This window comes from Sipha flava, unplaced genomic scaffold (genome assembly GCF_003268045.1).
Source record: "Sipha flava isolate LNK unplaced genomic scaffold, YSA_version1 252_pilon_pilon, whole genome shotgun sequence".
Taxonomy (NCBI): domain Eukaryota; kingdom Metazoa; phylum Arthropoda; class Insecta; order Hemiptera; family Aphididae; genus Sipha; species Sipha flava.
This window is the reverse complement of record NW_020272904.1, coordinates 357012-501190: the sequence shown is the minus strand read 5'-3', so window position 1 is coordinate 501190 and position 144179 is coordinate 357012. Positions and strand designations below refer to the sequence as shown.

Genomic DNA, 144179 nt, shown 5'->3' with positions numbered 1-144179 from the left:
TTAGTTTTAAATTGTTCGAAAAAGTTTGTGCTGTTTATAAGCACTTGAAGTTTTCGATTTTAAAATATTTGGATGTGTTTTTTTTAAGTCAGTAAATTATAAGTTCAACCTACTTTTTTCAAGAAATTTGGTCCCTCTACTATATCAACCATTTTTTAGAAATATAAACTGATCCAACCTCTTCACTCAAAATATTTTATTCGAGAGCAATGGTATATAAGTTTAAAATATCAATACAGAAATATCATTGATTCATCCTTGTTTCACCTTCGACTATGAAATCTCGTTTTACCTAGGAGTTTTGCTTTTATTTTTTTTTTATATTTGTCTCTGCAAAAATTATAATCTTTTCGCAATAATCGTTCACAGAAATCCGATCACATTAATCCATCTACGTACACGAAGTGTGTTCCTATTAACTCACGATTTTGATCACCTCTTTAACCACCTTGTGCTTCTTTTATGTATGACATTCTCATTTTCTTTTTAAAAATATTGCCCTTGCTACTTTTTTTTTAAAATTCCATATCCAACTAATATAAAAGCCAAATCTCGGTAATAATATATTTTATTTCCTATCTAAACTCCGGTCTATAAGATTTGATATAATCCAATCTTCTATTTTCACCGATTTTATTTTATTTGATAAGCACCTCTATATTTACAATATATATTTATACCGTCAGTAATAGTAAACATTTTAATGGCAGTTATAAATACTGATGTGTTCTTCGGTTCTCGAACCGAGTCGTATAACGTACGTGCATTAACGACGATGGATACGCAGGAAGATGGGGAAATAAAATAAATCGAACATTGTAAATAATCGTCGAATATCGATCGTTGCCATCGTCTTCGTATCGAACCTCTGAAGCTTCGTTATCATGAAAAGGGGTCAATGTGTGTTTTTATGCTACGGCGATAATGACCGCTGCCGTGCACACTGCAACCGCCGAACGATGGCGGGTGGATACCTATAGGGTAGGTAGGGTCGGCTTCAAACGTTCCGTGTCCGATTTTCGTTACCGAGTTACCCACCTCGATTTGTAGACGACATTCACGTATAATTTATTATACCAGGACCACAGCTACATTATTTAAATTATTACATACATACGCGGGCGCGTAGATTATATTATTATTATTATTACATACAATGTGTTTAATGTCGTTCACACGTTTTCCTATAAACACGCTTGTTTACAAATATAAACCGTTCACCGGCCGATATTTGCTCACGTACACGCCGTGCAATAGGTCTTATGTATACAGTGCGGTGCTCGCAGGATACACACACACACACACACACACACACACACACACACATATTACTACTATATTATTATTACTATTACAGTAACGACGTCACGTTGTAAAAGCGGGGTGTCGTTTTATATGCGTGGGCGTGAGGGGCTGGTTAGGGCATCATGACGGTAGTTTGGTTTAACGACGAGAACAGTTGCGTAATATTAACGAATCGTAAAAAAAAACGTGTTTGACCCCAAAATCTCTATGGAAATTTATCTTATATGCGAATTAATATAATCATTGAACTGTTATCACCACCAAGCGCCCATTTCCTGCACAACCCCTTCTCCCTCACCCCCTGATTTTAATTTATCCGTCGTTATTCGGTTCCAGACAGCACTCGGATAGTCGTTTCGGCCAATTAAATTAGTTTCCATATTTTTCAACTTTTATTACACACCGTTAGACGGCCCGAATACACACATACGCGTTATCGGCACAATACAGCTGCCTGCACTGCTGCGGTACGCCGCGATCGATCAACCGTAGAGAATCGTCAATGATCGTCGGTTGTACGGCTGTTATTATCATCGTCGCCATCGTTAATGAAACACGCCGTATTGCCGCAGTTCGATAGATAGTATTTTACTACAAAAGCACAGTTTATACATCATATGTGTTTTTACTGCGAATAATGATTTTAATCCGAAACCCTTCTGGCCCGTATTAACAGCGGCCGCCATTGAACGTCGACAGCGAGTTCACCCAATTATAAGTACATTCGTCTGTTGCGCCGGAAACTGAACAAACATTATTCGCTATATTGTATATACACTCATATATATATAAATATTATAAATTTTGAAGCCGCTGCGTACAGCATATTATTATAGCATATTATTAGTCGGTCATCCGTAACAATTTGCAAGTTTGCTTTTCGAATTCGCCTCAGTGGATTTATATCCATTACTCCCGGTCGTACCTATAACGTTCAGATATAATTTAATATTTTTAAATATCCATGATCTGGCTATAGCTGTTCGGTTCGCTTCTTTTATTCTTTTTTTTTCTCGTTTAAATCGCTGCTAGACATTGTACGTAGCACGTTTTCTTTTCGATTTTAGCGTAAAAATATACGCGATATTAAACGTGATGACATTATAATGTATGCTGTTAACACTGTGTTTTTCTTTACACATACATATATTCACATCCCCTTACGGAAACAACATGTCAATATTACGCATGCACCTCTAAAATATATAGTTCCATCGCGATATTTCGGAAATAAAATGTATTCAAGGATGATATTATAGTGATGCTGAGGAAAAATAACCAAGTCCTCTAACGAGTGTTGTCGGAACTTTCATTTATCTATTTATCGTCCCAACGACTGATGGCATGTCGTATGACGTCATATCTTTATTATGTTTAACGTTTTCAAAAGTCGAAATAATTATACATAGCATAAATAAATAATGTATATCAACTTTATTTACGTCTACATGTCAAACGTTAATTAAAGTTTACATTTTTTGAAACAAAAATATTTAAAATACCCAATGGAGTAATTAAATTTCACCACAGATAAAACTATAAATTAATTAATTAGAACAAAAATATAAACTTTCCGTAAATCACTTTGAAATTCAATTTTTCATACATTTATTTACAGTTAAACAAAAAAAAATATGTATTATAATTAAAATCTGAAATATTACATACTAAAAGTGTTGATACGCCGCTCGTCAGCAACTTGAAAAAACTATAATAATCCACTTGTTAGTACGATATGATTATTCATTCACTTTGCACAGCAAACAAAATGTAGAGGTAAAACTATAAATTAATAAGAAAGAAAAGAATGAAAGTCGACTCTGAAAAATATTTAATTACGATGCTATACAAAATAAAAACTTAATTTGTAGTTTTGATGATACTACTGCTTGTACATTAAATGAAAACCAACCTTTTCGATTTCGAAAGTACTCAGCATTAGAACCACCTAAAAGAAGTTTTTTTTATAAAAATAATATTGATTTTTTTAATTACTAATTTTTGTTTAACTTACCAGTACTTTGAATTTTTATGTACGTACAGTCAATTGTTCCAACCACTAATAGAAATTTGGCTGTACTATAAAAATCTTTTTGTAAGTCTTGAATCTCAGAATAAGTTTCTGGCATTTTTATATACTTAGTTCTAAATTTTGCTATGGCCAGACTTACATCTCTTACTATAAGACAGGCAGATAATTATTAAAACCAATTACATCTCTTGCACTTATTAAAAAGCTCCCAGTAGCATAAAATCGCAATGTTAATAATAATTTCTGCATTAATGTTATAGCATTATTCCTATTAAAATAAAGTATTTTATTATAATTCAAGTTATATTCTATACATATGTCATTATTAAAAGTCTCTAGTATTTATTTATCCTTTAATTGCTGAATAATATATACTTATCTATCTGTATTAGTGTTAATATAATGTTGTATCAGATTTAAAATTTCCAAAACTGTTTCTTTAGACAGTCGAAAATGTACTTTAATAACATAATTGTCCCATAGTAAATTATTTATTCTGCAGTATACAATATAAGGTCTGCGTTGATAATTTATGTATTCATAAAGTTCAATATCATCATCATCAAATAATAAGTTGTCTAGTAGAAGATCCATTGTTATTATTAATACAATAATAAATAATAAAGAAAATCAATCAATAAAAACTTTGTACTTTATATATGAAAATGTATAAAAAAAATATTAAATTAAAAATAATTATCAATTAATCATTATCAAAAAATTGTAAAATTATGTTAACCAACAGTAAATATTTATAACCGGAAGAAATTGCATCAGTCAACTTAACTAGCAATTTAAACTACTGGTTAGCTTAACTGGGACTCCATAAACAGTTTAACTAGAGGAAAACGTTAACCGTCAGTTAAGTTATACTAACTATCAGTTAAATGCAATTGAAAAACCGGGCTATAGAGATTTAATTTTAAATGTTTACTGTTGAAATCCCACATGTAAATAGTTCGTACACGACTAACATATGATATTCTTTTCATGTATATATGATGTGCCACGTTTGAGGAAAAATATTTCGTTTTATGTAAATGTTAACACCTGTTGCAATCATTTAAAATCAAATCTTTATTACTCTTCACTGTGTATCCTACAGTTAAATTCAATTTAGGTACTTAAACATTTTAATCAAATTATGCCTTCATAGTTTAAGAAATACAATTGTTTAACTAATTTCGTTGCGAAATCCGACGATTATGATCAATATTTTTGTTTACTTTTTTTAATTAATTTTTTTTTTCTGGCTTTCTGAAGGCTTATGGTGAAGCAGACAAATGTCAACATTTAATTAATTAATTTAAAGAGCACATGATATTGCGAAAAATGCAGAGGTTTATTGTATGATGAACAAATGTGTAATTCGAAGTAATGGTAAAAATCTACGACCGTCGGCTGTAAAAATTATGATGTCATGTGATGAGGAAGAAATTACATTTTATATATATTTTAATATTTTATTAATTATCGTTTCGAGACAAAGAAAAAAAAGTGCGTTCAGTGACCGCTTCAAATCCCACATATGCACGTACCGTTAAACACGACGCGTCATCCGTGTCATTGTGGGCAGTAATGGCAAGATACCATACGACTTATAATTAAATACGGAAAATGCTAAGCTCTATGTTATTCATGGACAAATAACGATTCACTGGGCCCGGCGTAAAGCTAAACATCGCGCGTGCGTGGTATACGTGGGAGGGGAGCGGGTTGAAGCGTCGTTTACTATATTAGCTTTTGGTTTTTTATGTTACACGAAAATTCCGAAGTCTCGGTGAAATATTGGATGCAATGCGAGTCGTGAAACGCGAAAACCGCATGCAAAAAGAGCGGTACGCGTACAAAACCGGACGCAAACTGTAACCATCGATCTTTGTGAAAGCACCGAGGAGACGGTAAAATGATAACGAATAGTGGACGGTAGGAAAAGAGTAGTTGAATAGATGAATGTTTACGAGACGACACCGAAAACATGTGTTACTATATTATAATACGGCCTGACTGCGGTAGATTGTAAACGCAAACAGTGCGTACGCAACGTATGTATTATTATTACAGAAGAACGACACGTGCTAATACCGTTTTACCTCTGGTGAAAAAGATCGACGAGTAAAGTTTTCCTTCTATTTTTATTTTTTTTCTCTTTTTCGCAGGAAGTATGTATATCGTTCAAAAGTTTTGGGCGAAAAAAATACGACTTGATATTACTTTGCTTGAGTGCAGGTTTACTGGTTCAGTGTTTACGCGTACTTTTAAAAAAAAAAAACCGAGCGGACACATACCGAGTGTATAATAGTATATACTTACCGATTTACTACGTTTCCGGTGGTTTGATCGAGAGTCGTTCCTACTGACACGCAATACGAAAAATACGCTAACCGTTCGGTGATGCCTTCTCACCTCTCTCCCGTAACTCTGAAATTTCTTCAGCAGCATAAAAATGAATTTACATCTACATTTATATATATATATTATACACTCGCTTTCCTTTCGTAGCGAAACGCGTAATGAGTTCTATAATTATTGTTGAAATGAGACCATCGCGTTAACCCTAAGCTAGAATTAATTATAACTCCGTATGGTTCTCGGATGCTTAGAAGTTTCTATAAACGTTTCACTACACTACTATATATATACTTCACACGTGTCATTTGAAAGCATAGAAAATATGAATTTTCGTTTGAAAGTCGGAGGTTTTTTTTCATCGTGTTCAGACCGTTTTCCCGTTCATACACTTATACGTTTATGTGGTGATAAATGTTATGCGTTTATAAGTTTGATTACCTACAAGTTAGATCTCGTCCGTTTATATAACTTATTGTTATTACAAATAAAATGGATAAAACGAACTCGTGTTCATGTGGATGTCCGGATCGGACTAATTACCAGAATGAAGTGTTCGAGAGTCTGTCCAAACAAATTTCCAGTGAATTATTAGTATACATGTGACGAGAATTGATAGCTTTCAAACTCTGCAAATTTATGCACAATAATGGTCATTATGCTGCATTATTATTTAGGAGTTGATGAGAGAATTGAAGAGGAAGGGGAGGGTGCTTAAAAAGTGGCTTTATTTTCGATGTGCCGGAAGTTCAGGTTTCTGTGGAAATTAAACCGATTGATCGATTCGTTAATCGTTTCACAATATTATTTATTGTGACCGCGAGTTGCTTTTAAACTGTTAACTTTTAAATGGTAATAAATAATAATTATAAATCGAAAATAAATTACTTAGTTGATATTCAAAACAATGACAGTTTTGTACATTCGTCAGACTTATATAATAATACTGTGATATTTGAATAATTTTCAAAAAGTTATTCAAAGATGTATTTTATATACAATATATAAGTATTTGTGGGGTTTTAAACCGTTTACAATTCTTATTATTTATTATTTTATTGATTAATATTCTATTGTGAAAAAAAATTAGTACAGAAGGTAAAAGCAATAATCGATAAAAGATAATATATATTCATAAAATGTACGTTGCGTGTTTCATAAATATGATAGTAAAGTAAACTAATATTAATGGTTTAATTTTAATTCTTAAAACTAAAATGTTATAAACTTCTATTCGATTATTTTCGCATACTATTTTAAATAATTAAATAATATATATTATTTTAATTTTTTTTATTTATTGTAAATATTTTTTTTTAAAAAACCATTTGAAAAGTATTAATCAATTCGAGAATTCGGATGAATGTGTAATTAAAATTCAAAAACGTTTTTTTTTTCCTTCAGTAACACATGGACGGATGAACACACGGTTGTCTATAACAATCTGCCAACCGTCCATTTTGTTTATTCAACAATTATATATTTAGATACATTAGTTACATTATTATATCAATCCAAATACCTGAAACTAAGTGTTCAGGAAATTATGAAAATGTTCTCTTTACAAATCAAAATTGAATTTATGTTTTTCATTAGGCTACACTAATCAGAAATCAGCAAGTTCATATGTCCTATTATATTTTCAAACGGTGTATTTATGTACATTTTACACTGGCCTACATACATATCCAGAAACAAATTCAATATCCGTTGTGTTATGGTTACATATAAAATACAAAAGAAACAAAAGAAACACTATCTCGTAAGAGTTGTACTACTACATTATATTATATGGTTGATATTTAAAAAAATATATAAATATTTCCTTTGGAGGAAAAAAATTCTTTTATAAGAAAAAAAAAGTTAAGAAAGATAATGCTATAATATTTATATAAACGTTTTTTGAATAACTATTGTGCAAAGAGTGGGGTAGGAATGGTGGTCATTTCTTAAGAAGACCTAAGAAGGAATGGTGAAAATATTTTACAGGTATACTTGTATTTTATACACTTATTTTTTTCTATTAAAGGGTACACGAGAAACAATCGTCTGTGCTACAATAATTTGGTTGAACATTATAAGTTTATATTGCTTATAAATATTTTATGTTTTTATTGTAAATTACTAAACATTTTTAAATTCACACATACCTGGGTGGGAGGGGGGGATTTTTTCTTTATACGACCACCCAATTAATCAATCTCAAATTCTTCTAATTGTAAAAAGTCTTGGTTCGAAAATTTCGATGGGTTTCGACGGGACCGATTTCGGTTCAACAAATAAACGCTAACAGGCATTTTTTCCCACTCTACATGCATCAACCATATCCTCAGCTGAGTTATTAGTTCGTTTTTGACATAAATACACTATATACTGCAGTGGTTAGGTTAGTACTCTGTTGACTTATCAGTTTCATATACATATGACATAAACATACAGTGTATCTTCGATAAAAGTGCCATATGATATAAAAGACTATTGGTTTCGGTGGATGTGATTAGTTTTTACATTTAACAATATTTTAGAATCCCGAACATTTTTAATCATTTAAATGACTCATTTTGAAAATGAATCGATAAACTATTTCTAAAATTATTGCAAAAATCGAAGTAATATTTTGAATTCAACTGTCATATAATTATATACGATAAATGCTGCATTAAATTAGCGTGGGAAGGTGAGAAGGAACCATAACGCTTAAGAACCGCTTATTTTATTTTATTCGTTCTGTTAAGAGACTATTTAAAAAATTTTACGTATTCATGGTCTTACCACGGATTTTAATTTTATGACGTCTACCAAAATATATTGTGATTGCGAAAATAAAGGATTTAATAAAATCTTTTTAATAATAGCGTGTTTAGAGAAGTGGTCCTTAACTGGTATTTCGTGGAATACTAGTATCACACGAATTAATAATAGGTGTGCCTCAATGACAGAGGTACTTGAGTTTTTTATTATTAATATAATGGACATTACTCAGTGCTTATATTTGGTATCGGTAATTATTATTACACCAATCGTTTGACAACCAGGGTTTATATTATTATAAATCTCTGTTAGTCACTATGCGTCATAGTTTTATAATAGTCATAGTTTAAGTACTGTAGATTTAAAAAAGTGTTTTGAAATAAAAGGAATATTAAAAAACTTAGTATTGAAGAAAATAGTTTCAAATATTCAAATATAATAATTAATTTAGAAAAAAATCTTAAGTTATATGTAAATTAGGGAATAATAAGTTCATACACGAGAGTAGCTGGTAAACAATTACCTATGTTAGTTCCTACATGGACATATGTAAGTTCCTACACGGTAAAAACTAGGTACGTGTGTTAGTTCCTACACGGCGGAAAAATATGTACCATACATAAAAATCTTAAAAAAAAAAAAAACAGTGTATAGAAGTACCACAGCACAAACAGACGTATCGTTATATTGGGTTATTTCTTATTGAAACTTTGAAACATTCAAATACTATATTAGAGTATAGTATAGTTTTGTATATATATATATATATATATATATAGAGAGAGAGAGAGAGAGTATAGTATATTAAACTATCTGAAAAACGTAGGTATACGAAATTACGGTTAGTAAAAATATTAAATAATATTCAGTGGTGAATTGTCAAATAAAATTTCTAAAATTCCTTATCTTATGTTTTATTAGAAGAAGAATCAATATCATATTGAATATAGAAGAAAATGTAAATCAAAGTCTTATAAATACAGATTTTGCAAATTGAAAATTTTACAGATATAAGTGGTAAAACACTATTAATAGAATTTATTTGGTTCATTTATGACAGTAAAATATCTAATCAATTTTCATTCTGTAAAGAACTATAAAACCAAATAAAAGTTCCACATATTTTTGAGACTTTTTACTCGTGGTTTATGCAATACAATATATTATGGAAAATATGTCTAGTGATTTGTACAGATAAAGTCACTCCCATGGTCAGACCTATTAAAGGTTTTATAACACTGGCAAAACAAATAAATATAAATATAATTCATACGCATTTCTTCTTACATTATGAGACACATATTTTAAAAATATTATCATTAGTAGGTAAATTAAATTTTATCAACAGTATTAATAATAACATCCAAGTTCAAGATTAAAATATTTTAATTTCTACAGATCAATTTACTGATAACTTTCTATAGCTTTATCTTTTCAAAAATTAATCATTATGTAGAAAATAAAAGGTACAGAAAACATAATCGAAATGTTTCCACCGATACCAAATAATTTTACAAAAACATTGGCACCTCTTATTTCAGAACATTTAATTTCATTGGAAAACAAAATCAACAAATGTTTCTCAGAACTAAAAATAGTGAAATACTATAGGATACGAAATTCCATTACTGTGTACTTCAAGTTTTCATTTAACGCTATAAGAAGAAAAACCAATATCTATCTATTTCTACTGTTCTTACAATTAAATTTTCAGAAGAAACGCCTTATGAATTTTGGATATAAATCAAAGAATAGTATCCAATAATATCAGAAAAAACCATCAATAATTTTATTGCGATTTTCGACTTTATACCTTTATAAGTTAGGATTTTTCTCGTATACAGATATTAAAATCAAAAACTCTAAGTACAACAAGAAGAAATTAGAGTTGCACTGCCATTGGTTCATCCTTGTATCAGAGTCAAATTATAAAATAAAGCGAAGCTGAATATCACATTAAATTTGTAATTGTATAATAATATACTGAAAATAAATGTCTTAAAATTTTTATATTTACTAATTTTTTTTACACACAATATTATAAAAATAAAAATGACTAAAATGTTTTGTCAAAATGTATTGTTATAAAAAAATATGCTACAAACATATAAACGTTAAGAACCCCGGGTCTAGAGGTTATAAACCAAGGTAATCGAGACGTGATAGCTTTCGGTAACTACTCTCGTGGGATATCACGAATCCAGTCAGCGATTAGCCACCACGGAAAAACAAGAATAATAATAATTGGGCATCTGCGACGATACGATTCAACAAACTACAGTCGGAATTTGCTGCTGTCTAGTCGCTTCAACCCGGACAGACGACCGTTGGGCGTTATGTGCACAGATTGCACCGGCACGAAATAATTCCTATAGAGATATACTATAATTGATGCTCATTATCATCCAGCCCGTTTTCGGGTCGGTAAAGACTTGATGCGTGTGCGTGCGTTATATTATTATACGATAGAATTGTAAAGAAGTTTTATTTTTTTTTTCGCTCATATTCGTGTCTGTTTGGCAAACGTTATTCGTCTAATGAATCTAGTGCGTGTACGGTGCACATGTGTATTTTATGGCCTTGGGTAAATGCGGGCGTGTGGCAGATTAAGTGAGATCTTTTGAGTGACTGAATGAGGAAAGGAAAAAAAATGTAGCACACGCAATTGCCACGACAGCCGTTCACAGTGCACTGTGCATGTAGTAATAAATATATATTTGTGTGTTTACATGACGGGTAGGTATAAGCAATATCATAATATGGGCAGATCCACGTTCAGTTTTGGCCGGTGCTCGAGCAACGGCACGAAATTTATTCATTATCCTCGACCATAAATCGTCTACGGAGGAAAAAAAAACTATCATAATATTACTCTGGACGATAAATTTTGATAAACATAAAAATATAGTTTTATATTAAAAGCGATAATGAAATAAATAAACGGGTTTTATTTTTTATTCTTTCAGTTACCTAAACTAAAATGTAATATGTTATACGTCTACTTTGAGAAATCTATCTCCTCGTCCGAGTGGTTATGGAAAAGTTACTTTTACACAAACTTTCCGGAGCTATGTTAAAAATTTCGATTGTTTTGTATAAAAAAAACTGTTTCTAATTTAAAACTATATAGGTTAAGAAGCACTATAAAATAAATGAAAATAACGGTACTTTCAAGTTTGAGGCGTTGAACATATTTCGAGCCCCTCTGGGATTTGCAACTGTATATGGCCGTCATATCTCTGCGTCGTATACGGATTATGGTATGCGTAGGACTAAAACATGATTATGAGTATCGACTATACTCATGGTAGTATTGAAATGCTCCTGCGACAAGTGAATTTCGAGTATCGAAGAGAAAACCTGTATTTCGAGTATATCTTATGTAAGTGTTATACAGACATTAGATTTGGAGTATTTTGGCCGGTTATTACCGTACTCGTCGGTGGAAACTTACATTAAATGGAATTTAATTTAATTTTTAAACAAAAACACGCTTTTATAAATTGTTTTTATCTGAACTACCCTTTTGATGAGCTTTCACTCGATGATAATACTTGGGTGACACTTCTTACCGAAATAAAACCGATCTGTTCGACCGGCAGGTGTAATGAGTAAGTTCCTTGATATCCAAATAAGTATTAAACAGACTTTCTAATAAATTCTGATTAAAATGATCAGTCAGTCATTATGAAAATTCAGTTTATATGACTTAAGGTTACTATTGTACGAAAACACGAATACGAGTATGTTCGGGATTCATGTGACGCGGACCCGTTGGCAGCTGTTATCAAAACGTCTGTCGCCGATCGTGCCTTTATCTCTCTCATCAACCACCAGACCCCGGCACACAACCTCGCCGTGACATTCCGTCCCACATCCATCAACGGACAGGGGACGCGAACGGTCACGACGATGTCCGCACGGCGACAATATGGAACAGGTCCGTTCCTGCCTGTTCTTCCATAACCGTGTACATGAACACACACATTTTTTTTTTCGTATATACGCACCTCATCGTTACTCGCTATGACGTTGTTTTTTTTTTTTTTGTATTAACTTACATTGTGCCAAACGGTTGTCCCGTATCGCAACATTTTTATTATAATTATAATAAAAGCCATCAATCATTCACTGAATTACAATCAGCACCGATGATCTGTTTTTTTATTATTACTATTTTATTGTTTTAATTATGCGTCGTGCCGTGGCTTTCCGGCCCATGACACACGTCAGGCGATAAAGTATCTTATCATATTTCGAACACGCATCGAACCGTTCGTCTTGAAATCCGGTCGTTCATATGTATAAGATGTTAAACCGATTTATGTACACGAGGTAAAATGAGCGGTGTTTCTTTGCGGAGTACCGGTGACACAATTACACATGCGAGAATATGACTTTTAGGGTGAAAATACCGATGGAGGGTGGAGGACATAGAAAGATAATAAGTTTTATTGTAATGGGCGTTTTACATTTTTAACATTTATATACAATGTTGTTGTGTCTACCACGATATACCGCGGGGGAAAATAAAAAAACTACGTGACATTCGCATTCTAAAAAAAGAACCCAAAAATCGATAGTATATATTTTCATTCAGCTCGTCTATTTGCGTTATAATTTTTACAATGAAACGGATAAAATTATCGGCAAATCAACATAAATTGACTCTGTTCCATTCTTTTACACCTTTTATTCCGCTCATTACAGTTAAATGATAAGTCTACCGGTTATATATATATATACACACATGGTTTTAGTTATTTGTGCTCAGTAAATTATCTTTTATTTGTTTGACTTTTTTCAGTATAATACATCAAATAAACTCTAGTTCAAACAAATTAATTCTAAAAATAAAATTTTCCAAAAATTGAATACTAAGAAAAAAATATAATGAATAGTGTACAAATTTTTTCCAAACGTTAAAATTAGAGTTGGACTACATGTTATTATTGTGGTATAATATAAAACTTTTGCCTCTACAGGCATTAATTGCTATCAATCATATAGCTAACAATCATAAAACGATACAATTTCGGATCTGTTGAATATTTGGATGATTCATATTTGGATTGTTATATTACATACACATTTGTAATACAGTAGACACCACTTATAAGACTCTCGGATATAAGGTTCAGTCTCTTATTAGATTCAGAGTCGCTTGAAATGATCCGGTCGTATCCAAATACATTGGAAAAAAATCGGTTATAAGATTCACCACTTCAGTTACAAGACTCAAATTTCGTAAGAAAAATCGTAAAAAATAAACTTTTGTGTTAATAATTATTTATTAACATCGAAGTTGAACCACCATCAAATAAAAACAGCCTTGAGGCTCTAGGTGAAGAAAGCTGCTCATCACCGAATTACAGTATATTTCTAAAATAGTTAAAAATATAAAAATACAAGCTAAAATTAGAAATATTTTAATAAATATTAATAAATAATAATATCATTTTTATTTTATAATACGTATTGTGTATGTATTATCTAATATGTAGTGAAAGCAAAATCAAGTTAGTAATTTTCATCAGATTTCTTGTTTATATTTTTTTTCGCTTTGTCTATAAGATTCATTCGGTTATAAGACTCACTTTACGATGATCCCAAAGTGAGTCTTATAAGTGGCATATACTATATCGATATCTCAATATTCCACATAATTAACAATTTTAATTATTTTTCTTGTAGAAAGTCAGATAAACAAAAACAATTCATAAAATATGAGTTTGATATTTTTCAAGTAATTTTGTTTGAAACTATAATCAACTAATCTTAAAATTAATTTTAAACTTATTTTCAGAAATTTTCTATTCAATAATTCAATAACAAAACTATATTATTATTTTCTCTTTATCTCATTAAGAGTTTGTTAATTTTAATTGTCATTTATAGAACATGTACTATATTTAATCGCAGGATACGAAATATAAACAATGTATGCTACATGGGAACGAATTTATAGGCTTTAGTGTCCACTTTCCGTATGATTCTTTCCTTGGTATTTACTTTAAGTAAAATAAATGTTCAATGATAAATACGCAAGGCAGTTTTTTTTTTAGGTTAGATGGACAGTTTATCTTTTGTGAAACATGAGTAAATATCATTCTACGTCCGTCGAGGCTTGTAATAACTTTTCGGTACGTGCTAGAGTTTATTAAGAAGTATTACAGGTTTTATTTCTATTTTTGGTTCTTTTTTAAATGTATATAAAAAAAAAGTCGTTATACATTGTGTCTCAATGAAAAATGAGAATATTACTGGTGTATCAATGTCCTTAGGATTTTAAATAAAAGACAATAATTTTTATATGAGCTTTTATTACATTATTCCTATTACTTTGCTCATATCGGCTCACGTTTACATTGAAATTTGATGGACATCCATTGAAATATTTTTAAAGTAGATTAAATAACTAAAAGCGAGAAAAAAATGGTTTAAATATTCAAATGGATTGAAATAGGTACTGTCATTTTAAGTAATTGGAGTAGAAAATATTTAGTGCCTATTGACATAAAAAAGTTCAATTCGCTTTTGGATATAAATTATAAAACTAATAATAATATAATACTAAATACAAAATTTACTGACGGATTTTTTTTTAAAACATTTTTTTTTTTTTTATAAAAAAAATAAGGAATATTTACAATCTATAGCGTTTGTACAATAAGTTAATTAGATAATTAACAAAAAATATTTGCATGACATGAATCATTTTAAAGAGGGAGATTATCCAATAGCAGAACCTTTAAGGATTTAATATTAAACATTTAAAAATCAGGATTAAATTTATCTCTACACCAGCGTCTTTTTAAATTTCGGTAAGGATTTGGTATCATTGAGGTGCTGATAGAAATCGAATTGAATCGAAGTTAAACTTTCAGCTGCAGTAATTATTTTTAGTTTTCATACTGTTATTGAACATTAAAAATAATACTTTTTTAAATTATATTTATCACATGTGATTTTTATGAAAAATAAATAAAAACTAACCATACATAAATTACCATAAATTTGATATTTGAGTGCTTAAAAACAAATCCAATGAAGAATTGTATACTTTTATACTCTAATTAGAGTATAATAAAAATTTTCTGCATTTTCATTATCGTTAATGTTAAATAGTCTAACCTGTTAAAAATTGTTATATATCTGCGCTTAATGTAAATAATTTTTTTTTTTTGTAACTAACTTAACTTATTAATTTAAGTAAAATTAAGTTAACGATATGTTTTAACTTAATTTTTAACTTAATTGAACATGAACTCAATTAAATTAACTGAGTTTAAAAATATCATAAACTTGCCCAGCCTTGTAATAAAGACATATTTATAGCATATATAGATCTGGAAAAGGCTTTTAATAATGTACCGTTGTAAGAACTATCTTTATTTTGTAAGGAATTGGAGCTGACTATAGAGATAGAAGAATAATATATAATTTATACAAAGACCAATCGACTACAATAAAAGTAACAGACAAAAGGAGACAGCGGTGATTAGGAAGAGTGTGAAACAAGCTTGTCCACTCTCACCAATTTTATTTAATATATCTATCGAACAGTCTATTAAAGAAATAAGAGAAACACTGCACAGAAATAATATAGGTATAAAAGTGGGCGGTGAAATAATATCCTTCTTAAGATTCGCTAACGATATTTCACTACTAACAAATAATGAGCATGGTTTGAAAAAAGCACTGAATGAAATGACAATATGCTTCCAAAAATATCATTTGATTATCAACTGGCAAAAAACTAAAGTTATGATGTGTCAAAAAGAAGAACGAATTCGTAGAATAAATATGCAAACAGGGAACAAGCTTATTGAACAAGTAGAACATTATAAATACCTAGGCAGTATATTCAATCAAGCAATATATTCAATGGAAGATACATCATAGACATAAGATCCAGAATCGTACTGGCAATGTCAGCATTTATGAAAAAGAAAAATTGCTATCATCCAATAACATGAATAATAAGATGAGAAAACGTTTCATAAAAGTATATGTATGGAGTATGGTACTCTATGGTTGCGAGACATGGATATTAAATAAGGCAGAATAACGAACACTCGAAAGCTTCAAAATTTGATATCGGAGAAGGATGCTAAGAGTGAGTTGGATAGAACATCGTACCAACGAAATCATACTCAGTGAAATGGAGGGACGAAGAGAGATACTCAAAGCCATCAAGTCGTATATTGAGACAATATTACAAACCCATGGAATAATAAAAGAGATAATTGAAGGGAAAAGGGACTGAGGACGTACGAGACTTAATTTTTCAAACAAAAAAATTCCCGAGGCTGGACTAACAAGTTACACCGGACTGAAAAGGCTAACTAAGAAAAGAGAAGAGTGGTGAGCGAATATACAATTGCAAAACCAACCTTAAGGTTAGAATACTAAAAAGAAGACACAATTTCTATAATCCAAACATGAAAATTCATTGAGTTAAGATTATCTAAGTTGAAGTACATAATATATAGTCATTCCACAAACACTAAAAATATCCATAATAAAAAGAGCCATACTAAAGATATGCATGTGAAAATGTACGAAAGTTTTATCTAGATAAAGTTATAATTTTATTACAGTATCATGAAACTGAATTTACAATGCGATAAATATGAAATTGAAATTATAATTACAATACGATTTACTATAGCTAAAAAAAAAATTCATTTTGATTATTGCATTCGGATGAGTCTTAAACATTTTGTAAGAAATTATTTATTTTTTACTCCATCCTCAATCTAAAAACACAGTTATTCTTATGGAATTTAGTAAAAATGTGAATAATTTAAATTTGCTTGATCGAATATTAATTAATTTATTGAATTTGTATTTACGGTGTTACATTGTTATATAGGTTAAGAGTAATATACCTAAATATGTTTTTTTGAGTACAATTCTTTTAACTATTAAAACAACTTAATATTCAGTTATATGCTTTTATATTATATCATATCATAATATTTTATGTGTAAATTTTTAATCCGAATGTTCTATCAACTTTAAAAAGAAACTAAAACTATTTAAAGTTTAAAATACAAATTATAATTTATAGGTATAATATTTAAATAATATATGTGCACGTATGTCATAATTATTACATGCTATACCATTAAGTATACATTTACCAGTTTTAAAGTTTCACTATTGAATAGGAAATCATAAATATTATTCTCCTATATTTTATTTTTTTTTAACAACAATTTTGAGGTTTACATATTATTATGGTACTGATTGATTTATAGTTTTCGGTTTGTGGATTTAGTATTATAATTATTGTAATTTCCAACATATAAGCAACTAAAATATACTGTAAATTATTTAGAATTTTTACGTGGCTACATTTAATAATATTAAATTCTTAAATTATTTATGATTTTACAATGAAAATGTATTCATATATCATTCATACATCATATATTCATACTTAATGATTTTCATTGAAGTAAAATAACATGAATTGATTAAGAGTCATCTACTAAGTTATGTCAATTATAAGTTATTTGTCATATATTTAAGCGGTCATTTTATGACGATAATTTATAAATTTACCTTTTGAAAGGAACCACTTCTTAAATTATAAATATTATGAAAACAACAATTTCCTTTATTTACTTATCACTATTTTTGTAAATAAAAAATATAGTGAAATAAACACATAAATGGTGCTAAATTGCCTATACGGAGTGCCGCGCTATAGAAATTGTTAAAAATTCTTATATTTTTTATTTGTTGTATTATTATTTATTTACATTTCATTCAAGTAATAAGTTTTAGATCACGTAAAATAATTAAAATTTGTTTTTTTAATTCAGTATTTGTAAGCAATAATTTATTATTATAGATTGACGACAAGATTTTTATAGTTACATTATTGGAAAAGCTGTATTCAATAATATTATTCTGAAAATGTTAAATTATTAGCATTTTAAAAATAAACATTAATTTTACCATGTATAAAATTATAAAACAAATAATTTACATACTGTTAGTAAAAATTTAAAAAAAATTCCAATTGATGAGCTCATTTATATAATGCATTTGAATAATTAATTCAAAATAACTTAAATTTGTTTTAAAAATGTCTTCATTATTTCTGCATACCTAGAAAATGTCTAAAAATTATAAATCTTATTATGTTATCTTTATTATTGTTATCCTATCTTATTATTATTTCTTATATGTTTTTTCGAAGTAAATTAAGCTACCCACTCATTTTTTTTTTGTTTTTATTTTTTTTTTCTATTAAATTCTTTAATTTAAATTGTATCATATTTTTTATAAAGACAAAAGCAGAGATAAAAATATATAGTGTCTTTGTACATAATAGTCGCACCTGAGAAGCTACAAAATTTAATTATCCAACGCAAGAAATATAAAAATATATTTTTTAAGTCCACTTATAATTAAAAATTATTATTATCATTTAGGTATAGTTGAAATCCATTACTAGTTAGCTGGATAATATATAATTGGTTTTAATTTCCTGTTTAATTGTATCAATCATCATTGTATACTATTGTTAATTTTTATTATTAATAATGTAATTTTCATCTATTTTTCCTAAAGTAAAATGTAGTAAAGTTATTTGTATTAAAAATATAATATTTTATAAAATTTATCACACGTCATGTACACTCATATTCATGATAAAAATTATTTAATATAGTTTTTTCTGAAAAGTTTTATGAATGGATAGCCTCCATTAAGTCACTGTTAATTGTTTTATTTTTATTTTTGTACAAAGTCTTTATATTTACTTATTGTGTTTTTTTTTTTTTTTTTTTTTTATTCAGATTTTAAGTTTTCTAATAAAAAAATAATTAAAATTTAGTTCTTCTAAATTTTTTTATCATAAATAAATAACATAAAATGACCCATACCTGTACCAGGAATTATTTATTAAATTGTTAACTCAAGTAATATAATTTTGAATAACTTCAAATTATTATAATATTTAGTTTTATTACAGTATTGTGAAACTGCATTTACAATGCGATAAAAATGAAATTGAAATAATAATTATAGTATGATTTACTATAGCTAAAAAATTCATTTTGATGATTTTATTTGGATGAGTCTTAAATTTTGTGTAGGAAATTATTTATTTTTTACTCCATTCTCAATCTAAAAACACAGTTATTCATATGGAATTTAATAAAAATGTGAATAATTAAAATTTGCTTGATCGAATATTAATTTTATTAATAAAGAGTAAATTTGCATTACATTTATGATACACAAAATCGAATGCGATTTTCTTTATCGAAAATAAATATTTACACTCAAAAATCTCATAATATTATTAAATAATATAAATATAAATATAAATAATAAATTTTATTTCAATGCCAATGAACAAACTTTCAATTAACATTTTACAAAAATATTAATTTTATATAAATCATCTATTAACAGAGTTATATTTGGGATTTATTTATCCTAAAACGATTTATAATATATAAGTAATATAAATAATACCACAAAATAATTTTTATTCTTTATCTGACATTTATCTAGCTAAATTCTTCAATTACAAAAATACGTCATTACCGTTTGGTTTTAAAGGTTTTCTTGTGAGAATTTGATGTCTTCTATTTCTATTACTTTGTGGAATCATGTTTTAAAATATTTATTTGATTTTCTTTCTCTGAATAATAAAGAGAATAACAATTTAATGATTTTTTTATTTGGATGATTCTTTATATTATTGTAGAAAAATGTCTTTTTTTTTAATTAGATTTAAGAATTAAATTTAGTTATGTGTGTACATTTGACCGAGCAGCATGTTTATCGCGCTCTCGTAAGCATATAGAAGTCCTACGTGTCAATAAGTAATATGAATAATTATTATTATTATTATCTTATGGTAGATCCCTATGCACATTTAAACTTTTATCATTAAGAAAATCACCCATAAAAAATGGGTGATCTACATATCAAGTATACAAATCTTAGAAAAAGACTTATTTCCTCATTTAAAATTACATCAATACATAAAATGTCTCAAAATCGATATTAATTCAATTTCGAACTCCTCGGTATCATTGCAGATAACGCAAATAATGAGAGAAGCTCAACATCTCATCACTCCGATAGCAACGATGTAATTAAAACCATCGATACAAAAATATCATATCACGATACCATAAACAATACCAACCGTATATAGAACGAGTCTAGTATTAATTTTTCAACGCAACAAAACATAAATATTAAATCGGAAAAATACACCTCCGGGAAAAAAATATTTTCTGAGACCACTCTCAACTCTACCCAACCCAAAAAAGAATACGCAATAGTCTTCGATTTGATCGACAATATACCTTAGATTGAAAACATCAATGCAACCAGCAAATAAACTGCATCAAAAAACATAAAATTTGTTTATCGAATAACTAACAACCATGGTTAACCGGATCTGTATATACCTCAATGATAAAAAAAAAGTTGATTTTCTGATGGATAACCATCCCAGTACCATAATAAACACCCAGACAATGATTAAAATTAGAAGATTAATAAGCCCGGTTAAACGAATCATTATACCAAACATTATATTACACTTAAAAATTACAACATCCAAATGTTATCACGGATCACACATATCAATGCGGGATTTAACATACCAAAATATGTACTTATCCTCAGTTTTAGACACCAATTCTTCATTAATCTCAATGATTTCTAAAAACTTCGTAATTCTCTCCTAACTAACCATGAAAATACTCCTCACAGAATTTTTTTTTTGTCCGATGATATGCTCTCTTGTTACTTGTACAAACTCAAAGGTCACACCTCAAAAAAATTCAAAAATTCACTAACAGAAGCCCCAAATACAAATATAAATCTATAGATATAAAAAAAAATGTTAAGTAACTCTGACGCCGAAGATAAAATAGAACTCAACGGACCTATAGGTAATACTCTTGCAGACACAAATGTTAACACCAACACAATAACATTTCATAAACCTCAATTCAGCCATCCCTCCTTAATTCTCCACTTCGGATGGAAATAGACAATGCATTATTGACTCTTAATGCAACTGATATAAAAAAAAGACCAATTCTCATCTCAACTTCATCAAGTCAAACTTTCTATTAGTTTTCTCCTAAGTCCCCTTTTCAAGATATTATTTCAAAAAAAACTCCTTCTAAATCAAATCCAAGCAAAACATCGCAACCACCAAAAAAAAAAAAAAAAAAAAATGAAAACGAAATAAATCTATCGAAAATATAATCCTAAAGATTGATGAAATATTTGAGCCCACTAAATCCAGATTTGAAGAAATACCCAACAAAAAAATAAATGATGAGCAGTTCAAGTTCATAATTGAAAACTCTCTTGGTGTATCCAACTCAGCTTCAGTTCTAGAAGATTTCAACATTACATGTTTTGAAATTATCGAGCCTATAATTAATACTCCAGGCACAAAAAATATATTAACAAATATAAATATAAACATAAAGCACTCTGCATTGAGCCTACCCAAATATAAAAATAAAAATGTATAAAAGCCTTTAATACTCTCTTTTTTACATCTCTTACACTCCTCAATAAAACACAATCATTTACACAATTACACAAAAAAAAATTAAAGCAAAAATTACAACAATTCTTCAGTGGAATATTAATGGATTTTACAGAAAATTAGATGAACTGAAATTATTAATTTCAGAACACTGCCCAGAAATACTATGTTTGCAAGTTTAATAAAAAACAAACTTTAACACCTTGACTGTGCTGAACAGACTTCACATTGGGCACACCAGATTCATCCACGGTTTCCTAATGGCTAGAGAGGAGCATCCTATTTATCAAACCAATGGAACTGTATTAACTATCAAACACTTAATAGCCGATTGTTTAAAGTGCGAGTATAACCAAGAACGTGTTGATCATAAAATAGCATACAATCTAGACACCGCACTTGGACCCGATTATGAAAAAAAACCAAGATATTATTAATTTTACAAAACAAGCAAAATTATTCAATCTCATAAAAAAAAAAAAATAGAAAAAAAAATAATATTACTTAATAATATAGCATATCTTTGTATTTAATCACATAAACTCATATCTTGATTATAACTAATGGCCTTTGTTTTTGATTTTATTTTTTAAGCTCATTAAGAAATAAAATTATTTTATTTGATAATTATACTAATGAAAATAATAATTTAACAATTTTTTAAATTTAAGTATTTAAAAAAAACAAAGCCATTATTAAGAATTAGTAATAAAACCTTTTATTTTAAAATCAACTTGGAAATCATTTAAGATATTTTTTATTTTTAACTTTCGTATTTAAATCATGAAACAAAAAATCATTCATTTCTAGTTTTTAAAATTATATAGCAAATTCGATAAGATTTATGTCATAGCTTTTAATCCATTATAGTTTTTTTTAAATTTGTATTCAAAATGTATTTCATTTTTAAGAGTTTGACCTCCTTTCCCTCCACAACTTGTTTTAATCCGGGTAGGTTGTCATTTAATTATATTTATTATTTTATTGATGGATTACTATTATTTAGGTATTAATTTTGTGTTCATTACTGCACGAATAAAATTAAAACTATAAATATATATTAAAATAATTTAATATAGTAATTAAGTTTTGCTATATTGGATGAAACATACGGCTACGGAATTATTGTTTTAAAACGAACTACGTTTAAAAAAAAACATTGTTTAATGAATCCCACCAATTAATTTTAATGAGTCGTTACTCGCGGCGATCCTCTTCATTCGGAAATTCCAGGGTCGGTATATCAATTTCTCGTTATAAATAATAATGGGTATAAGCGACGTACACGTTCGGTTGTGACGTACCTGAGAAAACATTGGTTGGAGTAATTGATGCGCGCATTTAAAGTCCGTTAAACATTTCTTCTGGAAAACCATCAAACGCTTAAAAAATGCGCGGGGCAACAAGTTTGAAGTTTTGAAGGAAAAAAAAAATTCTCGCATTATGTATTATGACGACGATCACACGGTAATAGAATTAAGTACGACGGGAATGTTTTTTCAATCAACAAGTCCGTCTGACAGAAAAGTCGGTCAATTCACGCGTGCGCGCGCGCATACACGCATAAACGACGTTTAGGAAGGACAAATATAAAGAAAGGAAAATAAATAAATATATATACAGACACTCACTTTGATACGGCGGCGGCGTTGGTGATCACGGACTGCCGTCAACGTTGACGGAGGCGACGACGCGGGTGGGCAAACAGTGGCATGTGCAGGTACAATAGTAATGCAGCGGATACGGTTCACGTACAATTTACGAGTTGGTTTTCGATCCGTGCACGTAAAGAACCGTATTTATTTTTTATTAATTTATCAAAACTTTTCTATTGTCACGTCCGAATAAAAAAACATCGGTCAACCGTTGGAGCTCGCCGCAGTTGTATACAACGCTTCCGGTTCGCACGAACGTCGTCGGGACGAGCGCTCAGCACTTCGCAAACACTCGCGCGAGACGTGACCGGAAACGGAAGTGACGACTACGACGACGACGACGACGACGACGAGGACTGCGACTGCGACGGATGTTCGTGTCGGGAACGCGCCGACGGTGCCGTTCTCGCGGTGCGTGCCCTAGGGGGTTGGCGCGCGCTATCAGCGAACTCTGTTAAACGCGGCGGCGGCGACGGCGGTGGGGTCGGTGGTGAACGGGAAAAGGACGAGGCGCAACGTTTTCACGGCGCATCTACGTGTGTTCGGTTCGGCCCATCCGTGTGATGTCGCGCGTGTAATCCGCGACGCGGCCGGACGAAATCTGTCCCGTAGTCGCGATCACGTTGCGCATCCGCAACCGGACGGCAATCTTCTCTCGTTCTCGGATGACCGCGTGCACGTCTCCTGGCCCCCCGTACACGTGTGCATCGGGTACCACTACTCTGCCAGCGTACGGATCGACCAACAGACGAAAACAACTCGTGAGCCATCGCGCCATATTCAGTGCTAGAGGGGACCCAGGGGGACGGAGTACACCAATTAATTTTCAAAAATTTTACCTATTTGCTTTAAAGTAAACGGAGTCCCTCTTCTTTAATTTTGCCAAGTCGAGCGCTGGTCAAAACGCATTTTTAAAACTGTGGTTCCGTATTCGTGATTACCCCAGACACGGTCTTCCGGTGGACGGAATGTGACGTGCGAAGCGGATAATATTACCCTACCGGGTTGATCGAATTTGTCAGCACTACAGAAACAACGGAAAAACAGAGAGAAAGATAGGGACGAGACGAAGAGTAGGACAGCAAGTGCATTATCTCTAAGTCGATAATGTTCCACGGACGAGAGCTTTCAAAAATCGCAAGAATATATGATAGGTATTGTGGACGTCGTATTTTCATATTGTTTATTACGATTACGTTTCTTTTCTTCTCTTTTTTCCCGCCTCCGCGTTATTACTACCATGGTCGTGTCAACAATACTCGCAGAAATAGTTACGTAAGCCCGTTTAATAAATTCAAGATCGTCTGGTAAAAAATACTCTCAAAACACTAGCGAACGCGCATATAATATTCGTTTTTAATTTATTTTTAAGGCTCGCGTGACAATTTTTAAATGAAAAAAACTTTCGCCATATATATATGATAGGATGCGAAATAAATACCCATTTTTCAAAACCACTATGTTCATTTTAATATCATGTTTTTTCCTGAAAAATATCATTGTTTCCGTATAGTTTACAGGTTTAGTAAGTTCTTATAAATCTAACGCAAAACAAATATCAAATGCTTATAATTATTTAATTGGTAACACAAAAAACAATTGAGTATACTTTAAGATTAAAATAAAGCGTTTTATATTAAACGGCAATAGTATTAATTATTACATCTCCGATATATTTAATACATTTCGTTTTCACGAATAGTATTCATATAATATTCTTACATTTATACAAATGCATATGGATGAATGTTCGAAAAGAGAACGCATAAATATGCAGTAAAATTGCTGTTTTATCCTGACTGTGTTCATACATGAATATTCTTGTTTAATTTATGATTTATCTAAAACCATATTATTGTTATTGTTTGTTATTAACACTAGATTATTTTTCCTTCCATCGCAGAAATTTTATTTACATCATACAAATAGTCGTTGACAAAAAAAAACAACCATGACAGATATCTTTATGTAAGGAAAGTCTTGATAATACTATGGTATTCCGCTACTTACTATACAAAATCTGTTGTCGGATTAACCCGTGTGTTGTGATAAATCATCAGTGTTCAGGGTATTTCTGCTTGATCCGCCAAGTGATTTATTTTTATTATGTCTGAAAGTAAAAGCAATACTCTCATTAAGGAAATTATTTTAATGAAGAAAACTAATTGCATATACACCTTAGAGTAAATGTTATTTTACAAGATTTATAGTTCAGTGATATATAAAGAAAATACTAGTACACCTTGTTTCTTACTATTAGCTTATGAATTTAATAATTCTGTAATAACTATTATATATCAATAAAAAATTAAAATTAAGAGACATTAAAACGAACATTTTATATTAAAGGAACTTACTGCAAATTAATTATTTATTTTAATATAAAGATAAAATGTCGTTTTGTTGATACTACTGTATAAAAAAATAATATATAAAAAATGAGAAGCTAATATAAATTAAAATAAAATCAATATTTTTTATAATAAGCTTATAATTTAACAAATTATTTAATATAATTAAATAAACAATAAAATGAATCATTTATGAATATATTGGGCGATTAAAATGTCTTTGATCATTTATTTATAATGTATTTACCTTTTTATATTTTGTAAAATAAATTGTTCACCGATAAATATGAGATAGTTTGCGATGGAAAAAAAAGTTGAGTATAAAATTATAAGCTTGCACCTTAAGCTCTTTGAAACAAAATTAATTATCTGAATTAAACTATATAAATATGTAATATATTATAGAAATATTAATTAAATTACATTAAATAATAGTACCTAAACACGGTGTCCAATAGTATTGAATAATATTCAGTATTAAAATTTAACAACACTATTAATTCATAAAATATTTTTAATAAAAATTATTCGGTATATCTATAATTAACATAACATTCTGTAGGAGCTACTAAATCATATTATAAACTTAATAATATCAATCGATTAAAAAAAGAAAAAAATTACTATTGATGTATTATATATCATAAAATAATATAAAAAAAAATGAAATTAAAAATTTGTAAATTGTTAATACTCATAAATTAATGAATAAATAAATAGCTATATAAATAAATATATATATATTATAAATACTTATACTTAGTCCATACAATTACGACTTCATTGACCTTTGAATAAACCAAATGATACATTTTTAATTCGAAAACCGATCATACATTATAAATATAATAATACTACAGGCTAAGCATTTATATATATTTATATATGAATTACAAAATATCAGTTTTTTACTATTGTGAATGAAAAAAAATTAGTGTAATACCTTCATGGTTTTACATGGTTTTACTTGATAAGTTAATAATATATAAATACTAAATTTGAAAAAAATTAATTTTAAACTATAATTTTTTTAAAACATTTCGAACTGGTATGTATAATAAATTATATAGTAAAATGTACTGTAAATTATAAATTAAAAACTACATTTTCTGTATGTTTAATCATTAATATCGTAAAAGGGTTTCGATCAATTTATGCTAACATTTTACTTTTACTCATATTTATAGCGATGTTTATAATTATTGTATTAGGGAGTTCTTTTGAAAATCTTTTAATCCTTATGTCTGTTAATGATACATGAATTGGTAAATGTTTTTTTAATACCTTAACAGTTTTTCACTGCAGCTTATATTTTCACGGTTCTTTACGTAAATCAGCTATTGTAATTAATCATACTACTAATTATCATATATATCACATTCGAATAAGTATTATATAATATAATATTATCTTCCATAATCTTTTACCCTCATATTAGGTAGAATATATATTTTACTTATCCGAATCTATCGGCTTATATGGTATTTTTTCCGAAAGGCTTAAGTTATTGGATATCATGAAGATTTGGGTTTATATTGAAATTTTCGGAATCGGAATTGCAATTACAACGAGCATAAATCTTATTTTTTATTTCAACATTTTACATGAATTATCGGTCTAAAATTGATTGACCGATTAGCTTTAACAATAATATAGGATACCAGAAATGATCACCGTGAATATATCTAAAAATAAATCAAATGTTATGATCAAGTTTCCGAAAATATTGAAAATGTTATTGGGAACTAACGTGGAATATATTATACTTTTGAAAAAATGAATAAATTTGAATAATCACTACATGTTAGTTTAACTAGTCATATAAATGCTCCCTAAAAAGTTTAGGTATTTTTTTTTAACAACAGTAAAACAATGCCAGAAACTGCAAACAAATATATCATAACATTTCATCAATTAGAAAAATGAATTAAATCGTATTATAAATATTAAATATATGAGCGGAAAGATTGTTTTTCACGTTTAACTTTTAAAATCTGTGTAGATTTTTTTTTCATATCATTCAACAGATCTGTTGAATTTTTTTCCTGGAGTCTTTAATTTTTCTTTTCCCAGGTTTTTTTTTACAATATCTTCGACATTCATATTTACCTAGCATTTATTTTATGTATATCGCAATCAATTTTCAGTTTCATTGAGAATTTTTACGTCGTCTAGTATTCGGCTATGTGATATTTCATGCAATATTTTTCTACAAAATTTACTTCGGCATTGAACGTACACTTTTTTGTTCAAGGTTTTTTTATTATTTTTATTATAGATATAGGGTAGGTGAATCGGGAAATTTTTAAATAACCAAAAATTAAATAAGAGTTATTAAGATTGTTTTAATACATTTGTTCATACCATCCTGAAGTATATAAAAAAGCGTATAAAAAGTGTTTATTTCGTATTTAATTGTTACACATGATGTCCACAAGATAGCGTCTATTACAAAGCAAGGATTCGTCTGTGCGTTTTCTTAAACTGGACATGACATTTCGTAACATTTATCGAAAGATTTCTATGACCTCTTCTTGTATTCTTTGTTTGAGATCATCAATTGAATCGGTCATTTCGAAAAGGTCATTTCTCCACACATTTTTTAAAACTATTGATATACATATTATGGATGTGTTTAACTAATAATAATGCATATTTCCTGAGAGACCGCCATATCATAGTTGGTTTTTTATAATGGAATTAAATTATAATTAATTATAATTCAACCGTTTTTCAATTTTTATCTTAATTTAATTCTAATCTCTAAAAACAGTTTTTTACGTTTCCTGACAATTTTCATTTTATGGAGATATGGACTTTTCAAAATTACCGATTCAATTGTCCTCAGTGTTTTTTTGAAATACCTTTTTCCTAATATATACCCTCTCAAAAAAATAATCATAGACTAACAAATCACGTTATTACTAACAAATCACAAATCAGAGTGATCAAGGAATATCCTCATTTTAGAAATTATACAATTCGGAAACAAATCATTTAGAATTTCCATGCTCACTCTAGTTGTATAATTCGTAGCTCTTTCTTGTTGAAAATATCCAGTGACTTCCTATTGAAAAAGTTGTGGCATAAAATGTTTTTGAATTATCTGTGAATACTGTCCTGAACTTACTGTGACTGCATCTCCATGATTATTCTCAAAAAAATGTCATGTTCAGTTATAAAAAAAAAAATCTTGATGATTGCTTGCTCTGAAATGTACGTTATCTTGCGGAAATTATAAAATTTAAACATACAATTAGCACTTTTTAAATGCTTTTTTTGTACATTTTACAATGATATGAATGAATTTATGAAAACACTTTTTAATTATTTCAAAGTTACCCCTTATTGCCCCATCCGAGACATATTTGATTAATTCTCTTTCAATTTGATATTTTGCTCTAAATAACTTAAATCATTCAACAACTATCATTTACTATTATACTGCATAGACAAATAATTAATAGTTCATTTTATACATTTCATTCACTAAAAATTATTAGAAATCAATCTGAATGACTGTTGAAAAATTATTTGGTAAAGAGTTAATAATGTAACTTATTGCTTGGTTTAAGTTACTTGTTCACAAATATTGAGAAAATAAAATTAGTATTAGACTTTGCGAATAGATTTTTTTTTTTTTAATTAAATATACATGTATAGCAAATTAATATATTATGTATTGCTAAACACAATTACAAGTATGTGGCATTTAACCAGTTAACTATATAACAATGTCATGAACTATTTATAAACACTACAACTTCTACTCAATCTATGATAATATATGAATATTGAACAACCATTAATGTATTCCAATAGAGGCAAAATTTAAACGTAATTTCGGCGTTTTTTCAATCATAATCGTTGTAGTATTTGCAATTTTCCTTGATCACTGATTTAGATACCATTAATAATTAATAATGTCAAAGGTTATGGACAAAGAAATTATGTAAAAATGTAAATAAATTATCTAATTGAAGCCGTCATAATATAATAAAACAAAACATGTATATGCAATATATTATAAAAATAAATATTACAAAATATAACTTTTATTTTAAATTAATTCTTTATTTTTGGTTGTCAACATCATAGTAAAACGAAATACAATACTTTTAACATTAAAATGGCATCAAATAGTGGTGAGCCTATTAATTATAATGTTTCTTATTGTTACTTATCTAAAGTATATATATACGAGTAGTTTAAAATTCCTCTAGCACTGAATGAAGTTATGAAAATTTTTCAACTTTTATGTAGAAAATGTAAAATGAAAATACTTATATGAAAACTTTAATTGTATTACTTTTCATGACTATATATTTAATGTATATCAAAAACCTATTCAATATATATGAGTAGAGAAGGCTATAAAGACAAAAATAATTCAAAATATATTTTATTTTATTAAATAAATGTTTGACGTGAGAATGTCATTTAATATATTTGTGATAAAAGTATAAGCGAAACAAGAGTAGATTAACTAGTGTATCGTAAAAAAAATATTATCAAAAACATGTTTTTAACTCAAAGGAACTTTTAATATGAATTTATTGATTAAGTATAATAGAATAGATCTTGTTTCAAATTTATTATATACTTTATGATCACTGGGAAATAATAATGGACTTAAAATTTTTATTTGTGTTTATGACAACTCATGAAAATCAAGTCTCAATAAAGTTGGTTTATCTTGTTTACTTAATTGATTTACCTTTAAGTTAAATTAAAATTAATGTATTATTTTTTAAATTTTCTCAATTTAGTTAGGAGTTGTTAATGCAGTTTTGATATTTGTAAAATTTTCAATCTAGAAAATTATCAAATTAAAAGAAAAAAAATTCCGATTTATTTTCGTATTTTTGTTTTAAGACGAAAAAATATTAATCGTGGTTATACCTCATAATAAGAATATAGAAAAACAATAATTTTCCGTCCAAAAAATATTGAATATTAATAGTGCCATGAGCCCATGAAGAATCATATTACAATAAACATTTCTCAAATTTCGTTATACTACTAATAAAGCTTAAAAACTGCTAAGCAATATCCATACAAAATAAAAATCTATAATTGAATTATTTTATATTTTCATGAATATTTATAATATATTTTATAATTTTTAATAATTACCTACAACTTATAAATTAAAAATTAAAATATATAATTAAAATTAAAAATTGTTACATTTTTTGGTTTGACCGAAAAGGGAAGATACAATTTTGGTCGAAAATGTTTACATCCGTAAATTTAATACTTTTTATTCCTCATTACCAAAATTTCATTTTTAAAACAATTTTCGGTTAAAAATTTTAAATATTACAGTTATGGAAATAACTATTAATATAAAAAATGCAATTATTATTTGTAGTAAGGATCAAATATACAATTTTTCCCCCATGTAAAAATACTATTTATAAATATTAATTGGTTGTGGTTAAAGAAATATGCCAAAAATGTTCTGATAAGCTTAAAATCTAGAATTAATTATGAAATGTTTACATTTTCTGTACGAACATTTAACAAGCAATTAAGAGTACCGTGGATTCGATCTCAATATTGTGTGCAAAAAGTCGTCTTTGTTCTTCCTTCAACATCCATTGAATTATCGGTTACTTCATCCTTCAACATTCCATATAGGCACTTAGCCATTCATTTCACTAATTTAATTTACTCCCATTTCTGTCTCAAATACATAGACTTTTAATAAGTTAAGTTATAACCACAAAAATATTGATTTTATTTATTTATTAACTATTGGATAATAATAATTAATAACATATTTTAAACTACATCCATAGATATAAAATTTCTTGTTGTTATTTCATAAATGGTTATATTAAACAACCAATAACATATCATATTGCTGTTCATTTAAAAAGCGATCAATGTGTTAATTTTACCAAAGAACAAGCACAACTACAAAATACAGCATTTATGGCTTTTCTTTTAATTTTGTTAAGGTAATTATGTTATGAAAACATTGCTGTATCATAAAGTTTCAAAATATAACATTTGGAACGTTACAAATAAAATGTTTAACATGGGAAATTTTTATATTTTAGATTATTATAACCAATAAGCTGATATCAAAACAGTTTTTTGGAATAAAAGAAATTGTATTTTGTTATAAAACAAAATTTTTCATTTTTTAAAAATATTATGGCCCGTGGATGATATAATTGTAAATATATCTACAGCCATGTAATATAAGATTACAATGTATAGAATATTCTCATAAATAAGGTTAGGTGATTTCATTATTTTTAATTTTTATTAAGTTATTTAGTTAATTGTAAGTATCATTTGTTTTGACACTTAATAAATATCTTTTTTTTTTTTAATTAACTTAATTTATTAATTTAATTTAATTTAAGATATTGATATTTATTAACTTAATTTTAAAATTTTAAACTATACTGATACGGTTAACATATAAATAAACTTAATTTAAATGAATTTAAAAAATCATTAAATTGCTGAGGTTTGATGAAAACTATAAATTTTAAAGTACTCGTAATTTAAATTTACTCATATGTAAACTAAAAATTTGTTTTAATGATTTTAGAAAATTGCAATACGTAAAGTTTCATGAATTTTAAGTGAATTGTAGATAAATAATGCAAAATCGAAAACCACGAAGTTTTAATTATTGTTTTTGCGATGGCTAGAGAGAATAATAGGCGTTTGTTAAATATTCAGTTCTTCCGCTGTCAGCTATGTCTGCGAAGACGAATACCCGAAGGAATTTGAAGGTAATCCTATAAGTTTAGTATCTAAATCCTTTAGTTTTATGTCTTTAATCACTTAGCGTACCTGCCAAAAAGTACACCGTCTAAAAACACTTCTTCGTCAATACAATTCAATGCTAACACAAGTAAAAAAGTATAAACAAAAAAAAAAAACATTGATAATATGTTAACAAATTTTACCCTGAGAAAGTTCTATATCAGGGCGGATTTAAATGAATTAAACTTTCTTTTGTCTCTTGTCTTATTTTCCTCCATCACTCTCGTCTATGTGTTAGTTATAATGTATTTATTGTGAACCTGCATAAATATAAATAATATAATAAATAATAAAATAAATCATTGGTTATTAATACGAATAAAATGTAAACAAACACTATCTAAATTCTCCTAAATTAACACATAATGGCCTCAGAGTATATTAAACGAAAACGAATTTTTAAAAATTATATGACTTAATGTCTTACATTTTACAAACCATTTTCGCATCAAAATTATATTGTTTAAATTACATTATGAATTAATATACAAAAAGATGAAATAAAATTTCAAATAGTATATACTTTAGGCTAATTCAGGGATTCTCAACCTTTTTTTACTTAACGGCAAACTTGATAATTTTAAACATTTCCACGGTACACTTAAAGAAATAATAATGACTATACATAATATCATAACTATATATAATATATTATAATATAATATAATATAATATATATAATACATATTTAATGTGACATTTGAGACTGATGTTTTTTACATACCTAATTCCTTTATTAGGGCTAAAACAGTTGAAACGATACAAACTGTTAAAGGACAATCAATATCACCATTTCACGTAAATCCAAAACATAAATAATTATCAGCATATTTACATTTAACTTTTAAATTTAAACTTTTATCACTTATTAAAGCTAGTTGTATAATATTAATTTCAATATTTAAATTGTTGTTATTTGCACTAACATCACTGCCATCCGTTAATTTACGCTTTTTTAAAAATCTATCCATTTTTAAATTTAACTTACAATATTTCTTGATCGAAATACCTATACAGTATAATGAGTAATAATTACACGTACTCAATTTTCATAATAATGAGCACAGGCTATGTTTTCATATAGTCATTATAGTACGTGGTAAAAGTCAACGCAACTGCTTGTAATACACGTATCGGGTAATATCGGATACTTATATAATATTATAGCTGTTTTATCAGGAAATTTTATAATTTTTCATTTTCAAGAGAATTTCGAAGTCAATGCTATGATAAATATAAATTATAATTTTGATTATTATATTAAGTTATGCTTAAAAAATTATAAAAATTACCAACGATTATAGGGCACACCTGAATAATTTCGCGAAACACTTGTGTGTCACGTCACAGTGGTTGGGAATCCCTGGGCTTATGTATAAAACTAAAAATTTGAAATGTTAATTTAAATTTAAGTTAACATATATATATGTATACATATATAAATAACATATACAAAATTATAAATAATATGTTGGTGGTAATATATATAATCATGGCATTTTATATAATGGCTAAAATACTATGTAATAGCTAGACATTTTTACAAAACTATATTATATTTATATTTTTACATAGAATTCCTAGGCATTTTATAAAACTACAAAAAAAAATATTGGCAAAATGGGAAAATCCATTTATTTTTTATCGTAATAATACTAACATCTATACCAAAGACAATTTATTTTATAAGTACTGAACTATATTTATTAAGAAATACCAATCATCACAAAATATATACATACATAAAAATTAATAATTTAAATTTCATGTTAGTGCAGAGATTTTAATTGTATTTTTTTTTTAATTTTGTTATTTATTTTAAATGTTATTATTTTTACTGTCGAAACAAAATAAATGCTGTTCAAAATATTTCATTATTGCAAGAAGATATAAGTTTATATGTATACAGGATAAATTACTATTATTATTAATTACCATAACATAATATTTTTAAGTAACCAATAGTTACATGGCTGTTTTTTTGTCTTTCAATTTAGCATTAGCAACATATTTTATTAAATTATGATATTATTTATCAGTTAAAAACACATTATTTTTTTTATATCACATTGTCGCTTTAATAACTCAATATTGAAAAAAATGGTTCATATCGTGCACTTGATTATCCACGCATGACATTTTATGGAAGACAGACATTTAAAAAATCACGAATAAAAAGTTGTAACGATTGTTAAATGATTATTAATCCACACATATAATATGTATACTTGCTTAGTAGACAGAACGTCCCAACTAAGGCATATATCATATTTCACTATTGTAAATCGAACGGCTAATACCGAATAGGTAAGTAACGGCAGTTCGGCCACGACTACAATCCGATATTGCCAAACTCCATATTGTACTCTCCAAAGTTAGTAAATTGTATTTTGTATTAACTATATTAACTCTTAATACAATCTAAATTTATTTTTAATATTAAGATCCTTTCTTTTATGCTCTCAAGTTACGGTAAAATATATCCCTGACCACGTTACAGAGTGTACAACTTAAAATAATTATCGACATTACTTTTTAACTGTAGGAGCCCATCATAACTTTTCAATATTATATTATCAATTTCAATATGATACATTTAACATTTTACCTATATATTGTTTGGTATTTTGTATGATATTTAAATAATTATATAGATTGCCAAATATGGTTGATATTACATAAAATTCCCAACATATTGCCGTTATCATATATATATTATAATAATGACATAATTGTTATCATACTTTTTTCAAAATAACAATCACTATTTAAGATGCAAAAAAAACATTTCAGTTTCTTAGTCTTGTACCTACTGTTAAATATATGGATGGCTAAAAGTTTAAAATAAAAAAAAATTATAAAAATTAATAAATTATTTTCTATTAAAAATTTAAATTAAATAACAATGATAAACCTTTTTTTTTCTATCTTATTATTTTTATTTTTATTATTCTTATTTTTTCCATACTTTAAATTATAAATTAAAGCGAAAAAGATAGGTTTAATTTGAATATCTATTTATTTTTAAATTCATTTTCCGTACACTCATTTAAGTAATACTTCAGTTAACTAATCCTTTTGTGTTTTGTAATTAAAATTTATGTTATTTCAATTATATTTTACTATGATTATATATTTCAAAGTTTTTAACCTAAATCCACATAGGTACTCTTAATCATTTTCTATATTAATAAAGTTTATCAAAAAATTATTTCATTTATTAAAAAAAAAAAAAAACATTGTAAAAAGTTCGATAAAAGTAGATTCTCTCTCTCTTTTGTAATCGACCATAAAGATTATACATTCAAACATATATCTTGCAATTTCTCTCTATTCATCGCTAGGACATTCCACCCGACCCTTGGTTCTATTGTTTGTATGTCCTTCCTGACTTGGTGTTCCCATCTAAGTCGGGGTCGTCCTAAAGGCCTCTTTCCTTGGAGAGTTCCACATTGAACCATTCGTATTAGAACTCCTTCTTTTCTCCATGCATGTTCTGCTCATTAGAGTCTCCTTTTTTTTTAATTTCCCTAATTATATCAAGCATTTGATACAACTGTTTAAATTCCTCGTTTTTTTCGAATCCTCCATTCCCCTGTGGTATCATCTTTACACGGTCCGAAAATTCTTCTTAATATTTTTCTTTCAAATATCAGTAGTCTGTTTTGTTCTGATTTCCGTAGCGTCCATACTTCACAACCATACATTACCACTGGACGGATAAGGGTGCGATACAGTTGTATCTTGAGGTTCTTCGATATCATTCTCGTCTTTAATAAGTTACTAAGTCTGTAGTAACATTTATTACCGGATTGGAGTCTTGCTTTTATTTCTGTAAGTTCATCGTTTTTTTCTGTCAGTATTGATCCCAGATATATGAACTCTCGCACTCTCTGAAACTTGTACTGCTCAACTTCTAGAAAAGGGAAGACATGATCCGCGAGCTCTCCTCTCTGCATGATTAGGTACTCCGTTTTCTCAGTATTTATTTCTAAACCTATTCTTTTTGCTGTATCTAGAAGTTTTCCCGCTTGTTCCCTGAGATTTTCCTTATTTTCAGTAAGTAATACTATGTCGTCTGCATAGGCCAAAACTCCTATTTTGCAACCTCCCAATCGTACACCGTTTTCTTCAATATGGCTCTCCCTGATGACCTTTTCTAGCGCAATATTAAATAGTATGGATGACAGAGCATCCCCTTGTCTCAAATCAGTCGATACTGATATCCCTTGTGATAAAATATTGCCAACTTTGATCTTAATTTCCGTGTGTAGGATGTTGGCTTTTATCAGATTAATTAATTTCTGGGGCAATTTGAACTGTCTTAGTACATTCAACAGAAATTCTATATGTATGCAATCATATGCCTTCTTGAAATCAATAAATAGTACATGTACTTCTCTGTTAAACTCCCACATTTTTTTGGAAAATTTGTTTCAGAATAAATATCTGATCTGTGGTGGATCTATTCTGTCTAAACCCCGCTTGATAATCTCCTAAAATATCTTCTGCCCACGGAAAAGTAGATTAATGCTAGTATATTTTAAAACCTAAATAAAACATTTATTTACCATAGCAAAAAAAATTATATTGCGTATTTAATGGTACATTATTTAGCATTGAACTTTCTATTGCTCTATTATATAGACACATTTTAAAATCAAATCGAAGAAAATATTTTAGATTATAAGCTAAGTAAAAAATCATCTTATCAGGCTTTGATTTTTATATTCATTCAAAATATTTCATATACCATAACTCTATCAAAAGTTACATTTGCTCGATTATCCAAATAACGATAAAAACTGAAAAATCTAAAATATTAAAAAATTGTGTTAAACCGATAAATATTATCAAGCAAGTTTTTATACTTATTTTTATAAATGTATTGGATATTTAAATGGTGTTTTTCATTTGAGTCTTATCGAGCTCTAACTGTAATTACTCATAATATATTAATGATATAAATGTAAAAATATTGATTTTTGCTATATTAAATATAACTATGGTAAATTTATTTCATAATAATCAACAAAGTTGTTCATAAATACAAATTGTATAATTGTTATAAATATATACTAGTGATGGGAATTATTCGAATATCAGTATTCGATGTTATAATACAATACGTAACGAAAATTATTCGTTTAAGTTTTCACGCAACACAAAACGTTTAATAATAATATTATATGGCTTATGGTGCTAAAGGCCTGCAAGAAGTGGATTCGAAGCCAGCGATATTTACTATTTGACAGGGAAATCAAAATACAAAAATAAAAATTATGCAAAATATTCGATTATAATAATTAAATTATTATTAATACAGTATAAACTATAATTCACAATAGCGAACATAGCTTAGAACGAGATACTACTTACAACAAGCAAAACGTTAGATCTCAACACGGCACATATGATTGTATGTTAAAATATACGTCTATAACGAGTATGGTTATTACTAGTTATTGACTATAACGAGTAAAATAAAGCTAACTACGAACAGGTACCTGCAAGATAAGAACTATTTTCGTATTAAGGTCGATTAATCATTGACATACAATATCTTTAGTTGTGTAGATATGGATTACTTAACAATAATAATTACTTAATAAATAGTATAAAAAGCTTGTCATGGAAAAACGGATAAAACAAATTAGGTATTGTAGCATCGAATACTGTTATTCGAATGATCGAATATACATTAGATTACTAATACTTACTGCATCGGTGTATAGAAACAATAGGTTTAAAATAGATATCGATTTCAATTTTTTCAAAAGCACTCCGGGTAAAATTAAAAAAAGATTTTTTTTTTAAATTGTCATCGTGCCTTTATTCCATCCTGGTAGTTATTTTTTAAGCGAATTGATAGCACCATAACGTAATTAACTATAGAAAACCCATTGTACCGCACCGGAAAGTAATTTACTAAATTTGCTGATTTGAATAAAATATCAATATTATTAAAAGAAATTTGCGTTTCAATCTCGTAAATGGAATAGTTCAATTTTATTTAATGAAACCATAATTTGATTAACCAGCCTGGATATACATAATTAGAATAACTATGTAATCAATTTGTTTTATATTCAATTATAAATTCTAAAGGGCCATCGCAAAACGTATATTTACCACCGATACACAACGTATTTGCACCAATCCAAGGACATTCGAATTTTAAGGAATACCTCATGCTACCATGTATATAGCACAAATAACCATGCGATGGTCATTAGCTTATTCGTGACAGCAGCAGTTTTATTGTTCGACTCCCGTGGTAGTACGTAAACAAAAAATATTTATTATATATTTACTTGTACGTTTTGATAAGAATCAATGAATATAAATTATTTTCTGTCCAAGTTTTTTCGTAGTTTTATATTAATTTAATGTAAGATTATATATATTTTCTGAATTCAAAATTCCTATGACACTAAATAATATTAAAATATGGTTTATAATATCTTATTTAATCGTTTAAACTAACCAAAATATTCGTTTCTTCGATTATAAAAATTAATCAATGATAAATAAAAAATTTAAAAAAATACTCGTTTGATACGAGTATTATTAAAAAGTATAATTGAAATAATATGATAATGGTTTAAAGGGAACACAACATTCTACTAAGTAAAATATACAATATTTTAACAATTGAAATTTAATCAAATTGAATTTTTGGGATATGTAGGTACATTGCGCAGTGGTGCAACGAGGATTTATTTTCGAGGCAGTTATTTTAAAAAAAATTTAATTTGGAAGCAGTTTGGTGAGAAGAGTGAGGTAAATTTGAGTTAGTTACATATTTTGAAGGAAGAGGATCACAACTCCTCCCCCCCCTAGTTCTGCAAATGATATTGACAATTTTTTATTTATATTAATTAGTAAATTATTTATTTCAATACTTAATGCAAATACGGATTTAATGCTTAAATATAAAACTAAATAACACTTTTAATGTTATATAATTGCAAAAATAACCAAAATCAAAAAAAAAAGATGAATTTAAAAACAATTATTATGCTTTATTGATATAATAAAAAATTACTAAATTATAGTTTACGAACTCAACATATTCATCTGGTTTCTACATATCAGATGTAATAATATTTTTATCTAATGTTAAGTTTTTTATATTTTTTACTCAAAAGTTTTGATTTTTATGCAATGTTATGAGAAATTTAATTAAAAATGTACTCAAATTGTTATAATTTAATTATGTATTTTATATCATAATTGTGTATGCAAACATTTCTAATATTAGAAACTATCTATTTTCTAGTTAATTTGATATAATTTTAACTTTGAATATTGACTATTGAAGTTGAAATTCGTATACGAACAAAAATGCAAACATGCAACAAAGATTCTATAGATGTATTATAAATAAAATACCAAAAATTATCTACTACTGGATTATCTTTTAAACGATTTATGATTAATATTGTATCAATATTACTCCCAACATTAATGTGTTAGTTATTTTTCGATATACTTTTCGATAGTATTTAATACTACATACACAACAATTACTACACTAAAAACATTAAGACATCATTTAATACAATTATTTTCTTTTGTTTGTATAAAAAAAATAACAAAATGTATATTGTGTAATGGGGAGTCTTAATAGATATTTTTAATTCTCTAATTTAATAAGGTTGGTCTTCAGTTCCATGCATTATTAATGTAAGTTTTTCTACTGATCCAGTTAAACCGTCGTATAAATCAGAAGTCTGAAAAATTTTAAATTATCCATGTATAAATTATACAAATCCCTTATATAATAGAGCTTTTAAAATACATGACTCATCGCTTAAGCTTATTCTTTATATGCCAGATATTATGATTAATAATTAGTCATGAAATTAATTTTATTTTTGTAGCTTTATGCTTCCATTTTAAATGCTCTTATTTATATTTAATTTTTTTTTTAATTTTAATTTTTATTATTTTACTAATTGTTAAATCACTAATAGATCAATTACATAAATTTACAGTAAGGCTTAACATGTAGTTTTTTTAGTTATATAAAATTAATTAAATTAAAGGTAAATTGTTTTTTCCCTCAAATAAAATACTGAGCTTAAGTTAAAGAAAAAAATAAATGGCTATATGAACCATCGTTCAGATATAAACATATAAATCATTGTTAAACATCGAAGATGTACATGAAAATTTCTTAGAATTTAAAATAAATTGTTACTTTATTTAAAATGAAAAATTTACTTCGATAATTTTCAAACCTATTATTTATTTTAAGTACTTTTTGGAAAAAAAAATGTAGGAATTTATAATAAAACTATTTATTGTACTCATTAATCATTATGTAATAAGAGCATTTATTGATAAGTTATATAGATGGTATTTATTTTTATTTTTAATATTCACAGTGCATACTTTTCATTTTGTTATTTATAATCTACTGTATGCTTAAAATACAATAATTTGTTCATAGTACCTCATCCTTAATAATAGCTGTCCATTCTCCAAAAGGATCTTCACCCCAAAATTGCAACGATTTGATTTTCCATTCTACAAATCCTTCGTCAGACATATCCAAAGGCCGTGGTTCCATCATTATACACGTTGTGTCTAATGATAAATATTTGATACAATATAGTTTTTATAATACTTACAACGGCATATACTGACTTTTTGGGGATAGTAAATCTACTTCGATCATACCACGTTTTGGATACCGTATAGTCATGCATAGTTGCACGTGCTCTAAATATTGAATGCGTCTTTGACAGCCATTTGTAATAACTTTTGATACGAATTTCCAAGCTCGACCGAAACATTTGAAATTTTCACTACATGAAAAATTATATCTAGTGTTTATTTAGAATATTCTATACCTTGAAATATTAAACACGCTGTAATTTTTTTTTTTTCAATTTTTTCAGTGGACCTAAAGTTAAAGAGTTTCCTTATAAAAATCTTCTTCATATATTATATGTTCAAATTATAAATAATTATTTTAATTCAAAATCTACAAATTACTAGCACTCAAGTGTCAATTAAAATTATTACTTTTATTGATTAGAAAAAAAAATATTATTATGTAAATTTTTTTATTAAATTTAATATTAAATAGTAAATACTGCATTATATTGAAGTAATAACAATTTAATTAAGGATCAATAATTTTTTTTTAGTATCTTGATTATACGTCAATAAATATATTAATTTATTTATTGATTACCATCTGAAACTAAACGGTATAATTTGTATATGGTTAAATATAATTTACCATCATTGAATATAATTATATATTGTTAAATAATAATAAATAATATATTATAAAATGTATGTTAAAAACTAAAAATATATTCATCGTTTCAGACAATGTATATTAAAATATAGTTGAGTCGCGCTAACTCGAAGTTGAAGGGAAATAAATATTTACTTCAAGACACCTAACTAAAATTTTTCAAAATTAAATCAAAAATTCAAGTTACTTTATGAAATATATGAAATTTTAAAATGTTACATTATAAAACGTTATGATAAATATGTGTATATAAATGTTATTAAAACCGAGAATAGATACACTAGTATTATAAGTATTATTTATTATACTCAGTAGAAAATTAATTTGTTATTAATTTTTAGTTTTTCGACTGTTTATGGACAACATCTTATATATATATATATATATATGTATTTAAAATTCTTTGAAGCTCGTCATTTTATTACTTTTAGAATCAGTATTTGATATATATATCCATAATTTCGTTCACAGTTAACAGTCTACTGAATACATTTTCATCGATTGTAGCATACGATTGAAATGTAGTGTTGTTTGTCGATATTAAGTTTATCTGCTACAATTTTCCAATCATATCCAACATATTATCGTTATTTTTTTTTTAAACACAAATAACTATCAAACTGCTCTTCATTAAAATAAAATACAACTTTTTTGAAATAATTGACAGTTGTATTTGGTTATAGGTACATTACACCAAGATTTTTCACTCGTGTTTATACATAGTAATAGATTTATTAAGCATGGTTTACCTTCAACAATGTCGTAAACAAGTTTTCAAATAATTTTTTTCAAACAAATTTTAAAAAAATATTACAATGAGCTGTACAGTTATCAACAAATAATAAAACATTTCTTTGATTTAGTCGAATTTTTTTTTTATCAAATTTTATAAGAAAATTTTTAATAAATCATCAAAAATTAGTTTGCCTCATAATCTAACGGTCAACTCTTAACTCGTATAAAACATTGTAGTTTAGCTGATTTCCCGATCATAAGTGGTTTAATTTTTTTAGTTATGCTATTTATCATAGTTTTATATTTAAGTTAATTATACATTGAGACTTATGAGAATTTCAAGGGAAATAAAAAAAAATCCAGCTGTCAAGTTTTTTTGAGTAATTACGACTCGACTGGATGTTTTTATAATGTATAGAGTAATTTTATTTGGTATGCTAAATACGAGTACACATACAATAGTGCGAATTTCTTTCATTAACATTTTTCAAAGGAAAACAATTTCTTCTACTACATATTTTTACTTTCAGAACTTTCCCTTAAATTTCTACTTCCAACCTATCTTATACTTAACTTATACAACTGAAGTTAAATAACACATCTATAAATTAATGTTTATTAATTAATTAAACAAAATTGTATGAAAATAGTAAATATATTATCAATAATTTAAAATATGCATTAACTTTCTTACGTAAAAAAAATACTGTATATACTCACAACATTCAATTATGATATTAAAAGTTATTAAAAACAATGAACAATTTAATTTATGTCCTTTATTTAAAAACAATATTCCATTATAACTTACTTAATAATGAAATCTACGGCACAAATACTTTTCTTTGGTACAGTGCGCCAGTTTATAGCTTCTTTTACTAATTTATAGGCATTCAGCAAGCCAAATCCAAATTGGGGATTGAATTGAAATCCCGCAGCGTTAGTAGACCAACCCGAGTTATTCGATATAGGCTCTACTTCGCAATTTCTAACTAACAAATATTGTACGTCTCTCCAAGTCAAATTATCACTATACTAGCCAACAAGTAAAAAAATATATTTAAAACATTTGCTATGCAATTTTCAATAAATTAAAAATAAAGATTATTTTCTTATATCGCACACCTATATCAAAACAGTAACAACTCAAAAAAATGCTTTTTTCAGGAATATCGAATTTTTTGGTGATACCTTGGTATCATTCATTCAATAAAATGTATTTACATTGCCATCTGACGGAGAATATTAAAAACAAAGATAAACCTGTTTTGTTGATTTATGTAATTTCGTTTGTAGAATCCGAATATACGTTTAATTAAAAAAACCAACTTTTTGAGTTGTTACTGTTTTGATATGGATGTGCGATATGCACATTAGAAATTATTTTCTTACAAACAAGAATCAATGTGTGATTTTAATAATTTATTTTTCTGTTATTTATATTATTGGTGTATTTACAAATAATTCTAATTTTTATCTTTTTTTAAATAGAAATAAACATACATTATAAATTTAATATTGCGAAGAAATAACTATTTCTTCGCAACCATCGACAAATAATAAATGAAATCGAGTTGATTGCTAATCAAATACGTTGTACTATTTAAGTAAGTATTTTATGTTAATTGATTTATCGAGCAGAATAAAAAGCAAACACAAAGTTGGTGTATAAATCTACACATAGTAAGCTTCGAAATTATATAAAATTACATTATTTTAAATCACACAAATTGATGAAAACTCGATCGTTTAACGTAAAAAGAATATGTATTAAATACTTAAATAGGTATTTTATACCTTATCAAAATAAAATTTAACCTAGATCAATGTTTAAAATATATGTATAAAAATATTTTAATGCAATTATTGTTTAGTGTAAAAATATTTCCACCCATAAATAAATAAATACATTTATACAAATAAATAACACATTAGGTTTATATGATTTATAAAATTCTTTAATTTACTGAATTCCTTTGATTTAAAACATTATAAATATTTATCAGCATCAGTTTCTTGATAATCGAAGAATAGGAGATTAAAAAAAAACTTACTTGGCTTCTAGAGCTAAAGCAATAACACCTGCTGCTAATGGAGCTGCGGCCGATGTACCGGTATGCGAGAGCGTGCACGTATTATTGATATCCGACGTAATCTGGAGGATGTTAAACAAACGGGATGATTATTTTCCAATTATTTCCTCGTTGCGCTCAAAAATTTAAAGCTGCGGGATTCATTCCTTTTGAACACCCAACTCGGAGTGTTTAGAATTTATTAGCTAATTTTTTAACCTTGATGATGCGTACTTTATATTTAGTATTCTACAATATATTATATATATATATATATAATATATTACACTATTTAAGGCAAGATTATTGGAATTGAGTGATCTATGAAAACTAGTGATTCAATTTGAAAACCGAGTTTATAATCCTTTAATAATAAATGATATCAATTAGTTATTAACATAATTTAATCATTATAACCCCCCTCCCAATAACTAATTTCTAGATTTAATTATTAATTTATTCATTCGCATTGTGATTTGTAATTTGTATTGTCGTGGTTTATGTGTCTTTTTATTACATTGATATTTACAGATTTTAAAATGTTTTATTATTATCACTACGCGAGTTATAACATGTGAATCAATATTACATTTAATACCTCGGAATAAAATAACTAATTACAATTCGATAGGTAATCAATATTCTACCGACTAATACACCGACCGATTAAGATTAACTGATTATGTCATTATAAGATGTGTACTAAATTATAATCAGTTGAGTAAGTACCTACTCAAGTCTAGGCAATTAAGCTACATATGATATGAAGATATTTAATGACATAGATTTTTTACTTGCATTTATATTTTTACTGGAACCATTACTTTGGTTGTTATTTTTTTACAATTACTAGTTTTTCAAGTATATGCTTATGATAAAAATACTCTAAAATGCAATTATTTTTCAAACAATTGTTTTTATACAATTCGTTAAATTTTTTTTTACTTGACATGTACTGTTTAAACTACACCTTAAAAAGTGTCATGAATTATAAATAAACCGTGTTTATTTCTATAGTGTTAGCAACAATCGATCTTGAACATAATAGCAATGTTTTAAAATTTTAGAATAATTCAGCATTAACATACAATTCCGAATACTCTATACTATGCACGGAGTTAATTATACTTACGAAACATCTAGGTTATTTTTTTTTACTTTTAAATATACAGAATTTAAATTTATCTTTGTTTAAATCCAACTAATGCAGGAAGCTAAATACCTGAGTTTTATGATTTGACTTATCTCCACAAAAAGTAAGCTGAAACATTGTCAATTCTCCTAAACTTTCTCTTTATTAGTGGTTTTATGAGTTAAACTAGGTATTTTCAGCACACAAAGTATTATAATATTATCTACCACGCAATGGAAGAATTAAACTTTTTAGTATGTTTGAAATTTAAGAATAAAAAATAATGTTGGATTTGCAACTTTGAGTACATTCTGCAGCATTATACGCATATACCGATATGTTTCATATTTTTTATATATTCGTATATTTATACGCTTACTTCGGTCATAATAATTTTATTATTCATATATGAATGGCTCCTTATGATATTTTATTCAATTCGTATCTCATGCAGCGAACATGTGCCACGAAATCAATTCCTTTTATTAATATTTTTATTATAATGAATATAATTGCTATTACTACTCGTACACAGCACTTGTGTTGGCATTTTTTCATCAGTTTTTACGGCAATGTAGATGCACGTGCGGATTGTATGTGTGTATAATTTATTATACAAAAGAATAACATAATATTTTGCGCACGTGGAGAAAAAACATTTCTAACACTATAATAATAACAATATGATAATTCTCCTCGTATGACTTACGATTTTAACACCGTCATTGATACCACCGGAATAAGCGGTTGCTATGACGGCGGCACATCTCTCCGCGTACTCTGGAGCTTTACCTTCCACGGTGGCACTGCTAATAGCAATTGTGTGAATGTTTCCTACGTATCCATCTGCAGCACAATTGTCAAACAGCAGCCGACCATTACCAGACGCGAAAACATATATTGAGCCTTTGCCGTTTCGACCCTTAATATACAATTACACACTTAGTTAATTATGTACATTTATAATTTACATCAATGTTCAATGCACTTGACGCGTTTTATTAAAAATAAAATTAAAAAAATAACCTTATCAAAATCATCCTGCGAGGGCGTAATACGGCACGAATTAATGCTTTCATCACGACATGGTTACAATGAATTATAAATTTTATTAAAGGGTGTTAAAACCATATAACAACTAAAAATATACGAGATTGGGGTTGATAATACTCGTAATGTTTCTCGAGGCCAAACAAAAGTGAAGAAATTAATTTTAATTCCCGGGTGTGACAGAATACGTATTGCAAATATGTTATATTATGAGTATTATACCGACTTTTATCAGCTAATATTTTATGCATTTTGCTTTATCTACACCTGTCCTTTTACTTCTCTAATAACAACCGATATCCCTCGGAACCATCATCATAATATTACGTAGGCACTTTTCCGTTCTATATACTTTGTTATATAAAACTTATTACTTATATACTTATTTTATACACTATTTTATATAAAACTTAAAAAATAATTCGCTTGATATGTTAATTACCAACAAAATTATACCTATCTACTAAAAATAGGCAGCGACAAAGGACTTGAGACCTATGAGTACAGCCGTTTTGGCAGTCTTACGGAAAGTAATTATTTAACGTTAAAATGAAAATAAGACCTGTGAATCATGAAAAAATATCAACCATAAATAAGTATAACCAAAAAAAACTTGTATTACATAATTTTTAAATTAAACTCGCGTAAGGTAGTAGCAGATAAACCATGTGAGTAAATAACAAAATTTTATAAGACGACGATTAATAATTCTAAAGAATCATGAAATATGGTATTTTAGTTTGGTCTAAAACTTTTTACAGCCTTATTGAGCAATTAAAAATTGAACGTGAATATAGTATATATTTTGGAGAAGTTATTTTCTGATTTTCTCTGCAGCTTTTTTTTTAATATATTCTCTACAGCATAATAGCGAAACTTATTGCACACTGGTATCTGTTGGTTATTTTATTGAAATGAAAAAATATTACGTAGAAACTAAATACATGATGTAATACCTACTTTTCAAAATTGTTTACCATTTCTCTGTCAAATAATAATAAAAAAAGAATTTTACAACAAAAGTTATTTTTTAAATTTTGTTTTTACGTCATATTATTATTAACAAATCTAACTTAACAATTTAAAACTCTAATACGAACCATTATCGTATTAGTTTAAGTATAATTACAGCTTTTTCAATTACATTATTGTTAATTATCATAATTTATTCACTTAAAATATATAAAATGTGATTTTCAGTTTTCATGAGTAATATTTATGTTGTAATACAAGTACCTATTTATCTTCGAATTTAAATATAAACAACAGTCTCAATGTCCGTGATAAACTGAATAGTGATTTTAAAATGAAAAACAATTTATATTCATAAATTAGTTTTAAAACTAATAGTGTTTTCATTTATTTAAATATGTTTAAATTATTTAAGAATTATAATTAACCTTCTATCTAAAATCTTGAACTTTTTAATACTAGTGAAAAGTTTGTCATTTTTATCACTCAATTTAATGATAACTAGGGCTGGAATTATGCATTGACATATTTTTTTTTTTTAGTCCATATTGATTGGTTGTTGACTATATCCACAATTTGGATTAACCCCAATGAAAAAGAACAACATTTTTCCTATAATTTTGCATATTATAAATATATTTATAACATATTTTAATTACATATTTAGAGTATTTAACGTAATAAATTCAAAACGATACTTATTTAATGAAAATATATAAACGAAAACTAAAAACTAAATTACTCACAGATTATCTGATGACATAAATTCTGAGATAGAGTATAATAACAGTAACGAACAAATGATAACAATATAAAACATCGACTGTATTGGTTGTTTTTTATTTTTATACAAATTATGTACGATCTGTGTTGCTGTGTACGTGTATTTATAACTAATAGTTTGTGCGTGACATAAAAAGTAGTAGGTTTAGATAATACTGAAATACGTAATTTTTTTAATAATCTTCCAGCGAGAAGTTTAAAACCTATAGCAAAATAATATATTGAATTATTTTTCATGAAGCTGGGCCAGTCACGATATTTATTCATGTACACAATATTTTAATACAAGCAATCGTATAAAAAATACTAATTTAAAAACTAAATATAAATAGTCTTTCATCAAAAATTCATTAATAAACGGGATTTATGGAGTTTGCGAATGTATATGAAATTAATATTTTACCATTGATACATTTGAAGTGATTAAAAAACCTATTTTTAAAAGCTCCTAACCAAGTCATCAAACTACATGCATTTTTCCTGATTTACTATTATCGACTAACCAATTATAAGTATATTAAAAACATGATTATATACATTTGTATATTATAAAAATTATTTCGACTCAATAAAAACTAAAATATAACAAAAACAAATATATAAAAAAATAATTTATAAGTATTAATATTTAGTATTAAAAAATTAATTGTTTGAAGAGAATTTTTTTTCTTTTATATTTTCTTAAATAAAATCTACAATATATTCAAAGTTATGAACAATGAACAGGTTTAATTTGCGATGAATATAAAATTATCGGTGGTATGGCAAAAGTTGGGGAATTAAGAAAAACAATTTAGCTTATTTAAAAATTAATTATTGTTTTCTCTCGGATGAAGTTACAGGAACTTACTTAAAAAAATAATATTTCTTGACGAGGGTTTAAAAATTATTTTAAACATTAAGGATAAACTATCTAAATGTAATGAAAGAGTAGCATGATTGGTAAGAACTAAAACGGTCTTAGTACTACCAAATAAGAGATCCAAACACTTTTAAAATTTGATGTATAATAAATAGTGAATATCAGATGGATAATATTAATATTACTCCAGAACAAATGGCGTAATTTAAATATGCTCCAATAACATCGTGTAATGTGGAATGAAGTGTTAGGCATTATAAATATATTCCTCTTTTCAACCGTTGGTTGTTCATACATAAAAATTAATGATTGTTGTCCATTAACACTTAAAATCGTTTTCCAAATGCGATGATATTAATTTTTTTGAAAAATATTACTAAGCATTGGCAACGTTCCAAAATCTCTATGTAGTATAATAATATCTTCAAATGTTGAAAATAGTGTAGGTCGAATATTTATATTTTGTAAAAAATCAATAGAAACTACTGTCAAAATAACTCTGTCCAAAGTAGTTTCCCGACCGTGATATAATTGACAGGTTTCAGCGCGAAAATACTTGCACCTCTACGTGATATATATATATATATATATATATGTCGACAAATAATGTACTTAGGTATAGAGTACTCATAACAAAAGGTATGTGAGGAAACAATACATTATATGTACGTAATTTGTAAATGTTATTCGGTTTAATTTATATTATTTTACCAATGAAACAACCATATAAATATGTCACTTTCATGGACATATTAAAAGCATATAATCAAAGTCATCTACATCGTATGGAAAACAATCGTCTAGAAATCTATGACATTTATCTATATAAGTCATAAAATACAAATAAATGAGTAAAAATAGTTGGTTGAAATGTTAACGTTATAAGAATATTAAATAAAATTCGTGTGACGTTTAGACGTATGAGATTACATTTCGCTCATGAGTAACATCATTGAAAATTAAACAAAAAACTGATTATATGAAAAAATAGCAATTAATTACATATTAAATAAATAAAAATACAAACTTTGTTCCGGGGGATTTTTAAAAATCAACCAATTCAGCGCGTATATACCGAGTATAAAATATAAATTTCTAAAGAAAATAAGGAAATAAGTTCTAATGGAGTTGGTCTATGGGGAAAATAGTTTATTTATCAGCTAATATACTTAAAGTCGACGAAAAATGGGTACAGTACGAAGTCACTAATGGCCGTATACACTGCGTTCTAACAGGTTATCACGATCAGATAGAAAATAATTTCTACGTCCAACGTTCAATCAATAAAATGATACCTAAAAAAAAACAAACATCAACACCACATAATAGTAGTAACTCTGCAGTTTATTTGAAAGAAAAAATTCCAATAGACATACTTAGTGAAAGTCGTTTTTTTAACCGTTTTTATGTTAATATATTGCGGGGATTGTATTTTTTAAATCATCTATATACTTATATATGTTACCGTCAATGATGTAAATTAGTTGATAATATAAATGCCTAACCGTAAATTCCTAACATTAGAAAACGATATGGCCAATGCCTAGGCATTGACTGACAACATAAGCAATGTAGTAAAAATCAAATGTTTTGTTAACACATTTACAACTATGAATAAGAACTTACCTTAATGTTTAATACTGATAAATAATGTCGATAATTATGTTTAACGAAATATTTTAATTAGATCAACAATTTATTAATACAAGATAAATTATACATAATTATATATTTTTACATTTTAATGTACTGTGACACTTTGAATTGTATAAAACATTACTTTTTTTATAAGCACATCTATTAGTTTTGTATCAAGTCTTACAAATACATCTAGTATAGCCTTGTGATCCAGCGATTCCATATCTAGCAGCCTCACGAACGATAATTTATTTTAACAGACAGTCGCGATTATCCTTTCATAATTTTATATATTTTCAGGATACGGAACTACTTCTGATCTAGTCAATCTAAATTTTATCATACCATACTCCGTACCTACATAGTAATTTATTTTATTACTGTTATAAATTTATTTTAACAATTCATTTTTATTGTAATTACATAATTAATACATATTAGCTTCATATATAAAAAATGACTACCAAAAGATTAAGAAATGAACCACGTACTCTATCCACGTCAGGTATATGTATTTTTACAGTAGTTCCTAATTGAAATTTTGTTAACTTATTATTAGAATACTTCATCATTTTTTGTGTCTGCCTTTGAAAGTTAGTTATGGACACTTGTCTATGATTATTAATTTGATTTTTGCTCGAATCTGAGATATTACTGACTAATTTATTAAATTCTAAATATTAAAATATATAATTTCAATAATATTATTTTTAAATATTAATTAATCAACCGATATATTTTTGAATATTTGGTACCTATAATATCACGATTTTCTTGCTCTCCGCTGCCATCATTCATAACTTCGACCTCAATCATAAATTCTTCGGTGTTTTCATTTTGATTTTTAAATATATTCTTAATGTCTTCTTCCGATTAAAATTTAGAAATTTCATCGCAAGGAATATTTGTTGAAGCTAATCCAACTTTCGCAGAACAGCCAGGCATGGCTCCATAAGAAGTACGACCTATACCTTGAATTTTTTTTTTTAATTTTTGACCTATTATTTTCATATGTTTGATATAAATAATATTTTTCGTATAAATTAATTATGTTGTTAATTAATTAAATAAAAATTATTCGACAAAGAAGATTACTAACCTGAATTGAACGCTCGATTTTTTTTGAAGCTGGATAAACTTGAGATCGGTTGGCCAATCGTTACTATTGTTATCTGACATCCATGCAGCTAAGCTTCAATATTTCTATTAGCATGTTCTACCGACTCTTAGCTCTAGCTATATCGTGGTTTGCCATGTACAATTTTTACATCACTCTAAATTTCATTAAGATTAGTGATAATTGAATTTACATACTCTCGTCCGTTATCAAAATGCAAAATTGACGGTGTCCCGAGAGTGATATAAATATTTAATCAATTTAAAGCAATTTCCTTAGTGCATTTTGACTTTTAAGGCCGCAATAATAAAAAATTTGTAAAATGATCTTGTTAATTTAAATTAAAACGGTAACCACTATAACATTGTGATTGCATGTCGATTAGATCAACTTGTTCCCGAGAGTTAAAAGCTGTGTGCACAATAGGCTTCGAAACCGAACCCTTTTTCAAATTAGGTTGTTTTTTTAAAAAAAGATTACAGAAGCGTAAAAAAAACCATAATTGATTCTTTTGTAACGTTACAATATTTATGTTTTAATTCAGCCACCATTCTATCTCTTCCCTCATGTCCAATTGCAAAATGAGTAGCATATAAGACATTGAACATTTTATCAATTTTCAAATAATAAAGAACTGTTCCATCTGATATGGGTTTAATTAATATTTCTTTTCCAACAATAGTCATAACATCGTACTTACGAATTAATCTGTAATCTTCTGGTTTTTTTTTTATTTTTTATTTCGCACTTTTAACAGCCGATATTTTTTTTGTCATACTTCGCCGTATTGATGTATGCTGTGTTATCGTCCCGTTTTTTCCCATCAAAAAATTCGAAAATTGCATGTTCAAATTTTATTTTCATTTCTTCGATCTCCATAGCAAAAATGAAACGTGTAATTTAAAAATTAAACAAAAAAATGAATGAACTCACTGACATCGATGTCAAAATAAAACTTTTATGGCAATTTACACTGAATGTGAGGTGAACGTGAACTTAAAAGGTACCTAATTTACGATCATCGACATATTAGAGCTGATAAGTACGTACTGATAATACCGATGATACTGAAATACTGAAATACGATACTGAAATAAACCGATAAATCGATTTAACAACGCAAGGCCATTACTAATCCAACAAACAAATAAATTTTTATCAATTATGTCTAAAACAGCTCGAAATTATCGTCATGACCTAGGAAATATTTCTAAATGCATCATTGACTGATAATAATGGCCATTAACGATATTTCCTAGTCAATATCGTATATTGTCTAATTTGATCGAAAATATCGTTATTGACTAGTCATTAACTTTAATTCGTTAATTTACGTCTTGGCCGGTAACATATATATTTATAGTATATAAAGATCGTATTGATCATAAATCAGGTGTATAAAAATGGTGTATAAAAATGGTGTACGCAAGGGACGGAATCCTCGGCAAGTTGTATTAATAACGTGTATACAAGTCAAAATCCATTCTTGGAAAAAAAAATCTTAGCTACACACCTGCACAGAGCTACACCGCAAATGGAAACGGTACACACGACGACAGCCTACAAACGCCTACATTGACTATGTCAAACTTCAGTCGTGATACGCAAAGCGCGTTGTGCGGTCGTAGATGTTGCTCATTAATACGTGATTGTGGGAAATCTAGGAACTTATTGAACTTCACCGAAACGATTTTTGTCGACCAGCGACATAGGCGCAGCTGGAGCCCAAATATTGAGGATGCTTAAATTGCTGGAAATAAAATGTATGATATTTCACTGTAATTATTATAAATTGACTTAAAAAAAAAACCCAAAGTTGCTAAATTTTATCTCAGGAATGCTGACTGCCCCTAGTAGCGAATTCGCTCCCGCTATAATGTTACCCGACTGATGTTATGACGAGTGAACACTTTTCGACGTCATCGCCGGCGGCGTGATCGTAATACGCGTCTGAACAATTCCACGTACGGTTGAGAAAAACGGGGAAAAAATTGGAAAAATCCTCAATTGACATACATCGAAATTCAAACATTCACAATTTATTATTTTGCCTTGTAATTTTTTTTTCATGTCTATGTACACGATTATGGATGGATAGATTGAACTGATAATCATGATTTTAAAATATTTCCAACAGCAAACGTTATCTAACTATTACTCTAGAACGGAAACATTTGCAGCACAACAGTTTTCAAAAAAATCGATTTATTTGTTACTTAAACTAAACTATCTAAGAGTAAAAATATAAATAATTCTCAATTATTCACTTATATTCAGTGATTTTTCATATCAGATGAAACCGATATCATCATACATCATCAATTATATTCCAAAAAAGAACTATTATCAACGAATTTCATAGATTAAGTATTCATACAATTATTAATTTTTTTCTGACAACCGTTGTAGGTAATCATGAATAAGCTTATGGATGTACAATATACGGTTACCGTACAACAAAATATTTCTAACATGTGCAATGCCACAAGTTCAAAATAATAGTAAGTGCAGGTGATGCAAAATATCTTTACATTTTTGCATCAGGGTCTTACAATATAATAGTAATTGCGACACAGCGATGAGTAAAAATTAAGGACCTTTTTGCCATAGTGCCATTTTGCAAGTGAATATAGCCACGAGTTTCTTCATCACAATGCATATGATAATTTTATTTCATATCATCAATTTATAATTATTCCTCAAGCATATTTCCGTGATCAAACAACTCGTTTTACCTCCAATATTCACTTACTGATATAATAATCAAATTTCCACCGATATTAAAAACCACGTCCCATTAAAATGCGCTCAAATTGGGAAAAATAGAATAAACGGATATTAAAACTTTTTTCGCTTGGAATTTTTATTTAACACTTTAACTTAATTATTGTTTACAATTTTAATTTTCAACGAGTATAAATTTGATTAATATTTCACAACACAACGCCGTCGAACGAATAAAAATGACGTATCAATTTAATGTTAGTTGCAACGGCTCCAACGACCGATTATTTTTTCTGCTACAAACCGACAACAAATCAAAAAAACTCCACGTTGATAAAACAACGGAGTAACAGCGAGACGGCGTGCGAAACTGATATATTTAAGAGCATAAACGATTATATAAATTAGTTCTCTGCCGATGACCACGACGGATAGAAAAACACTGCGCAATGGTCAACAATCGGTAAAAAATGAATTCATCAGATAAAAATATCTAAATGTAGAATCAACGACGACGATTTCCACTTGGTCTAAGTTTATACACAAACTGTAGAAAGGAGCACGAAAATGAGTCGCACCAATTTCACAAGGAAGCTCGGGCCCGGGTGAAGGCCAAATGAATAATGAACGGTACTTGGATACGCGTCGGCCAATGTCGCACGATCTTAATACAAAGATGTTAAAATACATTATAACGATATTTTACAATAATATGTATGCAGTGACACCACTGCGATAGCTCCGAAATGAAACTTAACCACGGAACACATGATTGGTTACGCATTGTCGTCTAGCAAAACGCGTACACCTGTCTTACGATATCCCTTAAACGCCATCTGGTAGATGATAATGCGAATCGGCGTATTTTTTTGTTGAAAATTTCGAATATTTTTATTTCGTTTTCCAATATGGTTTCATCCGCGTATGATTTTGTTCTCGCGAATCGTGGCACTAATGTTAAGTTCGTGTCGTCTGGTATTCGTTTCGCAATAAGCTAACTGTACGATGTGTATGAATGTTACACCACCAAAACGCAAGTTATTAAATAAATCCAGAAAAATCTACACAAATTGAGTTAAAAAATATATATATATAGTATATGCAGAGCACCTTGCCTTAAAGATATGGGCAACGGCGCGATGTCGTTGACTACGACGCCTTCAATCTAATTTAATACTTCCGTTATAACAACCATAACAGAGTTTAATGTTATCACGGTACTATCGTGAATTCTTAATAAGTATTACTATTATGTTGAGTCAAAAATTTTAAATATGTGTTTCTAACTAGAGAGTTAATTAATTCATTATATAAAATATTATCTCTTTAAAAAAATATATGTTATTTTTCCTAATTTAATTGCAGTTTTGAGAAAGTACCTACTTGTTTATTGCATTTACAACTTTTTCTTGAGACCGTTTTTTTTCGGCTCTCAAACACATAAAAAGCTGTTTTGAGTCTATAAAGTCATCAACCGGACTTAATGCGATATTTCTTTTAAGTATAGAAAATTAACTTTTTCGAAGCATGGAGTATATTCCGATATAACAATTGAGCATACACGTTTAACAATTCAAAATTTTAAGTCATTTTAAATTTTAAACCAATTACTAGTATATATATTTTGTAATTATAATATGTTTTTACAATTATACAACATAAGCGTTGAAAAATTAATTTTGACAAAATCTGGTATTATAATAAAGAATAAATAGGTTAAACATCGAAGCGATTTTAAACATATACTGAGTTATATATATATATAGTATAGTTACTTTATTAAGTATTTTATAATGATTTCATAATATTAAAAATATTTTAATGGAATTTTTAATTAAAAGTCAATCCTACCTTATCAAGAAATATGCTTTTACCACTACAATAAAACTCGCTTAAGACGCTCCCGCTTAAGACGTTTTCCGACATAAGACGTATTTTTTGTCGGTCCTTAGACATTTCCTATACTATTTGATGTAAAAACCACCTGTTAAGATGCTCGATTTTTCTCTATCTCATTAGATAAAACGCTCTTTTGTTTAACAGATTATTATCAATATTAGTAGGTTTGTGGAAATAAAAATAGAAATTTTACTTGTTTACGTGTTCTTATTGTTGTATCGTTTTATTTTATCGCTATACCTATTTTATCATTTCCTATTATTATTATCTAGTATCTACTCCTACAGTTACTGATGGTTTGCAAAACCTAACAGAAATTCGAAAAGTATTATCCTCTCAGAAAATTCTGAAGAAATATTGGGTTGTCTAAACAAAATAGAAAACTTTCTTGCTCAAACACATTGTCAGCATCGTAAACAAACAAAAATAAATCAATTTTTTAATAAACAATTATAAAATATTTAATAATAATTTTTTTTTCGATTAAATTCAGTAGCAAAAAATATATGTACATATGTCTGTAATTACATATACATACGTAATTTATTAGTGTATTGCCTATTATCTGTTAAATTATATTCAATAATGAAAAAAATTAACTCCATATTTCAATCACTTTATTTTTTTTTCATTCCCGCGTAAAAAAGCTTTTCCGCTTAAAATGTTCTAGAAAGCTGGTCCCTTGAGAAGCGTCTTAAGCGAGTTTTACTGTATATTAGAACTATCAACCATCTTTAGAAGTATGAACTGATTCATCCGGTCTCTCCTACTCAGAACCATAATTTTTCTTTTTAGAACACTGATACATTGATTTTCAGCTTAAAATACCAATACGAAAATAACATTCATATACTCCTATATCTTATTTGACCAAAAGTGTGTCACCCGTTTTTCACATAACATATTTTAATATTATTTTAGTCTTTCATGAACATTTATGGTTCTTGAAAGTATGACAGAAATAAACATTTTATTCTTATGGAATTTATTTTGACTGAACTGTATCCTATATAGAATATGTAATTATATTAAGTAGATATTCTAGTTCAAAAAGAAATCCTAAATACGAAAAATCGAGATACAATTTTCTAATCTGGGGTTTTTGACTGTTAATTAATACGTGCGAAGGTACTCGGCTGCAAATAATGCTAGATAATACCATCCTTACGAATTTACAAGTCACTATGGTGATTCAATAAATTTTTTCTATTTTTTGTTTCAGTAAAGATAAAAATATCATTTGTAATTTTTTTCAAGTAAGCCAAACATACTGTACCTCAAGATTTACAACTAGTGGATTTATTATGATAATTTTACTACGTCACACAATATATGTTCCGTAGAAGCGCCTTATGGTTGGTTATATACTAATTTAAAGTGGAGTGTTAATGGAAACTACATTATCCTACCACTTTAGATGAGTGAATCTCAATGGAACCTTCATACAACTAACACCATATATTGCAACTAACTATATATACATTCAACATGTAGTAGGTACTCGTGTGTTTTATATTATACTCATTGTTATTTCGAAGAAGAAAAAAAATCATAATAATAAACGTATTTTTATTATATACATTATATAGTATTTACTATTTTTACTATATTTTTTTATTTTAAATATAACTCACAAAAATAAAATTCAAGTGATATAACCAAAATTCGTTCGTATTAATATAATGTCTTCATGGCTTATTCGAAAAGACGCACTACACACAGACTCAAAAAATATCTATGATCTAAACAAACGTTAGAGGGATATATTGATACAATTTTTCGATCAGTTGTACAAGTAAGCGGGCCTCAAAATAACAAATGATCATCCAAATACTTTTAGGCTCCAATGTGGTCATCCTCACAATGATCTAGATTAACTTTTTATTTTATATATGTTATTATTATTATTATTATTTATTTTTCTTTCTATTTTTCATCATTCATTTAAATTTATGAATTTTAGAAAATCCTTCGTATACGGTTATACTTTAACAATGGCAAAAAAAAAAAAAGGCCCTTTTGTGTAAATCCCTAAACGTCAAATGTCGAAATATTAATTTATGCCTTCGTAATACATACATTATGAGACATAAAAAGTACAGCAGTGGTTAATGATTCTCTAAAAGTTTCACTTTTAACCAACGTTGTTCCGAAACCAGCACAAGACTTTGCCAAAAGTATTAAATTCAAGTTTGCCTGACGCCAACTATTTGATCATTATAAAATAATATTCACCAAAACATGCGTCTGAATCGTAAACATTTATATCATTTGCATTTCAGAAACAAATGCTGTAGTGAAATTACAACCCATAGCGTAAAATTAATTCGTCCACGGATAATTATCAATATACACATGTGTAATTTATGTGTGTTTATTCAATTTTTTATTTGTTAATTTTTAATCCGGATACTTCCAAACCTACTTACTTTTTTTGCTCGACTTAAATGGCATTTATAAATGTAATAAAAAACAAAAATGAATACATTTCTACTCTGGTTTATATGTGCACGCGATTTCGTGTATGATTTTTACCGTAATTCACGTATTTCTAAAACATAGATAACATATATATATATATAAATTTATTGCTATAGCATTAATTTATTTAATTGATATATTTTGTACTTTTGGAGCACCTTCAATTATTCAGTCAGACAACGACCGTGAGTTCGTTAATTGTATAATTGATAAATTAAAAAATATGTGATCACAGCTTATGATTGTACATGGGAAACCTCGCCACCCTCAGAGTCAAGGAATTATTGAAAGGGCAAACTGAGATGTGAAAGATATTTTAAGTGCGTGAATTTCGGACAATAAGTTCAATAAATAGAGTGGAGGTCTTCGATTTTACCAGTTAAACAATTAAACAATTAAACAATCATCATTTGAGGTTTTATTCAGCAGAAAAGCACAACTTGGCCTCACTTCAAGTGCCCTACCTTAGAATATATTCAAAATATTAAATTCTGAGAATGATTTAGAGCAAGCAATTTCTTCATTAGAGCTAATTAATTATGAATTAACTGAAACAGAAGTAAATGAAGATAATATATTAGAGCAGGTCTAAACTGCAAGTGAAAATAATATTTTAGCGCAGCCCTCAAATGCAAGTGAATCGGTATTAGAAGAAATTATAATTGTGCGAAGTAAAATAAATAAAAATAAAAAGCTAGCTGTAAGTTCATTACATCACCAAGCAAAACGAATGAAAACTGATAGTATCTTAAAGTATCCAGTCGTTTCAATCGGTACAAATATAACGTTACCTGTATCAGATGTAGATAGAAGTAAAGGAGATTCAAAAAATATCATAGGTAATACATTATTTTATATTTATAAATAATAATCATATTAGTAAGTGATGTACTTTCATTTTATTAGGTGTTATAATGGAAGTAACGACGGACGACTTGTATAAAATTGGTACTAAAAATGGCATTATTTCACAACTATTTAGTCGTAACCAATTTTCATTTTGTGATGGGGTAAATATATTAAATATAAATGATACACCTACTGATAAAATTTTTCTAAAAGTTGCAAATTCAAAAGAATCAATGTTTGAAGGGCAAGGTTTTTATAAATGTTTTTATACACGTAAATGCTATAATAATAAATTTATATGTAAAAAAAAAAATGTAATATGCAATTCACTCTGTCATAACTTACTTGATTGTAAGAACAAATAATGATAAAGTATATGTAATTAATAATTATATCTGATTTTAGTAATATGTAATTTTATAATAATATTTTTACTTTTTTCATTTTTTTTTTTTTTTTTTATATAAAATAGAATAATATTTACATCACATGAATAATATGAAGAGGGAGGCTATCCAGTGACAGTACCCTCAGGTGAATATTTTTTTTTATACGAAAAATTGTAATTTATATAATATGTTTTTAAATGAGATTTGTACAATGATTGTATACATTTCGCAATTTGTACAGTGATTATTAAACAAATCGCGAATCGTATAATGAACTTGTACAATCTAGTTACTTTGTACAGCAACATTGTGCAATTCGCAATGTATACAAAAAATCACTGTACAAATTGCGAAATGTACAATTCCAGACTTTATATATAACATGTATATATATATATATATATATTAAGTTGAAAAACATTAAAAAAATGTAATTATGAATTAAATTCATTTTTGATCATGTTGTTTACATATTTATGTATGGTTATATTATAGTCATTCCTAAAATAATTAAATTATATGCATATTTTAGTCATTACAATTAAGTCATACAATTTTTTTTTTTTTAACAAAATAAATATATAGATTATATAGTCATAAACTATAAATATCTTCTAAAGTATTTATATCATATCATATATCATATATTATATCTTCTAAAGTATATTAAATATTTCTATAGGAAATTAATATTTAGTGAACATTTTTCAGTATGTCAATAATAGGTGAATTATACTATAAACTATATGCTATTACCGTGTGGATTATATAATTTATTTAAGTTAATCTGTAATATGATTTTCAATACTTTTTTCATTTATTTTAACATTCTAAAAATTTGTCATTATTTGGTATTTTGTTATTATGTTACATTATGAGCATGTGTATACAATTGCTTTTATTTTTTCATTAACTCACTGTATTCACTTTTTTCTTGAAAACTACCCTGATACACGCGTATTAATTACTAATTTAATCGTTTGTCAACATTTCTGTTTGGCCTTACTGAACTATAAAATATCAATCATTTTTTAAAAAAAAAAACAATTTCACATCGATATATTTATATAAAATTGTTAGTTACCTGAGTTGTACCAATTTCAAATGCTATTTGTGCTATCACTCCAGGTCCGTCAACCGTTAGACCATTATCTTCAGGTCCCCACGATCCACTATATATATCCACTAATGATAAAGCGTTTATTAATGCTTTAGCTTCCATTTCATCGTCTGTTTTACCATCCAGTAATACAACACCTGTAATTTGAAATTAAAATTCTGAAAAATAAACTAGCGTGACTATAAACCACTTGCAAAAATAATTTACATCATGATATTAACATTCCAGCTTTTATTATATATTAGTCATTGTTTTTCAATGAACACAAATAAAAAAGACTAACAAAATATCCATCCTAATAGTATACAATAGATTTAAGTTTGCCTTGCTTATTATTGTATAATAATAATAATTATAAATTAATTAATTGCACAGCAAATTAATGTATTGATTAATAAATTTTACGGCATTAAGATTAAAATGAAATAAGTTATACGCGAACGATCATCAAACTGTATGCGTGTACTACAATTTAATGATATATTGATTATTTATAATGAAATTAATGTATCACTATAGATTGAAATGTTATTATAAATGTTTTATGATTGTTACAAATATTTATACTCAAGAGTTACAAATATTTTTTTATATTACTATATAAAAAAATTCACATATGTATTTAATATTATTGCTGAGTGCTTACATATAAATCTTGACATCACGAATGTAATTTTATTCTTTCAAAAAAAAGTATTCGAAAATAAAATATTAATACTTTGTTAATACTTTACAAAAATGAAATATTAGGATCGTAACTTTAAACTACAGGACACTTAGAAATAATAAAAAAACAACTTCTATAAAAGGATGAATCACTTTTAAGGATATAAAAAGTAAGCTTACTTTTCTAATATAATTGAAAATGTCTTTCGCAGAAATTTATTTTTGCTATTAAAAAGCATCCACGAATAAAAATGTTAGTATTTTGAATTAATTAATCACTTATTTACTTATTAGTAATTTATATTATAATTCTTATTCTATGATTATGTATTTATAACATAAAATCGAGTTTCTTATAAATAATATAAAAATCATAAAAATATATATTTATATAGGTATATATTTTAAAACAAAATACTCAGATCATTTAATAAAATCAGTAAAAAAACACTATATCTCTTTAAAAATAAGTTAGTGTTAATATTGAAAATTCAAATAATGATTTTTTTTTTTTTTTTTTAATTATTGCTAATATTAATTGCAATTTAACTAATTATACAATACAACTAAAAAAAATTTGTTGTTAAAAAAAATCGTGTAGCCATTTTTATTTAAATGTAATATGTAATATTTTATACAAAAATAATGGTTTTAGAACTAATATTAAATAATATTTCTTTAAACGAAACTATAATATTGTAACATTTTTAATGTTAAGAACTATCAATGATCTTTTTGGATCAATGTAGAAAACAATTAATATACATAAATATTAACTAAGAATTATAAGGTTTTAAAAATGTAACACCTTATGAATTCATCCTCCATTTTCAAAATATTCAAATTGTAATTCCGACCGAACTGAAAAATTATAACATAATATAATACTTACCTCCTACTTTTGCATTATAGGCAACGCCTACGCCACACTTTTTATTATTTGCGGCCATTGCTATTTCTCCGGCACACCGTGTACCATGAAAATTCATCGGATCTTCATACCTAGGTATAGGGTCCTTTTTATTCCAGTTCAAATTTATGCTTATTTCTTTATCCTGATACAAACGTTTATGATAAGAAAATTGAAAGAACATTTTATAAAAAACATAAAAACATAGTAAATATTATAATAAAATACACTGTCGTTAAACTTTGCTTATTATATAAACAATGAAGTATGCTATTCATACTTTAAAATTTGAAGATTTTTCGAAAAAAACCAACAATAAATATATGTTAATAAAATGTAATTAATACAATTAATTAATTTATAAATAATGGAAATATTTTATTTTTATTTTGGTAGATTATATTCTTATGATAAGACTTTACGGCATATTAACATAAAATTAAATCTTAATCATAATTCAAGTTAAAATATTTAATCAATCAGACATAAGTTAAAATTAATATGCATACATTATGCATGACTTTTTTAATATTTGAGATGTGTGATACATTAAAAGTTCTCTTAAAAGTTCTTTTCTAAAATGATTTACGTTCCGGTGAATTACCTGGAATGTATCAGTTGTACATTCAAATTACTTTGGGAAGTGTCAAATCTTCGTGATGTATCTTATTTTATATATTTATAAATTATATTCCTTATATATTCTTTATTTTGATTATTAACTAAACAGATAACCCTTTGCTTAGCTAAGTTGTTAGGTTACCGTTTAATTGTTTGCTATTATGAAGAATAATTTTAGATATTTCTTCAGATTATCCCGGCAAAGATTAAACGCATCATAATTGCAGCATATCCCTCTGTAATATATGCACACAACGTAAGCCATCGCTGAAAACACCTACCTCGGCAATGACAAAACGTTTTTCCCGGAAAAGGTATAACACCACACACAGAAATATACATATTACACACAGATTGCTTTTTTCAACTTCAAACTTCATTTTTTAACAAATCACCTACAAATTAAATACCTTAACTTAACCATAAACATCGTCGAGAAAATTGTTAAGGGCTTCGGTGTGTATTATTAATAGTTTGAAGATGATTACAATACAATCATATTATAAAATAATGATTATATAATTAACACTAAAAGAATCAGGAAAACCATATTTTAGATCAAACACCAATCAAGTAAGATCCTAAATAAAAGCTAAAAGTTTTACGTAGCAACACTGTATACGAAAGACATTGTATATGTATTATACTGTGTGTTTTACCAAGTTCAAACATTTGAAAAAGAAAAAAAAACAAAATGGAATTTATCACGAAATTGTTTCAATAATGAGATTATAATCGTTTAAAAATATAATAATGTCGTCACTTTGATCATTCTTGATAAATTAAATTATAAATCCATGCCTATAATTTCAGCCTACATCATGTGTTTTTAATATACATGTTTTTAACGACAATATTTGCATATGAAATTCGATCAAATCAAAAATCCTTTTTTATTTAATTTACCAAACATGACATTTTCAGGACTCGAACACCAAAATATTCATTATTTATACTTAATACCACTGCGCATTCCCTTGGAGCAATAGTTCGGAACTTCTCGTTTTTTGATTTTTTTTTCGATACAAAATTATTATGTACTTTTCCTTGATCTTTTAAAGTTTTTTTAAAAATATGTAGTGAGTTTTAATCCCTATATGTTTTTAATGTTGTTTATAAATACTTTTGTAAATTAGGCAGCAAGTCTTTGATATTTTATAAGCAGATAAAGTTTTTTTTTTGTTTATTATTATTAAAAAAAGAATATATACAAACTACATGCACAATAAGAAAATGTAGTCAAATTAAACAAATTAATAATAAGAAAATAATTGAGAATAAAGACCGTCCGGTGATGTAAGTCTCTAACGATGTATTATTTTATAATATATATATATTAAATTTTTAGATTCTTAAAAAGATTAAAAATAAAGTATTCTGCTTATTATTAATTTTTTATTTTATTTTTAGCAAAAAAAAAGATAACTGAGTCTCAATATTTAAGATGGGGGATAAAAAACAATCTTATTTAATTGTAGCCTACCTATTGTAAATGTTTTGTAATAATTTTTTGTTAATCGGTTAAAGGTAGATATGATGAGGCTAGTTAATCTTGAATGGTACGAATTCGGAATGATTTGATACCATCACAAATTTTTGTGCCGTATCCCTCTATGGCTGTTAGTAAAGATTTATATACAATAATTTTACTTTAAATAGAAAGTTTTGATTTGAGTATGAGGCATAGTGGATGTAAGCGGCTATTAAATGTATTGCGTAAGATTTTCAGTTAAGGAGGCCTTCAGTTAGTTTTTTTGTAAAATATTATTCTTGATATTTGACCTTGGAACATTTTAGAATAGTGATCTTTACAAATAGAGTTTGATGAAGTTTTTTTTTTATTATTATGTGAATGGCACTGTATAGATATGTTGGCATTTATTATTAAACGCAAGCTTTAAGACTATTAATTTAACGAAGAATAAGTTAAAGAGTATAAGTGACTGTGATAAGAAACAAATAAAGTTCAAGGATATGATGAAAAGAAAATGTAAATTTTTTCATCATATTGCTGCTTGCATATGTTTAACAGTATTCGTTTTAATGCAGATTTGTGTATATTTTTTTGAAAAAACAATATATGTTCATAATTCAAAAGAGTTGTTTTATGCAATGAATTTTCATATTTTCACGATTTTCATTACTAAAAAGTATATCATCAGCTCTTGGTCGTAAACCATGGTCGAATTAAATTTAAACATTAATATGATGACAAATTATATTTTTGTTCTAAAATATGTACCTAAAATATTATTTACATAATAATATTTATTTATTTATTTTAATTTATTTGATATATACGTTGCTCTTTGAAAATTAAGATTAATGGCACATAAGAGCATTACAAGTTTATATATTTTATCAAAACCTAAATAATAACAACAATATATAACCTACATAGTGCATGTTCAATTTATAAATAAAATTATATCATAATTTAATCATTAAACTACACATACCTGCTCTTAATGTAATAACTGTTATTTGTAATTCTCAATTAAATGTTTTTACTCATATTAATGAAAATAAAATAAAACATTAAATATTATAATTAAACTATTATTTAACAAAAAAAATAAATTTAACAATGTAAAGTCTTCATACATTGTGAACTAAAATGGAAATTTTACAGTATTAATTTTAAAATTTTAAATTTGATCAGTTTATTGTTACTAAAAATGAAATTATTTGATAAAATTTTTTCAAAAACAATTGGATACATTTCTTGAAATAGACAATGTTGAAGTTAAAATACTGTAATTTGCATGAATACAAGTTTATTGTTAACAAATATATAAAAGTAAGCATGTGCCAAGATATTTGTAAATTTAAAAATCACATTTGTTTATTTACCTGTACAAACATATATTAAATTAAAAATTGTTGTATGACTATATAAAACAGGTTGAACTTGATCATAGTTATATATTAACTGTTTTGGCAATTAAATATCCTCACTATACACGTGTTATTGAAATATGTTCACAAAACTAATAATAAAATGCACTTACGTAATTATTCTTCAGATCATCGTGAGTATATTCTATTCCATCGTCGATGATTGCTATCCGCACCCCCTTACCCGTGAATTTTAACTCTTTATACACCGGTACTAAATTCATATCCAACCGGATACCATCACTGTTATCTTTACCTCGATAATCTTGCTGAAATCAACAATAAATTAACAACCACGTTTTTCTCCTTCGACCGGGTATGACGTATTATGTTTAAAAGATTAGGTTAGATGATTAAAAAACTCATAAGGTTTAAAAGTTACTAAAAAGTTAAAAGAATATTATTTCATTGATTCGTCATTGTAAAGATATACATGAATACAATTACAAAAATATTTACAGAAGATGACAATTATCGGTTAAACGTTTTTTCTCGTTTATTTCATAACTCTGTTTAGGATTCGTACATAATCGATTCTTGCATATTGTTTGCACAATATATAATTTTTGATGACAAAAAAAATGAATCAAAAACTTCTCGAGCATTATAGTACTTGGTAGGTTTACATACCTGTAAATATCCTATAATTTTTTTATGGTTGAATGGGTTTGGAATTTAATCAAAATGCTCTAAGTTTGGTGGATTTTATAAAATAATGCATTTTAAAAACTCTCTCTATTATATATACATAAATATATATAATTTAATAATATATATATATATATATATTATACAAAGCAATCACCATCGAAGAAGAAAAATAACCTCGAATACAATGGACAATTTTTGTTTTCATATAAATTTAAAGTTAAAAAATAAAACAATTATATAACTACCTCGTACCATTGCAGATCCCAAAGTTCGTCGTCAAAATACTTCTCATATCTGCTGCGGACATCCGTCGGCACTCTTTTGTACAAGTTTCTCGTAAATCCCTGTTTAGCCCAATTCACCTAAAAGTTTTATCAATTTCACTAATCGACATATAATTTTATACCCAAGACTATACTGTATAAAACTGAATTTTAGCAATTCATTATAATTATGACATGAAGACGTTGAGTTAATAATATTATTTATTTATATGTCACTAACATCGGTTTAACTAAAAGAATAATTATGAACGATAAATGAATATATATTAAAATATGTATTAATGCTAAAGTTACTTTACTATAAATAAAACTTATCATATTTTTTGTTAACTAAATAGGAAAAAATATTATGCATTATATATTTATAATCTTTGTACTCCCTACAACTTAATACTATTACTATGTTTTTATAGCTTTAACTAATAGATATTATTGATGAGTAAATATTTTTCAGATTATACTGTCTGAAAAGAAACAAAAGTCTATTTGAAAAGTAGTTGATCTATGTATTATCTAAACTTCTACAATAAATTGTATGGATTCAAACAGAATACTTTAAAAAAAAAAACAATATTATGTCTTGATTATAATAGTAATTCAAAATACAAAAACAAATCATGGTATTAGTATGAATCTTTTAACAAAAGTATTAATTTTAATTCAAAGTTGTATGGAAATTGCATTCGTAAATTATATGATTATTACAAATCTATATACATATATTTATTTTTTTTAGTAACAGAATAGGTAAAAAACCTTCACTTTAAATTAATTTTAAATAATTAAACTAATTTTCTGTATGTCAACGCTTCATAACTAATGAACCACCTACTTAAAAAATAGACTCGTTAGTTATATAATATATTATAATAGGTATCCGGTGAATTGGTCGCCAAACAAAAATTATTTTTAAATATTTTTGAGTTATAATACTATACTACAGAATACATACAAGTAAAAATTAAATTAAAAATTAAAGTAAATAATTATAACTGATAATAATAAAATTTATATTAATGCTGTAATTGAAAATTATGAGCAATTCCTTTTAAAGTGAATTAATCGCGATTAAAATTATTCGCCATGTTAATTGATCGCCAAATATTTTTATAATTTAATAAACAATTTTAGATTTGATACAGATGAAAAGACAAATTTAAATAAAATTCAATGTTTTCAAAACATTGCGCTAAGAAAATTAATAAATGCTCCCCCATACATATCTAACCATACTCTCCATACAGACCTAAAATTAAAAACTATCCACGAGGAAGCTAAACACTTTTACAAAAGATTCCACAACCGTCTTTCCTCCCACTCAAATCCTTTAATTAAAAACCTTTCCTCCCTCTCAATCCCCGGCAGTCCTCCTAGACGATTAAAACGTGAATGGTATAGAGACCTGTTACAAATTGTAATATAGAAAAAAAAAAAAAAAATACTAACTTATTAAATATATTTAATTCATTTACATTTTTCATATAAACTATCAACATTTAAGTGTCATCATTGGGTGGCTTCTTTATTCACTTTTTGTATTTTGTATACTCATGTTATCTGTACCCCTTATCATATATGCTTATTGTGTCGTTTGATATAGATTGTATATTACGTATTAAAATAAAAAAAAAAAAAAAAAAGATTTGATACAAGAAAAAATTAAATTAAAAATAAAAGTAAATAATAATAATTGATAATTATAAAATTTATATTAATGCTGCACTCTTAATAAATTCCATTATTAAAAAATGAAAAATGCGATACAATTTAATACAAATTAATACGACTCAATACTTAAAGACACACTAGCATACTATACAAATATTATATAGTAGGTTTGTTGTACGGGTATAACCAATAGTTGAAGTAAAATACTAAAATGGAATTTTTGTTGTTCGAAAATTAATCGCCTTGAATATCAAGATTTATCGCCACGCTGAGTCATATTAGTCAAGTATAGTAAGTCAACAAAAGTCGTATAATTTTGATAAAACCTGTTTATAGCAATAATAGTTTTATCTTTGATAACTATAATTGATTACAAGTGTTACAACAAACGTTACATACCCATTGAGTTTATTGTATATACCTATATAATATATTAAATATCTACTGTTTATTCAATATTGATATACCTAGATAATGTATTTATATATATATTGGATCGAAAACCAGTATTAAAATGTTCAAAACTATTAAAAATTATTTTATTTGGCGATCAATTCACCGCGACCCATTATAATATTACATAAAATAGATTTTACAAAACAAATTTTAGTTACTATGAGAAAATCGATTGAAATAAAAGACCACATAAAATTATATTTATAATTTATCAAAATCAATATTAACTATTGACAAATAATTGAATTTCCAAAATGATACTTCAATTATATTTCTGTTATACAAATAGGTACGAGTAATATTATAATGTTTTTAATTATATATACATACTTTGTCATTTTGCTTTAAAATATTGGTCACATTATGAGATGGCTCATGATGAAATTCCGGATGATATTTCATTTTTACTTTATAAATATTTGGTATTCCGTGTACCTAGTATACAAATAATGACAATTTTTTCAAATTTCTGTAACGGATCAAATATTAATGATTATGTTATTCCTATAAGAAAACTAAACAAGAATTATGCGTGAATAATAAATTATTCAATTGTATGCGTTTTAAAATGATCCAGAGAGCATCTTATAATAAATAATAGCTATATTTATAGAGTACATCTGTAAAATGTGTACAGACATTTAAATTATTTAGAACGTTTTCATTGCCCTTCGAGATTTCAGGCAATCTGCTATCTGGTTGATGAACACTGGTTTTTCAACACTAATTACATTACAAAATATTATCCTTTAAACTATATCACTGTTAGCTATAAATTATAAATAATTATAAACAATAAAAGTTAGATTTTCTTTTAAAATCATTCCACTCAGTAACAGTTTCTTGTTAACTTGTGTGTAAATAAACGGAACAATTCCTTACATTATTCGTTTGATTAATGTAACGAGTTTGAATTGCTTAATGATTTTTTTTGTAATAATACTATTTAATATAAACTAGAGGGGATATTTTTTTACAGTTTACTTCATAAAAGTGTCATCAATGACTGTATTATTTCTTTCCGTGAAATATAAATAAATTAATTATTCTTACTGGTTTTGCATATGAAAAGCCTTGCATTACTATAGTTTCGTGAATTTCGTGCAGATTATCGTTCGTATGAAAATACCAATAGTTCGTGAAGTGTTTCACATCACTCGCACCGTGGTTCTATAAATAAAATTAATAAATTTTCATATTTTCAATCATTTGTTTTATTCTTATCGCCACCATAGATTTTGCACAAATATGAGTTAATTTTTATAAACCACTCTTATAAATACAAGTGTTTACTATTTCGTATTTATATTACAACCGTTTCAAACATCCAAGTTAGTATAGTATGAGATTTCAATATAGTTTTAAAATAAAATATTAGTATAGCTTTGTACCTATATATCACGTTTTTCATATAAAAAATGAATGTGAATATGTTATCTCTCAATTTGTATCTATTCAATCTGTGAAGAGAAAAACCAAAATCTGTTTTTAATTTATTTATTTTTTTTTTCATAAGATCAAACACATCAGCAATTTAATTATTTTATGAACACTTCTACAGAAATTATTATCTCATAGTGTCTTCATTGTAATTTATCCTGTATAAGTATGATATGAACACACATTTTATACATTATTATATATATATAATAATGTAACTCGATAATATATATGTACAACACTCATGTATCGTACGTTTTTGTTTTTTTTAATCAAAATGATTTCAATGATGTGAAGGTTGAATAAGTTTTGAAAAATTGATACAAATATTAATAACTATCTAAGATATAAAATATTAATACAAATATATACTACTGGGACATTCATGCAAAAATAATAATAATTATTTGACGAGTAAACAACACATCAAGTTTTTTTTAAATAATTAATATTTTAATTTTGTTCGTATTATATACTCCAGACGTTGCAGTGTGGTGTGTATATAATACTTATACTACTGCAACACATTTTTAGATTCTGAGTGAATTTCAATAATTTGTCATGTTTTTTTTTTTTTTTTTTAAATATTTTACATGATTTCGACCAGAAAAAATCACAACAATCATAAAAGATTTATGATAAAAACTTATGTCTTTTTGGTACATAAAAGAAAGGTAATTTTACAATTATCTCAATAGTTTACTAGATAGTTACGATAAAAACTGATAAATAGTTATATTAATAAGACAACACTTAGGTACGACATTTAGATCCTGACAAATTTGGATTTTCGTTTTCATTTGTATTCAAAATATTAAAATCAAAAATATGAAATTTTCAATAAATGCTTATATCCACGTTTAATATTAATGGCAATTAAAAAAAAATTAGGGCTATTTATAAAAAATTTAAATTTTCGTATTTTCTTGGCATTTTTTTAATAGGTTAACAAAATAATAATTTTTTTACCAAAATTATTTTGGTTAGACAAAAAAATCATGAAAATTTAATATGATGTTCCACATACATTTATTTCACTGTTGGTAAAAATGAGTTTTATGTCAAAATTTAAATTTGGGTTTTAGTGAGATTCCGGATTCGAAATCAGTTTTTTCGATATGAATCTAGTCATTAGTTTAAATATTAAATTTGAATAGAACAAAAAAAAACTAAGAAAATACAATACATTTTCCCAGTTATTAATTCATAACATTTTCAATTTTTATACTTTAAGATTGCAAATTGGATGTCATATTTTCTATATTGACAAAAAAAAATTTAAAAAAATACTGCATTATTAAATTAAATTTTGACCAAGTCGGATATTTTAGTGAATTTCCACTAAATATTATTGGCTGTTTTACAATAACATTGCATAGTTTTGAATTATTTCAATGAAGTTTATAATGTTTATATATTTTTTCGGTTGTCGCAAACGTAAGAACTTTAAAAGTTCAACTTAAGTTATTAAGAAATTTGGTTCTTTTACTATATTAGCCATTTTATAAAATATAAACTGTTTCACCTAGCCCCATTTACTTAGAATTATTTTTTCATGAGCGATGAATTTAAAATTTAAAAGACACATGTCATTTCCCCTATATTTTACCCAATCCTGGTGTCTCACCAGGATTATATTTCGCATTTTTTTTTTTTTTTATCTTCAGGCTTTCATCTGTGCGTGTGAGGCAACGTTGTAATGATCACTGATTGGATGGGCGGGCAACATTATAATTGGTTGGTTTGGGTCAAGAACAGAAATACTGCACGTGGTTCTGAATGTTTCCCATTGACAATAAATTTGCCTTAACCAAAAACTATACTCGTACAAAATGTGTTGCTTATTAGCAGATTATATTATAATTAATTTTCCAAATCGTACATGCTTATTTATACAAGACATTTCAATAATCAATTTTGTTATATCCTGAATGCGAACTTATTATATTTATACATATTTAAAATAAATCGATTTTGTAATAAACACAAACTAAAATTACAATTTTGGTTACAACTTAATTTATTCTAAAATAATTTATCCGAATAATGGCACCTATAATATAATAATACTGTATTAATATTTCATTTTTAATAGAAACCATAGTAATGAATCACATAATATCGTAAATATATTTCGAAATTCATCATATGGTTAAATTGTCAATATTAGTTCTACTATATACGAGTATATACTAGTTATATTACTTAAAATGCATTGAAAATTATATATTTAATAGTTAATAATATGAATTCAAGATGATTAAAAAAAAATTTTCATCGAATTTAAAAACACTGAATACTATTTCTACAAAATAGAGAAAAATTCCAAAAATTATCTTTTGTTCCACAAAAATATGTAAAATTAATAAAAAAAACTAGTTTATTAATTTGTTGAATAGGTGTTGTTAACATTAACAATTTTTCATAAAACTTCTGGGTATCGTTTGATAAGAGAATATAAATTTAATCGGAATTTTAAAATCTAAAATAAATACTTTTAAATGCGTATTAATGGCTTAATATTTAATTAAAATATATTTAAATCAAATTAATGTGAATATTATTATCAATTACTTTTTAGAACCAAATTTTTATTTTTATTTTTTATTTTTACATAATAACTGTCATAAAATAAATTAAAGATTTTTTTTTATGAATAGTTATAACATTAATATTGTTATTTTAATTTCAACTGTTAGCACGTATATTATCTACTCCAATTTACATAGCGCAATCATCATGTTTATATGTGCCAGTAAAACTCACGTTTAAATGAGTTCATACTTATTTTGGAGCTATTTAGAAGTTATTGTGATAAATGGAATTACCTTGCACGTATACAAAAACGAAATATAAATCAATTGCATGCATGTAAGAAAAAAATAAAGATTTATAAAATTATTCATTTGATGGACTACTTACAGCCATTATATGTTACTTTTTTCAAAAATATGGTAAACCATATTCAAATCAATTATAGTTAATTCATAATTTTCATTTGCAAAGATTTGTAGAGCGTATTTTATCATTTTTTTCCAATGACTCTAATAGTATTATTTCAATATCAATAGAACGGTTGTAATTAATAAATTTTATAAATTTTGATGGAAATATTCAAATATGTATTATTTTTTTATATGATAAACTACTACCATTTAACAATATTAAATTTATTAATCATGTTAGTTTTGCGACGCAATCAAATCTCAATTTTTCTTTACTTTTAAATAAGGTAGAACTAGTCGTCAACAAAACAGACGGAATACAAATTTTAATGAATATTATTCAATTAAATTCAACAAGATAAAACCATGTTATGGAAAGAAACACGATCACTACATGATTTATATAGGTAACATATGAAACCAATAAATCGCTATATAATAATTCAACCAGTTTAGGTACTTATTATTAATTAGGTATAAAATATGATGAGGGTATTCTAGAACGTTACATTAATTAAGATTTCTCTATGTTGGCTCACCTTAACCTATACATTTACTGAAGATTTTGGTGAACACAATATAAACAGTGAAATATCTATTAATGGACTTGAAAAAATAAAGGTTTGAATTTTTCTTTTGAAAAAGTTTATTTTTTTTTGGTAGATTTTCGTAAGATTATATATTCATTTTATATTCTAATATGTTTAAATTGAATAAAAACATTCAACAATAACATTCATTGTAATAATTGGGATCCATAAATTCGTATCATTCCAGTTTCCTCGTTCGACAAATCTAACGTTGACAAAATTAATTTTTTAACTTTGTATTTGTGTTCATTACTTAATATATTCTATACACTGATTATTTAATGATATTATAAATATTCATTGTTATTGACCTCTTACATATTTAATATTTATTTAATTTTTTAATATTTTATAATGGTTTTTTCGACATATCAACGTACACACAACATAACAAAATTATTTTTTGCATTTATTGCAATATGTTGCTTATAGGTTAATATAAGTTTATATTGATTACTGACCTATAATCGAATTTAATAAAATTAAAATATAATCTCCTATATAATTGAAACTACAGATTTATATATATATATATATATACAAAGTAGTATAAGAATGCTTATTTTTTTTTTTTATATTTTAATTAAACATTTCTAAGTTATAATTTATGGGTAATGTATGTTTGCTATGTATGGAAGACTTTATTACTAAGATACTATACTGATTACTAAGAAATTATTCAAATTAATTTACAAAGACTTAATGTAATTTCTTTGATCAATACAAAAGGTATTAACAATTTCTTTAACATTTATTATTGTATTTAATCGATATTCAATACCTGGATATATGTTTAATAACAAAACACTTTTTATACAAAAGAAAAATATCAATTTACTAATAATTTTATAATTTTAAATTTATATAACCCTGAAAGTAGTAATTCAAATATTGACAATGTCACATTAAAAAATCCAAAAATTTAACAGAACTGAAAACTGTAAAAAATTAATATTTCAATTTGAAATACAAAAATTGATATTACCACAGGATACTTCTTAAAATGTACAAAATATCATTGTGTTGGTAAGTATAGTCTATGTAATGTAATATAATGTATGTACATATACATTTTCGGTTAATAAGATTTGAAAAAAATTCATAATTTAAATGTAAAAAAATGAGCCAAGTACATTAAAAAATAAACATGTATATTAAATAATACTAGTTTTACATATCAAATCTTGAAATGCATATACTTATGCTTGATAATATGCTCATTAGCTTAAAATATTATATAAAAGACAAGAGTTTAAAATTATTTTAATGCTACAAATAAATCTATTATATCTGAAGAAAAATGTTTAAGGTGTATTCATTTCTGAATATTAAACAAGTTGTGTAACTATTAAACCAATCACTGATTACTTACATGATGTACTCTTAAATCGGATGAATCGATTAAATAATTTCCATTGACAAAATAAAAATATTCGATTAAATATAGTAAACCAACAACAACTTTTATTTTCATTCTGAAAAAAAAAAAATTACGTGAAATATTATTATGTGAATATTTGTATATAACTTATGGAATACCTACTACTTAGGTAAGTAATAATGACTCATAACATAAATAATCTTTAGAAATATATTTAAACCTTCTCCAAAAAATCAATATATACACTAGGTTCATAATGTGTTTTGTCTAGATGAAATTTTCATTGCAAACAAAACTGCAAGTATTTATCTGATATTTTTAAGAAACTCATTGTAATACAACCAAAAAACCTAAACTAGTATAATTTATGCAAAACATTTTGTACCAGACATTTGTACCATAGCTGTTAAAGAAGTTAAAAAGATTTTAATTTGATATATTCTACAAAAATATAAATAAATGTAAAAAGTTCAATAAAATAGATAAACAGTTTTAAACACAAACAAAAATAATTTTAAAATGTGATATAAGTATAGTTAGACATTATAAACTAAAGATAGTATTTAAAGTGGTATCTGTGTGTTGTAACTTTTTTTAATTTCATTCTTTATTTTAACAAAAAATTATAAAAATATCTCGATATCTTTATCATTATTTCTTAATAGTATTTTAAATATTTATATGCAATTCCTTAATTATTAGGAAGCATTAACGTTATATTTTTACAAACAAGATAGCTCTGAATTATATTTCTCTATATTAGTTATTATGATTTTAAATCATTAATTTATAGTATGTAGTTAAAAATAATATATATTGACTAATTTCTGAATAAAGCAATTGGTAATAACATTCTCGAAAAATAAAATATGTATTAAATAATCTAAGTCTAATACAACTACTTCATATATTTACTACAATAATAGAAAATTGGCTGTAGGATAAACTTAATTTCTTTCAAGTACTCTGTTTTATTAAAATGTCCAATCTAAAACAATTTAACTAATAACTTTTTGCAGTGGATTAAGCTTTAGTCAAGGCAATTTTATAAATAATCTACTGAGTGTAGAGAAAATAAATATATAATTTAAATACATCTATAGCTTTTAGAATAATTTTACTGGCTATAGATATTTTTTAACTGCAATATTCTTTTGATAACTAAACTTTTAGATGTTTGAAAAACAATTTAAAAATTATTTACATACCTAGATGGTTAAAAAAAAAAAACAGTATTATAAAATACATTGTACCATAAGTTATATGTTATTTTAATCCAATTAAATCTTAAGTAATACAGCGCACATCGGTATTTTAATTAAATTCTTCAAATTACGCATTTGTAAGCTAATTAATTTTCAAAAGTTTTTTTTTTATAATCATAAATACTATACAATGTTGTGTCTATCAACATGTTATAGTAACGGTCACACAAAAAGTATTATTCAAGTTAAATTAAAAAAGATAAGTCAAGAAATACCTATTACATTACTACGTAAGTAAGAATACTCTGTGGTATACCTTTTTTAACTGATTTATTAACAAATAAAATAACTAACAATAAATGTCTCAATGTCCTTTGTAATTCAATAAAACATTAAATGTAATATTGAGTTCAAAAATATAATTTTTGAATAAAAAACTAAAAAAAAAAAAGTCGAGATAAACGTGTTCATGAGAAATTGCATCATCGATAATTGTATATTATTTTTATCAACTGTATAATCACACTTTATTGCACACATTTAAATACATACACCTGACCTATTTTCACCATTATTTGTTGATATAATATCACCATCGGTTACAGACCACCATGTTTTCACTCGATGGACAGCTCAAAATTTGTCAATTATAATTATATACCTATAATCATAGAACAAGTAGCACAAATGTGAAACACTTTTTGTCTCTGGAAAATATTGAGAAACTCTGTGATCTTCCATATCCAGCACTGAATATCATTATTACATGTTATGGTGTACACAAATTAATATTATAAATAATTAATTAAAATACATATGCCTTTATTTGTATATTACTTATGTGTATTCTAGTAATCTCAAGTAAAAGTTCCAATTTGGAACTAACGGAATGTACTTTAAACAACCACGCTTTTTAACCATAACTCTAAAAATTCTATGCAATACACACATACATATATATATGGTTCACCTCGTTTAGATACATATCGTCTTTTTTGACACTTACTTTTTAATTTCAAAAAGTAGTATAGCTTAACTTGAGAATACTTCATCTGTTAAGGTACTGCAGAAAATGTACTACATTTTTATGGGATATTAACGTCGTTTTATTATTCTTAAAAAGCAACTTTACCGGTATACTTTACTATTTCCACACTAAAAATTGAGATTATAAAAAAAAAACATGGGTGTGTCAATGTACCTACGTGATCATTAAAGTGCATTCAATGTATTCGACATGTGAAAAACAGTAAAAATAACATTTTATAATTAACTTCATATAACACAATCTAACATATCGTATAATAAATATGTAATATTCTCTTCGTACCCAATTTAAAATGTATCATTAATATTATTCCACATTTAAAACTATATATAGTATTGAAACTTTTTTTCTTATCGATTTTTATGAGGGCATTTTAACGTAAATATTCAGTAGTAATGTTTCATGCGTTATTCACAATTGAGTCTCTGGACGATTTTGTGTATTTTATATGACATAAATTATTCAACGATATAGTAAAAGTACACTATAATTATCGAATTCGATATTTTTTAGCAAATACGTCACAACATAATATTACGTGACATCACGTCATAAAAATTTCAAATCTCGAATTTTTAATTCTGCCTCGTGTCATTATTTTAGATACCTATACTTTACTCACATATAAAATATACCTTTTATTTTAACCATTATTCAATGAAGTTCTTGAAATAATTCAATCCTCAAAAATCATCGTATTTTTGATGTTTTTATTTTATTTTTTTTTCACTTTTATTGATTAAAATATATTTTTAGTGTATGAAACAAAAATATTCGTATAATACAATTTATCAAGGTATTTACAAAAAACTGTTTTGACACTTGATTTAATCACAAAAATAGAAATTAAATAATATTTATTTGATTTGTTAATTGTTCGGTAAAATTATTCATGATAATGTTATGTAAATTTTAACCTTTTTTCTTTGATTTCAACAATTATTTATTCTACAATATTTATCAAACATAAAAATGTTGTATTAATATATAAATATCTTAAAATATTTTAAGTGTGTAAATAGAGTTTTGTAAAATTATAAATACATTTTTACTTAACTCAAGAAATATTTATTATCTTTAAATGTATTAATATTTTACTTCATTAATAATTATAAACCTTTGATTATAATATACTTTGGTTACTGTATTCAAACATAAAATTATTACAATTTTGAAATTTGGAAATTTCATTATATCATTCAATTAATTCAATATAGATCAAGAGATCGATTTGATTTATCGCATGTCAATATTATTTTATTTAATATAATATTGAAACTTAAACAGTTCAATAGATCATTCGTAAATCAAAATATCATTACGCCTCAAATATGATTCAAATTATAATCTTTGGGTCCACTTTCGCTGACGTTAATTATTGATATATTAGGGTTTTAAATAAAAATAAATATGTTATATTTAATGAACTATTTTAATACACTGTATTAAAAAGTACATAGCGGCTTAGAGAAAAATGTTATTTTTATTCAGTATTAGAATGATTATAAAGTACCATTTTAATACCTATACTTGATTTTTCGTAATAATTAAATATGATAGTTAAAGATTATAATTTAAAAATATGTAGCATATGAGTGAATAAAATTTTTAAATTTTACAAACAAAAAAAATGTACAAAAGATTTACAGAGATATGAAAAACTTGTGTTTAAAAAGATTACTTCTCTTCATATATATATATATATATATATATATATATATATATATATTAGTTTCTTTATTGGGCATTAAAGAACATTTTGTATTTTCCACATGAATGGCTGAACAAATTTATAACATTGACGTGCCTTAAGAGTCAATTTAAGAATACATTGTATACTTTTGTTTTACGAACAAAATTTATTTTTTTTTTATATATTAGAACCTTTAGTGTAAACTATTACAGTTCGACAATTAAAATAATGTTAAATTTCACAATTAATATATAAAAACTTAACAAAATAAGAAAAATAAACACAATTATTATAATGAAAATAAAAATATTGAAGATAGTTAATTATAATATAGATAAGCATTACAATAGAAAGTTTCTTATTTTAATTTTTAGAGATGTGGTTGTTAGCTATTCGGCTAACAGGTAAACATAAAATACAATTATAACTTAGGAATAATATTGTAGCATGAAATCGATAATTAGGTAATTAGATAAGAATATGAAATTAAATAGTACACAATTTGATGTACTTACAATGATATATGGAATTACAGTTGACCTTTATTTAATAATGACATAAGGAGTGATAGGAGGGGTTTTATAATCGCAGTGAATTCGGTAAAGAAAGAAATAAATAAAGTTTCTATATTAAGAGATAAGTGGGAGTGTTTATAATTGGCGGAAGTAGCTTCGGCATATGATGGTTTATCAGTATTGGAATTTAAGGTGGATTTAGGAAAGTTAATATGAGATTTCAGAGTATAAATGAAGTGTTCACGATGAGGTGGTCTATTATTAAGTTTTTTATAAACAGTACAACCTTTGTAATTTGCTGGGTGACTACCTTGGCATAAAGCACATCTGGCCGGAGATTCTGGTGACATAGTGCATACGTCAGATCTATGTTCTTCGCCATATCTGATGCATTGTGGAACGTGGTTGCAGTAACCCTGAGTGTGCCCGTAAGCTAGACAGCGGTGGCATTGAGGTGGGCCTTTACGTGGATAGGGTTTTTCGACAATAATTTTTGTGTGTAGAAGATACTCGATTCTGTATAAATCTATATATTGTTAGTGGCTTTTTTGAGGTCGACGAAAAAGAGAGGCAGAGGTGATTTATCGGAAGAGCGCTTAATGTTATGAACGTGGTTGAACGTGTAACCTGGTGTCCCAATTCCGAAAGAGCGGTAATTATATCATCAGTAGTGGTAGAGGGGTCGAAATTACGAATCACCACACGTAATGGGCGCTTATCATACGAATGGTATGAATGAAAACTGATATTGGTCTCAATTAGATATTTAATGAGTAGTCTGTAATGCTCATAGAAATGAGTATGGATGATCAGGTAAGAAGTAGTGGTTTTACATATAAACTCAGTTGTATTGATAATTGTCATCAAGTTTGAGGTGAAACTGGAAAAATTACTCACGCCTTTAACATAAACTGCAGGTGGTTTTGGTGTAATTTTTTGATCACGAGATTGAGTCTTGTTTGGCTGTGTGTTGTCGTTTGAGTCGTTTAATGTGGTAAGAACTGAGTACCGGTTAGGAGTTATAAATATTTTTTTGATTTATTATCCACTGGCTTGGATGAAAGCGAAAAAGACGATAAATTTCTTTTGCTTGGAGTTGAATTAGTTTTGCTTGTGCCACGATTATTAGTCGATTGGGCCGCCATATTATGTAAACGTAAAGACAGAATATAATAATATAATATAAGCGTATGAAAAACATATAACGGAGCGAGCATAATGACCGTGCGTTCATGATGAACGTTATCGCCGGACTGAAAATTTAAAATTATTTTCTAATTTATTACTCAAAATGTTCGTTTTTTATTTGAATTGTTTTATAGTTACATATTTAATATTATAAAAGCTTGAAACCGAACATAACGATAACGAGAAAAAGAAAAAGAAACCATCTATTTAACACACATCTTAAATCATTTATACATGTATCGAATATTGTATTATCATTAAAATTAATATAATTATAAAATATAAAATAATAAATGAAATTGAATAAAGTAAGTATTCTTAGGACTTTTTTTCTTTTCTTTTTTTTAATTGTACGACCACATTGATAAAAATGTTTTTTATAAAATGTATTAATATTTAACAATAAGAAATTATATTTTCAAAATATTTTGATTTTATACTAGTTATGTATATTTTGGGAGATTTTATCATAAAGTATATATCAAAACAAAAACTCCAATATCTGCCGTACTTGTTCGTTTTATTTTTAATTTAATCAATTGTTTATCAATAGAGTTAATATTTTTTAACTCCTTAAAACTCAAAAAAAAAAAAAAACACTTAAACTAAAGAAAAAATATATGCAAAATGAAAACCTTAAATAAAAACAGATTGAGCAATAATTATGGATTATATTATCAAAAAAAAAATAATCAATTTAAAAATATAATACAACTAAAAAAAAAAAAAAAACTAAAAAATTGAAAAATCAAGAGTGAATTTCCACTATTTTATTCCCCATGGTATACATCAAATTTATAATTTATTTTTAGACCAAAGAAAAAAAAAATGACTAAAAATCTGAACTCTGTAGTTATCAGTTATCCGTTTATGTAACCACTAACTTACTTTTCGAGCAAAAACTTTGAAAAATATTAAAATAAGTGGCTTCCGGATAAAGTATAAATTATATTCAAATAAAACAATGGCCGTAACATGTGGGCCGGGATGAACTTTTAACGCCGTACGAAATAGCAGAACGCAAACAATGCGCCGAAGCGCAATAATAAAAGGAGGCGACGCTTTGCGTGTTGTCGGGCGCATCCGGAAAAATCAACGATCCCGTGCGAAAACTTTACCGCCGACCAACGCGCGATGGGCCCCACTGCCGAAATAGAACAACTGTCGCATCGTACATGGGGATTCCGCAAGATTTCTTAATAAAACAGCATCAGACGTGATCGCGGACATTCCTCCGGCCCAGTCGACCTAGTGCTGAAAGTATTCCGAACAATGTTGTTTGGACGCTACGTCGAGCGGGTACTAAAGTACACCACGTACGTAACTCTCTAGGAAAAAGGATAAAGATAAAACGTTTAAAATGGCGAGACGATTTACTATCGGTTTTTTGGGGGAATTCGGGGGGGGGAGGTAAGTGATCGGACGTGATAGCGCGCAATCATCGGCACAATACTGTATGTCGGAGATGAAAAATTTGCGGGCAAAAGTTTTACCGCTTAAAATTCCGAGGTTTTAAAAAGAGCTATCACACCACACCGTTTCGATATTGGTAAACTTGTTGACCGATATTCGTTGTTAACGTGATCGAAAAAAACGACAAAAACAAAAAAAAAAAAATTAATAAAGCATTACATTTTGCTATCGGACATGTAAGCCTAGAATATATGTATATTTACTTACATTCTAAAACAGTACATGTTAAGATGTGTTCACCACATGCATATTATTGAGTTTCGGAAGAAATTCAATTGCGTTTCACAAAAGTCAACAAACTTATTTCGTGTGTCGTCAGAAAGTTTTCATATAAACTCCACATCACACTACGATAAAACTTAGAACTGTTGAACCCTGAACATAATTTCTACAATATTCCGTAATTGTATTGCACGTCGGGGTATACGGATGTTGTAGCAGTTAACTTAAAGTTTTAAAGTCAAAATCGTCATGTCGATTAAGAATTCGAAAGATTTTATGTTATAATCAAGTACATCCTTACTTTTGTAAAATTTGCAAATTAGTTGAATTTGTAAGCTTCAAACAACCAGTGATATTCTGAAACCCAATGTTTATTCTTCGTTACCTCTGATCGCGTGCAAACGGTGAAAGTACAAGGGATTATCGGTAATTCAAACGTAGTGCAGATATGGTATCACACTATAAGTCATATGGAATGTTCACGTAATATTCATATACATTTCAAAGAAATGATAAATTATTGAATTAAATTCGATTATCAATGAAAGTCAAAGTAAAAAAAAATTATTGAAAATTATGTTATATTTAATTATGAGTTGTACAAAAATATATGACATTTTATATACTCTTTGTAAATTAAATTTCTACATAAATATATCATAAGCATATAAATATTAAAAATAATTATTAAATTTCAAATGAACATAAATTAATGACATAAAATAAATTCAATGAAACAATATATTTTTGCGGTTTATGAAAATATGGATTTTTCTATATATTAGATAACTCCATTAAATGTTAAAAAAAAATTTCATACAACTAGTTAAGACATAATTTCATTTAAAATAATGATATTGCAGATTGAATTATTAATTTTTTTTTACAAATAAAACACGTTTATAAAAAAAATTTATTTAGCGTAGACATCGATCATCATAGTAATCAAAACATTTTTTAGGATACTTTATTTTAAACTCAGCTAATTCCATCTTCGTTTTTTTTTTTTTTTTTAGTAATTTTCATTTTTTCAATATATAGAACAGTAAATAAAAAAATTTAAAAACGACTTTTGACAAATACGTTTTACGTTTAATTTTTCATCAAATTTGTGTGAAACATTTTATCTACAGTCTTGCAATAAAGAAAATATTTTAACAAAAATAAAACCATGATTGTATAACAATATATACCTCACTTCATTTAATAAAATAAAAATACATTTACATTGTTTGAAAAATTCAATAGTAATATGTTTGCAAATTTACATCAAATTTCTAATAAAAAAACATGATTATAATACATCTAAAAATAATCGATACAACAAAATTGGTTCTACAAGAAAATTGTTGGCTCCTTATTATTTCCCTATTGCATTTATTACTTTTAAATCAATTATTCTAAAATTGTCTCTACTGAAATGTATGTTAATAATGCTTACAATTGACGTTGTTTATTTTCAAGATAGTCTTGAAATTTCATAATTTTTTTATATACCTTTACTTTTATGTTATATTATACCAAGCTTTTTAAAATTATCAAACAATTTTTATTTTTAATCAACTTAAAATGAATTTGGAAGGCTTAAATGGACAAAATTAAAATTGTTTTACAAATAAAATAAAAATATATTTATTTACTTTACTATTTAAAGTAATTATTAATAAAAATATAAAAAAAAACTACTAATTAATACTAAAATCAATGAAATCCGTACAAATTCTATAGTAACATTTTTTTTTTGTTTATTTATTTATTATTACAATTTTGTTACATAGAAATCGTTTTAGCATTATTAAATCCAACTAATACCCAACAAAGGAGCATTTACGAACGCCTTTTATAATTGACATTTAATTAAATTGTCTTAGCTCCTCCTTTATTAGGATCGGAAGAATAAAAAAAACAAGGGTTGGTGCCAAAAACTATGTCTATTTTTACATTTAGTGATCTTGAAATTGTTTTTCAAAAGTAACTTTCCGTGGAACATAATTATTTTATTTATAATATCGATAAAAGTTCACATTCTCATTTGTATAACATAAGTAAATATGAAAATATTTTTAACACTACTTCATGTCTACACTAAAACTCTAATAAAAATTGAATATAAATACATTTTATTCTAATTAAAAAATATATTCATACATATTTATATATGATCATTTCAATATTATGATTATTAATTTTAATGATAAGCTAATATCTTAAATAATATAATTAAGACAATTAATTGTTATTAAACTTTATCATAGACAAGTTAAACCAGGCGATTAAAATTATTTTGTTTTACCATGATATTTTTTATTTTTTTTAAAACTTTTTACTCGAACTTAAGTGATATAAGTAGCTTGAACAACAAATAATAATGCGGAGGATGCATTAATAAGTACAATTTTTATTTATTCTAAAGTAATGATTTATAAGTTTATAATACATACCTATACGTTTTTATTCGAAATATACTAAAATATTAAATCACCTCAATCAATATAGGTATTATATAACATTAATATTCATTTTTAAATACTTAATTGAATTTACTCAACAACAATTCTCTGAAGAAAAGATTGATTATCATTACTTGTTTTAATTTAAACTCGAGAAAAAATATATTTGTAGCTTACACAAAAACAAGTAGAGTATATTTTTAACCTCATACCGCTGGTACACATTTTAAACGAAATTTCAGTAAATATCATAATAAATGATTTTCAATTATTTAATTATTAATCGTATTATTATTTACATCATCGACATCATATCCCTGTGTGTAAAATATTCATAATATTATGTTTCATTCTCGTGATGTTGTGTCATATTTCCAGTCGAAAAAACATTTGACACAGTATACTATTTATACCTCACTCCCGCCTTATATGCTAACCAAAACTATGAATAAATATTTTTAAACATGCATGACCCATATTATTTTTCTCTAAAAAAGAACGGTAAAACCGTATGCTATAATCTTAGAGATATATTAAATTACACTTATGATAACTTTATAGTACGTAATTAATTTTATACAGCATCTAATGTAATAGTATTTTTTTATACTACTGCGTATTAATATCCTAAATAATTGTCACTAGAACAGTGATACTAGAGCAGCTAATGTTTAAAAAAACGGAAAAAAATTCGATTAATTGAATTAGATGAACTATATGAGACTTACTAATGAAATTCTTTTCGACGTTATTATAGTTTAATATTAATCTTCCCTAAACCATGAGAAATCATGTAATAAAAAAACCTATTATTATTTGAATTTGTTGCATTATGCATAAATTGAGCATAACACGCGTAATTTAAGATATAGAATATTTCTACTTGTACATCACTTTATTGAAGGATGAATAATTTTAGACATTTTAACAACAAGTTAGGTTAGTTTATTATATTATATATTTATAAATTATAACGTGTTATTCAAGATTATTAATCGTGATAATTTCACGTATCTTAAAAATCAAATGGTAAATAGTATATACATATATTATGGTTGATATTTATGATATAGTTGCACAATTATTATCATTTTTTTTTTTTACTTTACCATTTATAGAATTTACTCTACTATTAAATTTATGTATTTTTCATTATTTTAAATATAAGTCTAATACAGTTATACTAAATAAATAAACGTTAACTAATACGAATTTTCTTAGTTTATTTCGAATTTTAAATGTGTAAGATTAATTTTATAATGTTTCAAAAAAATTCTTTTATGTAAGTTGCATTTTTAATGTTTGTAGCATAATTTATTTATTTTATTTTATTCATAACTCATAAGACCATTGTGTTAATACATAATAAATCTATCAGTGATAACTTTTTTAATAATTTATTTCAAATTATAGTCATTTTTTTATTTTTTATGAAGCAGATGAATTAATAATTGGTTGATAAAAAAAAAAAAACAATTCTATACAAGTGTTTATAAAATGAATTTGTTATCGTGTAGTTGTATCCATCTTCAGAAATTATTAGAGACTTGTAAAAAAAAATTAACTCAATGAAACATAATTTAGGACGCATACATAATTTAGGTACATTTAGAATTTAATAATTTATAATATTTAATATATATAGGTAGATATATAATTATATATTATTTACCTTACTTTGAGAATTTTGGAAAAGTAAATATATTTATTCTTTAAATAAGGCACATGCGCTTAAACGTCTCATAATATTTTTTTTCATTTTTTCAACTATTATATTATTGATTTTATTAATATCTTCTATACTCGGTATACATATATTTTCTATAATTTACTAAAAATATTAGAGCAGATTATTTTTATATTTGAGTTGTCCCGAAATGTTAATCATAAAACAGATTTTGAACATCATATATGTTTAGTTAAAATAATAATATTCTCGTTGTCTACGGAAAACATTTTTTGTAAAATCGAAAACATCAATGAAATCAAATAAAATTGTACTAAAAAAAAACCCTTTAAAAGAACCTTATACGTATTAAATTTTTTTAAATATTTATGAAGGTAAATTATTGAAAATAACAAATTTATATTTTTAAAATATAATCTATATGTTCGGGATATGTTTTAAATATATTGAGCTATATATATACGATTTGTTTGAATATTGTACCGGACTCTCTGCACGATTTATTTTCCAATACCCTTCATTCTGACTGTATACACACGGGTTTAACAATTGTGTATACTCAATATACTATACTGTTATGTAATTGATTACATTTATGTAAAATACTTGAACCGTAACTCATAAATATCAAACATTTAATAATATTTTTATAATTTGTGCCGTTATACGATTTCTTTAGAACTCATTGCATACATATATCATTTTGTACTTATTTTTGTATAGTAAATATTATACATACATAATGGTACACCTTCACGGGTTTCCTGTATGTATATTAATCTTTTTTATTTTTTTAGTAATAATATTTGTTGAAGTATTGTTGTGTATTAAAATTCAAATTGTGATTCTAAAGTATGATATTATTTTATTAAATACGGTTGTAGATTACAATAGTATTTGATGCATTTAAATTTAAAAATTACTTAGGGCCCGTATTGTTTTTAAATAGCTAACACTATAGCCTTAACATTGAACACAATTTCAAAATCATGTCGATTTTTTTTTGTGTATTAATAATAACGGTTTTATTTTTTTTTAAGTAATTGTATAATTAAAAACGATTTAAAATACCATTGAAATTACAAAAAATTTTGAATTTAATATTTTTTGAAGATAGTATACATAAATATAATTACTACCCATAAATTGTACTTAAATTGCTATGTTTAAATTGTAATATCTTTATTCAATATTGTGCAAAAAAAATTCTGAACCGAGTCCAAATAGCTATCAAATAAAAGTTTTTCTACTTTAAATGAAGATAGGTGATCAGTTAGCATTTGAAATCTCAGAGTAATGTTTTCTAAAAACTATTTTGCATTATGCCTACCGTATTACTGACGGAGAAAGAAAAAATGTATATTAGAACATCCACTATACGTATTGTATAATCTCTATATTACAATTTACAACTTAAATCTATACCGAAAAAAAATGCTAATAATACTTAATTATTATTTATTGTATTTACCTGCATGTGGTTTTGAGCAAAATAATCGTACGAAATTAAAAATAATTAATATATATTCAAATGAACGCAGAAACTAACCTAGGTCTGTTTTATATCATACATCGCGACTGCTGCGGTGGTATTGTATTCGTTATGATTCCTGTTTGCTCGTGTATTTGTTTAGGTGTCCGTTAATTTAACTTCCATATGATCATGTTGTAATTTTAAATTGTCCTCCTCATACATGCATAATATTTGTATGCGCATTAACACGGCACACACGGATTCAATGATGGTACACGTGTCAAAAAATGACGTACGTTGATTACGTAAAATATGTTGGCCAAATGTTGATTACAAATTTATTTTTTACACTCAAAAATATACATTTTATATTGTTGTTTTCGACTCTAATATCGTAAAACATGTATACTCGTTTACGAATTTAGGTACCTGTAGAACTAATTCTTGATCACCAATGCGACTCTATAGAGTACACTGCGTATCTATAAGATTTGTAAGGATTTAATGTATATGCATCGACAGTTTCTATTGAAGCGTGACTTTTAATCGAAAATTTAATCTAGTAAAAATAATTTTATCTAGAATTTTTCAAAAGACTAAAATTTACAAATAAAACAAATTTAAACATTTGAATTGTGTTTTAAAATTATTTATTAAAATTCGTAATCTTGGTTGGAAGTTCTCAAAACTTTTAAAAATTGTAAGATTTATCAAAGTTTAAGCTGACAAACCCTTTAAAATGTTATCTATATTTCATTTACAAGCTATTCTTACCAGTTTTAGATTATTTATCTGATTTTATTAATTTAAATATTTCTTTAGTTTATTTTGAATTAAAAGAAAAGGAGTCAAATGTTTTATAAGTCTATCTACTATTATGTTCATAAAATTGAATAACCTATTATAATTTTTAATCGTCGAACGTAAAAATATTTTTATTCAATTATTGTGATACATAAAAATGCTAATAAATAATAAATAAATGGTTTAATTTCAATTTGAGCACAATAAATATAATAGTTATATGTCAAATTTATTAATATTAAATATAATTATCATATTTTCTAGAACTGCATTTCCCAACCTTTTCCTTCGCCTTAGAGATAGTAACAGTGGCGAATTCTCCAGGCATGCTTAGGAATAAAAAGGTTAATAATCAAAATACAAAAATTATTTTATAATTAATAATATATTATGTATTTAAAAATAACATAATGTATCACAATAATGTAATATAATTCTGTAATACAATTATAATAACAACATTATGTTATAACTGTTTATAATATTTAATGACAGAGCATGCGATAAATGTATGCGCAAACTATACGATGCTTGTTACCGCTGTAAAAAACCAGTTTTTCCGAAACCATCTTTACTAACAGCCGCGATATTTATTACCCAGGGCATGCTCATTCTGTTGCGCTTCGTCAATGTTGTAATTTATAAAATGTACGTGTACGATCATATGACAATTTTTCTACGTTTTGTTTTATTGTGCTATTTTTCAATATTGTTTTGTTCGTTAAATATTATTTAAGTAAGTGCTATTGTATATATTAAATTAAAGTCTTATTAATAAATTAATACAAATTTGTGTATTATTTATTAATTATAAATTAAATATAACTATAAAACATGATAAATGAGCATACCCATACATCAGAATTAGAATTCGCCACTGGATAGTAATAATGATTGCTGATCCCTTAATAAAAATATAAACTATAATAAATAATCATAACGTATGTATTGCTTCATTTTTTTTTTTTTTTGTTTTTTAACTAAATGTGCGCATTTTTATGTAATAAAATTGAATGATTAATAAAAAGTAAATGGATAAATATATAATTGGTATAATTAGTAAAATAAAGGTTCAATCTGATGAATTATGTGTTTCTGAGACACTAAAACGAGTATATTAGGATCTATATTAGATAATATTCATAAATCTGATTCAGCTTTTTGATTTCAATATTTATTTTTGGTATACACATGGGCAGAAAATATTTTTTCACAAAACTATGATGTTTAAAAAGCATATTTTTCCTTATATTTAAAAGTATATTTCTTCTATAGTATGAATATTACATTGGTATTTTCGTTTTTAAACATAATATTTTTTTAGTTTACTTTCACTGAATCTCCTTCGGTGTATACGCAGACCCCTAAAGGGTCGTGGACCATTGTTTATGAAACGCTACTATAAAACTATCTTAACCATAAGTTACTAATTATGAGTTACTTAAAATTTTAAGATAAATTAATAAATTTAAGAAATAAAATATATGATTTGTGAATGTTGTAAGTATATTAATTTATCCATTGATAATCATTTTCACTGCTTTTAAACATAATTTGATTTTTGAATTCTAAAATCGTACAAAGTTATTTGCAAATGAATGCATTATATTTGATATAATACTTGGTAAAACTAATTGTTCTTCCTTATCAACTTCTTGTTCAATATTTATGATTAAATCTTGTATATTTTTATTTATTTCATTGAAATTTTCAGCGCCTCGTTTGAATTCATCGTCCTGATTTTGAATTGGTATATTAGTCACGTCAGAAACTTGATTTCGTTCATCGTTACCTTCATGTATTTGTATACTTTTTACTGACTTATCGTAAAGATTAACAAATCTTGGTTCATCACCCTATAAGACACAATTTACATTTAAATAAAAGTTTATTCATATTTAAAATGAATACTGACTGGTTTTGCTAGTTCAAATGCATCGTATGGACGAGGACCATTTTCGTAGATCTTCGGTGGATATTTAGTTCCATGTATAGATAATGTCATTTCTTGAATCTTACCACTATTAGATGAAACTCCGGTCTATAAATAAAATATAACATTTATTTTGTATTTAATTGTATTTAATTTGTAGTAAGTTATAATAATTTGTGCGTTTACCGTATCAAAAATATCAATGGTGAAATTCCCTTTAGGAGACTCTCCCCAAAAAGCTAGTACTGAAAAAGTCCACCTATTCAATCCACCTCTACTAAAATCTTTTGGTCGACTTTCTAACACGTGGCATTCCGTTCCTACGAATAAATAAATATATATGTATGTATAAATATACTAATATACGTAAACTAATAAAATTTAATTTTTTTTTTTTTACATATCGAATAAAGTAATAATTTCAGCATGAGTAGCTGCAGTTGCCAATCTAGCTACATCCTACATATTTAAGTCCCAAATAGGTGACCCCCATAATTTTATCAACAAAATTATGCCCTCATAAAACAAAATTTAAGTGCCAATAAAGTAAAACTACACTAAAAAAAAAATAAAGCAATAATTACATTAATTGCGTTAACGTCTCTGTGTTAGAATTTTTGATAATATGACTTAATATTCATACATGTTTAAAAATGGATCAAATGGAACAATTGGAACCAAACCTATACTATTAAATTGAGAATATTGTTTAATACTCAATGAACAACCCAAAATAAAATAAGTACTCAATCTTTAATCTATAAAACCATATGTGATCTTGATATATTATTTATTATTCTAATCTTTCAAATAATAATTGTAAAATTATTTTCTATTGACTAAAAAACTTCTGGCTAAAATTAAAATGACACTAAATACTTATAATATAAAAAACGTAATATTAATAGTTATTAAATTATTTATACAAAAATTATATTATTACCCAAAGGTGATTTCATCGCTATTTGAATATCTCCTCTTTTTGGGTAAGTCATTGTTACTACTAGTTGTACGTATTCCATATACCGTACATGTCCGGACAATCCTTCACAGCCATCTGAATACACAGTTATACGTACAGCATTATTTCTTGTTACAGTTGTGTCCCTGTAAAATTATTTTAAATGAAATTGTGAAAATATAAAATAATTTAAAGACTAATATATTCTTCAATTATAGTGACTCTAAGTGATTAACCAGAGTGGAGTAAATTATTGTATCACTGTTCAATTTAGAATTTAGTTAAAAGGTTTTTGGTTTAAAAAATATTTTACGCAATTGAAATTACACATGATTAACTACTATAAATATTTAATTAAGTCTCTAACAATAACATTTACGAAGTATGCTTGATGTCGTACATTTTATACAATTTTTAGAATATTTACCTCACATTAGGCATACGTATACCACATGATACCATTTCAGGCACATTTGTCCACGTTTTAGCTAAAGTAACTAATTGATAAGCGTTCACTAATCCAAATCCAAAATCCATGGAATAATAGAATCCTGCCCAGTTTCGATTCCATCCGAAGTTATCACTCAACGGAGCCACTTGAGAAGTCCACGCTATTAAATGGACAATATCTCTCCATGTCAATTCCGGACTTGAAATAATAATTCATAAATAATCAAATAAAACATATTATTGAACTTTTATATTACTTAGCTGATAAAGCCAAAGCTATAACACCTGACACCAATGGTGCCGCTGCAGACGTCCCTGTATGACTGTCAGTACATTTCCATCCCACGTCAGAAGTCAACTATAAATATAAGTCAATATTTACTTTAAACTTATTTATAGATTTAAAATCCCATCTACGAAGTTTTCAATAGCCATGGTTTCCTAACCGCTGCTTTTATTGATATCCGAAGCGCATATGATTCCGTCCACATCCCTACATTGCTTGCTATCCTACACTCATATAGCGTACCTGCCTCTCTGGTTCATTTCATAGGTCTTCTGCTATTTACTCGAGAACTAATTTTTATTTCCCCTTCGGGGTCTCAGTCATGTCGAACCACTCACACAGGGTTACCTCAAGGCAGTTGTCTCAGTTCTCTATTATTTAACATATACATGTCTGTTATTGCGCTTGCCCTGGAAGAAGTCAACATCCCATACCTCATGTACGCTGATGACTTAGTTATCTTCCAATCCCATAAAGATTTAAATCAAGCTTCATTTCTCCTCAATCACGCTTTGTCTATTCTGGCTAATAATTTGAACAAGCTTCACTTCTCCGTAGCGACTCAAAAATGTAAGGTAGTTATTTTCACAAGAAAACGTCGATTTGTTTCCCCTCAATTTCTCTTAGATGGCGACTTACTACCTGTAGTTTCTGAAATTAAATACTTGGGTCTTATATTGGACAGCAATCTCCGATGGAAGGCTCATTTATTCCAGGTAACTTCTTTTGCCTACAAATGGGCTAATCTGTTAAGGTCTTTAGCTGGTAGTTGATGGGGTTCTCACCCTTCTTCTTTATTGAAAGTTTATAAGTCTATCATTAGAGCAAAGATTGAATATGGTTGTTGTTTTTTTTGGCTCCGCTGCCTTGTCACACCACAAGAAATTAAATTCAATTCAGACTAGTTGTCTACGCACGGCGCTCGGGTTGCTAAAGTCAACCCCTATATCTGTACTGAATGTTGAGTCTACCTGCCCTCCACTGCCAATCAGATATCGTGGGCTTACTGGTAAATTTATATTAAAATGCTCATCTTTATCAAAATCTCCAATAATCGATATATTTAACTCGATTAATATTAAATGGAGATTCGTTTGAAGGTTCTTACCGTTACTTTTATCCATGATTCAAGCGTTCTCAACGGTTTTTCCCCATGTTTACAAAGTTCACAAACAACCTTTATATGACATAAACTTTAATGCATTAACTCTCACCTCAGACGTGATGGTGTCATCCAACTTTCTGGGCCACACCCCTAATGATTTACGACTTATGCCTCCATGCATAATTAATAACCTATTTAGACAGTTTATTGACGATAACTTTAATTCGTTTACCTTGGTATTCACAGATGGGTCAGTCACACAATCAAGTGCGGCGTTTGCTTACTTTTTCCCAGAATTACATATACAGTCTTCCTCCAACCTTTCTGCTTTCGTCTCTTCATTCACGGCTGAATGCTGGGCTATCCTAGAAGCTCTCACATGCATAAGTTCTCTCCCCTGCGGAGATTTTCTTATTGTCTCTGATTCTCAAGCTAGTATTTTAGCAATCGTTAGTAACCCCTTCCTTTCGAAGTGCTCCCCCATAATTCTAAAAATCCGCGCATTACTACTATCCCTCAAAATCAGGTCATTCTCCATCTCCTTCCTATGGGCTCCAGAGCATATAGGCATAAATGGTAACGAATACGTTGATTCGTTAGCTGGCTCAACCGCCAACCACTCTTACTCGGGTTCACTGTGGTGTCCTTATACAGATTTAGTCTCTTTACATCGCAAAGTTATAAATGAACAATGGAAGCTGGAATGGGATTCCTTACCAGAATCCTATGCTTTTAGTTATAGGTCATTATTTAAAAACATCCCTAATCGACCATGGTTTCATTCCCTAAAGATGAGCCGTACAGCCATAGCTAAATTCACTAGATTACGCACGGGCCATAGCCTATTACCACACCACTCATTTAAATTGGGACTCAACAGTAGTGCGTGTTATCCTCTACCCAACTGTGGTGGAGAATACTGTGATTTCCATCACCTACTCATTAATTGTCCATCTCTATCTATCCAAAGATCTCAACTAAAGATTCTCTTTTTCATCTCTGGTATTAATTTTTCCCTTATTGATGCTCTTTCAACCAACAATATCAATATAATTAAACATACGCTAAATTTTATCCTGCAATCAGGTCTCCGAATTTAAGAGTGTGAGCTTTACCAACCTTAATTTATTTCGAACTCATGTACATAATTGTCGAGATATCATAATGTAATGTTAAAATCTCATTAAAAAAAAAAAAAAAAAAAAATAGATTTAAAAACAAAATCAATTGAAAAAATATTTATAAAAATAAATTTGAGGTATTTACTAATTTTTATAAAAAAATATTTGTTTCATTATTATCTTTTATAAATGTTTTGTAAAAAAACTAATAATTAAAAAGTAATCTTAGCAATTACAATTTTATAATATTAATATAGGCTCAATTATCTTCAAATTCTAAAACCAAAAGCTATTTTGGTATTTAAGCAAAAGTATTTATAGAAGAAACATATATATATATATATATATATATATATATTAATTATAAAACCGATAAAAAAATTCAAAGATAAAACAATTAAATAATTTGAATAATTTTTAATATACCACTGTATACAAATATTTTCAAGATATGATAACCACTCGGCCAGCTTATGTAACAGTGCGATATGTTTTATTCAATTTATTATATTATTTTATTAAATATTTTTAAATTATTTAGATAATCAGTAAACCTCAATATTTTAACATGTGTTACAATTACGAACAAATTTGATTTTTTTTAAAGAAGTACAATATTAATAATCTTATTCTGCACTCGAACTTAATTTCATAGCAATTTAGTTTCATATTTTATCAATTTACTGTACATAATATGTACAGTAAATTGATAAAATATTTAAACAACGGTTAATATGAATATATTATATTAACCGTTGTTCAAATATATGTACATAAGTACATACCACATTCTTCTGAAGTCCAGAACCGCTATATGCTGTTCCCAAGATGGCATTACATCTTTCAGAATAATAAGTTACATGACCACTATCATCACAACTAGTTATAACTATAGTATAAATGGAGTTTACGTAGCCGTCACAAGCACAGTTATCACCATCTGCTTTTCCATTTCCAGCAGCGAACACATAAATTACTCCTTTACCATTTCGACCCTATGATCACAGAAATTATTTTGGTTTTAGAACAAGAACAAATGTTTTTTGATGAATTTAATTTAAAAGTATACTTAGTCTATATATAAATACTGTCAGTACTATTTATTTAAGAGACATTTCAATTTCCAAAAATGGCAACACTGTAAGTACACGATAATTAGTGTCAAGATCATGGCCTGACCACAGCAATTGTCGCGTTAACTGTAATAACAATGCAGCGGGAAGAGTATCACACGCGTATTGCCATAGTTGGTTTGTTTAAATCGGGCAAATCTGCGTCACAAATTTTTGCGCTCTTGGATCCGCTTAAAATGAGTGAACGATTTGTATATCGTACCAAAAAACGTTACTCTAATACTAGTGATGTTGTTGATCGTATTAGAAGTAGTCATCCTTGTACTATTCGGACAAAAAAAGGCTATTGAACTCGTTCGTTCAAGAATCAATCGAAATCCTTTAGGGAAACAAAACATCGTCACTCGAGAGATGAAAATCAACGCGCTATCGGTTTCTCGCATAATTCGAAATAAATTAAGTATACATGCTTATAAGCGAAGTATAAGCCACTTGTTAACGGATCGAATAAAGAGAATAAGACTCGAAAGATCAAAAAAGGTCCTAGTTCGTACGATCGAAAAAAAATGTAAATAAATTTTATTCACAAATAAAAGAATATTTACCGTTGAAAAAAAATACAACAAGCAGAATGGTAGGGTATATACAAGGTCATCATTAGAGGCCACAGAAAAAGTTTCACGCGTTCAACGAGACCAGCATCCTGCTCAAGTTATGGTTTGTTGGGATATGTCATGGCATGCAGGGCCGGCGAGAACTTCTGAGGGCCCCGGGGCTGCGGGGATTCCGGGCCGCCTTTCCTTTGCAGTTATTTCACCGAGACGCACCAAGACCACTTGCACATGCTTTGGCACGACAAAAACATTGTATACAAGGCCGAAACGACAGTCCCTCTAGAACGTACGGGCCCCGGGGCTCTAGCCCTCCCTGCCCCACCCTCTCGCCGGCCATGATGGCATGGTGTTACACAGATTCATTTCTGTGAGAAAGGAGTTATAACTGGTGCACGTGTTTATCAGAATAATATCTTAAACCCTTTAGTGAAACCTCTAAGTGATTCTTTGTTTGAAGGAATTGATTGGGTTTTCCAACAAGATTCCACGCCAGGCCACAAAGCAAAAATAATACAAGAGTGGCTTAAAAACAATGTTCCGAATTTTATAAAGGCATCTAACTGGCCCTCTGCAAGCCCAGATTTGAACCCACTTGATTATGGATTATGGAACACTTTAGAGGAGAGAGCTTGTAAAAAACGACATGCAAATTTGGAATCACTAAAACGAAGCATTGTGAAGGCAGCTGCAGAAATCCTCCTGGAAACTATTCGTTCATATATTGAGCAGTGACCAGAAAGATTACGTCGTTGTATTGAAAACGAGTGGGGGGCATTTTGAGTAAAACATATATGGTTCGAATTTTTATTATGTATACTTAACAAATATATATATATATAATTTCTATACGATAAGTTGTTCTTAAGTAATATAGGTTTAATTTACTATATCTAATTATGTCTAATCTAAGTATATAAAAATAATTATTTTTTTGTCAAGTTTTATCTATTTTAACTTGATAAAAATATATTGTAACGTATGTGTCCATGTATAATTCTTAATTAAGTTATTAATAGTATTATAGTTATTATTATTATAATTATTATTGAAATTAATCTTTACTTCATGTATGCCTCTTGAAAGCGATTTTTGAACTATAGGGGACAAGTGTTCCATCACCATTCCGGTATCCGCGGGACCCCACGAATTACTATAAATACATGTATATTCAAGAGCATGTTTCAATACTTTAGCTTCTCTAGCATCTGTTGATGCATCATCTAAAAACTTTATACCTTAGTTTGAAAAAAAAAACTTTGTTAATTACTGTACACTATATAGTGGTGAGGAAGAGGTTGAATAAATTAATTCTATACGGTCCAATAACAAAATCACAATAAAATTTATTTGAGAACTCGTAAGCGAATAAATATTTACCTCCGATGCTAACTCCATAGGCTATTCCTACTCCACATAATCTATTATTTGGTTTCATGACAATTTCTCCAGCACATCTAGTTCCATGAGATCTAAAACCTCCACTACCATCTCTAGATGGCATAATATTAGCGTCATTATTAATATAATTCCAACTTAAGTCAGGATTCTGAAATGAATAAATTATAATAAATTGTACAAATCATATTTATTCAGTCATTTTTTAATGGCTAACATTTAGGACATTTAACTTAATTAATTTAGAGAAACTTCATTATTAAAAAAATTATATACTACAGAAGACAACATAAATATTAAAACATTAAAAAGTTTTCTTTTTTCTTAAAAAAAAAATAAAGATAGACATTACAACAGCTTATTAATTCAAAATAATTAACTACCATACTCAGAAATAGCTGTTTTGTACATTAATCGACAATTATATTTTACTTTAATTAATCAATGAATTTCTCTAAAATGAATAGTAAGCACAGAATAAAAATGAATAATTACTATTTTTTAAAACAATAGTACATAAACAAAATCAATTAAATATATCAACGACGTATCTACCATAGATGTTCAAAAAACTATATCAACAAGTGATTAAAGTACTTATATTTTAACAAAATAATTGATAAGTGACATTAAACTTGCCTAATAATCAATATTAATTAGTTAATAATATAGGTTAGTATTGTATATACTTCACAAAAAAAATCAGTTAAGACTTACAAAATTTTCTTTTATTTCTGGGTGTGTATATTCTAATCCATCGTCCGGCACAGTAACATTCACTCCTGTCCCAGTGATATTAAATTCAAAATAGATCGGTACAGTATTCATATCAAGCACGATCTGAGTGGAGTTAGTTCGGAAATCTTGCTGAAAATGAATTGTACCATATAAATTTTTAATTTAAATTTATTTTAACCTACAACAGCTCGGATCCATCATGTACATTGGATATACTGTAATTTTTTTTTTTCTTGATCGGTGGATGGATTGAAATATATAAATTAAGAGCATACCTTTATAGCCTTCATAGCTATATTTACGGGAGGTCACCTAACCAGAAAATAGAAATATTGGACACAACCGGAAACTAACTACGACGAAATATTGAGCCTGTTAGTGCACTAAACTATGCCCAATATATTTAAAATTATACATATAAATACAGTTTATTAATTCAATAAATATTAAAAATAATAATTTACCATATTTCTATGATATCAGTTTTATTAAACAATGAAACTAATACAATTATCTAGAATAATATTAGAATAAGTATATAGAATAATACTAATAAAGAAAATTAGCTATTCGTATATGTAATATATATATATTATATACAGGCCCGGCTCAAGTGTTTAAACAAACATAGGCGAAATTTAGTTTTTGCCACCCCTTACGTGTAAATATTTTATTAAATATTTTTTTTTATACATAAAACCCCCTTGAGCCAGGCCTGTATATATATATGGTCGACTTAATTGTATGCTTATTTTAAAAGCAAAAATTATACCGTAGATTGAACATATAAAACTTAGGGTTTATATTTTTATGTATATTCTCATTTTAATATAACAAACGTCTCATAACATTCCAATTTAAGATAGTTTAGTTACAGATCATACATAAATCAGTTGTAACAAGTTTATGAATAGAAATATACACAAGCCTAAAAGTTAAAATTTGCTTATATTTTATATGACAAATTGAGTTTGACTTTTTTTTTTAAATTAATGTACACATACTTGGAATTAGTTAAATAATGTGTACACATATTTTCAGTTAAAATTAATTTACCCAATATACTTAATGTGGAAATTTACATAAATCTATCAGTTGTAATATATACAAATCTGGGTAAAGTTATTTGCTTATAAAATCTAAACAGATTTACTCACTATTATACGGTTCAATTAAATTTGTTTAAATGTTAAGAAAAAGCTTCAACTAGAATTGGGCTGTTTACATAATTACATCATCTTTTTCCAGTGATCTGCATTTATTGTTATATTACACATGACTATGAGTAAATCATTAGATAAAGTCTACGATTATGCTAAATTAAACTTCGAGTTATATTTTAGAAAACGTATTTAAACACTCCAAGTATATTGATGAATATGTTTATTCATATCTTCCAACTAAATACAAAATAAGTTAAATCTTGGATTTTAAACTAATATCGTGAATGTGGTAGAGAAAAAATTACTAGGATTTTTATATACAGATATCCTACATTCTATTTATAAATATTCAAGTTATTTTCTATCTCATACATCTCAAACAACTAATTATACCACTATACTGTGACGAGTGGTAATATAATGGAATAATATATTAAGTAACACAGCTGATTATTATGCAAATGACGTATGAAAGACCTATTCTTTTAGATGAAAAACTTTGAGGTCCAATTACTTCCCTTTTAAAATTAAAATAATCAAGAACTTCTTTCATTCGAATTCACTGAATTTTTCATCTATCATACTAAGGTAAATTTGTATTTAGTCCAAGGACGTATTTGAGGGGTGGCGAAGGGGGAATTTGCCCTCCCCTTTGCTCGTATTTTTTTAAATATAATACATTGATTTATTTAAAAAATGTAATGTATAAGTAATTAAGAATATAAATTACTAGTCTATCATTATAATATGTTATCATTTTAACAGGAACATGAACTGTAAATTAATTTTAAGTTTGTATTGAAGAAAAAATTAGTCTCGCCCCCCCCCCGCCACCTCTCCTCAATGGCCTCAACTCAAATACGCTCTTAGTTTACTTAAATATTTTCCATGCCACACGATAGCTAATTTATAAATAGTCATATCTAATGAACAGTCTTAATATTATTATATAGCTTTTTCAATCATAGGCTACATTCATTATGACTTATTAAAATATATGATATAAATAATTATATATTATTCAAAATTTAATAATTTTACTTATTATTATGCTTTATTTAAAATATTGTATTAATTAAAAATATAAGATTACAAAGACAACTTATTTCATAACCCTGGAAAACCAACAATTATTTAATTATTAGATTAATACGAAAACAACATAGTTATAAATCTAATGTTAATTTATTTTAATGAAGATTCTTAAAATTATTATACTTGACTCATATTTATTGTTATTTAATCATAAATTAAATCAAATTTTAAGTGTTACAAATTTAGCTTTAATTTAGTTTTTTGGGGATTTGTAATTTACTGTCATATTTATGTTTCGCACTATTTAATAGTTTGCTGATTTATTAAATTAATAATTCTATTCCATAATTAGAAGGAAAAAAAGAAATAATTTTAATTTTTGCCATAAACATGATTCATATAAAAATATATAATAAATTAAATTAACTTGCAAGAGAACATTGTATTATACATAAATTTGGATTCAGTTATAATAATTTACACATGCCGGTTGGAGGGATCATTTTACCCGAGCAATAGGTATAAATTGTTTTTGTTCAGAATGCATTTGCTATGTTTGTCACTTATCATTGTTATTATTAATTCAAAAACTCATCTAATTTACTTAATATTTAATATTTTAATATGACATATTCGTAAAATATTATTTGATTTTAAATTTTTAATCGTTACATTTAAAAGACCGTAAAATGTCCGTTATCTTCATTTTCGGCGGTATACCGATTTTCTTGTAAAAATTTAAGTAACGATTATTATACCAATTGATTGTAAATATTTTACTAAACAGTCCACTTTAGCAAATTGGCTACAAAAACAAAATAAAATATCAAATAGCAACACACATAGATTAAATATATTATTTAAATATATGCCAATGATTGTTAACCTAAATAAAGAAGCAACAAACAGCATTATTATGTATTTATAATGAGCCAAAAATAAATACGTATTTTGCTAGAATACTCTTCAATATTTTTATTTTCGCTTTGGTTGCACACGTATCGTTTGTAATTTAAATTTATATATACTAATCTGAACATATGTTATATTGAACAACATTTCGGGCCATTCAGTTTAAGTATTCGTATCGTATAATTTTATTTGTTCTAACAAACATTTTATAAATATTATTAAACACCAAAATACAAAAAAATAATTTTACTAATTTAATTTTAATTTTAATTTTAAATTTAAATTTTAATAATTTAATTAATTAAAATAATTAAAATATTTTAAGTTCTCAAACAATAAACAATACAATTAGAATAACAGAACCTGCAATATGATATATTGCTATACAGGACTAGGACAATCACCACTAGGAGTACATTGTTTTTTATAGCCTCTTGTCAGAATATTTGATTACCCGTGTTTGATAGGACATATGTTTTATATTTTGTAAATCTCAAAAGATACCACAACGGCGCATTATCAACATGGTTTAAGTAATGCTGAAAATATAATAAATACAATTCAGCACTAAATATAACACTATAATTATATTTTTGGTATAAATTTCGAATTTTTATAAAGTTCGATTCTCATAATAATGTACTACATATTGCCTACTTTCCTGACGCTAAATTCATCTACTGAATCAATGTGTATGTTATTCATATAATATATGAGATATTATCTATTAAGATATTATCTATTGCCTTAGTAGTCCGTCACTTTATTGCATTTTTAACTGACTGCGTTCACTGAACATAATAAAAATTAGAAATTCAAAATTATCCGATAAAATATTTTTAATATAATATTTAATATGACATTTCATTGGAATATTAATCCTTATATTCGTAGACACCATTCAAAACATATTTTAACACAGTTACGCGTAACAACAATTAAGTAACTTCATTAAACATATTAAAACTTAAATAAAATATTTCATTATTTTTTGCTAACATAAGTCTATTGTGGTAAGAAATAAAAAATATAATTAAGATAATGATATTCGTAACATGTACTCATTATTTTAAGAGAATTTTTTAATATTTGTACTTACCAAGTACCACATCTCTGGCCATTTTTCATCATTAAACGCATATTTATAGTTACTTTCTCCTTCTATCGGAATATCTTCTACGATAGGAATTTCCTTTTCAGCGTTATTTTTTCTTCGTGGAACTACATGTCTAGGTTGAACAACACTTCTATAAGATCTTGCTTTCACAGCTTCTTGAGTTGCAATAGTTATCTAAAAAGTATTCAATAAAACGAATTATGACTCTTAATTGTAACAAATAAAAGAGACAACTAACAATATAATTTTTACGATATATTCACGATATGCGTTTAACTGTTTTACATAATCTTGGTAACTAATATATGTTTGAACAAATTTACCATACGGAGATTTATTGACGATTTTTTTTTTTTTTATTAATGGGACAGTATTTTGCTGGATTCTACGTATGTAACGTTTTTCGGTTTGTTATGTAAAATCATCCATAATATTTAGTATGATCCGTCAAAAATTTTTCAAATTTCTTTTCATTCTACATCACTATTTTCTTAGAAGTTTTAGAAATCTATATTTTTATAACAATAAACTATAGGTATTTCGAGGGGTGATGGATGATTACCCTCATCGTCTAAAAGAACGTTTCGCTGCACATAGATAAATATTATTCTCTCAGTTTTCATAGAATAAGGAAATGCATTTCAAGCTTTTATGTATGCAATAAATATAAATGAATATGTTAAATTCTTCTTGATTAAAACAATTCTAATGCAATGCAGTTATAATGAAATTGAAAGGTCTGATATAAATGAGCATCTTATTTCTGATTTTTCAAGTTCACCTATGTTAACAACGGAACTAATGTATTTACTTATACTACCAAGATCATAAGATGTTAATTGAGTATTATCAATATAAATTATTAAGCTATAAAAACCATGACGTGATAAAGATTTCTAGTACTGCACTTACAATATTTCTTGAAACTCCAGTTTAATATGGTTAGGTTAGAATAAAAAAATTTAGAAGGTCGCAATCAAATGCATACTTAAGGTTAATTATAATGAGTGTACTTATTTATTTCTGTTAATATTACATTATTTGATTGCAATATTTTACAGGAGTTAAATAAATAAAAATTAAATTACTAATTAAATAATTCTTACAAAGTCGTGGTTATTTAATTGGTTCGTAATGTGTTCATTGTGATTGAATATTTTGTCAGGAAAATCGGTTTTGACCATATAATGAAAACCATCATTATGGAAATCCTGTAATAAAATTAAAGTCAAAGTCTTAGATACTTAATACGTTTTTATTTTTACTTCCAATACTTTTTTTAACAGTAGATCTACATGAAAATAAAAATCCACAACGGTATTATTAGTTTGGACAGACTTGTTATTAATGCTTAAATCCTATGCCAAAATTAATTAGTAAATATTAAATAATAATATCTATACAGTTTTTTCAAGTATAAAATATCAATATATGTCAAAGCATGGCTAAGTAAATTTCATCGTCAGTGGTTCAAGTCAAATGAATTGATAATGACGTTTATTGACGACGTAATAGTTTAATTTAGTCATATATATATATATATATATATACATTTTTGTTTAAAAACTCCACCCAACTATGTTTGAAATGATTGTAATTTCATGTATTTAAAGTTGCACACAACTTTTGCTGTAACCTTAAGACTTTTATCACTAAGTATGTGAAAATAATTAGTTGAATAGTTGAATTTTAGTAATTTAACTTGAACTGATATAAATAAGGGTACAGTTAAAAATACTATTGTAAGAGTATTCAATTATTTCGAAACCGAAATGGTAAGTTTGTCTTTTTTAAATAAAAAAATAAAACACAATTTCCTTAAGTTCAATATTATAGATAGTAGATTGTAGTAGATTGTAAAAGAAAACAAAACGTTAAACATTCGTTTAAAAGATGTTTCCCATTTGAAATAATAATATTAAATAGTAATAATATAATATTTATTGACAATATTTGTACCCATAAAAATGTATTAAAATGTATAAATTGTTTAATATTTGGTCTCAATACAGTTGTAACTGAAACGAGTATTATGGGCCCTACATAGGTTTACATGAGTCGCAGGGTGTGTCCTGGCACACCCTATAGATACGCCTATGAAACAAATATAGAACTAATATTCAAACAAGTTTAAAGCTATCTAAATTATATAATACTCATCAACTTTCTGAGCACACTTCAAACTTTAGAAAACATAAAAAATGCAATGAATATTGTAAGAATTCATGCAAGAAAAAAATTATAAACAATTATTATGGAAAAATTTTCACTACAATTTTAATATCGAGCCACAGCAAAATACCAAGCGACAAAAATACCAAAAATAGAATAGAATAAATGTACAGACATGCCATTTTTAGATATTATCAAATACTACGAGTAAGATACCCTTATACGTACCATGTGATAATATATATTAAAAACGATGGTTAAATTACATTAAAAAAAAAATTAATCTATTATTGTGAAAATTATTATTTCACCATCTAAATTCGACATAAATACTTCCACGCTATTAAAACTTTTATTTTTATTGGGAAAAAAAAAATCCTATTAGATACCAAGAAAACAAATTAATCATATATATCATTTTTTTTTTTTTACATATAATTTATCTACTATCCCTTTATTTTATTATTTAAAGCCAAAATTTATATATTTATCATTTAATTTCCAAAGAGAATGTACACGTATGTTTAAATATTCCATTTCGCGGCAACCTATTCGAACGAAAACGACAGAACCCGGACGTTCGTGTTTATCCGTTGTAGTAGCAGTACCGAAAAACCGTATCACCTTATAGACTAGGTTAGAAAGAGGCCATCGCGTGGTCACAGTAGTTGCAAGTCCAAGGTTTCCATCCTCTCTGTTCACGAACCCCCACGTGCGTTTCGGTGTAGTGTATCGAATTTTTCCCACGAACCATTATTACATAATGTCTTATACCGTCTTATACCGACCGCGCGCAGCCGGCGACGTAACAACAATAACAAATAGGTATCGGATACATCGCGAAGTCTTGCCAAGAGTAAGATGAGCGGAGGATAGGGAAACTTGTTGATCGTGAGTGCCACGCAACTTCGCCCTACCTCTTCCCTAATGCTTATATGACTCCCCTATCGGTAAGTTACCCCATGCGGGATACTCGCTGAGGGACGGGGCGGGCCAGAGAATGCGTCGGAAAATCCGCTTGGCGCGAAGCCAAATTTGGGGCTCTCAGGGCTTTCTTTTGGAATCCCGACACCAGGGCCGAATCTGAAGGGATGGAAAAAGCTTGGTGAAGGAAAATTGTCGTTCAGGAAAATCGCGGCGGACTCGGTGAACGCGCACGGTCGTTGCATGTGCTCCCAGTGCTAAAAGCTGCGCCAGTATAACGGAATCGGCGTCGGGACTCTGGTTAAAGGGTAGTAGTCACCGTCGTCGTACGCCACAGTTACCACCACCCCCGAACGTTGACCCCGATCCCGTTGGAACGCCGTAGCATGGGACCCTGGTACACACGTCCTTAGCCGGGGTCGAGGTCACAAGGCCACCCAGCCACCTGGCCAACGCTTGCGCCGCTGCCGCGTAGCTCATCGACCGTCACGCACGGGCCTACACCCCTTTTTCAACACGTATGTAACTCGACAGTGCGCACGTATTGATATACGACGTGTTCCACGTTCGAAGAAGAACGGTTATTCGCGCGCTAACTTTTGCATTTATACCGTACGTCGAGAAACTGATGTGGCGAATCGCTCGCGCATAATGCGACGGGTCTCTTTTTTTTTTCAATTTCTTTCCCTGTTTTATCGTTTCGCCCACCAACATTATCATCCCCATACTATTTTTCACGTAGACACATTGTTTTTTTTTTTTTTTACTTCTTTTTATACTCACAGAATCTCCCTTTCTCATCTCATTCCATTAATCGTTTATCTTTTTCTTCTCGTCATTATATTGTACGTCAAAATATTCGTTTTTTTTTTTCTACTCTACCCGAACAACATTTATTCGTTAGAGATCTCGATGAGAAAAACGACGAATGATTTTCAATTCAGGTGGATTATTATACATCGGTGTGGATTATTTTTTACCTTCGATGCACATTATTGCACTCGCTCATGCGACAGCTAATTCTATAGAATCACTGCGGTAGTAATAATTCATTTAAACATTCAAATTAGCCTGGATACCAACTATTACGAACTACCTTAACGAAATTGAATATATAACAATCAAGATCAAAAGAAAATCGTTTAAAATATAAATGGAATTATTTATGACAAACAGATAAAAATGGTTACCATTTTAGTTTTGAAAATGTCATCACCGATAAATAATTTATTTGCACGTTCTATGTTCCATCAACCTAAGAATGTACATTTCAAGAGATACATATGGATAATGGACACTTAAATAAATAAGTGTAATTCCTAATGAAATTATGTTTATAAAAACAATTGAATTGTTCATAAAAATAACAAAACGAAACATACTACTTTTTGCATGTGGCATATTAAACAATAATAATTTTACTGTTAATAAGTGTCTAAATATTATATTTTATAAAATTATTTTGAGAAAGTGAGTATAGATTTTAGTATAATGTGATTGGTTTAAACAATATATTGTTAAATCATTATCAAAAAATACATTCTTGATTGAAGTGTTTATGGATATAAAATTTAATTTAAATTATTTTTAAAGATTCAAAATGTGTTTTAATGATTAAAGTTACTTAGTTTAAATAAATTTCAAGTTCGAATATATATCATCGATATAAATATTATACTTGAAGAAATAGGTACAGTTTAAGGAATTCATTTCATGTTAATCTGTAATTATTATTCTTAAGATATCATTTGACCTAGACTGAATATAATTTATAATACTTATAATTATAAACTATGCTAATAATATAGTAGTAATCCACTGGATTTTTTATCGTTTTACAATTTTTATGATTCAATGTTATTAAATTGTATACCGTCATTTAATAATCAAACATCTTCCAGAATTTAATCAAAAAACTATAAAAAATTATTAGTTTCAGATAGTTTTTGCAATTCAATAAATAAAAACATATAATTTTGTAAAACTGAAAACTTCTATTTCAACTAATATTTAAAACTGAGTATTCTATTAAAAAACAAATTTATTAGAAGATCAAATTTAATTAGTTATGTTCTGACAGTTAATTATTTAACTTTTCTTATACTATTTCAGTAAGATAGTAACATAACTACTTTTTTCTACAAAAAATATAAAAAAACTCATGAAAAAAAAATTAACAACTATCAAAGTGTCTGTAAAATTCTTTACCACCACGAATTTTCTTTTTAAAATGTATACGTTTCTATTTGATCATATTTTTTATTTATTAAAACATCTTTTTTTGATAAAATCTTAATTTAAAATTATTGTTTAAATTAAATTTATGTGTTTTTGTTACTATTATACTTGTACCTAATTTGTAATTATATTTACTATATTATTTATGCTATGGATAATGTTTAATAAAACTGTCATATAAAATGGATTTTTATAACATAATACATTTTTTCGAAGTATGGGTTTTCAACATAAAATAGTTGTATTATTTATACTTTTAATATTTTTTTTTTTTGTATAATATATTTAGTATATATTACTGACAAAGTAGCTATATAGAAGCGTTAAATATATGCTAATTTAATATTTTTTTCACTTCGGAATAATATTCACGTGATAATTAAAAACCGACTGACTATTTATTCTTGGTTTTCGAACAAGTGCTGTTAGGTATCTATTAAAATACACAATATTTGATCTTTCGTTCTTTATAATGAATTATCTATACTCAGTTTCATAAATTCAAGGGATAAAAAAAAGTTATTTTCTATTAATATTCGATTTCTGTAAAAGTAAAAACAGATAGTTAGAAACAAAATTAAATCCAGGACACGAAATTTCCTTTTTGCATTTTAATTTTTAAACATATTCGAGCCATATTTTAGTAAGTAGTGCATTATAATAATATATTAAATATAAATTGTATTTTATAACCAATATTAAAATTAATTAACATATTATCAATGATGTTGATTATTATGATTCATGAATTTTCAAATAATAATTTAGTTTTTAAATTGTATTCAATTATATAATAAAATATTTATTCGTTATTTATAATATATATTTTTTATAAAGTTATAAATTTTTATTACTATTTTTAAATAATACTATCATAATTTTGATAATTTTACTCGAGTCTTAATTTAAAATTAAAATGATGTACTTTGAATTCGTATTTTTTTTATTATTTTTTTATTTTTTTATTTTTTTTATTTTTTTTTTTTTTTTTTTTTTTTTTTTTTTTTTTTTTTTTTTTTTTGTACCAAAAATGTGATTACTGATTATAACTTATATATTACTTATATTAATACATATATTACACTTCTTTAATTCAACTTTGCAAATAATTAATTATAAAGTTATTCATTTGCGCAAACATATTTTAATTATTAATTTTTAATGACTCTTAGATTGATTATTCTCACGGTAATTTATACAAAAAATGTTACATAAAAAATAAAATATTTATTTTTTATCACAGTTTACTAAACTAAGTACTCGTATTATGAAATATTTAATGTATTTAATGTAAATGCAATAATGTCAAAATTTATATTCGTTTTACCTTTTAGTAGTATAGAGACAATTTCAATGAAACAATAATTAATATTTTAAAAAATCAAAATTCAAAATATAAGAAACCTCAATAATAGGTTTTAATATTAGACAATTGTTAACTGTCTTGAATAAAATTATACGAAATACTTCAAACTGATAAAAATGATATAATTTGCAGCGAGATTGAAAATTTTCATTAGGACTTAGATCTTTCATTTAGGCTTTGGTTTGGAACTTTATATCATCAAAAAATTACGCCTTTATCGTGTTTGTGGTATCCGTGTCACAAACATTAAGTACTTTTATAATAAGTTCAAACAGATTTATGCTCACTTAAGTGTTATTATATTATATCCTAAAATATATGAAGCATATCTAAACTCATGATTTATAACTATAAAATACAATATATATAATTGGGATAGGAGCACCTCAGTAAAGTTCCGACATTGTGTATTGAGTAACATCTCTACAAACTGGGACAACTCAACTATAATTATTATATCATTGATAATAAATAATAATTCGTATATTAGAAATATTTAAATGAAAGATATCAAATTAATATTATATAATAATAATAATATAATAATAATAAAAATAATAATAATAATAATATAAGATAAATATATGATTATAATAATTTAAACTTGTAAATATATACTCAATAACATTAGGTTAAAATTGATTTTTATACTTTTTTGATTAATTTTTTACATACTACAATATTATAACTTTTTTTTTTTAGTTTCTTTATAAAAAATAGTATTTCCGTTATATTCCAGAAATCAGTAGGCTTCTGATTAATATTTGTATTGTAAATGTTTATTTGAATTATTCTTAAATTATCTAAAAATTTAAAAATATTTGGATAGAAACTGATAAAAAAAATATTTATTAGTTTTTTATTCAATAACAAAAATATTTATTTGTTCTATTTCAATTTACATTTATTCTTTCTGAATTGGCGAAAAGAGTCTAGAAAATATCATACTCCGTGAGAGATAATGCCTTAATTCTTTAATTAAAACTTGCCCTTGAACACGAAAAAAAATTGGCTACGTGACTAATATTTTGTTTCGAAATTCATGTGTATATTTTTTTTAGGACGCGTTTATGTCATCTCATTCACAATAAATAACAATCTCAAATTTCATATATTCAAATTATAATAAATATGATATAAAAATATTGTTACTCTGGGGTTGACGAGATTATATTTTATAAAAACACAAATTGTATTTTAACAGTTGTTAATTTTTCATCCCTTTCGCACATAATGATAAAATTTCGATATCGCAGTCTATGAAGTGCATTCAAAAAAACTAGTTGAACTTATTTAAGTTTTCAATATAAACAATTATTCTAATTTATTTATAAACTATTTAAATCTAGATTACCGGTCCATCGTATTTCATATTATTATTTCGCGCTACTTCTTTAGCTACTTCTTCTCCCAGAGGTACATGCACTAGCCATTTATTGGTGTAATATTGGACACCCGTGTCATTTGTGCGTACAAATAAAAAACACATATTCAAGATCAAAATAATCTGTGTTCCTTCTTTCATCATGATTATAAAAACTGTAAAAAAAAAAAAAAAAATACTAAGACTAAAATAGCAATAATACTATTTTGAAAAGTTCTATAAAATCAGTGTCCATTATAAATAGAGTTATTCTTCAGTTCAAAATTATGATCTGATTTTTGAAGTATGTCAATTAAGTATTTGCATGTGAATATGCATGCGCATATTTTATCCTATTAATATTAATTCAGATTATAATAATTGTAAAATAATTTTTATAATATTTATTTGAAAAAGAACTAATGTAATATAAACAATACAATTTATTTCTGATGTGCCGTTAATGAACTGCTTCTTACACAAGATATTCATGTAAACTATATATTACTGTTCAAATCATTTAGATTTATTGTTTTAGGTACCAAATTGTAAAACATTTTTCAAATAAAAAAATTTTAAAATATATAAATATTATCAACATTAAGCTATTAGTATACATTTGAATTTTATGATATTTTTGTTAACAATTCCTAAACTTGAAGGTTTGATAAAGTGATTAGTTTTAAATATTTTTAAATATACAAGAAAATTAAATTGACCATATTTTAAATGTATAGTTAAATACAAAATAATATTGTAAAACGAACCTCTTGAATATTATAATTCACGTATTAGAAGTGTGTATATTTATATAAAAATTTAATAAACTACTTATGTAATGAATAATCGAAGTAATAAGCCGAATAGCAACCACAACTGTGCTTACATTTATTGATAGCCCTATATAAACATATTTTATTAGTAATTTTTTCACCATCATTAAATTTTAACACACTTGTATTTTCTATTATTATTAAATTTTCCCTATTGTTATTACAAGGAGTCTAAAAGTTCGTGCTTAACGCACATTAAGTTATGTGAAACACACTTGCTTAATTTATGTTAATTATTGTTATGTTTAGTAGTATCATACATTTATTAGGTAACAATAAATTTCACCTCACTAATTGGTTTATTTTTTAGTCTTTGTCATTCAAACATCCTTTATTAATTTTAAATATTTTATTATTATTTAGAACAGTGAAAAAATAAATATTCGTATGTTTAGTAATATTTTATTTTATATCATAATTATTGTTTTCTCTATATTTAGTAAAGTCAAAACCGTAAACATATTATGAAGCAATATTGGGAACCCCCCTCCAAAGGATTAATATAATATAATTATAATAATATATGAAGTGATATTTTCAGACTATTTACAGATTTGGCGACATTGATTGTCAAATAATTTATGGTAATTTGAAATAAATAAAAATAAGCCATAATTGTTACATTTATATATATATATATATATATTACTTATATTAAAGAAAAATTAAAAATAATTTAAAAAAAAATAATTTGGTATATCATAATAATGTTTTTGGGTTAAATTATCAAAATCAAAACAAAGTATCATATAGCTATTATATGAAAAATTTCATGTTATCTGCTGTATCTTTAAAATATATTTCTAACAAGATATACATTGGTAGTTTTAATTAAAAAAATATTTATTTACATTAATAATTAAATAATGTAACTATAGAAATTATCATTACATAATATTTATTTAATTAAAAGTAGAATGAATTATGAATAATTGTAATATAAAATCTTAATTATAATATTTTTTTTGCTAAACATATTAGTGTTTATAAAGGAAATAAACAAAAATAAGGTAATATTTTAATGTACAAATTAATAATTGGATCATACAGTACAAAATCATATTTACCATGTTCATCGAAGTCCTGTATGAAATAATTTAAAAAAATAATTTATGTGATTTAATGTAATATTAATCAAAATTACCATACAGATCATTAAAAGTTCGAGATAACGATTATGATGTATCAATAAGATTTGCTCGTAGTAACAAATTATCTAACTCATTCTTATCTCTATAATTGTCCATGATCTTTTTCATCAAAAAAAAAAGTTTTCAAATTGTTTTTATTCACATATCTATTTTAACATTTGATTTTCTTATTATTAAGTAAGTTTTAATAATTTTTAAGTCCACAATGAAAAAATCTTATTGAATATTATTGTCTCGTCCAATATTTTCATTAATAATTTTCAAAATTTATTTTAAAAAGTATGATTGAATATGAAAATTAATAAATAATAATTTTTTCAGGAATGGAATAGTACAGTTATTTCAAATTATGATATGAGAATTATTTATTTAATCAATATTGTATGTTGTTAATCAATACTTGTATGTAAGTCACCTAAAGTTATTTATTTTACACGTTCCACTCAAGTCTCTAATTAATTCGATTATGTATTCATAAATAATTTGCATAAATATTTCTTACATCACATTTCAAATATTTTATTCGTAGTGTTATATATTGTAGTATTATTTGTAGTGTGTGTAGTTATTGTAATCCTATTATTTTTATGACATTTACTTGATCTCAAAATCATAACTTACACTAAATGCGCTAAAAAAAAACAAATATTAAAAATATACTCATAGGGTCATCGATCTAGATAACTAACAACATTTAATGAATTCATAAATAAATTTATAACTGCTATGTAATATTTTTCACGATCTTTATAAATATTGATTACCCACAGTCTGTAAAAATGAATTAAATCAAGTCGAATAAATAATATTTTCTGATTTAAATATTTTATTTAATTACTGACATATTTTAAAAAACGTTCTATTTATGAATATACATTACAAGCTGTAAGATATTCCGGCTTCGCTCTATGTGTTTGCAACATAATATAAAAGTTAATTTATATCTATAATATTCTTTAATTACGATTGTTGAAATTATAATGTAATTTTTGAAAACTTTTAAATATAATAATGATGTGTATGACACATATGAATCAACTATTCAATAATTATTTATCAAATTTCCTTATAGTAAAATTCCGTTGACTCCTAAGACCGCACACTTTTGATAAAATACAGAATAAAACCACACATTTTTAGTAGGTTAAAACCACACACGTTTGATTTCGATTCCAAAAAGATTATACTTACCTAGGTCAGGTATACTTTATAATTTTTAATTTATACAAACAAATGAAATGCATATTATAGTATTCTAAAATGTAAAAAAATTTGAAAAATTGTGTAAAATGTTTAAATTTTGATTGGCTGAAATCTGTAACCGACATTTTTTAAAAATTTCATACGATATCCGTCGATTAAAAATTCTTCCCACAGTTTAACCAAGTGCTCCTAAAATAAATATAATTTAATTAAAATCGAAGTATTAAAATATGTAAGCATGATTATTGCAGTATATCTTATAATCTTATATTATCTGGTAATTAATACTAAAAATAGTGTACGGTTTTAACCAATATAAGTTTGGAATATTTGTTATAAAATGACCTTATTGGTGATAAAACTTTATTAGTGTGCAGTTTTTATGTATCGAACTTTTTCAGGTCAAAATCAAAAGTGTGTGGTTTTCAGATGCAACCTAAAATTCGACCTTAAAACTAGTTTATTTACATTTTTAATTAGGTTTAAACAACATGTAAATCGAGCCAGTAATTTTTGAGTGTATCTCAGACAAAATAAAGTTTATATATAAGGATATGGAAAAAATATGTATATAAAAATAAGTATAATACTACATTTATATTATTAAGTATAGAATAAATTTGAATTTAAAATACAATTTGTTTTATAAACAAGAAGTGATATATAAATATCACCTATAGACCTTTAAACTCTTAAATAAAACTAAAATTCAACTCTTTCAATATTTATCTATATTTAATTTACTTCTTTATATTTATAATGTCGAGATCTTATTTCGAGACTTTTTCCGAGTCCGGTAATTAAAAATGAAAATAAAAGGATAATCACAATGAAAATCAGAAAGCTAGATAGAACCTAAGTAATATAATATTATATATTTGTGTAATCTAATGGTTTAAATAATTTTCAATTTCATATTTTTATCAAAATAGTAAATAATAGATTCAAATTGTATATGTAGAAAATGGAAACATTTAAATACGTGTATTCAAACATAAACTATGAGATAATAGATTATTATCAAGACGACTTGCGTGTTGTATGTCTATTGTAAAAAATGTTTATATCGGTTTTTTAATTTTCTACCAAAGTTTTTTTAGTAGATATGAGCTATTTGAGTATAAAGTGTAGATAAATGTTTTTAAAATATAACAAAGTATATTGTATTATACAAACCAATATAGATACAATATTACTAAAATTCTAAAATGATCAATTACCTCTCATAATTTAATGCATTTTGATACTAAGATTTAACAAACAATTTTTGATACCTAGCCCTTTAAAAATGTACGTAAAATGCTAGGACGCTTAATTAATTTTAATTAAGATCACTACTATATATTTTAAATAATCATATACATTATTATATTTTGTATTCATAATCACACTATTTGATTATATCTATTTCATATTTCAAATGAATTTTGATACGTACAGTATGTAAAAATATAATGATTTCTTTATCCGTATTTTAATACATTATATAGAAATTATTTAGTACTAAAATACAATGCCAAACATCTTAAAATTATACAGGAATAAATATAAAATCATATATACTAGTATTATCTAATAAACTATTTTTAAACAGTAATCAACATGTTTATATGTCTAATACTAATGAAACATAAAATATGATTATCAAATATTTCCGTAAATATAATATTTTTAAATATTCTCATCTATAAATTGTAAAATGTTTGCTATTAGCTAAAAACATAAATAAAAATCGAACTAAATTAAACTACAAAATTCAGAGTTATTAATATTATCAAATAACCGCTTATAATATGTATTATATTATTAATTTATTCTTTCATATTTTTTGGTATTAAACGTTCATATTTGTATGTATAATGGTAGAACATATAATATAATATAAATGTACATAATATAACGTATTGTGTGCGCATGTGTAGTGATTTACCTAAAAATATTTTTAGTTGATAAATAAATATATTATACAGCTGCATTATTATTCATATTAAATTGTTTTTTTTTTCAAAGTCTAGTAGTTAGTAAACATTGTCAATGTTTCGTTTACTTGATAACTTGACTTATACTTTACTATATAGTACCTATCCTTAAAAATAACATTAAATGCTATCAACTCATGCACAGACTATTTTCTATTGATTCCAAATTGAATAGCATGCATTTTCTAACATGCAATTTTTAATTGATTGAAGGAAAAAAGGAAAAAATATTAGCTATAATGTTTTCAGGATAAAGGCAATATATAAAAAAATAAATAAAAAAAATAATAATAGGTTAGACAAATGTCAACTCAACATTTACCTTGCCAACTTCGTTAATATTTTATTCATATTATCATATTTTCATTTCACACCCTGTTTATAATTTGTCATTAATTTAATAATTTTGATACAGAGAGTCAGTAATGCAAGTTTAATCAAATAATATACTTCACATGTCGGGTCATTTCACAAGTTGTACAGGTGCATAATACAATAAAATATAAAAAATGGACATGTGATGGTTTATAATGTCAATTATACTTTAGGACAATGCACCTAATGGTATACATAGTATGTTTAAAAAATAACTATGATAGATTGTATCCATTTAAGAGGTAAATTTTGGTACAAAATATAAATTAAAACCAATAGTATAGGAAGAGTATAGATAGCATTATTTATTTTTGTTGCCATATCGTTGTTCCTAGTTAGTTCAAACAACTAATTTGTGCCAATCAGCTATTTGCCTTCGTGGTGCATTCATTACTTCTTTCCAGTGGCGTTCGGCAGTTATAGATGGGTTGTCTGGATGTCCCATCAAAACTCTTCCAATAATCTAATTACAAATAAATATTTCACTATAACAATTAAATATGCATATATATTTTATGTCAATATTCGACTAGCCTGATTTTTAAATAGTATGAAACTTATTACGTTCAAGTTCTAAATCATTAATAAAAAATAAGACAGTTGACATTTTGATGAAACTTATGAAATGTATAACAGCCGAATAGGTTAAATGGAAATTTAATTTAATTTAATTTATTTTATGGCGTAACTCTTATTTCACACTTACTTCATTTTTAGTGACTCTATCGTGATCAAAAACACAAAACTCAATGCACACATTATGTAAATCAACAACTGTCGCAGGCAAATCAAACACAAATGACTCGTTATAAACAGGATTTAATGTACGTTTCTTCATGTGTGTCCTCTTTTTTGATATACGTGTTCCATCCACTAAGAAATTTATCTTCACAAATGGATCTAAAATATATAATTGTTAAATTAGGTTTATCAAGTAAACAAAAATTAGCACTTTAATATTACTTCAAAAATAATAATTAATAACAAAAAAATCGAGTTAAAAAACAAATAAATAATTATAATGTTTCAAGGTATTACTTTGACTGCAGCTATAATTGATATTTTTAATATGAAATGAATAATTACAATTTAATTTCATATTTAAATTGTATGTTGAACTCAGAACACATATTAAGGACACAACTAATATGCAATAAAAAAGAAAAAAAATTAGTAATATTTATTGTAGTTATAAAAATATACCAGCCAATCCAGTTAAGTCCATTTTAGGTAAGTTTCTAGCTTTTAACACAACTACAGTAACCCGTCTTGTTGCTGGTTGCCAACACAAAGACACCAATAATTCTCCGCGATTGGCAATTTGGGATTGCTAAAAAATCAATAAAACTTATGAAACAAAATTAAATACAATTTCTAATAAAATTATAAAACTATTTTCAAAGTTCAGTAAATCATATGAACATTTGATTATATCAATGAGTTATATATTTAACGATGTGAAATATTAAAAAAAGTAAACAAAGTTCAACAATCAATTAAAAAAAAATCTATTATTTATGAATAACAGTATTCTGGTTGGTGATAGACAAATTAATTGTTAACTAAATATTCATAATGACTTAGAATTTTCTATTATCAAGACATTTGACGTAAGAACTAATTTACTTATATATATTTATGTGGTAATACATTTCTTTCTTAAAGATAATCTAAAGTAAAATATATAGCTTCGTAAATTAACTGATAAATAGGTAACTAAATATTTTTTTTTATTAATGTATCAGTATTTTATAATCATTACATTTGTAAAATAACTATAACCATTAAAAAATATTACACATACTTTAATACTTCGAAGTACGATGTCCTTTTGAATGGAGATTTGTTCTTTTTCAATAGATTCCAATATCTCCTTTTCGTTCAAAGTAAAGAAAACTTCCCCGATTAAGCTATCTCTAGAGTAACGGTCGAAACTCAGTATGGCAAAATGTAAAGTCATAGACTAAAAAAAAAAATTATTTTCTATTCATTGATTCAGAAATAAATCAAATAATTATCATTATTTTATCACTTGAAGTTTATTAGATTGTATTCCAAAAAATGTAAAGTCTTCGTCGTACACCGGGTTTCTTGTCTTTCTCAAAACTCGAGTTTTTACTTTGTGTTCTTTATCTGGTAATAACTGTAGTTTAACATACGGATCACTAGTGCCAGAATTTTTATCCTTTGGCATCAAGTCCATACATTTATTTATATTAACCAAAAGAACTTTTTTGTCTTTTTTGTACCTAAAAATGATTGATTGTCTTAAAAAATATTGTTTTTATAACAGTAATTAAATCTAAAATCTGAATCGGCATTGTGTTCTCAACTTTTAATTTTTAGCAGCAAACTACAACTAAATTACTGTACACTCCATTAAACCAATGTATTTTTTATTTGAACATTTGAATGGATAAATTTTTACACATTACAGGGTTATAATAAATCGTTGAATTCTGAAAAATGATTCTAAATGAAAATCCATGTAAAATATATATATATTAAATAACTCAATATTCGTGAATAAATGAATGAAACAAATAAGTTAATGCTTGCTGAAATCTGTTTAAATAACTTAAAAACAAACTTAATAAAATAAAATGTTGCTTGCAATTTTCTTCTACGAAACACCAAATCATTTATTTTATTAAAATACATGTGAACACTTGCTAGTAAGAATTAAATCAATCTTGAAATATTTTTTAAACTTTCTTTAAAAGATCATAAGATAATTATTCTGAAAGTCAGACTTTTTAATATATTATTTATGCACAATCCTCTATTAAATATTAATTTCATAAATCATATATTACAGAGGACCTACTCAAAAAAAATATTTATGGAAGAAAGAAACATCATTAAAGAAATTCGTTTATTAATTCATTCAGAACCTATGACTGTAATAATGACTGTAAAAATTAATTATTTTATGTCTATTAGGTAGCAAAATCAAATATTTTATGAGTTATTTATTTTCTTTAAAATTACAATAAACTTAATAAAATAAATACATAAATTATTTGATGTGAAGTAAGTTATTTTTCTCTTTTGACGTATAGATGTAACTTAAACAAAAAAACAATATATATTTTCAATGAGAAAATTAAACAAAAATAATCTTTTGTAATTTTAAACAATAATAATCAAACATTTTTTTGCTGATTAAAAATGATCATATTATTATGCTTAATATAACCTAGCTCACACTTGGCGCACTAATATTTATATTGTTATAGAATGATTTATGATAATAATAGGCTGATTTAAAAATATTAGAAATCAGTCACATAATTACAAGATTTTCAATATTGTATAAGCAAACTTTATATAAAACGGAAATTCACCAAGTAATAATTTAATTAAATCTCTTCATTATGGGAGTTTTGACACACTGTATTTAATAACAAAATTAACATAATCGATGTGAAATAGGTTACACGTGATGGATTTTACGGTAAAATGCATAATATATATATATATATATATATATAACTTGATTATTCACATACCGAAGTTTAAAAAAAAGTACGCCCATTTTACCAGATGAATCATTTTGACCAGTTTCTGTTGTTGGTTGATTATTTTTCGTTGATAACTTATTATCTGTTTCATTCTCATGCACAACGCTAAAATCATTAATAGAAAACTACTATTAAAAGAAATATATTAGCATAAAAACAATTGAAGCGTATAATATTGTAATTTATTTATTATATAAAATATTAATACTCACGTAATGGTCTACGTATGTATAGGCTGTTCTTAAGAAAAAGAAACTTTTTGGTTTCATCCCCTACCCCCTGCACAATCCATGTGACTTCCCTTACCTTATATAAGTATTTTTTTTAAATTTCTCACCGCTTTTATAAAACTAGTCTACAATATTTATAAACAAGTGTAAAAATGTATTTAATAATTATAGATATCGTCCTATGTCAATATCTGCAACATGAGTTTTTAACGAAACATATGTTACATATAACTCAGAAAATACATCATACTTCAAGAATAATCGAGTAAACGCTATAAAAATTAATAATAAACATTATATTAGGTTATATTGGATTTAAGTAAGCAAATCTTAGACGCAACAATATTTATCTATATGTCATAAAAATACTATATTTTTCCCCACGTGAAAGTCCTTGAATTTTTCTTGGATATTCGTTTACAAAATATACTAACGTCATATTTTTCTTCGTAAAAATAATGATTTATACGAGTAAACTAATAATATACTTTTCCTTGTAGTCATTACTTCTTTTCCATTGTATGTAAGTGTATTATTTTTGGGAAAAATAATATTAAAGCACACACAAAATAATTGTATCAAACATTTTTCTATGTATTTTATTATAAAATTACAATTTATTTTAATTTAAAGAACTAATTTTTAAATTTAAATAGGAACAATTAGACTTACGACAGCGTATGTGATGGCGGTTGCACGGTTTTTTGTTCACAAGTAGGACTTATAGTTGGTGAATGTTTTGTCATTTTTTCTGATCCTGTAGGACTAATACTTCCATCACCCTTAAAAATTGAAAATTATATTAAAAATGTTAAAACCATCATTTTCAAAAATATTAAATAGGACCTACAACAGGTGTTTTGTTGCCTGTTGGACTAGGACTTTTTTTCAAATAATGTGATCCAGCTGGATTTTTTACGGATTTTACGGCTGTGGTTGGCTTTCGGTGATAAAATGCCAAATGTGGTTCTGATGCAGCAGTTGGAAGTTTACTTTTACTTTTAAACCATAAACATTTTTTCTTAGAATAAATATAACAAGCGATAATTAAAACCCCCAGGACCAAAACCACACACCCACCATACAACATTTCAATCGTTCCATAACCTGAAATAAAAATATTTTCTATAATAGCAAATTTACAAAAATTAATTTAATAGCATGTAACATTTAATTAATTTTTTTAATCCTAACAGCTTTTTATGAAAATAATAGAATCTAAATTAGGTACAGATTATTTTAGAAAAAATATTTATTGTTTTATAGAGATAATTAATATAAATAGTAATAATTAAACATTAATGATAAAAATTAAGATCTACTTAAAATAAACGATAGTATTTTTAAATGTATATAAATTATATTTGACACTCTTCGAAAAATATTGATAAAACGTTAATAAATTTGGATTGAAATATTAAAGGCTGTTTGGCAATACATGACATATATGAACGATACGATTATATGACGCATATATGATGTTGGCATAAATTCGTCGATCAGTAGAATTTTGGCTATGTTGTAGGAGAGTTTATATCATTCAAATATAAAATATTTTACTTCAGCCAAAAAATGTTAATTTTTTAATTAAACTTATATTCACTTAAACAAATTGTAAAATAGTTTTGTGGGAATTACATTTTTAGATTGTTTAATATGTAATTTACATTGCATGTTGTTTTTTTTCTTTAATATAATATTAGTATATTACCTAATAATATAATTTAATATGTCTAGCATACTATAACTTAAAAATAAAATATAAAACACACTTATGGTGACATTTCAATTTTACGAAAAACAAAAATGTATATAAACTCTAAGAATCAAAACAAACAGCAAATAGTAAATAGAATGTAATATAAAACTAGTTTCACTATGAAAGATTGGTTAAGATGGGTTAGGTTAAGTGGACTAAATAAAGTAACATTACTATATGTGCTATATTCATAAGAATCGAATACACCATTCACAAAATAATTACTTAATGAAAAACAAACAATATAGTATAAAGCCACATAAACGACAACTTTATGTCAATTAGTATTATAATATACTCGTAATATTGAAATATTTATTTATTTTATAACATATTTTATAACTATATTAGTCTATAATTAATACATAAAAAACCACTTTAACCCGATCTACCTAAATTTAATTTTTTCGATAGTCCAATTTACTTGTTACAAATAATTAATTAATTACTTATTGTAAAATTTAGAATTTAGATAAAGATAAATTTTGTATACATTTTCAAAAAAACTTCATGTAATTATTTTAATAAATTATCTATTTTTGATAAATTTAATCAAATAGTATTTATATTTTAGATAAACGAAAAAAAAATTAAGATTCTTAATATTTCTAATACAATAAACTTTAGATGCATCATAAACTACGATCAACATGTAAAATAAATTATCTTAATATTTCTAACGATTGATATCACATTGAATAATCTCATTTAAATAAAAATACTTAAGACTAGTTATTTTCATAACAGTGAACACTTGAACAATGATTCATAAATTGAAAATCGTCTTTCTTGACTAATATTAGCAATGGATTATGTTGTATAATTAATCTTAAACATTACAAAATAAGAATTACATACAAAATATGGTATTTAGCGAAATTCAGTTCATCAAAAATGTATCAAGATTTAATTATTACTTAGACCAGTGGTTTTCAACCTAGGGGTCACCATCCCCAAGAGGATCGCGAATCATAGGTTTAGGGGTCACCAAAAATAATAGATAAAATAATTTTTCCATATTATTTAAAAATAAAATAAAGTTAATTATTTATTTTGTGAAATTTTTAAATGTAAATAAATCAAAATTGACTATCGTGTAAATATTTTATCGGCAATTCAATCAAATTTTGATAAATAAAACAAATTTTTTCTTTTGGAGGGGTTGCATTACAAAAAAATAAAAAATGTGGGAGTTTCAATTCGAAAAAAGTTTAAACCCACTAAATTAGACGGTTTTTATTTTATAACATTTTTTCCAACTTAATATATTTATATTTTATATAGCCTTGCAAATTTTACAATACTTCATACTGTTAGTCTTCTCTAAGATTGATATCAAATTTAAAAAAACCTTATGAGTGTTTTCAAATAGTTAAGAAATTATATCTTTCTATACATCACATAAAAATTCACAAAATCTTGCAAAATATTATAATCATTAATTTAATATTATTTTTGTGTTCTCAATACATTTGTACTCTAGAGCTTTTTTGTAAAACTTTTGATAATCTTTTATTATTACAAAATCGATAGACTGAAAGAAATTAAGAACTCCTCATATTAAAATTAGTAACTTTTTCTCAGAATTTACGCTTATAATACTATTAATTTATGTATAATTTAATTATTGATTTCTATTGTATATTAATGATATAAACTAACATATAATTAAATTCTACTCGTATAGTTGAAGGAAGAGTATAATAATTACAATTATTAAATACCTACTGAGAACAATTTTTCTAAATATGTTTCAAGTTTTTAAATGCTGTATTTAACATAAAAAAAATTTACTTTTGTTGATTTTTAGAATTCCAATTTGTTTAATTCTATTTAGTAAAATGTTAAGAAACAAAATCAGAAAAATCAGAGTCAAATTAAAATAGACAAATTATGAATAACAAATTAAAACATATAGGTTATAAACCATATATTTTCGAAAATTATTATTGCATCAACTGGCCAATCGGTATGTTAAAAAAAATGAAACATTTAAAAACTAGAATTTAATATCACGTTGGTAATACGTTGTATATTGAATATGTTACACTTTATTTTTTTTTCGTACCTGAAATTATTCATATATACTGGAAAAAGTAGGGTAAATTTAGAGTATAATCCAAAACATTTTGTAAATGTTGTTTATAAGCAGGTCATGGAAAAGAACATTCAAATTATAAATTTGGTCGATACCCTCCATTCAATACAGTTCGTTTTTACTTTAACTAGTTAAAAAACGTGTGTTTTACATTTTTTTTTTTTTTTTTGCGAATTTCAATCATTAGTTTGACTGATCAGTGTTCTATAAAAAAATATACCGAAAAACACGTAACCTTTTTTTTTAATTCAATCAATCATACATAATAAAGATTCATTAGTATTTTTTTAACGTAATTTAACACAGTTTAATTTTTTTGTTCTTTAACTTATTCTAATGATCTAAATTATGTCTTAATAGCCAAACGGTAACGTATGTATAATTGGCTAAGCAATAAAATATTTAATAATGATTTATGATATGATGCGATTCTTAAAAAATATTCATATAGGTTTTCGATTATTGTTATATTTTGATTTATAAGTATACATATGAGTAATAAATTAATCGGAATTTGTATATTTATTCTTCAAAAGTAAATATTATATTTGTTCGGCTTGTAATAAAATTCCGGAAGGATAAGATTCTATTAACATTTATTTTATCTTTTCGATTGTATCTGTAATGCACATACATTCTAAAGTTATGTGTGTGTGTGTTGTTAATTTGAAGAAAAAATAAGCACATTAATTGAAGCTTATTTTTTTGGGGAGCGGAGGTTAATTAACCTTCTTCAAAATTAATGGGGTGTAAATCATTTACAATCAAGTGGTATATACTGTATATCTTAATTCGTAGTTATTAAAATACAATCTTTGAGAGGAGGGTAATCGTTCCTACCCCTCTAAATTACGTGCCTGAGAAGAAAAAAGTATTAAAAATGATTAATTGTTGTGTAAACGTATTGTTTACGAGAACATTTGTGGTCTAAAAATTGTATTCAATTTTAAATAGTACAACATTTCAAGATCGTTTACGCTATCCAAAATACATCACGTTAACTATTTTTAGGCATAAACCATAGAGAGCATTATCAATTGACTATATGTTGTACTTAATAAATATTACAACGCTCGAACTGTGCAAAAATAACTGCAATATAACCCTCACACGACGTACACTTTACTAACGCGCCCCTATGCGTAGTTTTCCATTCTCGTCACCACATCACATGATGATGATGAAGTTGTTAACACGTAAAGTGTCCCTCATAATATCACGTATAAATATTTATAATATGTTTTTATTTTTTATTTTATTCTCATGCGTACCTACGATAAAACTTACGGACAATAATCATAGTTTTAACAATAATAATAACGATAATACGATCCTGTTAGTCGTACGAATAATACCACTCACTTGGAAACACGATGTACTCGGTTTTTTCGACAACAGGGTCTTGGCTCACGAATCCCGTGGCAGGCATGGCGGACGAATTGACGAACGCGTGCACAATGGATAGAGGTGCTTATGGTTTTTCCGAGGAAACCACCACCGGACTACTGTATTGTATCAGAAAACCGTACACTGACAAAGATGGTCGACGGGTGGTGGGCGCGCTCGATAAAATGAATGATACGCTCCTGCCGTTTCCACCCAACCACCACCTTCAACGGACAGGCGCACAAACGACTTTACGTGCACCAAAACACACTTGTTAAGCTCAAAAAGCTTGGACGTGGGCAGTTATTTAAAATCTTCTTACCGTGGAAATGGATTTGCCGTCGATAAAATATACACAAAACGCGACCATCACAACAGTGTTACTTGTATCATGACGATTGTTATAAAACAAATGTTATCCTCGTCCAGAACACTAGAATTTAATGGAAATTAATGTTTTTTTTTTTTTTACTTTAATATGTACTGAAAAAATAAACTTCATAATTTATATAGCTATAGTTTTCTTTTTTTTTTTCATAAGATCTATTACTACCTAAGTACTATCTTTTGTCTCAAACCTACTGATACAATTGAAATTCAAATAAATTAATATAATATAATACTGTCCAGTTAATCTACAATTAAAATCGATTAAAAATTTATTCATCTCAAATTTTGTTCAATAATCATTTTATACTCTAAATATTACAATTTTTATTTGGGTTTGGAATTTTATGATACACGATTTTTCTTATAATTTAATTTCAAAATTAACTTTAAATATAATTTAGATGGGCATATTATTATTCAATAATTGTGAACTTGATTAAATATTAAAATAAAATATTTTACATATTAGTAAAATATGTAAGACGGGATGACTTTAAAGACTCATTAAACCCCCAAAAAAAAAAAGAAAGAAAATAATGTATTTTTGTTCACAAGAAAATAAATTATTGATATCATCAAGTTATCTATAAAATACTCTTTATTAAAAAGAAAAGTTGGAAAATATTTCTTTTAAATTTTATTTGAAAATTTAAATTGTATGAATGTTGTATTTTGTTTACATACCTGGTTTATGATATATTTAAAACGAATGTATTGATTATTGGCTTTAACACTCTACCATTAACAACAAGATGGCAGTAGTACTTACAAATTCATACGATATTTATGATATGGCATTGTTAGTATTTGTAACTAGATAGCGGTATAATCATATTATTTTAACTGTATTTAAAACAGGTGTACTCAACCTTTTTCAACTTTCTCATATCCTCATGGCCGGCGGAAAGCACATGCGACCTGTGCGATTTCGCAGGGCGTCAAATTTTTTTAGAATTTTAGGGGTGGCATCGTTTATAAATAGAAATATGTATTTTTCATCATCACTCATTTTATTTACTTATTGTAAATCCAAAATAATGTATACGTATTATATATTATTTTGACTGATACTATGTCATATTATATTATGTAGTATTAAAAAAAGTAATAATTTATAAACCATACAATATGGGAATTTACTTCAGTAAGTGAAAATAATTGAAAATTAAAAATTATTATTTTTATTGGAGATATAGGTGTGATAATGGGTAACAGAGTAATTTAAAATATTAATTGTAGTATTAATAGACAATAGTATATATTTAAATTTTAAATATAAAAAAAAATATTCTAATTTAATTCCCAAGTGTGTGAGTACAGGTTCAGTGGTAAAAGAATTCAAGAAGCTATAGTGTCAAATATTTTTATTCTTTATGGTTTTTTTAGAAATATGTTTTTAACACTTAATTTAAATTTATGTACATCTTGAAAATCACAAGTTTTATAATCTTATAATTTATCGGTACGTGAGAAATTTAATCACAGCAAAAACCGCACAATAAAAGTAATACAATTATATTTTAGAATATTATACAAATTTTCTTTAAAATCTAAAATTTTAAGAAAAAAATGCCCCCCCCCTCCCACATTATATAAAAACTACAAAAAATTACCTAAAATATGAAAAAATTACAAGTTACTTGAACATAAATATTAAATATAGACAAATTAGCCATTTGTCCATGTTTTGGTTAAAAGTTTATTTTACACATCGAATTTTGTATTGATAGAGTAAAAAGTAAAGCACTATATCGGATTTTAATAAGCGACATTCAGGTACAAAATATAAAAAAAGAAAATATAAAAAAGAAGCTGAACTTGAAAAACAGTCAGATTCAATTAAAAAAATGTTGACAGGTTTTTCCTCTTCTTTAGGTAATTCAAATGTTGTAGTCGTAGTACAAACCAGTGAATATGGCCGAAAACGTATAATTAAAAGTAAGTGACTACTCGGACGACGGTCTCGAATCGCCGCATGAGCACCTGCGTGCAACCAACTAACCATTAATGCGTTTTTCATTACGAAAAAACCATGCGCTGTGCACGTGGTCGGACGCGTCGCCGGGACCGTACCGAACAGAATGTACATGATCATGGACTTACTACCCGGACGGCACGCTATGGAACTATTCCGCGGAAGTGAATCACACGGCCGGTGGCGTACGAGTGGTTCTCGCAGTTGTGCTCGGCATCGGTTAGGTTAGGCACCGGGACGTCAAGATGGAGAAGGTGTTGCTGAACCGGCGGAAGAATATCCGGTTGGCCGTCTTCGAGTGTGCATGGTCGTCAAAACGCCGCGGTTAGGTTAGGCGCGCCGTCGACGGCGTCGCAACCGTCAGGCCGTCAACCTGTCCGCGTGCGGCACCCTGATGTACATGTCGCCGGAACGTTTGTCCAGCGTCCCGTACAACGCGCAGCTGGCCTACGTGTGGGCCGCCTCGGGTACTGCTTTTCCGTCTGGTCGTCGGCCGGTTTCCGTTCATGTACCAGAAATCTTCTGCGAATGACGTAGATTCACTGGTAAGTTTTACAGACGTTCTTAGGTGACTGAAACGACCGCACCGTACTGCAACTGAGCGAAAACTACGTTTAAAAATGCATGCAAGACCGTTCGAAATTTTATTTTCCTGGGTCATTCTGTGTTCATGTCTAGGCTCGTGTTGAACGCCAAACTAATTTTATAATACTACTGTTTTCAGATATTGGAAAGTCAGAAAAATGGATACGCCTTTAATACAGATGAAAGACAACGTATATTAGTCGAGTTTTTCAGAATTTTAGATTTTCAGAAAAAATGTTGGTAAATGAATCGGATAGAGAAGAAATTAAAAATCTTTAAAAAAGATAATTGGATGGTTAAAGGAGCACAAAACTCCAAAAATTATTTTTTTTTAATTTAGTAGTGTATTCAATTTTATGAAACATGGATTGATAAAACGTTTATACTAAAATAATTGAATGATTTATGCAGAATAATTAAAATATGACGCACGACGTTACCGGGCTCTACTTGTAACAATAGCCAATTTTACGTAAGTTAAACATGTACCTATAGTCACAATCAGTGGCGTAGTTACGGGGAGGGTGTAAGGGGTTTCCACCCCCCCCCCACAGATTTTTTTTTTAATGATATTTGATTATTATTTATTAATATTTATATATACGTATTATAGTAAAATATTTTGATTTTACTATGATTAGGTATATATTAAAAATTGAATAACAAAATAATTTTCATTAATACGGGACATAATAACACTATTTTAAATGTAATATTATATATGATCTCGTTTTAAGATATACTACGAACACTTAAAAACTTACTCTTAAATACCCCCCCCCCCCAGAAAAGAATTGTATCTACGCTACTGGTCACAATAACGTTAAGATTAATATTTTAAGTTCTTGATACGCGGAACATCCTTTTAATAGGTCGCTAATTCAAACGACTTCAGTTAATCCTAAGTTTATACGAGGTATATCAGAAAATAATTTCTTAGTGGCCAACAATTCAACGATGACGACAAGATAAAAGAAGATGTAATCATTCGTAGTTGTAATCAAAGGTAGCATCTTTCTATGATGAAGGAATACAAAAACTAGTGCTCCGTCATAAGTGCATAAATAAAATCATTTTTATACATATGTTTTACTTACTCGTACTTTTATTATCCGACAGAACTTACTTTCTGGTCATACACTGTACAAATAATTTAATATTCAAATTATGTTGTAAGGGTCCGATAAAGTCACAAAGCTACTCATGGAGTATTAAAATCTTCAAAGTATTAATATTTTTTGTATTATTGTTTTACCAACCTATTTCTTATAATCATGACAACATTATTGTCCCAATTATCAAAAACAAAACATAATTATATCAGTTGTGTGCTCCTTTAAGATGTCAGTAAATATTTTAGTTCCGTTTTCTTTATAGTTTAATAAACCTGTTAAAAAACATTAAAAAGTGAGATATTAGAATTCATCAAAAATATGACATTAAATTTGAGTTTAAATTTCTGACTGTAATTTTTTTTTTTAATAGGTCGAAATCGTTATATATAGCGTTACATTTTGTAACATTTATTAAATTCAATTTTATGATAATAATGAAACCAATAAGCTAATTTAAAGAATCTATGGTATAGTTAAAATTATATAATATTCAATAAATGGCATAAGAATTTTATACATTTTATAACCGTAGTAAGATATACCAAGGGCGTGTTAAAGGTCAATAAATAGGAAAGCAAAATCATTTTGGGCCTCTATGTATATTGATAAAGAAATATGTAAATAAGAATAAGAAAAAAAAATTTTTCCCTACTTCGCTCGGACAATTATTTCTTCAACTTCACATTTTTATTGAATTTCAATCTTTGTTAAAGACATAATGTATGGTTACAATTATATATTTTTGATCTATAATTAAATTATATTGTCATAATAACATCAATGTTAATATAACCTACATAATTATAATATAATTTAGGTGCCTATATCTATAAATCATTATTCATTTTTTTTGTATTTGTCTATATGCAAATATATGTAAATTAATATATTATTAATTATTACCTGTATAGTATACCTAATATGATGTACTATTTAAAAGGAACTGTTGTGACTATGTATTATTACTGTAATATAGTTATAATTATATCACTAAGATAATAAGTAGAAGTTGGATTTTGATGCAATTGCATCTTTTTTCTGATGTTCAAACACATAAGTTCGTAAGACTAAAATTTGTTTCAAGGGATACTGCTTAATTTAATGTAGTTTTTATTTTGCAATTTTTTTCATTTTATGACAAATTTAACTTTATATGCATTTTTAGGGCATATGTTGCTATTTTTAGGACATTTTTCAAGTTTTTAGAGCATTTTTCAGAATTTACCAAGAATTTAAATTTTTAAATATATATTAAGGTAGGTATTTGATCATGCGTTTCGGCATTTTTTCGCTTAAAACTTACACGTTTAGTAATCCATTAATTTGATAAATTAATAAATACGAATACATCGATCCATGTTCCTATTTTATCAAAAATAGAACAAAATTAATATAGTCGAAAAAATATTTTTATTTACAAAAGTCTAATGACGATTTTAACAGCAAGTTAAGATTTAAATAAATTTAAATAAAATGTAAATATTAAACAAATAAGCACCGATTTTTTTATTATTATGTTAAATAAATATAATTAAATATGTTTGGTAATATAATTTTTATAATATAATTATTATACTATAATAAATACATTTTTAAACGTATTATTATGATTTTTAAAGCATTTTTTGCTACTTTTAGAGCATTAAAATCTCAGCCCTAATAATAAGTAATACAATAATTCAAACCAACTTCAAAAATATCGATATCACAAATAATAGAATATTATTTCCACATCTCTCTTCCTTATCAAGTTTAATAACTGTATCTTAAATCATAAAACCGTATTTGTTAAATTACGGGAGGTCTATTATTATTTTCCCATATATATTTATATACCTATACACTCGTATAATTTTAATTTTTAATAAATGAATAATTAACTCTTTACATATTATGATATATTACATAAATGTCATATATGAAGTACTCTGATTTATAATATAACCTATAATAGTACATGACTATATAACTATAAATTTTAATTCTGGAGTTTCCAATATATTTACATGGTACCTTTTAGAGTGAAATCTGGATTATTGTTTATATTAATTGTAAAAATATGTATTCATCCTATTTTCGATAACATTGTGAACTAAATTAATCTTTATGCAACACAAAATAACAAAAATTTGAAACTAACTGAAAAAGAACTATATACATTTTTGGGAATAAATGTTTGCATGGGGTACAATAAATTACCATCATAAAAGTTGTATTGGAATACAAATGAAGATTTAAATGTAGGTTCAATTTCTAAAGCCATGTCTAGGGAAATTTTGAGAAATTATATCAAATATTCACTTTAATAACAATTCAAATTTACTAGATAATTAAGACAAATTATATAAATTACGTCCTATCATTGATGCTCTAAACAAAATTTTCTCCGAAGCATATCATGGAACTCTCGAATTAGGTGTTGACGAATCGATGATAAAATTTAAGGGTCGAAGTACACTTAAACAATACAATCCCATGAAACCAATTAAACGTGGATATAAATTATGGTGCATTGCAGATCAAAAAGGTTACATTTTAAATTTTCAGTATACCAAGGCAAAAATTAAACTTTGGAACAAGAATTTGATAAGTATAATTTGGACGAAAGGGTAGTACTTATGTTAACTAAACCATTTTGAAAACAACATAGAATAATATTTTTGATAACTATTTCACATAAATTTCACTTTTGGAAACATTAAAAAAATGAAATGACATTAGCTTGTGGTCTTCTTCTTCTTCTGGCTTTATCTACTCTGCAAGAGTTTTTCCGCCATCACAAATTCACGCCACTTCTCTCGATCATGAATTATATTTCTCCAATTATTTACTCCTATTCTTTTTAAATCTTTCTTGACCATGTCCATTCATCTATTCCTCGAGCGTCCTCATGGTCTCTTACCCGTTGGCTTGTGGCATACGAAATAATCGTAAAGAAATGCCACAAAATCTTAAAAAAGATTCAGATATAGTACGTGGAAATTTCGACAGTAGATTTTCTAATTCTGGAATAGGTGTATTTAAATGAAAAGATAATAATGCTGTATATTTGGCATCAAACTACCATGGTAATGAAACTACGACTATATACTACGAAATATAACTTCCTAAACATTTGTTTAAATCATAAATACTTCATTTTTATCTTATAATATTAAAATTAAAATTATTTTCATATATTACAATTAGAAATATGAATTCAAAATCAGCATGCACAAAGTCCCGGTGGGACATATGAGTCCCAGTTAAAAAAAGGGGAAGGGTAAAAAAAAAAGTTTGAAAAAAAATCAGAGTTTTTATTTAGACTATAATAAAAGGTTCTATCAAAAAAAAAAAAATTACTTTTTTCATTTTTTCTTAAAGCCGGACTCGAAGGGTTAAAGTGATTATAAAAAATATATATATAATATTTATTATGTACTTTTACCAAGATTATTGTATAGGCCATCAAAACAGATTTATGTGGTTGCTGTGGTCTTAACATAAATACTATAGCTTGGCAACCAATACCGATTCATAAAGCTTTTGCCTATTACAATAATACAGCTACCCCCCCCCCCCGTTGTGAAGCTTTCACAAATCCTACGCTATATCGATATTGTTCTGCGTACATGTTCGGAAAACGTATAAAAACATTGGATTAGTAATCTATAGTGCTTTTATTATTTGGGTTCAACTAACGCGTAGATCGATCTAAATAAATAAGAATATAAACCTATCTACTTTTAATTTTTGCTAAAAATTACTAGCTTTAAAATAATGAAAACATGAAAACATAAGAATAATATAAACCTCATAAATAAAAGTTTATTTTCCGCTAAGTAATTAATTAGTTTCTATTAATAGCTGTTTATTTCAAATAGCATATTATAAGGTTTATAAAAAATTTATTGTTTTCAAACAAAATTCCAATAAAAAAAAAAAAAAAGCTTATACATTTATTAAACTATACGGTAACAATGAAAGAAGTAAAAAAATATTTTTTTAAAATGCACGAAAATGTTGAATTTGCTTTCAATAACTTAAAGTCATTGAAAACTTCTATTAAAACAATGCCCTTAGTTCTTATATAGTACACTTATAAAATTGTATATATTCTAATTTATTGAAATGTCTTTGAGAAAATGAGAAAGATAAGAAGATGAAAAAATAAAAAATTGAATAGTACACAAAGTTATTTAATCAATAACCTATGTAACATATATAATGCACTTGTGCATGTATGTATTGATTAAACATAGGATGTAACGTAGTTCATTATTCATACAAAAATATAAAACAAAAAAAAAAATGTTGATATTTTTATTTTTCATTTATTTACTTATTTAAACGTCATACAAATACACACAATATATTATGTGATATGTTCTACTGACTTCGATAGGTGCGTAACCTGTGTGTAGTAAAATTAATTAGATAAAACAGTCCTTTGTAATCGAATATATATGTTTACCAATTTTGTTAAAAGCATTGGGAAAGTTAGAAAATATATGATACATAAGACCACCGACAGTTGGCCGGTCATAATACTCGGAATCGAATTTATATCGTTCGACCGTGCGGGGTTAAATGCGTGTAGCACTAGCCATATTTAATGCTGAACATTAATTGCATGTACATACCACACCGAGTTCGGTTTCATGTGGTTATTGTATTTATTATATAATTTCAATATGAAAATGTTTTTAATAAAGCTTACTAACCTGCTATTTGATAAGATGAACGTAAAATATTTACTTCAGCGATTGCTGCGTTTGTATTTGTATGATAATTTTTGTTTTGAGAAATGTGACGGGAGTATGGGACAATAATTTTTAACAATTATTGTTAACCATACTGTGGTCGTTGTATTCAAATCTTACTATGACCTGCGTAATTTGTACACTTGCTACATCAACAACATTCAGTATGTCTATTTGATGTAAGGTCGAAAAAGGTTTAAGCCGGAAAATATATTTATCAAATGGTCATTCTTTCTACGTATAGTTGTTAAAAACAAGTCTAAAGCCGGGTTCACACTACACTGTGCCGTGTCGTGCATCTAAAATAATTATCTCCGATTGGCTGAACCATATTTTTACATCAAGTTATACTGTATAATAAATCACAAGTTACCTCACAAACTATAAGATACCGTGAAGTATCTAACTTTTGAGCGTGTGGTTACCGATTTTAATAGTAATAATTTAATATTCTATGATAACATTATTTATAATAACAAAGGGCTCGGAAGATGTTGTATTTGCATGATTTTATTGGGCTATTCAATTTATTGCTAAGTAACCTTGAAATTATTTTCATGACACTATGAAAAACCTAATGGGAACATTTTGAAAGAAAATTTCGAATTTCAAACTATTTATTTTATTTTATTTTATCTTATATGGTATATTTATACCTAGAAATTATGTTTATCTTAGTATAATATACTAACAACATTTGTACTGTTATGTACGAGTAAATTTAATAAAATATCTTTATTTATGAACGTTTTTGCGTTAAAAAAACATTAAGTGCATATTTTTACATTTTTAAGCGTATAAGTGCATGCTTATTTAGTACTTTTTAAGTGCATTAAGTTTCGAGCCCTAATAATAATATAATACATACTGTCTACTATATAATTTAATATTCATCAGTTATTATTTATTGAAACTTATGAAAATATTTCATACTTAATAAAAAACCTGCAAAAATATGTAACCAAAATTTGATAGCATCACCATAAGATATATATTGGTATCACACATTATCAAAGCACATGGTCTGGTAAAATACATGTCACGGTGTAGTGTGAACCTGGCTTTACAGCCTTAAAGACGAAAGAATGACTGACGTAGTGACGTATGATGACGATCCCACACCCACATCGTCTTTTCCACATAGGATCTGGTGATAACTCATTATACTGATAGGTGTTGCTAAGAGATGCAAATTCTGTATTGGATTATAATGCTTTTCTCTAGATAATTAAGTTGCAAAAGTATTAACACCAATGAAAGAATACGATTAATACTAGAGCATCGATTATATTGAAAAAAAACTTCAATGATAACAAGTCTTTAATATTAAAAATATAAATATAACTAATAATATTTTATATTTTAATCATTTAATTTTTTTATTAAAACATTTTTTGAGAAAAGGCATCGACTGAAATAACTATTGATAATTTCTTATCTATCACTATTGTTAAAATTAAATTTGATTTTGTTTTTTTTTTTTATATCTAGTTTACTGATACACTCAGAATATTCCAGTTTTAATTCTGAAAGAACTGTTCAGAGCACATAAAACATCATAATTATATATTCTATATTGGTACATATTATAGTATAATATTTTTATTTTTATTATTATTATTGTTAATATTTGTATTAGTATAATTATTAAAGAATACTTTTTAGGATGGATACAACTTTTTTAATAATTATTTATTAATGTACAATTTATTATTCGCGAAAAATAGGAAATAGAGGCAGAAGAGAGATGAGAATTATTTCTAAGAAACTGGGTTATTATTAGTCCACTTCTTTCGTAACATATTCCTAAGAATATATATTCTTGTAAAAGGGGTCTATCGCTGTATAAAAAAAAATCAAACTAAACTCCGAAAAACGTTGCGCCGTTGCTGAACTACATTATACGTGAGCCAAAAATATAATAAATATTGTTTTTTTATTCAAAGAGACATTTATTAGGTAATGCGCACTTGAGAGGAAAAAATTTAAAAATATTTACATTGTTCTTCGTAGGGGTTCGTCGTTCAATCACACGCTGCATGAACGCTCCGCTGATATTATATAATAATAAATACCTATGGTTCATGAATGCAGTAAACTCATATACATTTATAAATATATCATTTTTTATAATTTAAAAGTGTATTACTAAGCTGATTAAATCAGTGTATGAAAAACTAAAAACAAAATCGTTATTGTGTTTAAAATGAAATAAAAATAAAACCAATGTTATACCGTTTGAACTGTGCTACAATAATGTTCTTTACTAATATATTAAAGTACTGATGCTTAATTTTGTTTTATAATTCTTAAATAAAAAAATAATAGATATTAAATAACTAGTAAAATTCATTACGTATTTCCTTTAATCGTACATACCTAAATAATCATTATATATTTTAAACATCTAGAAAACATATTGTAGTATATTAGCTATGAGTAAAAATAATGTAGTATAAATTGAAAACAATGATGCAATAAACTTGAAGTAGACGTTTTTAACTTGGAAAATGTATTACTCTCTCATAAAAACATAAAGAATTTTGATGGTCCAAGTGTAAAAAACATATGTGATGTAAGAATCTAAAATTAGATTGGCTTAAAAGAACTGAAACTAATACGGATAATAATCAAAAATAATAAATTTTATACTATACCGGAAAATAAATCCAATTTATATCTGAACATTGCACGTAATTTAAGAACAATGTCATGTAAGTAAATAAAATATACGGTCAATAGGTTACATATTTTATACTACTATAATATATTGATACTATTTTTAGTGTTTAAATCGATTTTAAAAATCGGTCATCAAAATGTTCATTGGACAAATGTACTAATAAACATTCGTCGAGTTCATGAAAATGTAAATAACGTTCAATTTCCAAAAAAGGCAGAAGACAGATCCGAGAATTCATCCAACTCAACTAACACTTTATTAAATTGTCCAAAAAGTACAATACAAAAGCTACCAAGGTTCGCAAAACAATTTATTGAACTTTCGTCAGTACGTTATAAACCAACAAAAACCAATACAAAACAATGCATAAATGACAAAACTATCAATCAACGTAAAAAGTGTCAAATTCCCTGTTCACAAACTAATTTCCTTGACGATGAATGCTTTAAAACTTCTTATTTAATTGAAATACCTATTTCAAAACAAAAAAAAGACATAGAATGATGAATTAAAACAAATTTTAAAAATAATAACATCCTCTTCGTTGATTACCTATCCATATATATATATATATATTTAAAAAAATTATTTAACGGTTTTGAACATATAATAAGTGTTCTCTTTTTTTATTATTAAAGATATTATGTAAGCTGAAACTAATTTAAAACTATAAATTGAACTACAAAACTCGTATTTTATATGATAATTATTAATATTCTGATGAAAACAAATAAATTTAAATAAAATTAAATTAAATAAAAGATTTTTCTATGGGGAATTTTTGAATTGCATTATTGAAATATATTTGTAATTTATTATTATTATTTTTTTTTATATATATAATATACAAACCATTAAATCATAATACACATTTGAAAAATTTGTGTAAATATAACGATAATCGGTTGAAAACAACGTTTATTGAGAGTCATTGACCACGATACCTCTCCAAAAGCTTCAACCGTAATAAATAATAAACATTTTAAAAATCTTGAATTCGATCCATTTTTGATCAACCGAATAAAATAATATTTCATAGTTTTAAATTATTATATAATAACAGTTAATAAGATATAAATGTTATAACATTATAACATTATAACATTATATTATTATAACATTATAACATATAACATTATATTATTATATATTGCACAATAATTGATTAAATACTTTGTTATATTACTACTATTACTATTAAATTTTTTATTTTCTCATATTTTATAGACATTTTATTAAAATAAATTATGTTTATATATTTATGTATATTATCAATATTTTAATACTAAATATATATTTTATGCATTATAGTGAATTCAACTTTTTTACATAAATATATTTAAAATATGCTTAAAAATAATACCTGCGAACGTGAGTACTGAACAAAAAATGTATCTATAAACTCCAATTAAATTGTATACTGTAAAAATCTTCACTGTGTATTAAAATATCAAAAATATAGTTTTTGTGATTATTTTAGTGTAAAATTATACTAGATTAAAATTAATAATCAGACGGATACATTATATTCAATTAATATATATATTATATCATATATGTATATACTTGAGATTATTTTATAAATATATGGTATGTTTGTTCATAAGAATATTTGTTTATTCTATTGTAAGACAATAGGTAAACTTGAAAATTATTTTCATACATAAAAACTAAACAATAACATGGACTAAATATTTTATGTTTTAAGCACAAATTTATTTATCTACCTAAAAACGTACTTAAATAAATAATTATATAAAAACATCAACATTCAGCAGATAAAAACTGTGCAATTGCAGTATTTTATCTATATAGCTATATAACTTGGTTAGCAACTGCAGAAGGTGAGCCAATAATTGTACAACAAAAATCACTCATATTCATCAACCAAAAAAAAAACATGTTTATTCACTCAATAATATTAATAAAATAAACAAGATTTCTATCAAATAAACAACAATACATTTTAAATAAATTAATGAACGCATGTTGAATTTGAACGTTTAAATATGTAATTTTTTAATTAACGTTTCAATTCCAACAATTGTTTCTATATGACTAGTTTGACTCGTATTAATTCATTATTTACATGAATAATAATTAAAAATACACGAACAAGTTAGATACTAACAACTGTTAGCACAAAAGACATGCATTATCAATTTTCCAATTATTACCGAAGTAAATTGAAGTGTTTGATTTGAAGTTGAAATATATAGATTAATCTTCAAAATCACCTACCTTTTGAAGTAATGTATTATATTTCTTAACAATTAACACCTATAATTATTAAATATAACCATAGGTACTTTATACATAAGCCTAAAAAAATTAATTAACTAATTAACATTATATTAATATTTTGAATATATGCATATGTTTATACTTTTTGATGTTCAATAATCATATAAATATCTAGGAAGTTTAATTTACATGATCAATGTAAAAATATTTTATGTTCATTGAATTTGATTCACATATTTTATGTTCACATGAATTTCATGAATACCAATATAATATATTGAACATCTAAGGACATCAGTATTATAATATGCTTATATTATTTATAAATTAATCAAAAACAATATTTAAGTCATAATGTGTACATTTGCAGTATAAATAAGTATTATAATGTCATAAAGGCTAGGTGACTTAGAGTATAAGACTAGAAAATTATTGTACATTAATACTATGATGAAAATAAAGCTAGAATACAGATAAAATTATAACTGTTAATTTGTTAATGTCTCACACGTAACATATTTATGTATATATAAATATACATTTATATATATATATATATATATGCAATGGCTCAAATAATAAATAATCTAACAATAATTTATTGTAATATTCTTTTGGTTTATTAATAGAACTGATGATGGTAAAATTATTTTATATAATCATTGGGTAATTATTTACTTTGAATATAAATTCCTTTGAAAACGTGGCTAATTCTAGAGGATTAATATCCTGCCAATTCAGCAAAAGTGGAATCCATTTCATCAGCCAAAGACTTGTATCGGTCTTTGTTAAGGCCAAGTTCATCTGAAAATTTGTAAAATTTTCATTATAAATAAGTAATAAATAATTTTAATGAACATAATATGTAAAAAACAAGTCAAAAAATTAAGTTTGACTATAAAAATATAAAATAATTTAAAACATTAATGATAAATGTGTTAAAATAATTAACTGTACACAAATGTGATCAAAATGTTATTTATTTAGTTTTAAAACACAAATATTTTATTCGCATTGTTCGAAAACATTGAAGAATGATTAAATTTAATATTTATACGAGTATTCAAACTCACACATATTTTTTAAGTTGAACATAAAAAAATTTATATGAAATTAAAAACAATAATAATTTTTTTTTAAGATGAATTATCTAGTTACAATCAGATTAGATATGCCAATTAATTACAAATATATATTTAAGTTAAAAGTTATAAAATTTTAATTAATTACGTTGAATAAAAAACTAATACTTAAAATCATACTTCAATGTTTATTTAAATATTAAACTATTTTTGTACCTGGCAGTTATAGAAGCGAATTTGTACAGCAACAACTGGAGACAATACATATTAAACGAAAAAAAATTTTAAAAGCATTATTTTTACAAAAAAGCTACATTAGTTTATGACAAAACTCGAACATAAAAAAAAAAAAAAAGAAAAAACAAGAGAAGGCTATGCATAATTTGTATTTGGTTAGTAGCCAGTGAGTTCAGCAAATGTTGAATCCAAGTCATCCGTGATTTCTTTAGACTTTTCTTTCTCTTTGAAAAGATCATCTGAAAAACAACACATTAATGTACAAAAAAAAACGTAAAATCTCAATTGATAAAGCCCCAATCGTCACAATGTTAAATTATTATAATAAAAAAATTATAATAAAGCGTAAATGTGTAGCTGCACATATTTTATTGAGCTAAGCTAAAACATGTATTAATAATATAAACATAATTTTATTCAACAGTTTATTTTTTAAAAATTGGACACAAGATTTACCTTCAAGTCTGTCAACTTCCTTCTGCAATTTCTTAACAGTCTTCTCGGCAAATTCAGCACGAGCTTCAGCCTGTAACGAAAAAAGGTTTTTATAAAAAAAAAATATATATACTTTAAATTTTTAATTTTAATACAATAATAATATTTATAAGACTATCTATATCTATATCTATATCTATGTTTACCTCCTTTAATTTTACTGTTAGTTGTTTAATCTGTTGCTTGTATTCTTCCACTCGTTGATTAGCCTAAAAAAATGTATATATAATATTATATTATTATTTTATAAATATAACATTTTATAGTTCAACTCTTTTCTGACTAATATACCTTTTCTTCAGAAACTTCCAATGATTTCAAGCTGTTTCCTACAACTTTCAATTCTTCTTCCAGCTCCATGATTTTGCTATAAATTTAAATGAAAGTAATATCATACATTGCTTTAATCAAATTTTACTTACGAGTCCCCAGATTTAACACGATCTTCAGCTACCTCAAGTTCATCTTCAACGAAAGCCAATTTCCTCGAAACCTTAAATTTTACAATTTTATAAAATTTATTAGTTAATATAAAACTAAAAGTATGCTATGATGAATTTACTTCATCAGATTTTCCATCAGCATCTTCAGCTAAAAGACGAGCTTCTTTCAATTGGTTTGTCAATTGATCCATACGCTCCTCGTCTTGCTGGCTACGGTTTTCAAGTACTTTGCACATACTAATAAAAAATATTTTTAGTAAATATGTAATTTATTAATTTATTCGTGACATCTACCGTTGAGATTCATCAGCTGCTTGAGAAGCCTCAGCCAATTTCGATGCAGCTGCTTGAGACCTTTCTTCAGATCTTTCGAGGTCTTCTTCAATCATCTGAACTTTTCTATTCAAAGCGGCAACTTCACTTTCAGCCTTTAATCAAATCCAATCAAACCATCAACCATCCATCAACATTTGTTTTATTAATATTTGTTATTAACTTACCGCGGTCAAAGCCTTCTCTCTATCTTCCAACTGCTTAATGGCTTCTTCCAACTTATTTTTGTTTGTATCCAAATCAACTTCTACTTGAGTCAGTTTCTTTTGACATTCTCTTACATCTTCATTCACCTAAATTAAAGCCATTGTTATTAAATTTAAATGTTTGTGTCATCAATATTGATTACTTTGTCTGCACGAAGGTTTGCATCCTTGGCCTGGCCTTCACAAGTGTCGGCCTTGTCCATGGCGCTATCCTTCTCCATCTTCATTGCCTGCATCTTCTTCTTAATTGCGTCCATTTTGAAGTTTTTTTTCTACCCCGCTAATATAAATGTTATAAATTATAATGAATCAAAAATTATATATAATATATTTTTTAAGTACTCATGTATAGGATTTTATAATCACGTCCTAACACAAATTTCAGGGATCAATCTATACATTTATTATTATTTCTTTTAATTATACTTTTTATATAAATATAAATTATACTTTAATACATTTAAGTTAAATCTATATCAATACGATTATTTAATAACATTAAGTAACATTTATAAATCATAACTGTTGTATTTTATTTTAGTTAGATATTATTTGTCAGTTATAATTAGAACTAAAATACTCAATAGGTCAAGTTATTTTTGAGTAATTATAATTTTCATTATTTTTAGAATTTAGTTTCGAATGGGATACTATGCTTTTCTTTATAACTTTAATAAAAAAATTTATCGTAAATGGAAGATATTATTTACAATCATTTACAATCAACAAAATAACCTATAAACACCAAACTAATATTTAGTTTTTTCTTTTTATTATTTATGAATTATAAATCTTAAATAGTTTTTATTAAATCAAATCAAAATCTTCTCAAATTATTTGCTTAAAGACTTAAAAAGTTCAAATGCATGTTATGTTTATATAATTATGTATAACATCATATATTGCGGTTACATTTTCTTTTATTTTTTTTATATTATAATATTTATAATTATTTAATAATAAAAGTTAATGAAAGCCAATTTATA

At 26.2% G+C, this 144179-nt stretch overlaps 5 protein-coding genes, 1 long non-coding RNA gene and 1 pseudogene across 10 annotated transcripts in view; 1 reads left to right on the top strand and 6 right to left on the bottom strand.

Moving 5' to 3' along the window:
• Window positions 1–24052, bottom strand: part of LOC112684594 (ankyrin repeat and death domain-containing protein 1A-like) — a 112894-nt gene extending 88842 nt beyond the window's left edge. Inside the window, exon 1 of one of the 3 annotated variants that reach the window (XM_025556193.1) lies at window positions 23624–24052. The gene's annotated coding sequence lies outside the window, so the exon portion shown is untranslated. The remainder of the gene's footprint in view (window positions 1–23623) is intronic. The other 2 variants (XM_025556192.1, XM_025556194.1) reach the window with 2 other exon arrangements.
• Window positions 3030–3931, bottom strand: LOC112684552 (annotated as a pseudogene).
• Window positions 24053–40204: 16152 nt separating the features above from the next.
• Window positions 40205–89450, bottom strand: LOC112684604 (neuroendocrine convertase 1-like). Of its 2 annotated transcripts, XM_025556213.1 has the most exons (14): window positions 89353–89450; window positions 76392–76494; window positions 71098–71214; window positions 70375–70479; window positions 67882–67998; window positions 67099–67254; window positions 63449–63611; window positions 61855–62027; window positions 46716–46928; window positions 44857–44957; window positions 43614–43832; window positions 41446–41606; window positions 41252–41385; window positions 40205–40526 (listed from the first exon to the last, which is right to left on the bottom strand). In XM_025556213.1, the coding sequence occupies exons 2-14, from the start codon at window positions 76491–76493 to the stop codon at window positions 40443–40445; spliced, it is 1845 nt and encodes a 614-aa protein (XP_025411998.1). In that variant the 5' UTR covers window position 76494; window positions 89353–89450; the 3' UTR covers window positions 40205–40442. The 2 variants fall into 2 exon arrangements, with proteins under 2 accessions (XP_025411998.1, XP_025411999.1); XM_025556214.1 differs by lacking the exon at window positions 71098–71214.
• A 1935-nt stretch (window positions 89451–91385) lies between these two features.
• Window positions 91386–112991, bottom strand: LOC112684608 (neuroendocrine convertase 1-like). The gene is made up of 14 exons (XM_025556216.1): window positions 112893–112991; window positions 112117–112301; window positions 105169–105273; window positions 104045–104236; window positions 99815–99964; window positions 99080–99248; window positions 98765–98937; window positions 96801–97010; window positions 93761–93861; window positions 93481–93702; window positions 93036–93199; window positions 92279–92412; window positions 92075–92200; window positions 91386–92015 (listed from the first exon to the last, which is right to left on the bottom strand). The coding sequence occupies exons 2-14, from the start codon at window positions 112288–112290 to the stop codon at window positions 91728–91730; spliced, it is 2208 nt and encodes a 735-aa protein (XP_025412001.1). The 5' UTR covers window positions 112291–112301; window positions 112893–112991; the 3' UTR covers window positions 91386–91727.
• A 4392-nt stretch (window positions 112992–117383) lies between these two features.
• On the bottom strand, window positions 117384–127072 carry LOC112684619 (synaptotagmin-4). Its single transcript, XM_025556232.1, has 9 exons — window positions 126640–127072; window positions 122271–122527; window positions 122093–122202; window positions 121179–121295; window positions 119699–119915; window positions 119471–119629; window positions 118870–118996; window positions 118373–118566; window positions 117384–118129 (listed from the first exon to the last, which is right to left on the bottom strand). The coding sequence occupies exons 1-9, from the start codon at window positions 126704–126706 to the stop codon at window positions 118007–118009; spliced, it is 1371 nt and encodes a 456-aa protein (XP_025412017.1). The 5' UTR covers window positions 126707–127072; the 3' UTR covers window positions 117384–118006.
• Window positions 127073–128679: 1607 nt separating this feature from the next.
• LOC112684620 lies at window positions 128680–130994 on the top strand. The gene is made up of 3 exons (XR_003148720.1): window positions 128680–129573; window positions 129753–130085; window positions 130486–130994. It is a non-coding gene; the product is annotated as an uncharacterized LOC112684620 (long non-coding RNA).
• Window positions 130995–141112: 10118 nt separating this feature from the next.
• LOC112684618 (tropomyosin-1) lies at window positions 141113–143450 on the bottom strand. 2 transcript variants are annotated; one of them, XM_025556229.1, is made up of 9 exons: window positions 143337–143450; window positions 143155–143280; window positions 142949–143082; window positions 142774–142891; window positions 142634–142704; window positions 142503–142578; window positions 142358–142420; window positions 142173–142242; window positions 141113–141201 (listed from the first exon to the last, which is right to left on the bottom strand). In XM_025556229.1, exons 1-9 carry the CDS (start codon window positions 143448–143450, stop codon window positions 141119–141121), a joined length of 855 nt encoding a protein of 284 aa, XP_025412014.1. In that variant the 3' UTR covers window positions 141113–141118. The 2 variants fall into 2 exon arrangements, with proteins under 2 accessions (XP_025412014.1, XP_025412015.1); XM_025556230.1 differs by lacking the exon at window positions 141113–141201 and adding an exon at window positions 141849–141955.
• Between the last annotated feature and the right edge of the window lie 729 nt (window positions 143451–144179).

What these genes read in the sequence shown, in the direction of transcription:
- LOC112684608 (XM_025556216.1), bottom strand. Translation starts at nt 112,290, where the DNA reads ATGATGAAAGAAGGAACACAGATTATTTTGATCTTGAATATGTGTTTT. An exon ending in GGCCAGAGATGTGGTACTTG is followed by an intron (nt 99,965 to 104,044) that starts GTAAGTACAAAT and finishes ATTCATTTTCAG; the next exon opens with CAAGATTTCCGAACTAACTC. An exon ending in ATACGTATGCCTAATGTGAG is followed by an intron (nt 93,200 to 93,480) that starts GTAAATATTCTA and finishes ATAATTTTACAG; the next exon opens with GGACACAACTGTAACAAGAA.
- LOC112684604 (XM_025556213.1), bottom strand. Translation starts at nt 76,493, where the DNA reads ATGAAAATAAAAGTTGTTGTTGGTTTACTATATTTAATCGAATATTTT. An exon ending in TCAATGACGGTGTTAAAATC is followed by an intron (nt 44,958 to 46,715) that starts GTAAGTCATACG and finishes AACATCCTCCAG; the next exon opens with ATTACGTCGGATATCAATAA. An exon ending in CAGCTATTATTAAGGATGAG is followed by an intron (nt 40,527 to 41,251) that starts GTACTATGAACA and finishes AAAATTTTTCAG; the next exon opens with ACTTCTGATTTATACGACGG.
- LOC112684619 (XM_025556232.1), bottom strand. Translation starts at nt 126,706, where the DNA reads ATGCCTGCCACGGGATTCGTGAGCCAAGACCCTGTTGTCGAAAAAACC. An exon ending in TACAATCTAATAAACTTCAA is followed by an intron (nt 119,630 to 119,698) that starts GTGATAAAATAA and finishes TTTTTTTTTTAG; the next exon opens with TCTATGACTTTACATTTTGC. An exon ending in GGACTTAACTGGATTGGCTG is followed by an intron (nt 118,567 to 118,869) that starts GTATATTTTTAT and finishes TATATATTTTAG; the next exon opens with ATCCATTTGTGAAGATAAAT.
- LOC112684618 (XM_025556229.1), bottom strand. Translation starts at nt 143,450, where the DNA reads ATGGACGCAATTAAGAAGAAGATGCAGGCAATGAAGATGGAGAAGGAT. An exon ending in CAAACCTTCGTGCAGACAAA is followed by an intron (nt 143,281 to 143,336) that starts GTAATCAATATT and finishes GCTTTAATTTAG; the next exon opens with GTGAATGAAGATGTAAGAGA. An exon ending in CGTGTTAAATCTGGGGACTC is followed by an intron (nt 142,579 to 142,633) that starts GTAAGTAAAATT and finishes TTAAATTTATAG; the next exon opens with CAAAATCATGGAGCTGGAAG.